Source organism: Urtica dioica, chromosome 8 (assembly GCF_054948205.1).
Source record: "Urtica dioica subsp. dioica isolate 48M chromosome 8, U.dioica_male_clone48M_v1_H2, whole genome shotgun sequence".
NCBI lineage: Eukaryota > Viridiplantae > Streptophyta > Magnoliopsida > Rosales > Urticaceae > Urtica > Urtica dioica.
The window spans coordinates 40,121,450-40,265,628 of NC_142763.1; the positions used below are offsets into that span (position 1 = coordinate 40,121,450).

The 144,179-nt window shown below is 39.5% G+C and overlaps 9 protein-coding genes and 1 long non-coding RNA gene across 12 annotated transcripts; 3 read left to right on the forward strand and 7 right to left on the reverse strand.

Annotated features, from left to right (window-relative positions):
• The first annotated feature begins 8,839 nt into the window (after nt 1–8,839).
• LOC149389786 (tubulin alpha-6 chain) lies at nt 8,840–10,928 on the forward strand. Its single transcript, XM_089623456.1, has 4 exons — nt 8,840–9,200; nt 9,864–10,069; nt 10,206–10,313; nt 10,624–10,928. The coding sequence occupies exons 1-4, from the start codon at nt 8,972–8,974 to the stop codon at nt 10,744–10,746; spliced, it is 666 nt and encodes a 221-aa protein (XP_089479582.1). The 5' UTR covers nt 8,840–8,971; the 3' UTR covers nt 10,747–10,928.
• A 310-nt stretch (nt 10,929–11,238) lies between these two features.
• LOC149389787 (amino acid permease 8-like) lies at nt 11,239–13,747 on the reverse strand. The gene is made up of 7 exons (XM_089622721.1): nt 13,651–13,747; nt 13,325–13,558; nt 12,776–12,869; nt 12,461–12,675; nt 12,068–12,210; nt 11,744–11,971; nt 11,239–11,670 (listed from the first exon to the last, which is right to left on the reverse strand). Exons 1-7 carry the CDS (start codon nt 13,745–13,747, stop codon nt 11,239–11,241), a joined length of 1,443 nt encoding a protein of 480 aa, XP_089478847.1.
• An 8,139-nt stretch (nt 13,748–21,886) lies between these two features.
• LOC149389788 (tubulin alpha-4 chain) lies at nt 21,887–24,214 on the reverse strand. The gene is made up of 2 exons (XM_089624252.1): nt 23,969–24,214; nt 21,887–23,404 (listed from the first exon to the last, which is right to left on the reverse strand). The coding sequence occupies exons 1-2, from the start codon at nt 24,059–24,061 to the stop codon at nt 22,145–22,147; spliced, it is 1,353 nt and encodes a 450-aa protein (XP_089480378.1). The 5' UTR covers nt 24,062–24,214; the 3' UTR covers nt 21,887–22,144.
• Nucleotides 24,215–29,034: 4,820 nt separating this feature from the next.
• LOC149389789 (uncharacterized) lies at nt 29,035–30,471 on the reverse strand. 2 transcript variants are annotated; one of them, XR_016300773.1, is made up of 3 exons: nt 30,277–30,471; nt 29,966–30,022; nt 29,035–29,842 (listed from the first exon to the last, which is right to left on the reverse strand). It is a non-coding gene; the product is annotated as an uncharacterized LOC149389789 (long non-coding RNA). The 2 variants fall into 2 exon arrangements; XR_016300774.1 differs by lacking the exon at nt 29,966–30,022.
• Nucleotides 30,472–38,119: 7,648 nt separating this feature from the next.
• On the reverse strand, nt 38,120–40,111 carry LOC149389790 (ATP phosphoribosyltransferase regulatory subunit). The gene is made up of 4 exons (XM_089621668.1): nt 39,748–40,111; nt 39,437–39,664; nt 39,263–39,328; nt 38,120–38,678 (listed from the first exon to the last, which is right to left on the reverse strand). The coding sequence occupies exons 1-4, from the start codon at nt 39,919–39,921 to the stop codon at nt 38,520–38,522; spliced, it is 627 nt and encodes a 208-aa protein (XP_089477794.1). The 5' UTR covers nt 39,922–40,111; the 3' UTR covers nt 38,120–38,519.
• Nucleotides 40,112–43,585: 3,474 nt separating this feature from the next.
• LOC149389791 (F-box protein SKIP22-like) lies at nt 43,586–45,353 on the reverse strand. Its single transcript, XM_089624594.1, has one exon. It carries the CDS (start codon nt 45,180–45,182, stop codon nt 43,776–43,778), a length of 1,407 nt encoding a protein of 468 aa, XP_089480720.1. The 5' UTR covers nt 45,183–45,353; the 3' UTR covers nt 43,586–43,775.
• Nucleotides 45,354–60,197: 14,844 nt separating this feature from the next.
• On the forward strand, nt 60,198–62,534 carry LOC149389792 (tubulin alpha-4 chain). The gene is made up of 2 exons (XM_089623498.1): nt 60,198–60,452; nt 61,039–62,534. The coding sequence occupies exons 1-2, from the start codon at nt 60,360–60,362 to the stop codon at nt 62,296–62,298; spliced, it is 1,353 nt and encodes a 450-aa protein (XP_089479624.1). The 5' UTR covers nt 60,198–60,359; the 3' UTR covers nt 62,299–62,534.
• Nucleotides 62,535–62,674: 140 nt separating this feature from the next.
• Nucleotides 62,675–65,249, reverse strand: EGY3 (ethylene-dependent gravitropism-deficient and yellow-green-like 3). The gene is made up of 5 exons (XM_089623497.1): nt 64,729–65,249; nt 64,448–64,645; nt 63,631–63,855; nt 63,326–63,564; nt 62,675–63,252 (listed from the first exon to the last, which is right to left on the reverse strand). Exons 1-5 carry the CDS (start codon nt 65,218–65,220, stop codon nt 62,739–62,741), a joined length of 1,668 nt encoding a protein of 555 aa, XP_089479623.1. The 5' UTR covers nt 65,221–65,249; the 3' UTR covers nt 62,675–62,738.
• Nucleotides 65,250–66,978: 1,729 nt separating this feature from the next.
• On the reverse strand, nt 66,979–68,433 carry LOC149389794 (F-box/LRR-repeat protein At3g26922-like). The gene is made up of 2 exons (XM_089622722.1): nt 67,216–68,433; nt 66,979–67,140 (listed from the first exon to the last, which is right to left on the reverse strand). The coding sequence occupies exons 1-2, from the start codon at nt 68,431–68,433 to the stop codon at nt 66,979–66,981; spliced, it is 1,380 nt and encodes a 459-aa protein (XP_089478848.1).
• Nucleotides 68,434–97,293: 28,860 nt separating this feature from the next.
• Nucleotides 97,294–105,826, forward strand: LOC149389795 (pre-mRNA-processing protein 40A-like). Of its 2 annotated transcripts, none has more exons than XM_089622892.1 (29): nt 97,294–97,392; nt 97,618–97,674; nt 97,773–97,835; nt 97,926–98,135; nt 98,234–98,419; nt 98,498–98,565; nt 98,653–98,722; nt 99,593–99,645; nt 99,727–99,784; nt 99,889–100,247; nt 100,607–100,676; nt 100,762–100,854; nt 100,934–101,002; nt 101,100–101,177; nt 101,632–101,718; nt 101,826–101,860; nt 101,967–102,072; nt 102,155–102,235; nt 102,323–102,415; nt 102,528–102,581; nt 102,654–102,770; nt 102,914–103,012; nt 103,189–103,236; nt 103,367–103,459; nt 104,005–104,112; nt 104,217–104,281; nt 104,403–104,505; nt 104,619–104,906; nt 105,459–105,826. In XM_089622892.1, the coding sequence occupies exons 3-29, from the start codon at nt 97,797–97,799 to the stop codon at nt 105,594–105,596; spliced, it is 2,868 nt and encodes a 955-aa protein (XP_089479018.1). In that variant the 5' UTR covers nt 97,294–97,392; nt 97,618–97,674; nt 97,773–97,796; the 3' UTR covers nt 105,597–105,826. The 2 variants fall into 2 exon arrangements, with proteins under 2 accessions (XP_089479018.1, XP_089479019.1); XM_089622893.1 differs by having other exon boundaries at nt 97,777–97,835.
• The last annotated feature ends 38,353 nt before the right edge of the window (nt 105,827–144,179 follow it).

A 144,179-nucleotide genomic window follows, 5' to 3' on the forward strand; every position in this document is an offset into this window, starting at 1 on the left:
ATGTGTCTCGGCCAACCGTTATAGCCTAGGCACCCTTATCTGTAACCACAAAGGAGTCGTTATTGCCTCCCACATTATGCTAATGTCAGTTCTCCTCGCCCCGGACAAAACAGAAGCCAAAGCGATCATCGAACGCCTCCACCTCGCTCATAGTCAGAACGTCAAATAGGTTAATTCTCTCTGACTGCCTCACCATCATTCAGCTCATCTCCTCCACTTCTTCACTGGCCACCGAACTTGGCCTTATCGCCGACGACATCCGCGCTCTCTCAACAGCGATGACCGATCACCGTCTGCATCTTTATTTTTTTGTCACGTCGATTAATGTACCGGCGCATCTCCTTGCCCAATTTGCTATTAATTTCAATACTTTTGTCAATTGGGATAATATGATCCCTCCTCATGTAATAATGTAACGTTTGCTATTACAACATGTAAACACTTGTTTTGTTCTACTTTGGAATGAAGCCTAGTCCAGTTTATTAAAAAAAACATCCTAGATCATCAATTTCATATTAATATTAGCTTCGATTTTCAAAAATAAATAACCGATCATAAATCTCTCGAAACTTGGAATAGAATTTGCTAAAACAATTTAGTTTTGATAAGTGGACTCCACTTGAATATTTATCACAAATAAAATGATAAGTGAACTCTAGAGAGGTACCGGCCACCGGCTAGGGACACTACTACAAACTTGAGCTTCAGACACGAACACTAACAGACGCGACTAGTCGCGTCTAAATAGACACGACTTTAAGTGTTTCAGACGCGACTTGTCGCGTCAGATACAAAATTTCACCAAAATTTTGCCCGCGACATATATCCCGCGGTTTAATAAGTTTGTTTGGTAATAGACGCGACATTTCGCGTCAAAATTTAGATGTCGCGTCTATATAAATTTGGGGAAAAAAAAGGGAAATATTTGCATCTATTTTTTTTTTTTGCGGTAGAGATTTAGACGCGAGTACTCGCGTCTGTTGAGTTAAGTCGTGTGACGCAACTGATTACCGATTTTTTGGCTAAAAATATTTGATCCTCTCTCTTTTATAAAGAGTAATCAGTTTAACCTCCCTCCCACGAAGCACGAACGCGAGCCTTACCACTCTCCCAAGTTTCCCGGTCTGGGCGATGCGAAATTGACGGCCATCCTCCGCGCCGCCATGAATTTTTGGTGAGTATCTCTCTCGCTCTTCCTCTCTTCCTCTGACACGTTCTCATTCCATCGTTCCAATCCCAGGTTTCACTCCCAACCCAGGTCCGGAAATTCCCAAAATACAAATTTTCTTCTCCGCGCGATTTCGCTCCGCCGTTCTGCCGCTCTGCCGCTCGTCGAGGTGAGTTGATCTTTCTCCATCCTCTGTGTCGCTCACTGATTGTAACATCATTGAAATTCCAAAGGGAATTTTGGACGAATGTGAACTGTGGAATTGTCGAATTTCGTTTGCATATTCCCTCATAATGGTCCTCCAATGTTGTTTTGCTGGAATTTCGGTACCCAGTGATTGAAAACTCCGGAGTTCCCTCCCAATTCGAAGTTTTTTCCTGGAAGTACCTTGTTGACAGCGACTAAGGTCATTGTTTCAATGAAACTGCTGTAAAAATTAAACCGAAAATGGTTAATTTGATAACCAAACTGATCCGTAACATAAAATTGGTGCCACATCTTCAAATCAAAAATTTGGTTCAGTTAACCGTATCCGGTTTGAGAAATCTATGCAGTTATCAATTCCACATATTTTATAAATTCGGTTATCTAGTTAACAACTGATTTTTTTTATGTCTTTTAATAAAAATAATAGTTTATTAGTTAGGGTGATAACAATTGTTTTACTTTCCTATTGTTTTCACGGGAAGAGGAATTGGGAGGAAGTAAAATATTCTCTCCACCTAATTTTTACAAGATTTTCCTCCATCTCTCGTGAATCCTAATCGTCTTTTACGATACATCTCGTGCTTGCCCCAGCCCCAAGTACCTCTCTCTCTCTCTCTCCCTCTCTCATGATAAAGTGGGAAATAAAATGAGAAAAAGAGAGGAACAATGTTAAAAGAGGGTATTTCGTTACTTGGATTACCACAATTCAATGCTAAGAGACGTGGAAAAATAATTTTGTAAATGTTGGTAAAATAATTTTTTGACTAATTTTTATATTCTTGTCTATTTCCCTAATATAAAATGACCTACAAATATCATGTGAGTACTAGTATCCAATAGGACTGATATATCATGTGAGCACTAGTATCCAATAGGACTGATATCAATCACTATCTTCTATGTTTGTAATTTTTTTAGGGAAATAGGGCATTGTTTGTCGAGCCCAAAAATACAAAATATGCACTTGTACAAATATATATATATATATATATATATATATATATATATATATATATATATGTAATTTCGCATCTCCCTTTAGGTACATGCACATAAAATGGTTTTATTCTTTTTTGCTAAAAACTGTTTGAGGAAATTCTTTTTGGTATTTAATGAAAATGAATGAATGTGTCAAAACTCCTAATAACTCCTCTAGTTCATATAATAAGTCATATAATTTAGCGACACTTCCACCTAATTCCTGTAGTAAGTCAAACTAATATTTATAATGAGGATTAATTACATGGAAGCCCCCTGTACTCCTGCATGTCACTCATGTTCCTCGATCTTTTATTTTAGTCAATTGTTGACCTTGAATATGTTTCAAAATTGCCCCTTCCGTCTAATTTCTAAAGGAAATTGGACACATGTCATCTTTATAATGTGTTGCTGTACAAATATATTAAAACAACCTTAATTTTTTTGTATATGATTAATTAATAATTTTTTCCAATGAAAAAAAAAAAGAAAAACATCCTGTTTTACCTGCCCATGATAAGTCCTAAATTACCGACGTAATACGCCGTAGAAGATATGGAGAGGTTCATCGTCAGCGCGGAGGTTGTGAACCATCCGTTCTTCGTTCAGCTTCTCGAGACCTTCTTTGCCGGAGAGTATGTCTACGAGCAGCAAGGAGTTATTCGGATCCCCTGTCACGTTAGCGTCTTTGAGCATGTTCTCGACGCACTTCGTCTCTCTCACACGCGAGACCTCCGAGATCTCCTCTCCGCGGATTGCTCGCCGTACAGCGTCATATCGGACTGAATCTCCTCGCTTTTTCAAGACAAAGATGATCGCTGGAAAGAATAATCTCAAGAAGCAGTCTCAGGCTGCCCACCCCATGTTCGTCCAGTTCGTCCTCGAGCAGCTCTGGCCGGTCTACTAGTCCGCCATGGACGGCGGCAGAGACAGAGGATACTCCATCAAGAGATGGGGAGTTTGAGAAGAGCATTAATCACAGCCGAGAGGCTCGTGAAGTCGACCGTTCTCGCTCGCGCCGACATTCCAATTCAATTTGTGCGACACCTTCATTAGGGCAGGGGTGTTGTTCCGGGTTATGGAGCATGAGAATTTGAGAGGTTTTTTTTCTTTGACGAGTAGGAGCCCCCGGTGGTGGAGCTTGCGCATTTTCTGATGAAGTTCGAAGCCGGAATCACCGAAGCCAAGACAGTCGAGGCTTTGGGGCTGTGAACGGCGGTGTTCTATTTTTTTTTTTTTTTTTTTTTTTTTGTATATTGAGTGCAATTCGTTTCTTAGAAATTGCAACCCAGAATCTAATCTGTCAATGTTGGTACGTGTGTTTCGTGGTTAGAGAGAGAGATATAAAAATTATAAAAGAAATTTCTTTTTAAAGAAAAATGAGTTTTGACGATTTTACCTTTTTTTTATGTATTTGTTAAATATTAAACGGAAGGACTAGATTTGCAATGAACATGGAATTCAAGGTAAACAGTTGACCAAAAAGAAGATCGAGGGGCATGTGGGTGACTCGTGCAGGAGTACAGGGGGTTTTCGTGTAATTAGTCGTTATAATAAAGTTATATGTCATCAATTCACCACGTATATTGATCGAATCTCAAGTTTTTCAATAAGAAACGTATAAACTCAGGTCAATATATATTTTTCTTTATTTAATTTAACAAGCTATTCCTAAAAACACACCATTGAATTGACGAACAATCATACACTTATTGAGAGAGAGAGAGAGAGAGAGATTTCCGCGAGTATTACCATCTCATAATATTTTTCTCATTTTCCACTAAAATTATAATTTGGACAAAAATACGAGTAAAAATAGGAGAGCTAATATTTTTTTTTTTCATTTTTACCCTCTTTTTTTCTTTACTTTTTTTTTTAATATTTTTTTCTTTGAGTCTCGTTTGTGTCAAAAATTTGGTTTTTTTTTAAGAAATTTAAGTTTGTTTGACGATTTGTTGACATGTATATATCAACAATTGATAACACTGAAAAGTTGGTTGATTTGTCGATATATATGTCAATAATTGACATAATTTGTTGACATAGATGTCAACAATTGACACATATATGTCAACAATCGACATGATTTGTTGACATAATAGTTCACAATGGACATTTTTCTCTAGTCATCAACGAATCATTAATGAGAAATATTCCTACTTCAAAAAATTTATAGAAGCCTGTCCCATTTATAAACGACCACCGAAACTTGTCTCATGTATAAAATTTGGATTTGGGAGTTGGTTAATGATGATAATATTATTTTTGCTTAATCGGGTTTGATTTTATTGGCAAGTTTCTCTTGTTTTAGCTTGCACTCAACCGAATTCAAACTCTAATTAGCTAGAATTAAAACGTCATTAGAGAATGAACTTAATTCAATTATTTTTCTAGAAACAAAGTCGGAGAATCTGGCTCTAATCTTTTGTGTTCATGCTTGAAAACTGAATAAAAATGAATAAAAAATACAAGCAAAAAAAAAGAGATGAGGTGTAAATTCATTTAAAATATTTGATATTGAACAACTACAATCTTTTAACAAAAAAAATTAGCCAAATAAGCCACTGAAAGTCTAAGAATTGCTAGATAGCCAATCTTTTGTAATTTTTTTTGTAAATAGCCACCTTAACTTATTTACGGCACTTAAAAAGACAAAAATACCCAAAAATATTCCCGTCTATTTTGGGTTTTTTTTTCTCTTTTTAAGTGTCATAAATAAGTTGAAGTATCTATTTACAGAAAATTAACAAAAGCTTGACTATTATACGAAACACTATAAGTAAAATGACTATATAACTAAAACACTCATCTTTAATACAGACTTGATCTCATCATTCTCTTATCTCTTCTACCAAATACAATATTTTCTCAAGATGACGTGTAAATTATGAGAAAGAAAAAAATAATAAAAGCTTCGAAACATTCATAGAAGACATGAGCAGAGGAATGGCCGGCAGTTCCAGAGCTTTAAGACGCTCACAGTGGACAACCTCATTCAGGACCACTCCCAAGGACGTTAAGAGCTCGCCAAACCTGGTCACGTTAATCCCCTATTGAAACTGAGAAGTTGATCGGAGAAGAAGAGAAATTTAGGGAAACTCATACTAAAACTCAGAGAAAATTCTTTTCATTATTGAAAGAATGAAATTTTGAAATTACATCTAATGTCTAATCAATCAACTACTTATAACGAACAAGTAAAAAGAAACGACTTATCTTATAAGTGTGCGATTAAAAGACAATAAAAGAAAACGACATGTAAAAATAAAACAACTAAAAACTAGCGCTCCAATACTCCCCCTCAAGATGATAGGTAAAGATCCTTTAGATTCATCTTGGACATGAGACAACACAAGGAATGAGAGGCCGGTGGCTTAGTGAACACGTCAGCGATTTGATGATGTGTCCGGATAGGAAGCAATTTCACCGTGCCTCGCTGAAGATGATCTCTGACAAAGTGAAGATCTATCTCAATGTGCTTGGCTCTCTCATGATATGTCAGGTTTGAAGCAATGTGTATAGCCGCTTGGTTATCATAGTACAATATTGTGGCAGGAGATGAACCAATCTGCATATCCACTACGACTTCCGCGCCGGTGAACAATAGTGAAGCCTCGTGCCGATGGACCACTGCGCCGGCGAACCACCATGAAGCCCGCGCCGAAGATTCCTTCGCAGAGAGTTCGCGCCGAAGGTCTCAGCATCGCTGGCCTAGATGAAGACCAGGTTGAAGCCACGAGCTCCTCGTGCTGACGAACCACCTTGTGCTAGCAACTTCTCGGTGAAAAACGACAAAAAACGAAAATGACAGCTTACGACGAAAAACGACGACAAAAGGGAAAATATGCTTTTCGTTGGCCGTTTTTACTCCGCATCGGCACCGCCGCCGATTTTCAGCGAATTTTTTCATCATTCAACTCATTGATTGGGAGAAAGTGGGTATTTACAGTTAAGGAAAATCCTGGTGGGTCTCTCAACAAGTATAAGGCATGGTTGGTTGCTAAGGGGTATACTCAAGTGTCAGCTTTTGACATTAATGAAACCTTTAGTCCTGTTGCCATGGCCATTACGGTAAGAGTTGTTTTGACTGTTGCTTCGACTCGGGGTTGGTCTGTGAGACTGATTGACATCAATAATGCATTTCTTGATGCGAAGCTTGATGATGAGGTTTTTATGGTGCAACCTAAAGGTTTTAAGGATCCAAATTACCCTAAGCGAGTCTGCAGATTATTGAAGTCAATTTATGGTCTTAAAGAGGCGCCTTGTGCACTGATCCTTCTCTCTTTATTTGTGGCACTCCTTTGTCTCAAGTGTTTGCTGTGATCTATGTTGATGACATCTTGGTTACTGGTCACTCTAAGCTTGAGGTTGAGGATGTCATTCAGCAGTTGAGTTCGGCATTTTCTCTAAAGATCAGGGAACTCTGAATTTTTTTTCTTGGCATTAAGGTGATCTCCACTACTGCTGGTTCGCTTCTTTGTCAAGAAAAGTATATCAAGGATCTTCTGGTCAATGCTAAGATGCAGAATGCTCGGCCTTGTACTACTCCAATGACCATCGGATGGTTATGTTAGCGATAATGTGCTTGATGATCAATTTTATCAAAGCATTGTTGGTGGATTACAATACGTCTCTATTACTCAGCCTAAGATTGCATAATTCGTGAATCATGTGTGTCAGTTTATGCACAACCCCCTTAATCTCATTGGGCAGCCGTTAAACGGATTCTTCGTTATCTCTCGGGGACTACTGGTTATGGCTTGCAGCTCTCTCGCTCTGATCACTTCAATGTCACTGGTTTTAGTGATGCTGACTAGGGTGCTGATCATGATGATCGTCGATCAAGGTCTGGTCATATTGTGTTCTTGGCGTGGAGCTCCAAGAAGTAACATACTATGTCTTGCTCTTCGATGGAGGCTGAGTTTCAAAGTCTTGCACATGTTGTGTCTGAGATAACTTGGCTTCAATCTCTTATCAAAGAACTTGGTCTCACTCAGTCTCGTGTTCCTAACATTTGGTGTGACAACTTGAGTGCGGTGATACTGTATGCGAATTCGGTTCTCCATGCATATAGTAAGCATGTTGAGATGGACCTATACTTTGTGCGTGACAAAATGACTCAGGGATTGCTTCAGATCAAGCATGTTCCAGCGGTGGACCTGTACTAAGCATGATGCTCTACTTTTCCTATTCTGCATGGAAAACTCAAAGTTGTTGAGAAGCCTACTTTTAGTTTAAAGGGGGCTATTGGAGAGCCTAGATGACATGGCATCTGCTTAGTTTCTCCCTTCTCTTAATGGTTTGTTTACTTTGCCTATGTGGCGTGTATTCATTGCTTAGATTACATAAGTATAAATACTATCCGATGTACTCTATTTGGATAAGCTAATAATGAATGAAATATTTTCCTTCTTCTCTATCGAGCTTCATTGTTAGTGAACAAACTTTCTTCCTTCTCCATCTTCATTTGAGTCTGCGGGAACGGAGACTCGAAGAAATCAAACTCCTCGTCCTCTTTTTCTTCTGCCATATCAACCTAACTCTGCTTCTTCTTCTTCTTCATATTATTGTTGTTGCAGACCGAAGAAGAAGAAGACTTTAAACTCTTATTGCTGCTCGGACATTTCTCTTCGTTAGAAAGAGTCTTTTGACTTTAAGCACAAAAGTCTGAATAAGAAGAGCGTCTCTTTTTCCGCCAATCGTCGTCATCGGACGAGTAACTCATCCTCGGATCTTCGCCCCAGACTTCCAAAGGCATCTCCAAGGGTGAGTGAAAGGAGTTACTCCAAAGCAGAGCGGCAGAGGACGACGTTTTCGCTGTGAGAGACGGGCGACAGAGTTGATCTCGGAGTAGAGAGAGTGGAGGCGAGGTCGACGCAGAATTCTTGGCCTTGCCCCGACAAATCTCCCGTCACCATCACTACCTTGTCAAGGAGGTCCTTCGCCGGAGGGTCTATACTCATCGCCATAGGAAAGGAGAGCCAGAGGTTTAAGTTTGCTCTCTGTTTGTTTGGGTTCGGGTTATAGAAAGCGTGAGAGAAAAGAGAAAGGAGAGAAAGAAAGAAAAAAAATAGAGAGAGAGAGAACAAAAGAGTAAGAGTATTTGCACACTTAGCTTACTAGTAGAATTGTCCAAATTAATATTTTGGTGGAAAATAAAAAATAGATTATCAAATGGTAATATGTTAATTTCTCCTTTTTTATATATATTTAAAAAATGAAGAACCAACGGTTGTCCTACAATAAAAATCTCTATTCGTCTTTTATTCTCCATCTACAAAATTCCAAATCAATCATTTCATTTATGTTTTCCCTTCTTTATTATGAGAGAAGAGAAGAGAAGAGAGAGATACTAAATTCCCACGGATAACTTGTAGCCACAAAAACCAACAAACTCCACGTCACTCAAATGCAGCGCAATTTAGCTTTAAAACCCATGTTTCGGCTAAAATACGCCTCCACGTATCGTACACCACCACAGGCTTTTCATTTGGTTACTCAACAAAGCCGTCTCAGAGAATACCAGACTTTCGCTCTCGTCCTTTTCTTCGTAATCAAATCTCATTTTACTAATGAATTTGAGTTCTTCGATTTGATGCTCGTCTAAAAATCCTAACAATGGCGTCTTCTTCTCCACAAATCCTTAAATACAACCTCTCTGCTCTTCCACTTTCTCATCATCAGCCTAACTTTCCCGGGAAATCCAGCTGGTTCTTCACCGAACACTCATCATCGAGGAAAAGATCAGTTCTCGCCTTGCGAAGTAGCTCCAATGGCTCGCGAAACCTCGCGAGGAAGAGATTCTCCGTAATCTGTTCAGCTCAAGATTCTGACAAAGAAAACAACGGCAAGTTCTTCCTTTCTCTTAACTTTAATAAAAATCAAAGTTTCTAAGTTTCTCTTCAGTAGATTTCTGTTTGACGAATTCAGCTTGAAGCTTAGTGACGAGAAACTTGAAATATGATCATTCGGCCACAAATCAAATTTCTCAGAGGAGTATTTTGTGATAGATACTGATGTATATATGAACGTACATATAGCTCTGAATCTAAATCGATTAATAGGCCAGAAAGCTGCAAGTTCTTCCTTCCTCTTGACTTTATTGATAATCAAAGATGTTTAGTTGTCTGCTTTGTTAATCTATGGTGAAGGAACTGAGAACTCAGCTTATAGTTTAGTTAGTTTATGAGAAAGAAACCTGAAATATTATCATACATCCACAAATTAAATTTGTCAATAATACAGATGTAATGCATGTATAAAAATATATGGAATGGATAGCTCTGTATTTAAGTCAGCTAATAGTCCTTAAAACTGCAATGTTTTAGGCGATATTATGCTCAACTTTCACTCGGCCAGTTTGCTATTTAATTGTTTATAGCTTTTCTTCCTTCAAAAAAAAAAAAAAATGTTTATAGCTTTTCTTAAGAAAATGTTGCTGAGTGATGAGAGTGTTACCAATCGTATGCATGATTACTTAGAGAGAGGAGAAAGTTAATTTTGATTTCAGGTGAAGAGCCTCCTGAATCGTTGTTCATGAAGGAGCTGAGAAGGAGAGGAATGAGTCCGACTTCGTTGCTCGAGGAAACCAACACGAGCGACTATGGCGGAGAGGGCATAGCCTTCTCACAGAGAAACGCCGTCTCCACTGAATTGGAGAAGAGCCTCTTTAACCAGAGAGAACGCTCTATGATGCTCAATAGCGAAGGCCTCGAGGTCTTGATCTCGATCTCTCTTTAGTATCTTCAACCCTTGATTGTGTAGTGAGCAATGAAGATTTTTCAACTAAAACATCGACTTTTAAATGTTATTTCTTTATGTAATTTTGTTTTTTTTTTTTTTTTTGTTTCAGGGCTTGTTTCCGCGGGCTAAAGTTTTGGTGACGCTTGGAGGAACGTTTTTCTTTGGGTTTTGGCCATTGATCCTCGTAACCGTAGCTCTCTTCACTGCGCTATATTTTGTAAGCTCTCTCTTCCATTTTTTTTTCACTCTATATTCCTTCATGCGAGGATATTATGGCTGTGGAAAAGTAGAAGCATGAGTGCAGAACTAATTTAAAACTGTGCATTAATTGCCTAAAGAGCAAGTCAGCTTTAGATATAGACTTGTCACTATAAGAAGATATTTTTTTCTTTTTTATTCATGTATATAACTTATTATTTAGCTAGTCTGATACCACACACACACACACACATTACATATCTTCATTTTTTATTGATGAATATAACTTGTCAAAGTATTCATGTTCTCTGTTCTTCTATCTAAATCAGTACTTCGGACCAGCTTTTGTGCACGACGGAAGCAAAATACCGGTTTTACCGCCGCAGTACATCGACCCGTATGCTCTTCTGGAAGAGGAAAGAATTTCACAAATGGCGCCCAGTGTAAATTAAAAATATAAATTATACTAAAAAATCACATTGGCCAAAATGAATGCATACATAAAATATGGTATCTAAAGAAAAATATGACTTTTTTACTTGGCTTTTTTTTCTTAATCATTTCTTCTTTTGTACAAATCTGTGCTGATATCTTCATCGTACTTGTTCTTAATGCACTAAGAAAATGTTGATGAGATTTTTTTCTCTTTGCCGGAATGTGAACTTCTGCCAATTTCTCATAGAAATTCTCCAGATTTTGAATAATAAAAAAAAAAAAAAAAACAATTGAATTTCGCTGGAATAAATTTACTTGGAATCTTGGGAAATTAAAAAAAAAAACATTTACTTTCTTCGGTCCCCTGGCTTACAATGGACAAACAGTAAAAAAATAAATAAATAAAAATAAACAAGAGTCAAAAGTCAAGTCTTACTTATGCAGATCCACAAAGACATGTCCCTTTGACAACTAATAACTACTACATGAAACAAATTCAAAGTCAAAGGTCAAGAGTCGGAATTAGCCATGAAAGGCCTGTAGGTCTTGAGCTCTTTGGCTATTCCCTGAATAGATCCAGCGGCGGCGACGAGAGAGACGATGAGGCAAACAAAGCTGAGGACGTTGAGTGCGATCCAGCGGCGAGAGAACCTCGGAATCCGGTTCTGAGCGATGTGCATTTCCACCGGAAAATACACCGTTAGTGGCCAGAAGATGAAAGCTCCGAGGAGACCCATGATGTCGTTAAAGAAAGGCAACATTATGGCCAATCCGCACGTGACAATCACGTATGAGGATCTCCAAATGGCCCTGAACATGTTGAACTTGCAAGTCCCGAGGAATCCGAGCTTGAACCCGTGCTCCTTCACTATGAAGTCGCTCTCCGGCCACTTTTCCCGGCACTGATTCTCCACAGCTCGGTACACGGGTTGAGCAAATACCTATTACACAAATAGAGAGTGATTTTGTCGGGTTTTTTTTTTTCTTTTATCTTAGTTGTATTAAAAATATTACCTGATAAGCTCCGACGAGGTGAATTACAATACAGACGTTAGCGAGATCGACGATCCAAGCGGGCTCGAAATATCCGAAGCCTGCCAGGAAATTTCCAGGAGCATTATCGCCAAAGGCAACATAGCCGAGCAGTCCACAGAGCATGTAGAACATGGTTGTGACCGCCACTGCAGTTGCGGTCGCTTGTTTCATCTTTCTGTTCTCCGGCTTCCCCGATTTTATTGTGTCCTTTATTTAAAAACATAAATTTAAAAATAAATATCAAACTAGTCCCCTCTTCCCATGAAGTAGTTAAACAACATACATGGCTATAGGAGGTTTTACCTGGATTTCGATGAGGATTTGAGAGTAGCCATAGGCAAATGCAATGTTTCCTAGGGCTTGGAAGCTTCTCCAAACCTTATCGGCACTCGTGAGGTTTGGCCCGACGCTAATCCCTGTCAGACTCGTCTTCGGGTTCGACCCACCTTTTCCGAGGTCAAACATGTTAGCATGATCAATTTTAAACACTATACACTTCTTGTGTTTATTACTATGATCAATTTTCCAAGATTGATTTTTTAATGTAAATAATCTGTGGATTACTAATTTTATGTGCAAAAAGTTTTCAAACTATTGATTTTGTATGAACCAAAATGTCACTCAACGTAATAATTCAAGGATTATTATTTTTATTTATTTTTAAATAGAGGAAATTTGTTTAATTGAAGTACTGACCGGAGATCTTGATGATGGAGAGACAAACGCCGATGAGGGAGTAAGTGAAAGACATTACGGCGGCAACAATGGAGAGCCCTGAGAGCTTGTGGAAGTTCGGAATTTGGCTCACAAAGATCTGAAGAACCGCAAAGCTTATCGTGAAGATCTCGTACGACGTTTTGCATTTTGCGTCTGGCCCGTATTTATGGAGACATTGGGATTTCTGAATAGCCCTGATATTTGAATGGAAAAACCATCTCTTGAGCATAACTAATATGTTTTAAAAAAATATGAACATGAAATTTTGAAACAGAAATTTTAAAGCGGTTTTACCCAATACTTAGAGCTGTTGTGATTGTGTATCCAATGGATGTCCCAACAAGGTTGAGATATTGACACACACCACAAAGCTTGTACTTCAATCCGCCTGAATTAAATTAAATAAAAGCAAACAAAAATTGAATACAAATCCCTCCATTTAAAGCTAATTCGATTGAGCTATTACTGAAAATATTACAAATAAAGTCGTATATATATATATATATATATATATATATATATATATATATATATATATTGAATAAAACACCTAATAACTTTCACTACTAAAATAAAACATTCGTCGTTTGGATGATGGCTCTCAACTTTTCTTAATATAGCATACTTTGAACATTTTAAAATTAAATGTGTTTTAGTATTTGAAAATTAATAACATAAATAAATAAAAACATAGTCTTTTAGCTATACATAAAAAAAAATATATATATATATATATATGGCTTCCAATATTTGAATAAAAACTACTTAAAACTAATTTATTGCTGACAATTAATTATAAAAAAATAAAATAAAAAAAAGGATTTAGGTTAAAAAAAGGCGTACCCAAGAACTTTTCAACAGCTTCCATGTAAGTGTAGTTTCTTGCCCCGGTGATCTTATCAGGGAATCTGTAACAGTCCGAGAGAAGATTGGAAGTGTACAAAGTGATGAACGAAAATAATCCGAGAGACGCAACTCCGGCGACCCATCCGAGCTGAGCGATTGCCCACGCCAAAGACAAAACTCCCGATCCGATCACTGCCGTTATTATATGAGCCGTCACAGTCATCACAGTCCCTTCACACACATACACACACACAAAATTCAACACGAAATGCTATGTATTGATACATCATATATGATGTATGATAGTAAGCAATCAATTTCACCTTTTCTCTTATCGTGACCATCATCGTCGACCAAGACCTTGTGGTTTGTTTCGACGGTCTCTATGGAGAAACCGCCACTGCTCCGAGGAAGCTCCATTGTTGTATAGAGAGAAAGAAAAGAGATTTTTGTGTTGATATGATTTGGACTGTTTAGTGAAAGGAATATACGGTTGAGTATTTATAGAAGAAGATCAGAAGAAAAGAAAGGATTACTAGTGAATCTAGGATCTGATTGGAAAGTCGTCAATGTTACGTGAAATAGGGAATCTTTCTCTCGGCCAACTATTTACCGATTCCTTCGCAACTATTTACCCTTGCATGGTAGACTAAATGTGTTTATTAATTAATATTATTTAATGAAATTTTGACTAAATAGTTACCTATAGAGGCTGTTTATCGATTTCCGATGGATTTTATTTTATTTTTACCATGTTCATGTAAGTACTACATGAGTCATTTTCGAAAGCGGGAAAATTTCAAATTTATATAAATGCCTTACCAATTTTTGTCTGTGTAGTTCTCTATGCAAAATAAAAATCCCGAAAAAGAGGATAAAACAAGTATGAAAAATTCATTGGGATCATTTTGTTAGTTTTTATTTACTATATATGTTGACGTTTGTAAATCACTTTGCAAACCTTTTTTCCGTGAATTAGAGCGTCTCTTCGTTACCATTAGAGAGTGTTATTCAATTTTAATAAGAATAAGAAAATGGTGTGTGTTTCATTTATATAGTTTATCTTTCTGAAACAAGTCTACCTCTTCAGTTCCCTTTTTATTTTTTTCCTAAAGAAAAGTTTGAATTTCTTACCTTTAATTACATCCATTGAGAACTTTAACTATCGTGTACATATTTAATTATTTTCTTTAACTTTGACTAAGAGAACATATTCCTTCTTCTTATAGTGATTACCCATAACAAATCACACACGAGTTAATCAATACAAGGCAATGAAGCAATATAGTCAAAAATAAGTTTGGGAGTATACAAAATAGTCGTAATGAATAAAGTAAGTTATAAAAGAAAATGTATAAGTAATATCCATTGTATAATAAGAATGAGCATGAAATTTCTAATATCCCCTTTAAATCAGACTACAAACATATTTGAGCTTGTAACACTGTTGCTCATAGCTTAGCAAGAGATTCCTTGGTTGTTCGTTGTAATATGGCCTGGTCGGGTTTGGTTCCACCATGTGCCGAAGAAGATGTACGCAAAGACCAGATTTACCTGAAGTACGTATTCAATGAAATATCACTGCTGTGTTTTATCAAAAAGAGAAAACAAAAACTTCTGAATTGATTGGGAGGTTTGCGGGCTATCTTTTTTTGTTGACCTTAATTTTATTTCTTTTTTAGGTATTATTTAACTAACTTTACACGTTTTAATAAGAACTAAGTCTCAATTATTTTAAAATTCAATCTAATGTCACGTTTTTTGTTCGGCAGTTACTGTTGGAAGATTTCTATTCTATTATTAAAGATTTTAAAGATTGAGTATAAAAAGAAATCACTTTTGAATTGAAATGTACTTGCAAACACAATAATGATTCTAATGTTGTTGGCGAAAATCTACTACGACGCGCAATAACAACTCTTCCACTCGTCAAGAAAGCAGATTTGAAAGCAATTGTGGATATAGGATTAGAAAATATATTCCTTGCTACTTGAGATAATATGAGAAATTTTTCTCAGTATGAATTCTACCAACTCAACACATTGATTTCACCTTAAATAGGGCAAAAGATTTTTTTCCAAATTAAAAATCTAAATTATTCTTCATTCTGAACCATATCTATCTTCACACGTTTCAAAACTTGAATTTTTTATCAGGGTGCGAGGAGGACGATCGTCTGCCATCAAACAACCCCTAATGATATTCCCACTTTCTTTATTATCTTTCTTCAACGCATATTTCAAGGATTGAAATTCTTCGGATTCCGGTCGAAAACCGGACCGGAAACCGTTTTTTTAAGAGTCCCGGTACCGGTATGTACAAAACCGAAAATTTTTCTAGGATTCTGAGGAAATTGTTTCAGTTTCTGGAGTTTTCTGGGGAATCCTTCTACTTTCCGGTTGTCTTTAGGCAAATTCTCGCGTATTTCGACGGAAACTTACCGGTAAGTGATCAAATACCGGCAATTCTTAAAATCTGATGATATTTAGTGTTCTTTACGAAATTTGTCGTTAGTTTTTGATGATTTAGTTCAAATTCTTAGTTTAATTTCATTATTGTGTTTAATTGGAGTTTGTATCCAATTATTATCAATTTTTTGTTATATTCGAAAATAGGGTTTAGATTGAATGTGTTTTTGAGTTTTTTTGTTAAATTAGTTGTAGAATGTGAACTTTTATGTATAATAAGTTGATTTTCAACATGAATATTATAATTATTTTGATTTCATACTTTGTATTGAACTATGTAATTAAGTTTGTGTTGGATTTTTATTGAACTATTATTGTAGACTTTTCCATTTTTATCCTATGTTATGTATGAATTTTTTTTAAAATATTTATTCACTACATTCCTCTCGGTAAGTACGGTATTTTACGATATTCCTCGACGGTAACGGTATTCTCAACGGTACAATTTTCCTATTCTTTTTCTGAATTCCACGGTATTTTTCTGACTTACTTTCTGATACCAGTAAAATTTGTGTCCCGGAATGTTCGATCATTGATTTCAACCAATAAGAATCTCAATATTAAAAAGAAAGAAAAAACTAGTTTTCGTGGCACCATCTCCGTATATCAAAGAAAAATAACACTTAAACAACTTCATCTTGTATTGATGATATAATTTACTAGCTAATAGTAAATAAGCTTGAATATCATCTTAATACTTGTTTAGTTTTTTAATAATAGAATATCACATATCTCTTGTTGATGTCGTTAAGAAAATTAAAGAGATAGTAAACACAAAATTTTGTTAAATAAAAAATAAATAAACTTCTTCGGTCTATAAAGTAACAAACAAACCAGTTATAATAACATGTTATTCAAGATTTCACTCGGGAGTCGGGAGTACAAATTTCCGCGTTTTAATAAAATAAAATTACAAAAAAAAAATACTTTAGTCTATATAGTAACAATAGTTGAAATTTGAATGTAAGCTGAAAAAAAAAAAGAAAAAAAAAGTAGCTTAAATAAGGGTAACTAGCAACGTAGCCAATTTCAAACATGGTTTTAAGGATGTAGCCAACGTTTGGTAAATTTTGTAATCTAGCCATTTACATAAATAAACGGTTAGAAAATATCGAAAATATCCTTATGTAACATAAATCATAGAAACCAAAATACTAGCCAACGTTTCAGCCAGCCGAAGTTTATCGTGTGTAAAATAAACGGAAATTAACAAAGCAGCGGGGATTAACAAAAAATTAGAAAGAAATATACGCTCAATAACCAACTTTGTCAAATATATAATTTTTTAAAAAATTCTAAATATATACACGTGTATTAACTTCGAAATTTCGTATTGAAAATTTGATCGGCTTGTGAATAACACCGTATTAAATACGTATTAAATGAAAGGAAAGAAATATCAATTGATAACACCATCGACAACTTCAAACTGGTGGGCACTGATCGGCTCTACCTACACATATGTAAATTTACCATAATTAACAGAAATTAACAAAGCAGCGGAGATTAACAAAAAATTAGAAAGAAATATACGCTCCATAACCAACTTTGCCAAATATAGAATTTTTTTAAAAAATTCTAAATATATACACGTGTATTAACTTCGAAAATTTGAGTTGATCAAACGTGGGCTACAAGTTTTGTAAGCAAATTCTAGTAGAGGATATTTAACATCTTACATAATTAAGACACGTCATCATTTTTTGCTAGAGTTAAAATTTGGACGAAACGTTGGCTAGATTACAATTTCAACGTTTCAGGTGGCTTAGTTCGACTAATTTTTCCTTAAATAAAGAGATCATATTAAACGTTTTATTTTGAATCAATAGCACATGGAAAATGACACTCCAAAAGCAAAAGTAGCACGTGGCACGAGTCTTGAGACAAGACCGCGGTACAAATCCCAAAAAAATGAACCTCGTCAACCATCAAGAGCGTCACCGGAAAAAGACTCTTCTAGACCGGGCAAGCGCCTTGCCAACCTCGTGCCCCCAGGCAAAAGACATTTGTGGGCCGGGCAAGCACCTTGTCGGCCCGGTGACCTTGGCAAACTACTCTTCCGGGCATGGAAAATCCCTTGCCGGCCCAGTAACCCCGGCAAAAGCTCCATCCCGGACCGAGCAACCGCTCTGCCGGCCCAGTGACTCCAGCCAAGCACACCCGAGCCGATCAAACCCTTGTCGGCCTGGGGAACCTCCTTTTTGCCCCATTCTGAGTCGGGGCGGAGACACCTTTTCTTGACCCAACCCAGGCCGGCCTACCCCTTGACAGCCCGGAAGCTCTTGTTTCTACCTCAACCTAAGCCGGCCAAGCCTTGCCGCCACGGAGAACCTTCCATCTTGCCCCATTTCGGGCCGGCCAGTCCCTTGCCAGCCCAAAATCGTGAAACCATGCCCCACTCGGGCCGGCCAAGCCCTGTCGGCCCTGGAAACATCACCTTTTGCCCAAATTTAGGCCGGCCACTTTATTAATCATGATATCGTATGAGCTATCAAGAGTGAAAGTATTGATAAATTAAGATCAATATTCCAATCCATAAGTATACTTCAGATTATCACAATGAACATAAGCTCTATTGAGATCAAGCATGTGAACAAACCCGTATGATTAAACTACAATCATTAGAATAAGTAAATACTAGAAATAATAATAATAAAAATAATAAACTAAATGCCAAAAAAAAATAATAACACCTAAGTGTATAATTTCACAAAACTCAATAATTTACCAAATCAACAATTTACCTAATCAACAAAATAGAGCTTAAATTGTAAATTAGAAGTCATAAGTAAACAAACAAACCAACAGAATGCTTTACTCATCAACCAAAAGTTACACAGTAAACAAAAAAAAATATGTAAGAAAGAAAGGGAAAAAAAACAATAGTCGTGAGTAACAAACCACTAATAATAATATGTTTATTGAGGATTTCACTCGGGAGTCGGGATTGCAAATTTCCGTGTTTTAATCAATAAATCAAATTAAAAAAAATTACTTTAGTCTATAAATTACCAATAGTTTAGATTTTAATGTAAACTGATAAAGGAAAATAAGAGGCTGAAATAAAGAGATCATATTAAACGCGTGATTTTGAATCAATAACTATCAACAAAAAATAAAATTAATTTTGGTCGATAAACAAGAACTCGGCAACTCTCATAACAAGAAATTGATTCTTGCTCAAGTACATTCATCTCTCTCATTACGAATTTTTCGCGTAGACAACTGGTGATAAAACATCATGGTAATCAATCTCATCAACTTGTGAATAACCATTTGCCAACTATCTAGCTCTGAACGCTGGCAAGAATGCCATGCTTCAAATTGTACACTCATTTGCATCCTAGAATTTGCTTGTTCATCGGGCTTCTCAACTAGGATCCACGGCCTATTTCGTACTCAACGCTTCTTTCTTTTGCTCATATGAGCCACCAATGAATGCCTCCAACATCAATTTAAATAGACATTGATGCCTTCCTTACAAAGTTGTTGGATAACGTGCCACCTTCCTAGAATCCCAAATCATCAATGGTTGGTCCTCCAAATGATTCTTCATTTAGGAGTTATATCCTAATTGAATTGGGAACCTCTCATCGGTCGTTTGATAGGCAAATGCAAACTTGGAGCTCTTAACATTCCAACTTCCAAGTATGTAGTTTCCACCTTTATATATTTAACATAAAATCGTATTGTTAGTTGTTACTTGATTTAAATACTGTTACCGTTACCGTTTCGAGGTTCAGAATTTACTGCTAACCGCTGGTATCGTAAAGAAATATCGGGGAAAGCAGGAAAAAAAAAAAAAGGAAACCGGTGTCGTTGAACTTACCATTACCGTTGAAGAATACCGTCAAATACCGTGTTTACCGAAAGGAATCCAGAAAAGAAATATACAAAAAATACAAAGTACATAGGATAAACAATTAATTGGCTGCGTAAGCCACTCAATGTCTAGCAATTTAAAATTGGCCAACGTTTTGTTAATAATCCGTAAATAGCCTAGATGATGACGTGGCAGCTCATTTAATAAGGTTTTTTTTACTTATTTGCCCTTGTTTGACCGATTTTGGAAGTTTTTTTTGTAGGCAGTTTTTTTGTTTGAATTTTGAAAAAAATTCGGCAAGTTTTAATTACTGAATGTGCAAAATGGCAAGTTTTAATTTCAGCAAGGTTTAATTATTCAGTATTCAAAATTTCGGCAAGTTTTTAGGAAGTTTTTTTGTTTGAATTTTGAAAAAAATTTCGGCATGTTTTAATTATTCAATATTCAAAAATGGCGAAATTATTGAAGAAGTGGATGCAGCTCAATATTCATATTTTCCAGAATTTTCGTGCTCAAAATATTTCCAGAATTTTTATTTCAGTTCAAATATACTGTAAATATACTGTAAATAAGCTTCTTATTTACAATGAATATACTGTAAATATGCTTTGTTTTTACAATGAATATACTGTAAATATGCTTCTTATTTACACGAATATACTGTAAATATGTTTTCTATGAACAGCAACAAAAAAAAAAAAAAAAAAAAAAAACTGTTCTTCTTATTTAATCATGTTTGTCTCTTCCTACGCGGACCTCGGAGGTCACCGGCAGCGAAGGTGACGTGACCGCCATCAAAATGGACCGACGATGGTGACTCGTTCGCGGCTTGGATCTTGGATCGGCTCGTGGTCGCTCAACAACGCTCGTGGACGCTCGGATCTGTGCTTCCCAGCCATCGCCGGTTGGATCTTCTTCGCGCGCGCTCTCCGACGGTCCGACGCGACTCGATCTCCGCCATCGTCGGTCGCAGCTTCCCTCGCGTGCGTCGCCAGCCACTGCAGCTTGACCCGGTTGAGGATCTCCTTCTCAGGCGCGGCTCGAGCACCAGCCTCCATCTGCGATGGATTCGTCTTCGAGGTCTGCAGAAATCGCTGCAACAGATTTGGAGAGGATATTATCGTTGCAGCGGTTCTTCTTTTTTTTTTATGGAAATTAATGTGGGCGGTTGTGTGTGAACGCATACACACGGTTTTAATTTACTTCCTAGATTTTCGCCAGCATTAATTACGAAATTTTTGTGCTGATTAATAATGAAACTGGGCGGGAAAATGAAAAGGGTAGTCTAGTCAAATTTTGGCTGTTAATAAATCGTCCGGGCTATTTACCACTTATTTACAGAACGTTGGCTAAAAATAAATTGGCTATTTTCAGGAGGCTACTTAGCTTAATTACCCTAGGATAAAATTCATAAAATTAAAAATAGTGTACAATGTTTCAATACATTACCAAATTACAAACACAACAAAAACTAAGTTCAATAGTACAAACCAAAATGATAAAGTTCAACACAATCCACCAAATACCATAGTTCAAATTCAACATAAAAGAAATAAAAACACTACTCTGGATAGCGACTGTATGCAGCGGTCATACAGTAATCATACAAACTCATATAATGAGAATGTGCACGAAAGTACATGTCCAAGTAAGTCGTACTCATATGGAGTTGCAGCAACAGACATGGAGTGGGGGGATAACCTGGAAATGGTTGCACCGTGTCGGGAGCTAGAGTTGTTGGTGGATAGTACTCATGGTTGTAATTGGAAGACACATTCAAATCTAAATCATATTTTCTAATGTAACCAAAAAATTGAAAAAAATTAGATACAAACTCAAATTAAACACAATAATGAAGTTAGAAACTAAGAATTTGAACTAAATCATCAAAAACTAACGACAAATTTCGTGAAGAACACTAAATATCATCAGATTTTAAGAATTGTCGGTATTTGACCATTTACCGGTAAATTTTCGTCGGAATACGTAAAAATTGCTTAAAGACAACCGGAAAGTGGACGGTTTCCCCGGAATCCGGAACGGTTTCCTCGGAATCCAAGAAAAAAACGGAAAGTGAACGGTTTTGTACATACCGATACCGAGACTTTGAAAAAAACGATTTCCGGACTGGTTTCCGTCCGGTTTACCCAGAATTACAAACCAATCTTTAAATTTAGAAAATTACTTTGTTAAACAAAATCCTTTCTTTGGTTATATCTGACATTTGATTCAATTTGATTGTTACTGGAAAAAAAATGGCCCTTAATCTTGAATACCACATCACAACGGTCAAATTTCAGTGAATACCAGAGATTCGGCAATATACAGTGAGCAAACTGCATTCTATAGCCAAATAGATCTGGCATTTGAAAAACACAACACGAATAAAGAAAGATGTCCAACACAACATACATAGAAAAGTCATTTCAAACACAGCAACCAAGTTTCATAGAAACAAACAAGCCAACAAGACAATTTCCTCAAAACAAGAAAACACAACATACACACGGACCATAGAGAACTGTCTCAGTACTCTTCGTTGTCATCATCATCATCCTCAGCGCCCTCGGCACCGACCTCCTCGTAGTCCTTCTCGAGCGCAGCGAGGTCCTCACGGGCCTCAGAGAACTCTCCCTCTTCCATGCCCTCACCAACGTACCAGTGCACAAAGGCTCGCTTGGCGTACATGAGGTCAAACTTGTGGTCAATGCGAGAGAAGACCTCTGCAACACTGGTGGAGTTGGAGATCATGCACACAGCTCTCTGGACCTTGGCGAGGTCTCCACCGGGGACCACAGTGGGAGGCTGGTAGTTGATCCCACACTTGAACCCAGTCGGACACCAATCCACAAACTGAATAGTCCGCTTCGTCTTGATGGTCGCCACAGCCGCGTTCACATCCTTGGGGACCACGTCACCCCTGTACATCAGACAGCAAGCCATGTACTTCCCGTGCCTCGGGTCGCACTTGGCCATCATGGACGAGGGCTCGAACGCGCTGTTGGTGATCTCCGCCACCGAGAGCTGCTCGTGGTAGGCCTTCTCCGAGGATATGACCGGAGCGTAGGACGAGAGCATGAAGTGGATCCTCGGGTACGGCACCAAGTTGGTCTGGAACTCGGTCACGTCCACGTTGAGAGCCCCGTCGAAGCGCAGCGAGGCCGTCAGGGAAGAGATGACCTGAGAGACGAGGCGGTTGAGGTTGGTGTAAGTGGGTCGCTCGATGTCGAGGGACCTGCGGCAGATGTCGTAGATGGCCTCGTTGTCGAGAAGGACAGCCACGTCGGTGTGCTCGAGGAGGGAGTGGGTGGAGAGGACGCTGTTGTAGGGCTCGACCACGGAGGTGGAGACCTGAGGGGACGGGTACACAGTGAACCCCAGCTTGGACTTCTTCCCGTAGTCGACGGAGAGGCGCTCCAAAAGGAGGGAGCCGAGGCCGGAACCGGTTCCACCTCCGACAGCGTTGAAGACGAGGAAGCCCTGGAGGCCGGTGCAGTTGTCGGCCAGCTTGCGGATGCGGTCCAGGCAGAGGTCAACGATCTCTTTTCCGATGGTGTAGTGACCACGGGCAAAGTTGTTGGCAGCGTCTTCCTTCCCGCTGATCAGCTGCTCCGGGTGGAACAGCTGGCGGTAAGCGCCGGTCCTGACCTCGTCAATCACGGTCGGCTCGAGATCGACAAACACCGCCCTCGGCACGTGCTTCCCTGACCCAGTCTCGCTGAAGAACGTGTTGAACGCATCGTCTCCTCCGCCCACAGTCTTGTCGCTCGGCATTTGGCCATCGGGCTGAACAAAATCAGATGTTAAGCTTCGCCGATCCGAACTCCATACAAATGAATTCAAATAATCTCATATGTGTAAAAAGACCTTACGTATGAAAAAAAAAACAATTATGAAACATATCTAAGGTAATTAGATAGATCTATCTAACAACGTTCAAACTCGCTATAGGATCCAAAGTTATAGTTACATGTTCTAGGAACATCCATCGTCTTATACGAAAGCGAGTCGAGATACCTAACCTAAAACTTGGAGAATGCGAATCATATGTCAGATCTGAGTTTACTCCGATTCGATAAGCAAATCGACATTCAATTACATTACTGTTTCAAAAAATATCCGACATCTAATCTCCGAATCAAGAGATATTTTAATTGATTAAAAAAAACTAATGGATCTGATAAAGCTACGAGGATACATAGATCTGACATGAAATATAGTGGAAATGGAAGTTACTTTATAGATCTGTCAGCAGGAAACAACATCTCAAAACAGTAGATCTACGGTAATTAAACCATGAAAACAACAGAAAATCTGATCCCCTGAATTGAGAAAGAGAAAATGACGAACCTGAATGCCATGTTCGAGGCAGTAAAGCTCCCAGCACGCATTTCCGACCTGGATTCCGGCCTGACCGATGTGGATCGAAATGCACTCCCTCATTTTCACAGGTTACGAAGTCGAGGAAGGCGAAGAAGAAAGGTTCAAAAGAGAGAATCTAACGAAAGCGTTTATTAAGACGCTTCCGATTTGAAACCAGAGAAATTTTGAAATTATAAATTTCTATTGCCCTCTTGTGACGGTATTTATAGCAAAATATTATTATGTTCTATTTTGTTTTCAAGGTTCGGCGTTGGTTAAGGCTACGCTTAGCTGTCGTCTTTTGATTGGTTATTGTTCAACCCCCTCTTTAATCATGGTTAACTCTGGGCGTTCGATTTTATATTTTCTTATATTCTTTTGCCGCTTGATGGGGTCTGTTTTGCAATTTTTTTTTTTTTTTTTTTTTTTGGTCAGGGTCAGTTTCTGCTTGTCTTGGTTTTTGTTTTTTTAGAAGGCTTTTGTCTAGATTTAGGTTGAGAAATTTCATTAATTGGGCTTAATAAGCCATTAAATATCAAGATTAGACCCTAATGTTTAAAAATATCTGAATATGGACTTTTGGCCCAAAATCGGACACAAATACCCTTGATTCAAAAAACCCATGTGTTTTCTCTCATTTTCAAATGATTTTCATCACAAATCTTTTTCATTTTCGAATTGGTTGCGCTAGGATTAGAATTTTCGGTTTTTTTTAGGAATTTGGGTATGTGTTCAGTTTCGATTTTGAGGGTTTCACCTTGAATTTCATCGTACAACATCGTACGATGTCGTACGATGAGATACGACATCGTACAGCATTGTATGTGTTCAGATTCGATTTTGAGGGTTTCACATTGAATCTCATCGTATCGCATCGTACAGCATCGTACGACATCGTACAACATCGTACGACATCGTACATCATCGTACGACATCGTACAGCATTGAATGTGTTCAGGTTCGATTTTGAGGGTTTCACATTGAATCTCATCGTATCGCATCGTACGACATCGTACAGCATCGTACGACATCGTACAGCATCGTACGACATCGTACATTATAATGTGTATGAATTTTATCGATTTTGAGGGTTTCACATTGTATCTCATCGTACGATGTCGTACGATGCTGTACGATGTCGTACGATGAGATTCAATGTGAGATTCATTGTATCTCATCGTACGACATCGTACGATGCTGTACGATGCCGTACGATGCTGTACGATGAAATTCAAGGTGAAACCCTCAAAATCGAAACTGAACACATACCTAGCGCAACCAATTCGAAAATGAAAAAGATTTGTGATGAAAATCATTTGAAAATGAGAGAAAACACATGGGTTTTTTGAATCAAGGGTATTTGTGTCCGATTTTGGGTCAAAAGTTCATATTTAGATATTTTTAAACATTAGGGTCTAATCTTGATATTTAATGGTTTATTAAGCCCAGAAAATGAAATTTCTCTTTAGGTTGGCCTTCACTGTATCTCTATTTTTCTATTAAAAAAAAAAAAAAAGCGCTGTATCTCTATTTGTTTTCCAAAATTAAAAAAATAGTCACAGAAGTTCAACCAAACAGACCAAAAGAAAAAATAGCACCACACAATTTGCATACCATTCGAGTTTAAAAAAACTCACATGAATAATAGATATCTAAAATCACTTTCCTAACTCAACAACGAATAATCCAAAAAATGACACCTTTTACGCTTCACTTCGTATAGCAACAACATCATCGCCAGACCATCCAAAGATCTTAAGAATCATGTCTCCACCGACCCGATCGAGCAGTGAGCTCCAACAAACGACTAGTATAGCTCTTCGCCACCATAGTTTTTTTCCCGTTGTCTCTGCTCCCACGTCACTGCTGTGACAACACTAATTTTAAGAGATCCACTATAAGGCTTGCATCAACAGTGACGGCTAACTTCAAGGCACCGATCAAACCTCATTCGTTTCTACCCCGCGCGCTACCTACCACTGAATCAACTATGACTACGTAAAATTGGCCTGATCCGATTGTTTCCAACACGTCATAAAGCCTATACAAGTCATCGTCGTAACGCATCTGCCTCGTTTTAAGCACTTGCATTAAGCGAAAAATATTACTGTAGATTAGGGAACAACCTTCTTTTATCTAAAAAAAATATATATATGTGTTTGAAAATCAGTTGTTATGAGATTTTGTAATTATTATGCGTACAAGTTTTTTCGTACTCAAATTAAAAGAGGAGAAAATGACACATCTACTACCATTTGATAACCTATTTCTCATTTTTCACTAAAATACTAATTTGATAATCCATTTTTACTCTCTTCTGTTTTTTTTTTCTTTTACTTTTTTTTTGTCTTGCATGTGTCATGAAATTTGGGATTTTTTTATAAGAAATTTGAGTTTTTTTATGATTTGTTACTAGTAGAACTGTCACGTGCTACGCACGTGGTGGTAGTGTGGAAAATTTTAAAATGTTGTACTGATTGACTAAGAGATGACTTGTTATTACTATATTTTTTTTGCTGCACATGTTTTGATATTGAAATGAATTGAGATTTTAAGAATTCGAGAGGAAAAGAGTATAAATAGAGGATGATTTTTGTTGACTTGGAATTCATGGCTTCATAATTGTATGTTCAAGGATGGTAAATAGCTTTTCTTTCAACCTTATATTTGAAGCCCCGTTCTGTTACAATTCTTCCTATTACATTACCTTTTTTCTAGCTACCCAATTTTTATCTTGTTCCATATATAGTGTTGAGGAAACTCTTTATACAATAATGTTCTAGCTTTTAGATCAATTTGATTCATTTTAAAATACTCAGTCAACATGGATCGCAGTGAAAAATCGGTATCTTTAAGTTGATTAAGATTATCGCATTTTCTAAATGTAACAAGTTGTTTATTTTCAAGATGTAATTGGAGTGTCATTACAGATGGGTAAATTTCATTTAAAATGAAACCAAAAATTCTCCAAGTTGCTTGTTGTGGATAAATCCATCTTGCTAGTTGGAAATTTGTAATTTCGTCTTGCGTAATATTATTATTGTCATCGGTGTGTGTTGAGCTAATGTGCATGGCTATTCGATCATGTCCTTTGTAAATGTATTTATACATATATTTGACCGCTTTGACTGTTGAGCATATTTCTACGTTCATATGACAATCAAATTTTGCTAGCAAGTAAGAATTAATGGAACAACCCATCGATTATTTAAATAACAACCTCTAACCCGAACTTGAATATTATTATTTCGTCGTTTATATTTTGGGTATTCATTTTCTCCAATGTATGTTTTTGAAATATGTGGCTTAGGATAATGATCTTTACATGAACCATTTTTCATACATACATTTTTTGAATTCAAGTCACCTCAAGGACCGTGCATCATATGTTTAACAACCATTCTATGCAGATGTTCACGTTCTTGTATGTGTGGTAACTCTGCTGATACATATTTATCAAAAGTGTCAGGATTGAGGAGTTTGGCTGTTGATTTTAAAATAATGAGTAAATGAGCATGTGGAAGACCTCTTTTTTGGAATTCTATAACATAAACATACGCAGCTACGGGTCCAAATATTTTTTTTTTCAAAATTTCATACTTCAAATCTTCTAATTTTGCTTTAAATATACGAGATACCAAATCTGGTCTATTTTGAGCGGATTCATATGGTTGCAATTCTTGTTCAATTTCATGCCAATTTGGATTACAAGTAAAGGTTAAGAAAATATCTGGTTTTCCATATTGTTGAACTAATGTCATTGCATCCATATGTCTTTTACGCATGTCTCTTGGACTACGGATGAAGGAAGCTGGCAACACAATTCTTTTTTCCAATTTGAGAACCTCTGGTCTCTCCACTCTCGACGCTATCTATGATTCCCTGATACAAATCGGCTCTAATTTCGCCTTGTGTATTTCATAAATAAACTAATCTTTGAGTCTCAATTTTGACATACATATCTACAACATATTGTTGGAAGAGACGACCAGAATGTACTAATATAGATTTATCATTACGCGTATTTATAGTTTATAACAATAATACTCGCGACATGTAACTGCATTCGTTTTCTTCCTTGTTACCATTGTCGAAGAAAATATAAAACAAACATTGGAATAGAATAAAAAGATATTTAGATAATAATATGTAAAGCGAAATAAATCTTACCTTGAATACGAAAAGTATATACACCTTTATTTTTTTTTACATAATTCTTTATCAAATTTCGCACCAAGTGAAGTAAAAGAAAAAGTGTTATTATATGATCGTATATATTTTTGAAATTCAGTGGCGGTAAAAGATGATGACGTATATAATTCGTATAAAGCTGGAGGAATTACATTTTATTTAAGTATTACTTTTCCATCAGAGCAACAAAATGTCTTGCTTTCGTGTGAAAATTTTTTCGTTGTACAATATTGACAATTCGTTGGTAATTTCAACATAGAAGGTATTTCAGGTATTTCTAGAACATGGAGATCCTTGTGATTTGCTGCCTTGGGTAGCTGTTTTCTACTTGGCCTTGATGATTCTCCAGACATTGTGGAAAAGAATTAGCCCACAGGAAAAAAAAAAATTTGAAGTAAAAAAAAGTAATAAATTTTTACCAAATTCAAATATTAATTGGTCCTTAAATTATCCGTGATTTTATTTCCTATACCCTTCTCTATGTGAGATCGTTTTTTTTTGCTTTGACTTTCCGCCATTGTCGTCTTTGCAATTCTTTTTGGTATTCAGACATACTTCGTCTTTTTAAGATATATTGTTGTCTTTGTTTATATATGCTTTTTCATCTAACATGTTTTTCTTCACGTCGCGCGAATCATTCATATAATCTTTTTTGGATTTCATTTTAAAAACCTGATAAGAGATTTTCATTTTAAAAACATGATAAGAGATTAAAGCGTATTTATATTGAACACTAATTAACCCAAAAAAATAAATTACGTTTTTTTTTTGTTTTTAAGAAATAATATCCTTGGTATAGTTTGATACTTGTGCCTTGTGTCTTACTCACATGACCACTAAACAAAATTATATGAAAAAACATATTAAAAAAAATTCAACTCTCCAAGTTTTAGCTAATTAATATACAAACCTATTATACGTACAAGGACGGATTAAGGATTTTGAAACTTGCTTAAACTCTAGTGCAACCTTTTTACATTGACCACACCTGAAAATCTCATTACAATGTATGATCAGTTGCACAAAAATGACTATGAGATTAAAAAAAAACTACATATATTACAATGACATCAGATTACAGCGCAATCATATCTCCAAATGACACGATAAGACTGAATTATGAACCGTTCACCTAAGCAGAGGACACTTAACATTTCATAGCCAATTTGTATCAACTATCAATCATGACGGATTTATTGTTACAGTAGTAATCGTACAAGTATAGAGAATACAAAAAGCTGTCGAAATTCAAGTGATGAAGAAATGTATCAAAGAATCCAAGTTTCAGACTTTATACAATCTACTTATCCGGGTCGGTTCCTCAAATAGTTCTAAAGAACAATTCCGATAAGTACCTATCAAATCAGAGGACAATTTCTTTTTTGCTCAATGGTACGTATGCGTTGTGTCTTTATTTTTTTTAAGGAAAATTCATTTGTAACAAATCAAGTCATCATTCCCCCAAAAAAAAAACAAATCAAGCCATTACAACCGAGTACGTATTTTATTGAAAAATTGTGCGTATATAGGTTCTCATGAATTAAACTTAAAAAGAGAACATGACATACCGGGTGAACTCGACAAAAGCGACAAGATGTTGGTCAACTCAACAGAGAAGGGTAAACTTGTATTTGTTCAATAAGAATGTCTGGAGCAATATGAAGGTTGAACCTGTATTTATTCGTTTGCGCAAAAACTGGATCAGAATTGGCAAAGTCCATATCTAAGTCAAAATAAAAATTTGTTTGGAAATCTGGTGACTAAAAGCATCAGTACAAGAGAATTTTGACTCACCGTTGACGCGTTTTTTATCGGTAATCTTATGATATCCACCCAATTCAATTAAAGATGCTGAAAATTACAAACACTGTCGTATCAATCTCACCCGATTAAACAGCCGATTCTTAAAAAAAAATGGGACAAATTTAAAGACCTTATTTCAATCATCTATAATAAGATTCTAGATATATTGTTAAATTAAATATTTTTAATCGAGAACGAAAAAAGAATCATGGAATAGAGTTTCCAATCAGAAGAAATAAAACTAAAACCCTAAATTTCTCTTCTGAAATTCGAACTAAGATAGTGAGAATTAAAGGAATTACTTTGAATGAAGTGGTGCTTAAATTCCTCTCGGAATACGCAGAAGTCAATTTGATTTTGCAGATTAAGGAAATTGAGAGGAAAAAACAGGGTTTCTTTTTTAAACGAGAAAAAGATGGCTGAAACTAACAACTCATGAACCAGGGAAATGAGTTTGTTTTATTTTTACTGATGTTGAGAGGTTGGCGGTGGCTTGGTTTTTTTTCAGAAGTTTTTTTTTTAGTTTTCCATAGAGAGAGTAAATGTATTTAGGTATCAAATGTACATGAGTCTGTTACTCAGCTTTGGATCAAGAAGAAGTAGCATTCAGTTGGATCAACACGTAGCATCATTGAGCTTTGAATTAACACGTGGGTTTCTTTTATGGTGAACACAATATGAGTATGACAATGATAACTGGCTGTCATGCACTACAATTAGTCACATTGGCAGCCCAAAAACACATCTTGAAATTTAATTTAAATTAAAGATTATAAGGTATTAAATTGCAATGGTCTATGTTGAATTTTGTTGTGTTCGAAGCCTGTGGGTTAATCAACAGCCAATGAAAACAATTAAGCCAATGAATTTTGTTACTTTTTGTTATGTGGACATCAGATAAATTGTCTATCAACAAATGTATAATTTGCTAGAAGACAAAATACTGAGGACCTGTGTGGTTATATATGTAGAGATCAAATTTGTTAGAAGACAAAATATTGAGGACCTGTGTGGTTATCCACACATATATGTAGAGGTATAGATATGTGTCGTTGACATAATTTATTTATATATATATATATATATATATATATATATATATATATATATATATATATCAACAAATAACAACACTGGAAAGTTTGTTGATTTGTTGACATGTGGATTTGAAAAAATTGTTCAACCAAAATTAATTCTACAACAAGCCCTCGGTTCACACTTTTTTCGTCATGATAAAAAAATATCTAGATATTTTCTATCCGTACAAGTGGGTTTTTCCCTTTTGACTTTTGTCTTGTGTAGGCTTTTGCCTGGGTGGTGGGTTTGTGTTGGTCAGGTGCTCTCTTTTCACTTTTTTTAACCTCTTAGAATTTTCTTTTTCTCTGAGAGTGCAGTGCTTTTTTTAGCGGAGTTAGTATTGTGTTAGCCTTTTCTCTGGGTTTGTGGGAGGGAAACACTAGGTAAGGGTTTTTGTCACTGATTGTTGTTTAGTTCTAAGGGAAACACGGTAAGGGTAAGTGAGGTTATGGAGTTACCAGACCATCATGATGAGGAGGTGGAGAGAACAGCGAACAGCCTTGCTCTGTCTCTCAACATCTCGAAAGAAGATGGCGTTATTCTAGAGGAAGGAGATGAATTTATCTTGGCTGAGAAATTACTCTCGACCTGGCCTGCAAGCGCCAAAAGAATACATGAACTGTTCTCCGTAGTCTGAAAGTGTAACAAAAGTTGGGTTGTGAAGGAGTTGAAACCTGGCTTGTATCAGTTTCGTTTCAGAGATAAAGAAGATATGGAGAAAATTATTGCAAGGAGACCATGGACTTTCAAAGGCTCTCATATGATCTTCAACCCTTGGCCTTCTTACTTGACAATCGAAGAAATTTCCTTTGAGATGTCTCAGTTCGAAGTCAGGTTCGGAGGACTTCCGCCAGGATATATATCAGAGAAATATGCTGAGCGAATGGCTAAGATGGTGGGAATTTTTCTTAAATACCTGGGTAAAGCTGATAATGAGATAATGAACTCAGCCTGAAAGTCGAAATTGACTTGAAGAAAGGGATTCCGCCAGGTTTTTTTTTTTGGTCGAGATGATCTTTCACCTCTATGGGTCCAATGTCGGTACTGCAACTTGGGAAAATTCTGTTTCAAGTGTGGGAGGATCGGCCATAACGAAAGTCAATGCGATAAGGAGAAATATCTCTGGGTCCACTCCGACCATTCTCCTGTCGTTCAAATGTATGGCCAGTGGATGCACTCGGAGAATAGAGTCAAAGCACCGTTAGAAAAACTGAGTCACCTAGTTGGGAAATTAAATAAAGGAGGAGCAGGAGGAAGAGCCTTACTGGAGGATGCGGCAGAGATCAGGTCGGAGATCGCCGGAAAACTCAACAGCATGGCTTTCTCTGGTTATGTGGAAGAAGTCAAAGGGTTTGGTAATCAGTGGGGCCCAGGAAAAGATAAAAGTACAAAGCTCCAGACGAACGAGATGTTAGACGTCGTTTTGCAGACTGAGACAAGACGTGACGCATGCAGCTCCTCTGATCGAAGAAACAAATCACATGTCAAGCATGTTTTTATGGAAAAGAAGAGTCTCGCTTTTCAGAAAGAAAGTGGGAAGGAAGGTCAACTTTTGGGACTCAGTAAAAAACTGAGTGAAAATGGGTTTCAGGTAATGGGCTCTTATTTGAATAAACCCAACAAAGAGAATGGAGGGCAATGCTTACCTTCAGGTGGGCCTGATGATCATTCAGAAGAAAGTGGGCTAAAACGCAAAGTTGACACTTCTAAAAAAGTGGAAACTGAAGAGAGAGAACGGGAAATGAGAAAATGCAAAAAGCAAGCTACTGAAGGGTGTGTCTCGAACCCAGGCTCTGAGGTGCGGAAATTAGCGGGAGAGAGGGGTCCAAGAGTTGAAGAAAGACAAGGATAAGAGCCTAAGAAAGATGGTGAAGGCGTTTAGGAAGAAACAATTGGCTAGGGGGGGGGGGGGGGGGGGGGGGCTACCAAGGTGAACGAGCCAAGAGGGATAATACCGGTTATTGTAAGTGACCAAAGAATTACCGAGGGTGATTCTACTGAGACCGAGGAGGCGGGTCAACCCATGCTCCCCCACCGTAAATGTTAGTTCTCTCTTGGAATTGTCGAGGCCTTAATGGCGACTCGGCGGTGGAAGCTCTCCGGGGGCTTGTAAGAAGGAATAACCCGGATATTGTGTTTTTGATGGAGACCAGGAGGAGCTATGGTAGTATGATGGATTTGAGGAAACGGTTTGGTTTTTAGGGAGGTGAAGGGGTTTCGGCCCGGGGGCTATCGGGTGGAATTTTTTTGTGGTGGAGAAAAGATGTGGAGATTGATATTTGGAAGCTTGACAAGAACATGATTTGGGCGGTAGTTAGAGGTACTACAAGAAGCGATGATTGGGATTTATTCGGGGTTTACGGGCCTCCTCATGTCATGGGAAAGGCTTCCTTTTGGGATGACTTCCCGTATACCGTCATGAAGATGAGGAGGCCGTGGGTTATTGTTGGAGATCTCAACATGATCTTGGATTCTAGCGAGAAGAAGGGTGAGCGTCCGGTTAAGTGGAATACCGGGAAATTCCTCCGAAACTTTTTGGCGATCTCGGGAGGGGTAGACCTTGGCTCGAGAGGTGGGTTTTTTACTTGGTCTAACCGACAACATGGACATGCTAGAATCATCGAAAGGCTTGACCGAGCTATTGCAAGTCCGGAGTGGATGTGCTTTTTCTCCAAGGCCGGGGTTAGGGTGCTTCCGGCTATTGCCTCGGACCACAATCCTATCCTTTTAGATTGCTTCCTTTTAGATGAAAAAGGGAAGAAGCCTTTTCGGTTCTATGAGGCTTGGGCGGGTGAACCGGAGTGTAGAGATATCATCAATGAGATTTGGAGCCAACCGGAGTTTGGTCCAAAACTCCTCAACTTTGTAAAAAAAAGTCATGGAGTGGGTAGAAAGCTTAAACGATGGCAATCCTTGACTTGGGGCAAGACCAAGGAGGCCATAAAAGCCTTAGAAGATGAGATTCTTACTCTCCAACAAAGGGGAAATTCTCCCGGGAGTGCGGATAGGGAAGATGGGGCGAGAAAGGAGCTAAGCGGGCTTGTGTTGAAAGAGGAAAAAGTGTGGAGACAAAAGTCTAGAGAGGCTTGGCTTAAGGATGGCGATGCTAACACCCGGTTCTTTCATACGGCTACAATAATCCGTCGAAAAAGAAACTACATCGGTAGAATGAAGGGTGAGGATGGTAGGAATCTTGACTCGAGAAGACACATCGGGAATCTCCTCAATCACAAATTTGGGGATCTCTTTCGATCTTTGAAACCGTGTTTTCCGAGAGATCTTGAAGGCCTCGTTCCACGAGTGGTCGATGAACATGATAACAAAAATCTCGTGGAGATTCCTACAGCGGAGGAAATCAAGATGACCGTGTGGGCCATGCCCGCACTCAAAGCTCCGGGGCCGGATGGTCTTCAAGGCATATTCTATATAATATTTTGGGATATTGTCGGGGCCTCCTTGGTGAAGTATGTGCAAGAGTTTTTCAACGATAAAAGACTTGATCCCGAGGTGAGTTTCGCTCATAATGTCCTTATTCCTAAAGTTAATGGAGCGGACTCCTTCGACAAGTTTCGGCCTATTAGCTTGTGTAATTTTAGCTTCAAGGTCATCACCCGCATCATTACGGCACGACTTCGAAGAGTGCTCAACAAAATGATCTCTCATTTCCAATCGGCGTTCGTTCCGGGTCAATGGATCGCCGAGAACACCATTCTCACCCGAGAAATCTTGGAGGTTATGGAGAAAAAAAAGGGGATGAAGATGGTTGGATTGGGATTAAGATGGATATGAGTAAGGCGTACGATAGAATGGAGTGGAAATTTATCTACGCCGTTCTCCGTAACTTCGGAGTCTCGGGTAAAATGGTGAAGCTAATCAAGGAATGTGTGGGATCGGCGTCTAGTGCTATTCTTCTCAATGGGAGCCCTCTCCAAAAGCTCAAACTTGAGAGGGGCCTTCGGCAAGGTGATCCATTATCGCCTTATCTCTTCATAATTGCCTCGGAGATCCTTAGTCGGATTCTTGGGAGGGCGGAGTCTCAAGGTGGTTTTCAAGGCATTAGTATAGGCAACAACACGCCTCCTATCTCTCACTTAATGTTCGCCGACGATACATCCTCTTTTGCCGAGCCACAGAAGAAGACGTGGACACTCTGTGGGGGTGTGTGGAACGCTACCAAAGTTGGTCCGGGCAAAGAGTTAACATCGCCAAGTCTGGAGTCTTATTTTCTAAAAATTGTAAGGAGCCGATGAGAAGTGTCTTGAGGGGGAGACTTGGCATGAAGGAGTGTGACCCGAAGGAGCATCACTTGGGAAACCCTTTGAAGCTAGGAAGAAGCAAGATTGCGAGTTTCGCTTATTTGAAAGAAAAAGTCCAAGGGAGGCTTGAAGGGTGGATGGCGCGTACTATTTCCAAAGCCGGTAGAGCGACTCTCGTTAAATCAGTGGTCCAAAGCATCCCGGTATATGCTATGTCCACTTATAATCTCCCTGTCACCTTTTGTGATTCTTTGGATAAAATGGCGAGGAAATTTTGGTGGGTAGGAACGGATAATAGAGATCGGTATCTCGCCCCGGTGAGTTGGGAAAAAATTTGTAGGCCTAAATGGAGCAGGGGGTTGGGACTTAGAAGGGCAAAAGACATCAACAAAGCCCTTCTCTCTAAATTGGGATGGTTTATGGCTTCGGGCTCTCGTGCTACTTGGACTTCCCAACTTAGACAGAAGTATTGTGGGAATATTAAATTCGGCAAAGTCTCCAAATCTCCTAATGACTCCCAGTGTTGGAGAGATATTCTGACCACCCAAAATTTTATTAACCAGAATGCTACATACTTGGTGGGGAGTGGTAATTCGGTAAGGATTTTCTCTGATAAGTGGGTTTTCAAAGAGACATTCATTGAGAGACCAAATCAGTTCATCCCAGACCCTTTGGTGAGTGAGTTGTTTGTCGAAGGCCAACGTAAATGGGATCTGGGTAAAGTCTCCAATATTTGTGTTAGAGAGGTGGCGGAGAAAATTTCGGCCCTCAAAATCCGTGCCTACCCTAGAGACGATGCTCTTTTCTGGGACGGTTCTGAGAATGGCAATTACAGTGTCAAATCTGCCTTAAGAGCTCTCTGTAACGTCCCAATAGTTGATGGGGTTGGTTTGTGGAAGTCTCTTTGGAAACTGAAACTCCATGAACGAGCCAAGATGTTTCTTTGGAGAATCGGTTCAGGCTGCTTTAATCTGGGGAATAAGCTAGCCAAGCACTCTATGGGTAATGATTCGCGATGCCGGGTCTGCAGGATGGAGGATGAAACGGTGGCCTATCTCTTTTTCCGATGTGCAGCGGCGAGGAGGCTTTGGTTGGTTGAAGGGTGGGGGCATTCTTGGAGCTGGAGAGTCGATGACGATGGCAAGGAGATTCTCAATACTCTCCTTGATCTGAATATTAGCCTTAACTTCCAAGGGGTTCATCAAGATGAATTCCTTATTCGGGCTTGGGCTATCATGGAGTCGTTATGGTTCTGCCGGAATTCAATGATTTTCAACGGCGAGATGGAAAATGAGGACGCTTCGATTGGATTCATTAGGCAGAGGGTTTTGGAGTTCTGTGGGAGACCAGTTTCAATGTTGGTTAGGGTCGCTACTCCGACGACAAGTCTTAAACAGCAATGGAGACCTCCTGAAGCTGGTTTCGTCAAGATTAATCTTGATGCTTCCTTTGCGAGTCGAGGCGCTGTTGTGGGGATCGTGGCGAGGAATGAGGAAGGTGCGGTTCTTTGGCTGTGGTGTTCGAAGATTTCAGCTACGTCGGCTCTAGAGGCGGAGCTCCTAGCGGTGCTTGAGGCTGTCTTATTAGCAAAGTTCAGAAATTCCGGTCGGGTTATCTTTGAAGGGGACAACAAGGTCATCATGGAGTGTCTGGAGCTTCACTCGCAGAGCCCGAACTGGATGCTTACTCCCACTTTTGAGAAGATATGGGATTTAGTTGATAGTTTTAATGCTTGTAATTTCATATGGTGTCCTAGACTTGTGAATGGTTCGGCTCATGAACTGTGCCATTGGGCGAACCAAAGTTATTTTTCTGGTTTTTGTAATTTAATGGATCTCCCGCCCCTTGTGCGGGAGAGCTTTGCGGTTGATGCCGTGTCTTAATGAGGAGTATAGGGTGCTCTTTCCTACCCGTCGCACCGATATCAGGGGCGGAAGGTTTTAGGGAGGCCCGTTTGTTTTTCAAAAAAAAAAAAAAAAAAAACTCTTATCTTTTAGTTCCAACGTCCAATTTCCAACAAGTGATACATTTCATTTCATACGCTACGCATCCAAATGATATTTTAGTAGTATGCTATATTACATTCAAGCTACTATGTATACTATAATCTTTATTCTTTATAGATGAGTTATTTTTTCACAAATTTAAATCAACCCCCGCTTAATAACCAACACGAAAAATCACTAAACACGCATATAAATAAAAGGAACAAAAAAAAAAAGAAAAAAAAAGCTATATTTTTATTATTTGAACAGGTGAGCTACATTCTTTTTTTTTTTTTTGAGGAAACGTGGTCGGTGCCACGAGATTTCATAAAAGCCCTCACGTATGGCGGAGGAAAACCGCTTCAATAACTAAATGTTAATAAAATAACTAAATTTATCATTGTATGATTCCCTAATGCCATGAATCCAATACAAGGAAAATTGAATAACTTTTTTTTTTAATTATCGGAGAGCAAAATTGTTTAACTTTTACCATTTATCAACAACGGCATAAAAAATAGATATTTCAGACGATATTATAGTCCTAATCTATAATTTAACTTTGTGCGAATGACATAGAAAAAAAAAAAAAATTTGCTATAGCAATTGATTGACATGTCAATTACACTAACCAACAGTGGTAATGCCAGTAGCAGATCAAGATTCAGAGCGTGGAAAATTTTCTCATGTTACATTACAGCTCAACAATATGCTAACCCGGGACCTATTTGAACTTTGAAGCAATACAATCACGTGCCATGAGACCCACTTCACAACAAACAAAAAGACATAATCACTCGCGTTACAGATCAGATGCCATATAAAGATAACATTAAAATATTATCTTGGTGTATCATTGTTAGGTCTCCGAAAGGGATGGTATAACAATATGGGGTGGTTTAACAAATCTTGGTTAACTTGCTAACCAAGTCACAGCAATAAACAATGCTGCAACCAAAGTATGGCCCAGTGCCCACAAATACAATGTACCAGTAGATCTAGATCTCATGTTTAATCATACATAACAATAAATTATAAGAAAAAATAATTTAACCTTATTATGATTATTATTTTCTTGCTAACTTATGATTTTATACCTATCTTTTATATCGCTGTCGTAAAGCTTGTTTCTCTTTTACGAATGCCTTTATTTTTCTTTTTTACTTGTTGGTGATGTTATGAACATTTGAGATCGAACCTCTTCCGGGGCCGACCTAATGTCAATGGTCAAGAAGCAGGCTGTGCGCCATTATTCCAAGCACTGTTCTCGTCATCGAAGCCGTTCATTTTCAGGGTTTGGTTTACCTGTAAGTAGGTCACCCCAGTCCATATCCCTCGTATTAGTAATATGCTCACAAACACTACGGTTCCGAGAGTACAAACCACCTGCAAATATATTAACACAACACACAAATGGAAGTTAGCTTCTATTTGATGAAATGATCATTTATCTGATTGATTCTCGAGTAATTTAAGATTGCTTAGAAGTCATGTATGTCTGCATTGATGAGAGCATTCCAGCCCAATGGATGACATAACTTTGCTTGGCGAGACTAAATCCCAACTTTTCACACCAAGTTCTTTTAGCATACAATGCCAAATTTAAAACCAAGCAAGTGCTGCTAGATTTAACAAGTTATGCGTTTCTATGGACATTTCCAGGATCGGAATCCGAGCTCGAATCTCGAAACCTATTGAACTGAGACAATTTGTCGAGTCTCCCAGCTAACTTGAATCAAATATGAGGCTTTACTGCTTTCCTATCATACAAAGCGTGTTTATGCATAGCCTAAGAAATAACACCCGGTGTTTGCCTAGAACATCGAAGTCGTCACGCTGTGGAATGGACGATTAAGAGAAAGTAACTACTGCTATGCATGGGAACATAGAAAGTTACTGATTTTAATTCAACCAGCTAAGAGAAAAACTATGTACCAAAACCACAAATCCAATAGGAATCATATTATCACCTCAAGAAACGCCTTCAGAACCCATAAGAATGCAAGAATCAAAACACCATTAACCGAAAAAGCAACCTGTACACACAATTAAAACAACAACATAGCACAATGAAAAAAGTCACTCTCTATTATGAGATTCATAATTGCACATTTAAACCTTGTAAATTTAGTTAGTATTTGTACCAGTTTCGTAGGAATTGGGATGGGAAGAACCGATCGGACGGCTCTGCGAGCTCGGCGAGAGATCTTTTTGAAGACGTTCTGTACAAACTTGACAAACAGATCAAGACTCCTATCTTCTTCTTCGTCATCGTCCTCGTCTTCATCGTCATCGTAACCGGTCATTCTACTGAACTCAGAGCCGATCGAACGGCTCCAATTTCTCGGATCATCCACAAGGCTATCATTACCCTAAACACATGGCCCGCAGAGAGCATTTAAACCCGAAATAAACAGACACAAATACACCTATACATACATAAATATAGAGATACCGGAGGGAAATTGGAGTTTCTTCTAGAGGCTTGCAAGCGAAGGCGATATCGAAGATCTGTGGGAGTCAACTTTGAAGGATCGAGAGTGAAAGAACGAAATGAATGCTGTTTTCTTCGTCGTGTTTGAGAAAACGGAGAAAAGGAAGGAGGCGCTAGAGTCACCGACAGTGACATGATCGTCACTGTGACTCGGAGAGAGCTCAGAAATAATTTAAGAGAGCTTGTGGCGGCGAAGCGAAAGAACAGGAATCGGAAAGGAGTATCTGCGAGATTTTTACCGCGGTGGGGATCTGGGAACACGCCACGTCACTCGCGGACCAAACGACAGCTAGTATCCCGTTGAAACGACAATGAATACTCGTACTTCTGTTGGGAACTTGGGAAGGGTATTTAAGATTGGATATTCATTGCAAGCTGCACAAATGTTTAATCGTATACCTCTAAAAAAAAAAAAAAAAAAAAAGAGAGATGAAGTTGGAGGATTCTGGTTGCCCCCCATTAACTTCAGGCGGCTCATGTCGTTTTCATGATTTGTGCAGATATTTTTTTGTCATTTAAAAACAAAAAAATTTGTTTCCAAGATTCACCGTTGAGTTAGATATTATTTTAATGACTTGATTACTTCTAAAGCGAGATTTTCGATAACACTCGAATTCAAATTCTATTACTTTAGATATTCGACCAGGAAAGAGGGTCTAATGGGCGTCAAGCTCGATCTAAGCAAGACATATGATATCATCAAAGCTTCCTAAAATTGGGGCATCCAACATCTTTTTTTCTTTTTTTTTTTGTGGGGAAATTCTATCAAAGTCTGAGCATGAGAATAGGGTTCCGTGGTATAATAAATTGGACGGTCGGGCAATCGATATCACGTCTTATGTTTGCCGATCACATGATACCCCCCAAATCGTCGTCGAGTCCCCAAATTGCTGTACCTACAATTCGTCCAAGCTCCACTTGGGAGAAATCACTCACAATCTCACTTATACCCTCGTGTTTGGATATTGTATTACAATTTTTTTAATAGAAACGGTAAGTTTTATTAATAACTGATATACTCCGAAACAAAGGAGAGCAGTACAGAAAAAGCAAAGCTCAGGCTGGCCTATAACAACAGCCACCGAAAGTACCGAGCCAAAACAAACATCAAACCAAAGCTGAAACCCAGTCCCTAGACAAAATGGAAAAAGGGAAATCATAAAAATCTTTACAATTAACATGTAACCAGAGAGCAATACAAAAATTAATGCTTTCCATCTCCGCCCCGAAGCAACAAACCTCATCCTCGAAAATGATCTTGTTTCTTTTGCCCCAAATACACCAAACAGCGGCCAATCTAGCTATCTTGAAAGCAGCCATCCATTTAGGATTCCTGTTGTACGCAGCTGGCGACAAAAATAGCTCGGCCACGGAATTAGGCCGATGATTGTCGATCGAGAAATTCTTAAAGATCCAGTCACATACGAGGGACGAACATGGACACTCCAATTTTGAGAGGCTAATCTCTCCAATTGAAAGCAATTCAATACAAGATAATCCAAATGAAAAGGAAAACAACATTATATAGTAAAAGGGAAACATGCCACGTCACCCAGTCAACCACGCCTCTAATACGTAGCACGAACGGAAAGCCTAACATAACACGTTCTCATTCGCCCAGGCTTCGGAAAGTCAAGCCGAGATCCTACTGCAGTGCAGCCTTGACAAGTTCATGGAGTGGTCGAGGCTAAGGGTCAACTTTGGGAAATCCGATAGCAAAGAGACTTGTTGTTCCTAAAGCAAAGGGTTCGAAGATCTGTCGAAAGGAATCAATTAGAAGATAAAAAGGGTAGCAAAGCCTACACTCCTTTCAAATGGGAAAAGTTTATGTATATGATGGATATGGAAGAAAGAGATACATGAATATCTTACGTAGGAAACGGGAAATGGTCACATTGTTTTTCAATAGAAAAAAAGTACTCACTCATGACCTCAAACACTGCCGAGTCCATGAATGCGATGCATGCAAAACCTAGGGAGTATCTGATTGCTAAGTTGTTCGATTGGTTGAGGAAAAAAATGACATCCTGGTTTTACTTGAGGAGAGAAATTGCTATCCGAACAATGATGTTATGAGCAAGCTCGCAAGCGGTTTAAAGATAATTACGACGCAACAGTTGAGATGTTGGTACATCTATCCATCTTCATAGTAACACTGTCAAACCGTAAATAAATGTCATATTTAATGACAATGTTGTCTCCATAAAATAAATGACAATGTTGTCAATAGACATCAGGTTTATTGATAAGGTATTGTCGATAAACGTTGTATGTATTGACAAGGTGTTGTCAATAATAGACGATCTTGTTTTCACAATTGTCCTCTTTTTTCTCTTGGAATTTTTAGCCATTCTGAATTCATCAAATTTATATTTAAGTCCTCTTTTACCCTAAGAATAATTAATTAACAAGTCGGTAGATGAATAAATTATTGTTTAGACACTAATTTTGATTGTTAATTTGTTAGCAAACTCAAAATGGAATACTAAAAAAAACCACCACTATAATGAAAATATGATATTTCTGTGCAAACCCCAATACAGTCGACAATTAATAAAAAAAAAATGATACTAAATTTCCAGACAATTTTTTGGACGAAAACCATTTTAGAGAAACATCAGACTGTCAACAGACAACTACAGATCTTTCCACATGCGCGCTTATCACAACTCAATCAAAAGAAATATTTGAATGTTAACGGGACTAACAAGAGCGAGAATGAGGTGATCATGAGAACATAATGTTTCTCATTGATCCAGTACTTATACACTTGCCTAAAAAAATTCGGTAGATGTAACTAACTAATGACAACTAATCCGTACAATCTGATACATCAAATCTTTGCACGAAGTTGAGAGGTGAATTAGGTTTCCAAAGTTGTCTGTGCCGATGTACGGCAAGAGACCGTTCTCGAAACAGCCCATCACTCAATGAACGACGAGTTGAACTTGTTGATCCAAATCAGATGTAACAAAAGTTGATGAGAGAAAATGTATCCGTCTGTGACCACTGAGCATTGCAAGAAACTGTTGCATCTACCTTCGACGCAATTGGATGAGAGAAGGGAGAAAAGAACTGAAGCTTTTGACACTTTAAGACCCGTCCACAGCGACTAATCAAAGAACGACGAAATCCGCACAAAATTTTAAGCCGAAAGAGAAAATAGCTCTAGTGCTACTATGCCAGATCAACAAAACTAACCAGAGAAAGAGACGGTCAAGAGAAAAGAATGTTTCTCATTGAATGAAAGCTAAATGATAGAGACTATAATCTCATATACTGAGCTAAACAAACTCGGCAGATGTAACTAATCCAATAAATGACTGGTAAGCAATATAACCGAACAGAAGCCTGACGAAATAACAGCAAACTAGTTTTATTTCTTACAACCGTGGGTATTAAAGCCTCACTCGACCAAGCCCACGAGGCCTTGACAGTTCGGTTGGGTAACCTCAAACAGCCCCAAATTTTTTAGTTATAGGGAATTGTATGGAGGACAGTACATCGATGTTAGTTTCTTAATGGACATAGAACGAAAGCAAAGTACATAATGGGACAATAAACACATCGTATATCAATACACAGAGAAATCTTACATATCGCTAATTATACACAACACGACATTTAAAACCGGCAAAAACTGGAGAGACGGGCATTCGTTATATGTGGCCATTCATGGCAGCCAAGCATATATGAAATAATATTAGCCAAACAAGCACATTCATCGGGGCATCTGCAGCCCCGTGGAACCAAGCTAAACTACCTAATATAACCTCTAAACATTGATCTAAAACTAGTATCCACGAGAACGGTATGTTCTTTATTCATATCAAAAATAACAAACTGAACCAAAAAAACCATTCACATAACCTTTAAACACTGACCTAAACCAGTATCAGCTAAAGCAAACTTGTTTATATATACATATACATATACCATTAGTTACGCAAACAAAAGAAAACCCCTCAAATACCATTGGGGATCCGGCTCTACAACCAAAGCCCTCTTCCCCGATCGCGGTGGGTGGGCGAGAAGTTTCTCCGGCGCCACGACCCGAATGGCGGCTGACCGCCGGGAAACAGATCGTAGTCACCTCCAACAATGCGCGGCGCTGCAAACAGTCGGAGCCCCTGCGGCTGGGCCCCCCAGGGATGGCCCCGCCACCGATGTCTCATCCTCGCGGCGGCCTCGTCTCTATCCCCCCTCTGGACCCGCCAGCACTTGGCATACATCGTCCTCCACGGTATCCCCGACCAGCCCGGCTCCGCCACCGCGGCCGAGAATTCCTCAGCGAACTTCCGGCGCCAGAGCTCGTCGTCCCGTGTTAGGTGGTGGAGGTCCTTGCTGGCGCAGGCCGCCCTCGCCAAGTCATCGCCCCGGAGGAGCTCGAGGATCCGAGTCTGGAGCTCCAACGGAAGTCGGGCGAGGCAGGCGGGGCCCGCGAGGCCAGCTCTCGAGCAGAGCTCGATCATCAGCGGGGTCGCTATTCCGTCTTTCGTTTCCCTCCAGAGCTCGAAGAGAGCTCTCTCGGAGAGGTGGTCTCGGAGGGAGGAGATTCCGGGGGCAAATCTCCGCTCGTCCAGGCAGATTCGGTAGGTCGGAGAGCCGGGCGTGGTTAGGGATCCGTAGACAGTGACGAACTTCTTCATGGTCTGGAACTTCAGGACAGCGGATTCGGTTCTGGTCTCGGGAGAGATTTCGGGCAGCGTGTAGTGGAGAGACATAGAGAAGTCCATGGAAGACGGAAATCGAAGCGTATCACCGGACAATCCGACGAAACCAGACTCCAGGAACACGGAATGGACGGAGCAGATTATCAGCTTGTGATCGGATGGTTCTTCCCCTAAATCATCGCTCAGAACCCTAATTAACCTCTTCACGAAACAAGATTCCGGAAACCTACCAATCTCATTGTCGCCACCGCCGTATTCTGTGATATCGTCTCCATCACCGGTCATCTCGATCGTTTCTCGACCGATAGCCTGAATCCGATCTGGTTCTTGGCCGGGACTCGCCGAGGACGAAGCACCTATGGTTTCATCGATACCAATGATCTCTTCGCTCGTTTCTCGACCGGTCGTGTGAGTCGGAGCTTGTTCTTGGCCGGAACTGGCCGAGGACAAAGCACCTAGGGCTTCGTGGCCATGTGAATCGGATTCTGGGACTACGCAGTAGAAGATGAGATCTCCGGCGGCGATTCCGAGAGATGAGAGCGATTCCGAGGGGGACGAAGGGAAGAGCTCGTCAGTGCGGTTGAGAGAGAGGCGTAGAGAGTGAGGGGAATGGAATCCGATCGCCTGAGAGATGGATTGTTTGAGGAGTTGGAGGGAGGAATCGTTGGGGATGTCGATTCTGATGGTCTCTTTGGAATCCAAGGCTCTAATTCTCAGCTTCATTCTCAAGATCGCAACGTGAATTGAGAGAGACGAAGAAGAAGAAGAAGAAGAAAAAAATTTAGGTTGTGGCGGTGGCTACGAAATGACGGGTTTTCGTTTTTCTTTCTTCGTGGACAAATAATTTGGAAATTTTGATTCTGTGACTTCTCCGGTATTATAAGATATTTTGTATTCCTCATAAAAAAAAAGTACATATATATATAAAAAAAAAAAAAGATATTTTGTATTTTCTTTAGGAATTTTTTATTTATTATTTAAAAATTACGATTTCATGTTTTATATGTCGCAATCAAAAATACCCACAGCAACGCGCCCGCGGGTTCCTTAATATATTTTATTGTTGATGAGCTATCAAATAATTGATAACATTTTTTTTATGAAAAATTTGGGTTCCTGAATGTATTTTATAGTTAATGAGTGTTATCAAATAATTGATGACATTCTTTTATGAATATGACTTATTCAAAATAACACCAGGGCCGGCCCGATAGTTAAGCGGGTTAAGCAACCGCTTAAGGCCTCTTAATTTTGTGAGACAAAATAGGCCCTAATTTTGATGTTATTGACTAGTAAATGGACCTCGAATTGCGGCTACTCTCCATCACGTAATTTTGCTGTTGTTGATTGCTTTTGCTGTTGGATGTTTATACTCAAGTACGGCCCAATGTGTTGTTATGGGTGTATGCGTTTTTTGGGTGGCTAAATGTTGTAGTTGGCCCATTGGATTATTAAGTGATCATTAACTTAAAATCAAATAAAGTCTACTTTCACTTCCGATTATGCCCACCCAAAAAGATTTTTAAATGAATTTGTTCAGCGACTTTTCATTAATTTTTTTATAGGATTGCGTCTGAAAAAAAGATAAATCTGTAGGAGTCTTTTCTGATTTTGAAGCTTTGAAAACTAGTTTTTCAGGTACCAACCAGCATGAAGATGATAATGACCGTTTAAAATAAAAGATGCATTAAGAGAGGTTTAAAAGAGTTAGAGGCTTAACATGTGAGTTAAAATTTGATTTATGGAGTTCTATTTATTATATGCTATTTTTCATAATCAAATATATATATATATATATATATATATATATATATATATATATATATAATGATAGACATTGTCTTTGATCTTATGATTATAATGTATATTTTTATTAGAAATAACTAATAATATGTCATCGTTTTTTTTTTCAAAAGCCTAATTTTTGAATTTCGTTTAAGGCCCCATTATATATTGGGCCGGCCCTGAATAACACAATAAACTTTTTGGTATGTAAATTAATAATATAAGATCAGTTTTAAGTCATATTACATTAGTGACATACCATATAAATACACCAAAAAATCAAAATAAAAGTTGCACAAAAATCATAAAATTATTACAGACCATAAATTAATCAAAGAATCATCATTCAGTTTCCATTTTTGTTGATTTCTTTGTCATTGCATAAAAAAAAAATTAAAGAAAACAAATTAATTTTGACAATTAGAATGCGAATGATAATTTTTTCATATAAAGTAGAAATATGAAATACCTAGATGAGACGCGTTTTCGTGAATCGTTCGAGCTGCATATTAACGATGGGTACAAACATATATTAAGAACGTGTACATTATTAACAAAAATTGCTTATAATATTCAAAGGTTATTACCTTTCAACATGGATTTCCGGATATGAAGTTTGTGAGAAGTTAAGAAAATATAAGTCGTCGTTGGAATCTTCAGTTGATACATCGTGAAACATCTTTTTTTCAATCGCTTTTGTGATTGCTCCTTTGTTCTCAAAAGCAATTTGGAATATGACATATTTTCCTATAATATCAATAATTGCATCTCGGATTTTTTGCTTGTTATCATGCATGTGATATTCGAGTAACATAGCGCATGATTCATTGACCACGTGATTTTCGAGTAACATAGCTCATGATTCCTTGACCAAAAAATATCACCATTGTTATGTTGGATTTTTCCCATACTAAAAAATATTAAGGCTCAACCCGAACGAGGAAGCAAGGCGAGCCCGGTCAAAAGAGTAAAGCCCGGAATTGAGACAAGTCGGGCTAACCCCTAAGGGGACCTCCCATCCTGGCGTCCAGGGTCGACACCTCCACCCTCATAGCAGTCAGGCTCGACATCTAACCTCGTCAGCCTCGGAGGTCAGGGTTGACTTCCACCCTCGGATGTCAGGGTCGACCTCCACCCTCATAGCAGTCAGGCTCGACCTCTAAACTCGTCAGCCTCGAAGGTCAGGGTCGACTTCCACCCTCGGATGTCAGGGTCGACCTCCACCCTCACAGCAGTCAGGCTCGACCTCTAACCTCGTCAGCCTCGGAGGTCAGGGTCGACTTCCATCCTCGGATGTCAGGGTCAACCTCCACTCTCAAAGCAGTCAGGCTCGACCTCTAACCTCGTCAATATCGGAGGTCATGGTCGACTTCCACCCTTATCGCAGTCACGCTCGACCTCTAACCTCGTCAGCCTCGGAGGTCAGGGTCGACCTCCAGTCAGGCTCGACCTCTACCCTCGTCAGCCTCGGAGGTCAGGGTCGACCTCCACCCTCATAGCAGTCAGGCTCGACCCCTAACCTCGTCAGCCTCGGAGGTCAGGGTCGACCTCTACCCTCATAGCAGTCAGGCTCGACCTCTAACCTCGTCAACCTCGGAGGTCAGGGTCGACCTCCACCCTCATCGTGGTCAAGCTCGACCTCTAACCTCGTCAGCCTCAAAGATCAAGGTCAACCTCCACCCTTAGATGTCAGGGTCGACCTCCGCACTCATAGCAACCAGGGTCGACCTCCACCCTCGGACGTCAGGGTCGACCTCCGCAATCGTAACAGCCAGGGTCGATCTCCACCTTCGGATGTCGGGGTCGACCTCCACACTCGTAGCGGCCAGGGGTCGGTCTCTACTCTCGTCAGCTTCAGAGATCAAGGTCGACCTCCACCCTCAGGGGCGACCTCTACCCCATGTCTGAAGGGGGAGCCCGAGTAAATGACGGTTTTACCCCGACCCATCATCACATCTCTATAAATACCTCTATTTTTCCCATTTGGAGGTAAGTTTGCTCACACTTACAAAACCTCTGCTTCTATCTCATCGGAGCTTCTCTCTCTAGAAATTTGAAGCACAACACCTAGACTAATGTTGAGCGTCGGAGTGCCCGCCGGAGGAAACCCCTCCGCGGTCCTTTAGCTCACTCTTTTCCCTTTTCTCAGGTGACGAGGCGTCGGAAATCTTTTTCCGGCACGGCGGAGGTACAGGTGTTGGGACAACTTCTTCGTTTGACCACCGCGCGATCATAGGGTCTGGCCCTAGATCAAACCGCGGACCGGTTCTAGTGTTAATCCAATTTTCAGCATTAACATTTTGGCGTTAGAAGGATGGGTCGAGAAACAACCACGAGATCCCACCGGCAAATCCATTTTTTGCGACTTTGAGGAATCAACCACCTTAGGTACCCTAAGAGCATGGCTGGAAACTCGTCACGCAAGATGGCCAAACGCCTGACCGTCTCTGAAAACGCAGCCCCCCGCCCCGCGGGGAGCATCGCGCTCAACACTCGGGCTGAAGTCCAGGCCCTCCAAAATCAGGCTCAAAACACCCCCCAAGCGAGCGTGACCTCCGACCCCGTCCACGATGAGAGGGACGCACGGTGGACACGTCTTGAAGACAACCTTTTAAGGCTGACCGGCGTGTTAGCCAGAATTGGGGGGTACGAGCCCGCCCTGGAAGGAATCTTTGGGGGATGTGAGCAGTTGGAGACCCCGCCTGAACGTGAATGGCGCGATCCTAGGCCCGACGAAAGCGAAGACGCCCCTGACCCAAGCCTCCAGGGTGCCGAACACGAGCGTGCCCAGCGCGCGCCACACTGCTCGAACATACCAGCAAGACGCCCCCGACCCTAGTCTCCGGGACGTAGATCGCGAGTGAACCCAGCACACGCGGCACCGTCCAGACATTTCAATTAGGTGCCCCGCGAGAACCCGCCTCCCCAAAACACGCGCGCGCACTCCGTCGCGTACACCGACGCGTCCCGACGGTCAGCCTTCGCCCGCCTCGTAGGCAGGGAAGAAGTGGCAGACAGTGGCGACTCGCGCCGATTCCACTCGCCCCGCCGCGTCGACGTACCCATGCGGGAGAGCAGGGACGAAGACCTTAGGCACCGCCTAAACCGACAATTGGAGATACCACGACCCCAATCTCCCCCGAGGAGGGCGGAATCCACGAACTACGCGGGAACACCCCCTGAGAACCCGTTCCCCCGTCGAGACGTGCCAACAAGCCAGACAGTTGGAGACACAGGACGAGTGGTCGCGCCGCCCCCCGCGGCGATACCACTGACCGCCAACAGTGAGCTAATGAATATTGTGCAGAGTTGCAAAGAGAGATACGGGAGCTCCGAGTGACAAATCGAGTGCCTTCAACTGAGAAGATAAATCGAGGACCTCATAGAAGGGGGTCAGCTTAAAGAATTCGTCTTACAGATGGTAACATCTAAGGGAGCCCAGCTAGCTGGCGACCCCAGAGCATCGAACAACGACAACTTGAAAGCACGAGGGTCACCACTATCCGCAAGGATGATCTTGGGAAGGCGGCAACAACCTCACTCAATATCTTGCAGCAAAATGCAAAGCAAAAGTGTTGTTGTAGTTAACCACGTGAACGACGATGAAGTCGGCCTCATAGAGTTTCTTCCGCAATCTCTGCAAGATTCCACAAGAAACTGGGGGGTTAATGATGAACATGGACTAGAGACGTCAAAAACGTCCATCCCAATAGCTAGGAAGGCGGCGAGGTGCCCTCTCGGGCACTCACGCGGGTAAGAGATGTCTAGTACGTCCAACACAACAGCGAGGAAGGCGGCGAGGCGCCCTCCGGAACACTCACGTGGGTCAGAGACGTCAAGTACGTCCAACCCAACTGCGAGAAAGGCGGCGAGGCGCCCTCTAGGGCACTCACGCGGGTCAGAGACGTCAAGTACATCCAACCCAACAACGAGGACTGCGGCAAGGCGTCCTACGGGGCACTCACGCGGGTCAGAGACGTCAAGTACGTCCAACCCAACAGCGCGGAAGGCGGCGAGGCGTCTTCCGGGGCACTGACGTGGGTCAGAGACGTCAAGTGCGTCCAACCCAGCAGCGAGGAAGGCGGCGAGGCGCCCTCCAGGGAACTCACGCGGGTCAGAGACGTCAAGTGCGTCCAACCCAACAGCGAGGAAGGCGGCGAGGCGCCCTCCTGGGCACTCACGCGGGTCAGAGACGTCAAGTGCGTCTAACCCAACAGCGAGGAAGGCAATGAGGCGCCCTCCGGGGCACTCACGCGGGTCAGAGACGTCAAATGCATCCAACCCAACAGCAAGGAAGGCGGCGAGACGTCCTCCGGGGCACTCACGCGGGTCAGAGATGTCAAATACGTCCAACCCAACAGCAAGGAAGGCGGCGAGGCGCCCATGAGGCACTCACATGAACAGGGAGTCGAGGCATCAAAAATGCCCAGCCCGATGGCGAGGAAGGCGGCGAGGCGCCCACAAGGAACTCACGCGAACAGAAACTCGAGGCATCAAAGATGCCAAGCCCGACAGCGAGGAAGGCGGCGAGGTACCCACATGACACTCACACAACATAGGGACCCCAAAAATCAAAGATGCTCAGCCCAACAGGAATGGTCACGTCTGAAAAACAACTTTACAAAAAGAAATTTTTGAATAGGAAGACCGAGAGACTAGGTTGGAACGCCATATGGACGACAAAAAAAAAACATGTTGAGATTAGGTTGGAAGCCATCGGGCGGCTTAGGACCTCCGTCTCTAGCGGCACGCAAAACTCCACGTCGAACAGGGCGTCAAACTCGTCCCGAAACCTCTTGATCTTGCTGAAGGTAATGGAACTCGGCGCGTCAAGACCGGAAAAACCGCATGGTTTCACCAAGTTTGGAACGATGCGGGGGCAGGCTTTCTACAGGCGGCCTCAACCTTCACCGCGACTTCTTCTTTTTAAGGCGAATGGTGACCCCGTCTACAGGCGGCACCCGATCTCTACCTTTGCCTCCCGTGCGACTCTAGATACTTTTTCTCCATTCTCTTCTCAAAGGAAGGGCGGTAGTCGGGATCGGCACGGGGGGCCAACGTAATCGACGGAGCGCGCTAAGAGTCCGTTCGCGGCTTGGAAGTGGGTCGATCCGATCCCCGACTTGCTAGAACAAACCTAACGGGGGAATACGGGCGGCCTCGCCGTGCTCCGACCTGCGAGTACGCGAATCTTTATCCACACAGAATCCAGAGTCGAAGGACTTACCCCCGTAATCCGCAACTGCGCTCGCCGAGACCGCGACACCGACTCAGGTGCCACAAAACTTGGAGGAAACCCCTCATGACAAACTCCTGAGCGGGGAGACGCTATACCCGAGATGTGGCGACCCCCGATGCACAGAACTGGGAAAGGCGACCACGACGGACCGGGGAGACCCGTGCGTCCACGATCGAGGTAGAAGAGATCCGACGGCGGCCGGATCTGGCCCATGCACAGATCGTGCGAGGAATACGGGGCCAACACCGGGCTTGGAGAACGCGAAGTTGCTAATGAAGCCCGGGCAATGTGTGCGCCTTGATCGGCTTGCATCCCGATGCCCAAGGGTGAGGCCCCATCTCCACGCGTAGGTAGGTCTGAGCTCAAAGGCACATCATCCCACATGAACGAGGTTTGAACACCCATATCCCGGGATAGAGATCTCAGGCTGGGAAGTGAGAGCTCGGGAATGAGCGCCGCCGAACCCCAAACTCAAGCTCTTCGCCGAGGAAGAAGAGATGACCAGCCACGCGCAACCTGCAAATCTAGAGACGGAGAACCATAGCCACACGAGGAGGGAACCCGAGCACTCTTCAGAAAATCTCGTCTGTGCACCCACTGCCCGCGCGAGCTGAAGAGACATGTGCGTACGACGCCGGCCTTGAGACGGAGCGAAAAGCCCATGCCTACGCCGAGCTGGAGAAACCTGCGCACCCGCGCTGAGCTAAAGAGACCTGCGCGCCCGACGTCGGCTCGGAGACGGAGCGAGAAGCCCGTGCTTGCACCTAGCTAGAGAAGTCTGTGCGTTCACACATGGCTGGAGAGGCTCGCGCGTCCGACGTCGGCCCGGAGACGGAGCGCCCCGCCGAAGCCGATGGAGAGAACTCCCGGCCGAGCGCGATCTTCAAGCGCCCGCCACGCGCGTCAGAGATCTCGCCACGTGCGATCAAGATCTGAAAGTGCTGCTCATCGTCGTGGCCCAGGTGACGACCCCCGAGGTGTGGCCATGAGTAGCTCAGACGAGGAAGAAGAAATGAAGGGGATGAATGTCAATTTCTCAGATTTACAACTTGGTTTTGAAATCCAGAAAATTACAGTCAGCGCATTTAAACTGGAAATCAAGAACGGTCAGGAATCACCGGACAAGCAACGATCCACCTCATAAATACGTGAAGTTTCTTGAATTACTAAGTCATCCAAGAAACTGGGGGTTAATGTTATGTGGGATTTTTCCCATACTAAAAAATATTAAGGCCCAACCCGAACGAGGAAGCAAGGCGAGCCCGGTCCAAAGAGTAGAGCCCGGAATTGAGACAAGCCGGGCTCACCCCTAAGGGGTCCTCCACCCTCGGATGTCAGGGTCGACCTCCACTCTCATAGCAGTCAGGCTCGACCTCTAACCTCGTCAGCCTCGGAGGTCAGGGTCGACTTCCACGCTCATCGCAGTTAGGCTCGACCTCTAACCTCGTCAGCCTCGGAGGTCAGGGTCGACTTCCACCCTCATCGTAGTCAGGCTCGACCTCTAACCTCGTCAGCCTCGGAGGTCAGGGTCGACTTCCACCCTCATCGCAGTCAGGCTCGACCTCCAACCTCATCAGCCTCGGAGGTCAGGGTCGACATCCAGTCAGGCTCGACCTCTACCCTCGTCAGCCTCGGAGGTCAGGGTCGACCTCCACCCTCATACCAGTCATGCTCGACCCCTAACCTCGTCAGCCTCGGAGGTCAGGGTCGACCTCTACCCTCATAGCAGTCAAGCTCGACCTCTAACCTCGTCAACCTCGGAGGTCAGGGTCGACCTCCACCCTCATCGTGGTCAGGCTCGACCTATAACCTCGTCAGCCTCAAAGATCAAGGTCGACCTCCACCCTCGGATGTCAGGGTCGACCTCCGCACTCATAGCAACCAGGGTCGACCTCCACCCTCGGACGTCAGGGTCGACCTCCGCAATCGTAACAGCCTGGGTCGACCTCCACCCTCAGATGTCGGGGTCGACCTCCACACTCGTAGCGGTCAGGGGTCGACCTCTACTATCGTCAGCTTCAGAGATCAAGGTCGACCTCCACCCTCAGGGGCGACCTCTACCCCATGTCTGAAGGGGGAGCCCGAGTAAATGACGATTTTACCCCGACCCATCATCACATCTCTATAAATACCTCCATTTTTCCCATTTGGAGGTAAGTTTGCTCACACTTACAAAACCTCTGCTTCTCTCTCATCAGAGCTTCTCTCTCTAGAACTTTGAAGCACGACACCTAGACTAATGTTGAGCGTCGGAGTGCCCGCCGGAGGAAACCCCTCCGCAGTCCTTTAGCTCACCATTTTCCCTTTTCTCAGGTGACGAGGCGTCGGAAATCTTTTTCCGGCACGGCGGAGGTACAGTTGTTGGGACAACTTCTCCGTTTGACCACTGCGCGATCATAGGGTCCGGCCCCTAGATCGAACCGTGGACCGGTTCTAGTGTTGATCCAATTTTCGGCATTAACAACCATCATCCTTCATGTCTCGTCCTCTATTGGTGTTTAACTTATACCTGAATATTAAATTTAAGTCAAATATAATATATTTTTATGTACAGATAATATCTAAAATACTAAGTTAGTATGTTCATATATGATAAAATTCATAAATTAATAATATATATGATTATTGTTACGTGGCATAGGCAGTTCTTCTAGGTAAGCATCGTTAGTACATCACCACGAGTCTTCAACCGCTGACAATGTTGACTTGCATTTTAGACATGCAAAATAATGACATCCGTCTCTTTGACAAATATCAAGAATTGTGACACTGACTGTGTATCTAATGTGTTGCTGGAAAAAAAAATCGTCATGTGACATTACTACAAATATTACGTTTTAAGACATCGAAATGGTGACTTAAAAACATTCAAAATCGTACCAGACGTTTAAGAAACGTCTTCAATTCTCTTACAAAAATGACTTAAATTTATGATGATAAAATAATTTGAAAATGTAAAACACTATTATTGTTTTCTCTTATTTTTAGCTACTCGGCTACAATCGTACTGTTCTCAATCATTTCGTTTTTCTTTAAACGCTGACTTGCATGACCACCAGCTCCGACAAAGTAAATTGTTTCAACTTCATTCATAAATATGATTAGAAAAAAGTAATATTTTTAGATATTTTAATGATTAAGGTATTCAATTAGAATTCGAATAAAAAATATATATGTATATATATTTATATATTATATATTTGTTGAACCTTCTCTTCAAATCTTCAAGATCATACATGTAAGGGTCAAAGTAAAAAAGTATAGATGATGTACTTGAAAGACATGGTTTGTCTGAATTCGAAGTATTGAAATTTTATAAGATTACACTACAAAATTATAAAATCAATAATAAAATTTTTAAAATGTAAATTTAGTACTTACCTAAATATTTTTGGGCAAACTAGCAACGCAGCCTTTTTGAAACGTGGTATTTAAGATCTAGCTCACGTTTGGTAAATTTTGTAATCTAGCCATTTAATGAAATTTATGACTATGAAATATCGAATATACCCTAGTGTGGTTTAAATGAGTGAAAATAAAACAGTAGCAAACTTTTGAGTCCTACTAATAAGAAAGCCAACAACATCATCGTACACGCTTGGATTCAAATTTGAGTATTTAAAAGGAAAATCATTAATGAATATAATATAATAAACAAATTAAATATTGATTAAAATAAGTAACTTGTGAATCGTCAATAAATTTTCATTAATTTTTATTTATGCGTGTAATAAATAAACGAAAATAAATCAAAATAAATAGGCGAGATATTCAGCGGACTTTTAAACAAATGATAAACATGCAAATTATTAAATGACTAATAAAAGTCACGTCGTCAATTGTGGCTATGTTTTGAAACTTAGCTGAAACGTTGGCTAGATTGCAATTTCCACGTTTCAAGTGCCTTAGTCCATATAATTTTTCAATATTTGTTTTACTAAGCGAGATGTGAAAACTACAATAACTGAGCTTTCAAGTGTTTCGAGGATGTTTGTCATCAAATTGATCTGCTTTATATCCCCAAAGTGTCACTTGTAACTCCACATTTCTTTAAAATATATATATATATATATATATATATATATATATATTATAAGCTATAAAAATAAATATGGATATATGTACATACTCAGTAGTCTTGACAATTACATTTTGCAGAGATGTGACGGTATTTCCAATAGTGGGCCTCTCTAATTCCTCAACACATATCAAAACTACAACGACATCTACATGATTAATACTATATAAAAAAATTAGATTTCAAATTCTTATGTTTCCAAAGTATTGAAGAAGTACCTGACAATAGCTCAACATTGTCTATTCCTTGTTTAATTCGTTGAAGGTAGGAAAATAAAATCGATGGTGTGATATTTTAGCGTTACCATCGAAAACTACGAATGAAGTAGCTTTCACAAAATGTATCATCAAGTCATTTGGAATAACCTTATAATTAGGCTTGTATACGTCGACTAAGAAATTTTTGATGTCATAGACATTGCCAATTTTAATTTTAGACGTGATAATGTTCGCATCTCGACCTCGTATTACAGCGTGTGTCGCATCATCCTAACAAACATTTTAAAACATGAAACATTAGAAATATTTATGATTTATAAAACCTTCACTACTACAACAAAAAGCCTATAGAAGCGACAAAAGTCACTTCTAAAAGTCAAAAAGTCACTTCTACTTTAATTGCTTCTAAAAGCCCGTTCTAAAGGTCAGTCACTTCTAAAAATTAGAAGCGACTTGTCGCTTCAAGTCGCTTCTAATGTCACTTTTAATCCAAAAAATCTAGCACCATAAATGGCTCCCTCAAAATGGCGGGAAGAGTTTAGAAGCGACACTAGAAGCGGATTGTCGCTTCTAATGTTTTCCCGTCATTTCGATGAAAATGTTTGGAAGTGACATTAGAAGCGACTAGTCGTCGTTTTGTAAAAACTTAAAAAAAATTGGCGGAGAAAACAATGAGCCAAAAAATTTAGTTGTTTAGAGGCGACATTTAGACACGACAAGTCGCTTCTAAATGTCTACGTCACACTAAACGTCGTCGAGTTTTCTCCAAGTTTGCTAATCTTAGGAAAGGTCAGGTCGAATGGTCTTTGTTTGGTCCCGAGAAGTATATAGCAGCTATACTTTGGTCAGCTCCCCTCCTCCCCGACATCGAAGAAGAAGGTAAGCTTGATCTCGAAATTCCGTTTTTATACTTGGTACGTAGTTTTTCTTATTCGAAAGTCTGAAATTTTGTACAGAAGTAGACGACAACATGAACGTAGCAGTTAGTGCCAATTCCAAAAGGAAGAAAAACAAGGTTGCGGTGGCTTTGACCTCAGCGGCAACTCCGTCCAAGACGCCGGCGGTGGCAATCGAGAGGAACCTTCTGTCGAAGTGACACACACCATCACAAAGGCTCCGATCCCCTGGTCTAACTAGATTTGAAGACCGTTTGGGAGACGACCGAGGTGGGAGGCGACAAAGTCACCTCAGAAGAAAAGGTCCCTTGACTTGATGACCCCGCGGCCGATGCGGAGCGTGCTATCGATGGCGCCACGGCCGCGGATGCTCCTAAAAAAATAAAATGCCATAAAAAAGGATCCAAGATGAAGTTGCCTCTGAGACGTCCGAAAAGAAGAAATCAAAGAAGAAGAAGAAGAACACCGATTGGATAGTTTCTTTCCGCAGATTCGTCTGCTCGAAGGAGGGGTTTACTCGCGGACGGGCTGTCTGGCGCTGATAACAAGTTAATTAAATTACTAGAATAGTTAATTTAATTTACCATTAACATAACATATTTTTGTTATTTTTTATGATTTCAGTTGTCATGTTTAGTAATTTTAATGGCTCTACTAAGTTTTATTTTTATTTTTTTTCCAACTAAGATGTTGTATGGTTAATTTTAAGATATCTTTTTTGATAAATAAAAATTTATAGATTTGCTAATTTCATTTACTCGTTTAAATTATTGTGCTCTATTTTTTGTAGCAAATGCTTATGTCTTAATTTTTGTATGATTCTTCTGCTGGTGAATCATCAAGTGAATCTTGTTTTTATGATTCTTTTTATGTTTGTTCATAGATTTATACTTCTTTCATCATTAACAAAATACTAACCTCTTAAGTTAAATTAATTAATTACAACAGTAAATTCAATTACTCTAGATTTGAGCTTATTTATTCACTAACATATATCAATTTTCTCTGGTTAATCAATTAACCAATATAGATATAAAGCAACACATCCTTTACCACACCTAAAATGCACATGCATTTATAATAATGTAACAGGCATTATAGAACAATGTAAAAGCATATAAACATTTTTCAAGTATATTAATTAACGACACAACCAATCTAATTAATTAGAGTCTTGCCTCTTTATGTGCTTGGAGTTTTTCTTGCAAACCTCGTTGTTGGCAAAGACCTCATTCTTCCAGATGTGGCAGAAAAGCCCGACCTCGTCGATGACAAACGTGCAAGCGCAGAGGGCAATGTCTCAGTCAATGAGGAGCACGATTCGAACAAGCTGTTGATGTCGAATTCGGTTCCTCAACAATCACGAAACTATATATATATATATATATATATATATTATATTTTATGTGGATCTCATGAATTCGTAGTAATAGAATTGAAATAAAGCAAAACTAATGAACAAATGTAAGCAATGTTGATTTTATTGAAAGCGAGATCAAACACTACAACTGGGATTGAGCTCAGTTAATTGACGCGCTAAGTGAGTACAAATTTGAAGAATACAGAAAGAATAATGATAAAATACAGGTCCATTCTCGTAGTCTGGATCTGGTCTATTTATAGCTTAGGTCGACTTGTCCTGATCGTCCATCTAGAGAACACGTGGTCGCACTGGAGATCATCTCAGAGCTCGTTCGTTGGTTGACCTGAGTTGTTGAGGGCGAAAAGTCAGAGTGGAGACCATTTCTTCCGGGTTGACTTGGTGAGGGCTGAGACTCTGTCCGACTGAAGAAGAGAGGACACCTTGAATGTGCTGGCTTAGGCTTATGTCGAAGTGAGCTTATATGGACGAGGTGAACTGGGCTAAGCTGAACTCGACATAATATTTGCACTTGGGGTTGGCCCAACTGAGCATTGTAGTTGGGAGGTCGGATCCTACTCCCACACAAGCCCTAGTGAATGAGGATCACGACATGAACAAGTTTGTCTCTCCCAGCCAGATTCTTTTCAGTCTTTGGGCCAGTTTCACCCACGCCCCATGAACTTCGCGCCACCAAGCATATGGACTTTGAAAACTTCACTGTAGAGAAAATTATTTACAAACAAAATCACATACTCTATATTAGTTTCGAACAATTCATTAACGTAAAATCATCAATAAGTCAATTAATTAACTTATACATACGAATGCCTATATACATAACTAAACCTAATTCAATAAGTTAATAAATTAGCTAATTAACTAAACATAATTCAACAACTTAATAAATTAACTTAACAAGCAATTCACAAGGCTAGAGTGATTTTTGCTTATTAATTAACAGACACGTCAATGACTTGTTCGAGTTAATTAATTAACTAATATTTAATAGAAGAGTTGTACCTATCTTCGTGGTGGTTCAGAAGTTTCGTTGGAGAAGAGTTCCGTCGGAATAGAGGCGACACCAAAAAATGCACGCGTCAAAACTTTGGGCAATTTAGGGTTTGAGATCGATTTTAATATAAGAGATCGATTAGCTGGCGTTTCAGTGGAGGTGACCTCGGCGTCGTCGGAGAAGGTAACGGAGACGATGATATATTAGGTGACGACGAGCGGCGGCGGCGACGAACGGTGACGAGCGGAGTTGTTGGAGAAGGTGAGGAGCGGTACATGCTCTGCGATGGCGACAAGCGTCGGTCGGAGCATGAAGTTTCTGAGCGATTTTAGGTTTTAAGAACGATTTTGAGAGAAGTGACTGATTTGGGTCGTAGAGCATGGAGACGAGATATATGTACATGGGCATTAGCGGAACTTCGGTATAATGTTAAATTAGGTAGGCTAAATTCTTAATAAATTCAAACTTGGGGTATCTTTCAAAATGAAAGTGGGCTACGGACTACTGAGCTAACTCACCCATATTTTGAAGGTGAACAATTTTAATGAGTTTAATTCACGTACCTGGTTGAATTAAAATAATTGTCTAATTATTATTTAAATATAAATTAAAATGAGTTGAATTTTTTCTAAATTTTTTTGCTAAAAAAATACACAAAATCATCTAATCTATCAATTTAAATGGCCTATTAATAATATGTCAAACATACCGATTGTGGTTTGGTCTATATTGGTAATTTCACACCTATCTTGATTGATAGGTCTTAGTTTCAAACTTCACAGGTTACAAAAATGTATTCTCCCTTAAGATTTATCTTAAATTATTTAATGTTGGCTGCTACTTGGGCTTTGCTTACTTACTAATATATGATAGTGATAATTCTAAAAAAAGAAAAACAGGCCAATTGTAAAAATAAAAATTTTAAATAAAAATAAAAAATGCGTTCATCACATACAAATGTAACGGCAGTGTTGCCAAACCGTCCGCTAGCGGGAACAAATTATTTAAAATTTAAACCGTTTTGAGATTAACCATGGTCAAATAAACGGGTTAGACCAAAACCAATCAGACATTGCCAGCAAAGCAAAAGGTAAACTTAACCCTAAATACATACGCGAAACGTTTCTCTGAATGTACCTCTCTTCCTACAAATACCCCCATCAAGTCCCATCTGCCTTCCACAGCAAAGCTTATCTCCCCTCACCTTATCATCTCTCCCAATCGAAAGCGTCTTCATAAACGCTTTCGTTTATACTTTCTGTAATCTTCATTTTCTTCGTGATCTTCATCTCTTCGTTTTTTCGCGAAAATGAGGGAGTGCATTTCGATCCACATCGGTCAGGCCGGAATCCAGGTCGGAAATGCCTGCTGGGAGCTTTACTGCCTCGAACATGGCATTCAGGTTCGTCATTTTCTCTTTCTCAATTCAGGGGATCGGATTTTCTGTTGTTTTCATGGTTTAATTACCGTAGATCTACTGTTTTGAGATGTTGTTTCCTGCTGACAGATCTATAAAGTAACTTCCATTTTCATTATATTTCATGTCAGATCTATGTATCGTCGTAGCTTTATCAGATCCATTAGTTTTTTTTTAATCAATTAAAATATCTCTTGATTCGGAGATTAGATGTCGGATATTTTTTGAAACAGTAATGTAATTGAATGTCGATTTGCTTATCGAATCTGAGTAAACTCAGATCTGACATATGATTCGCATTCTCCAAGTTTTAGGTTAGGTATCTCGATTCGCTTTCGTATAAGACGATGGATGTAGTTTCTACAATTTCCTAGAACATGTAACTATAACTTTGGATCCTATAGCGAGTTTGAACGTTGTTAGATAGATCTATCTAATTACCTTAGATATGTTTCATAATTTTTTTTTTTTCATGCGTAAGGTCTTTTTACACATGTGAGATTATTTGAATTCATTTGTATGGAGTTCGGATCTGCGAAGCTTAACATCTGATTTTGATGAACTTGTTCAGCCCGATGGCCAAATGCCGAGCGACAAGACTGTGGGCGGAGGAGACGATGCGTTCAACACGTTCTTCAGCGAGACTGGGTCAGGGAAGCACGTGCCGAGGGCGGTGTTTGTCGATCTCGAGCCGACCGTGATTGACGAGGTCAGGACCGGCGCTTACCGCCAGCTGTTCCACCCGGAGCAGCTGATCAGCGGGAAGGAAGACGCTGCCAACAACTTTGCCCGTGGTCACTACACCATCGGAAAAGAGATCGTTGACCTCTGCCTGGACCGCATCCGCAAGCTGGCCGACAACTGCACCGGCCTCCAGGGCTTCCTCGTCTTCAACGCTGTCGGAGGTGGAACCGGTTCCGGCCTCGGCTCCCTCCTTTTGGAGCGCCTCTCCGTCGACTACGGGAAGAAGTCCAAGCTGGGGTTCACTGTGTACCCGTCCCCTCAGGTCTCCACCTCCGTGGTCGAGCCCTACAACAGCGTCCTCTCCACCCACTCCCTCCTCGAGCACACCGACGTGGCTGTCCTTCTCGACAACGAGGCCATCTACGACATCTGCCGCAGGTCCCTCGACATCGAGCGACCCACTTACACCAACCTCAACCGCCTCGTCTCTCAGGTCATCTCTTCCCTGACGGCCTCGCTGCGCTTCGACGGGGCTCTCAACGTGGACGTGACCGAGTTCCAGACCAACTTGGTGCCGTACCCGAGGATCCACTTCATGCTCTCGTCCTACGCTCCGGTCATATCCTCGGAGAAGGCCTACCACGAGCAGCTCTCGGTGGCGGAGATCACCAACAGCGCGTTCGAGCCCTCGTCCATGATGGCCAAGTGCGACCCGAGGCACGGGAAGTACATGGCTTGCTGTCTGATGTACAGGGGTGACGTGGTCCCCAAGGACGTGAACGCGGCTGTGGCGACCATCAAGACGAAGCGGACTATTCAGTTTGTGGATTGGTGTCCGACTGGGTTCAAGTGTGGGATCAACTACCAGCCTCCCACTGTGGTCCCCGGTGGAGACCTCGCCAAGGTCCAGCGAGCTGTGTGCATGATCTCCAACTCCACCAGTGTTGCAGAGGTCTTCTCTCGCATTGACCACAAGTTTGACCTCATGTACGCCAAGCGAGCCTTTGTGCACTGGTACGTTGGTGAGGGCATGGAAGAGGGAGAGTTCTCTGAGGCCCGTGAGGACCTCGCTGCGCTCGAGAAGGACTACGAGGAGGTCGGTGCCGAGGGCGCTGAGGATGATGATGATGACAACGAAGAGTACTGATTCTTCTGCTGTTGGTTTCTGTTGTTTCTTTTCGTTTCTATGTTTCTTTCTGTTTTTATCGTCACTTTGGTTTGACTGAAAATCAAGACTTGGTTTGAAGAACTACTTGTGTTAGTTTGTAGTATCATTTCTTTATGTTGCGTTTCTTTCATCTGCCAGTGCCTTGTGTTTGGAGTTCTATCGTGACTGGGTGTAAAAACTTTAAATTCTTATATCTTATTTGTGTGTTTCTTAAACCTTTTGAGTATCTTGGATGAAGCCAATTTTGGCATTGTGTTTCTTTGGCTTCCGATGTTTGGGGTTGTATACTTGGATCTAGTTTTGGGTTTTGAAGGTTCATTTGGACTTTGGTCTTTCGTTGCTCTGACTCGGACAGTAAAACTAAAATAAGTAACAAGCTATACTTGAAGAGGACGTAGTATATTTACACATTTTAGTTTTTACAAGTCACCACCCCTGAAGTAAGGTCCGGTGAAGAAAGAAGTGGAGAAGGTCCCACCGGTGTTGGGGAAGAGAGTGAGAAAGCAGACGAGTGCGAGCACAAATCCCCATGCGAGCCTATCATCGCCCAAAGGAGTGATCTCGTCTTTGGCCGGAATCTCTTCACCTCCGCGGAAGAAGGTCGCAAAGAGAGCCCAAGCGAGGCAAAGCACGCTCCCGGTGAGCCCTCCGATGCCGAGGAGGAGGGAGGTGGCGAAGGAGAGCACGGCGGCGGCGCTGCGGCCGAACATGGCCTGTGCGATTCTGCCGCCTTCGAGCCTGCCGCAGGGGAGCAGGTTGAGGGAGGTCACCACCATTCCCAAGAGCCCCGCAAAGGCCAGCGGGTCCACCGGGACTCCCACCCCTTCCACCGCGTATGGGAGCACATTCCCTAGATCGTCCGTGTACGGTCCAATCACGTATTGGATGAACGAAAGCAACGGGTTGTTGTAGAAGAATTGAGGTCTTATGTACCTTCAAACGCAAGAAAACAACAAAGTTTAGCCAATTTCAAACCACGGTTCAAATTGTCTTTTCATTTTCTTACAGTGCGTTATCGCCACCGTTGAAGCTTCCGTCGGCAACAAAGGCTGCAACGGCGAGGGCGAGTGAGGTTAGGTACGCGGTGGCCGTTCGAGCCACGGCGATGTCGAACAAAGCTAATTTATTGGGGAGAAGCGACTCGTAGTTGTTCATGACTCCCAGGCAGCCCGTCCAACTCGACGGCACCAAGAAAGATGGGCTCAGCTTCACACCATACTTGGCTGCGGTCAACCTTGTGGCTACCTGTGGTCAACCACTAGAAGATATAAATCATTTAGGTCATTAAAATTATGACACACACACACATACCTCGGAAACTCCGAGAATGGAAATGAAGCCGGTGAAGAGAGGGACGACGTCGGAGATGTAGTCGTCGACGGTGGCGTCGGGTTTGAGAAAAAAGCCGCTCATCAAAGCGATGGTCCCGAAAGTGGTGACGCAGAGAGCTATGGCGCTGACGTAGCCCCAAGGCGTGCTCAGTTTTGTGGCCTCCAATTGGAGATCAATCTCAGCTTTTGGTTGCACAACGCACGCCTAAGTAAAACACACACACACAACAAACGAACACGTCTTCTCTTGATAAGAAAAAACTTAATAAAAAAATAAAATTACATTTCATAGAAAAATTTTAGAATAGCAAAAAGGATCAAAAGGCTTAATTTTTTTTAAAATTTTTTAATTTTAAATATTCCGTTAAATGTTTATTTTTATCCGGAATTCATTTTATTGTCAAGGTAAACATGAGTTGAGCATTTTTTTTCACTCCGGCATGTAAGTTGTAGCTAATAGCTATACATAATATCGCAAATATATAACTTTCTTCAAATTTTAGCATGGATTTTAACATGATAGACTTTTCGACATGAAATTCTATAACCACTAATTTAAATATATTTAATTTAGTATAATTGAAGTTTATGCATACTTAAATTTGTTATTTATTTTCAAGGGGATTAATTATGTACAGACGTCATTATTTTTATCATCATAAAAAGTCACTGATGGACTAAAATTCCTACAAGATACATATAACAAAAACTTTACCCCATTAAATTAATTTTAAATCTCATTCAAAAATGTCACTCGGTAGTTGTACTTATAGGACTATTAAAAAAAACAAAGGTACCTGTTTTGTGATGTCGTTTGTTCTTTCTTCCATCAACCAAACGACAACGTCCTTCCCAGCCGCTTCCGAGAGCTTCTTCTCCAACTTGGGAATGGCTTCTTCGACTGGCTTCCTCAGATTCCCCACAAATATCCCTCCGTCGCCGAATCTCCGAACGTCCGTCGCGAAAAACGTGTCGAACCCAAAGCAGTTCTTCAACTGCACATGCACAGTTGATCAATATCAGTACTCCAAGCAAGGGCTCACTCACACGTCATAAATCATCATTCATTCAAACATACCTTGTTGAGGTCGAGGGGTTGGAAAATCTGCTCGACTTTCTCTAACACCTCTCTATCTCTGGCCAAGCTGTCTCGGAGAGCTTTGTTGAGCAGAGACAGAACAGGGTTGTCGCTGTACTTGCTGCTCTCTCTGTCCAACTCCTTGAGCTTCCTATCGGCTCTCTTCTTCTCCAGCTTTATGGCCGCTTCGATCGACGGGCTTCCCATGAACTTCTTGAACTCCTCGTCCGTTTTCCAGTCCTTCTCTTGCTCTTCCTCTTCGGTGACGCTCTGTTTCTCTTCTTCCTCTTCTCTTGGTTTCTCCGAGACTACGCTGGCTGAACCGGGCTTTTCGTTGTCCAGCTCGGCTTTGACCGACAGGCTTAGAGATCGTTTGGGTTTGGCGGGTATTCTTGAGAGAGGGAATGAGAAATGGGTCTTGTTTTTTAATGGGGTTTTGGTGGTCGGGGACATGGATGAGAGACGAGAGGTGATTTGGAGAGTGGTCGCCATTGAGAGAGCGAGAGAGAGCTTTGAGACATTGATGATGGGGTTCGTAAATTTTTGCTAATATAAAAAGAGTTTGAGAGAGGGAGCTAGAGAATGTCTAGAAGTTTGGAGAAGTGGGACACGTGTTATGGGTGTTGATTGTCACGACAAAAGTTAATTGAAATTTCATATTTATGGTTTGGAATTTAATTAGTGGATATTATGACGTTAAATTATTTATTTTAGTTTTATTAATTTATCTTTCATTTCATATAGAGGCCTTCATTTTTTTGATCGAACATATAGAGGCCCTTATAGTTCTATGGGTTTAGATTTGAGAACCTATACATATAATATAATTGAAAAATTACACAGTATATTAACTCTATTTAGATATGTACACATATTGACACAAAAATTCTAATATATCTTATTTTCATAAAAAAAACCATTAAAAAAGAAAATTAAGGTACATTGAATTTGTTTATTAGTTTAATGGAATTTTAAGGTATACGAGTTCTTTCTAAAACTTAAAAAGCTGAGTTTAACAATACTCGAAAAAACATATGAAATTATATTAACTCGTAAACAACTTGAATAGCAAGAATATAAATCATCTAACTTAGAAATGACAACATTTTCCTAGGGAGAGATGGAGAAAGATTGAGAAGAGAAGAAATAAACTTGATGGATCAAATTTCATAATTAAAAGCATAGAACGTGTTTATTCGACTTATGAAGCTCATGATTTATTGTTAAAACTATTTCATCAATAAACTCTCTATCGATGACCATAAGAACTGCGTAAATTACTCTTTATTCATCGCTTGCATTTTATCCTTTAACACCACTTAGTCATTATACATGCTATATTTCCAAATTTAATCTCGAATACGAGTCCTCTATCATTTATCATGTCAGAGTCAGACCAGGCTATTAAGGAAATAATCTTCTTCACATCTTTGGAAAAAAAATATAAATTTCATTTCTATTACTAATACTTTCATCCAACCGGACTAATTAATCTCCAACGTGTAAGTATTAACCCGTTCTAGAAGACAAGTTTTAACAAAACGGTCAAAAGACTAACGTAGTAGGATCAAAATAAAATCATTGAGAATAGAGGTCGAATTGATAATGATTAATTCTGTAGGATGATAATAAAAATTATATGTATATATATATTAGCTTCAACATGATGGAACATAATTAAATGTCCATCTTCGTTCTCCGCCCGATTTGAAATCTTGTACACCTGATCTTATTTGCTAATGCCATTGATAAGACTTCACATCTTTGTACTTTCTCATCTATTTGATCAATGAACATGACTTAGCGTAGAAGAGCCCACGAGATATGGCTGTCCTGTTTGTATAAAACCTATATTACTATAATGCCTTTCCACAGAGAAGATGATGAATCAACCCTACAATATTAGTTCCCTTATGTTTCGGACAATTGCTTTAATGAGGCTTAGAGTAGTACAAGAATTTTCTCGTCCAATATATTCATCTAAGCTTGAACAAGGCGGGGAAAATATTGGCATCCATTTTTTTTTCTGTGGACCAAGAATCATATAATCACTAATAAATTAAAGAAACCAATAAAACTTCATAGGCCTTCATTAAAAATGAAAAGAAAGAATGTTGTGTCATCATCAAACATAATGCCAATCATGAATATTTATCGCAGCCACTAAGATGGAATTAAAGTATTGCTCCAAAATCACAATGGAATTGAAGAATTATTCCGTTCTATCATCAGTGTCTCCTCTTTGTACCTTTATTTGACGGAGAGCGTTTCGAGAGAGGGTGCGAGCCGTTTCAAGAAGTTTCTAAACTCAGCTTTTCGCGTCCATTTGCAAAGAAACTCGACCTTCATATGCTTTAGGTAAGGCCATGGTGGTAAGCTGATCTCCCTAAGATTTTTGGGAAGGTCAAAACCCTACACAATTAAACACAACAATGTGATAAAGAAAGTGAAAACACATAGATTGAAATCGAAAATCGCAGTACATACCACGCCATAGGTGTCTGACTGAAGAGTGAGATCAAGACTAGTCCAAGTGTTATTTATATTCGAAAAGAAGTTTATGAGCTCAGAAGATGAACCCCAAACATAAAACTTGCCTTCTCCCATAAAACATGTTGACTCTCTAACTTTTATACCGCCCCTATAACTCAAGGAAACCAGTTTAGGAGCATCAGCTATGACCTCAAGTTCCAGATCCTCTTTCCATTGAAATGGAATTCTCTTAAACACAGAAAGATGTTTCAGACTTTCATTTGAGAGGAATAATTGTTCAACATGCCCTGTATACAGTGTCAAATTCTCAAGGAGAGGGAGTATTGAAATCTGATCCTCGATCTCTTTGATCTTGAAAGTGGGTAGGTCAGATATCGTAAGATCTCTGATAGCTTTGCAGGCGGAGAAATCGAGTTCGTGACCGCAAATGTTCATTAATTTTAAAGATTGAAGGTTTCTAGCTTTGATATTTGCCGATTCAATTTCGGCTTCCACATCCAAGAACTTGAGGCTAAGACTTGAAATTCGAAGGCGAAAAACGGGATAGATTTCACTCAAGAAACATTTCTCAAGGGATGGGCACCCGATGATCAGATTGTATAGTACGATGCTATCAATCCGAATATCAGTTAACGACATGGATTTCAAAGATGGAAGATTCACCGAACAAGAAGCGCTTATCTTTAGACAACCGTTCAACTTGAGAGAAGTCAATAATCTTCCGTTCAGCACCGCAGAGGGCAAGCTGTACATTTTTTGGGTGTCCTCTTCTGGAAGCAAACAAATATCCAAATCCCTAACAGTGTTCATTATGACATTTGAACCAAACCACTTACTTAGGCCGGCCAACCATTTGCGGGAACAATAAGTCTCGAGCTTAAAGGTGGTCACAGCCGAGCCCTGAATGAAGCGCAAAGCTCTCCGGCGGTGCTTCAAACACTTCTCCACGAACACATTGAGGGATATTGGCCGCTCGAACCCAACTTTGTGCGAGAATTGAAGAGCGGGAACGAAATGCCACATTCGTCTCCAACGCTTGGAAAGGAGACTCATACGAACGGCATCGACGGTTGGAACAAACGAAAGGATGTGATGTATCACACAGTCCGGGAGCTTCGAGATTCTGTCCACAGTCAAAGCATGAATACATGTGCCGTTGTTGTTGTCTTCCTCTGTTGTTGATTCACGCTTTTTGGCTCGTTTTCTTGCCATTGGATCAAACACTAGAAAAAGATTCACCAGCAAAAGAAGATATTAGGACACCCATGGTCCTTTAAAAAAGATACAACTATCTCTAGAACTCAAATACCATTGACGCATTATGAAGACCCTACATTATACAATAAATCTAGAACAATAAAGATACATCATTCAATGACATTCTAAAGATCTGCAAACCTGGCGTTAATGAAAAAGAAAATCTTGATGAACTCCCAAAAAATGCTCACAATCTGTTATGGGATTGAATGTTATAGGTGTATATCATTTAATGATGTTGTTGTCTTAGTTATAGAACTCCAATAGAGACCGAAGACCAGAAATCCTTCCTATAAGACACAATCAAACTTCAGCACCTTGATTTCTACCTTCTAATTTGTAAATCCATTTTAGATGATTGAAGCATATCGTCGACACATATAGGGTTAGTGGAAAAACGAAAACTGTTTCTTACGTTTACAGAAAATTGATTGCAAATAAGCCCACAGCAGAAACAAAATTAGAAGATCGATAAAACAAATTTATATCAGTAATATATAATACAAACGTTTGGACGAATCATATGAAGCTTATACCTTGTAAGTTGGCCGAACTCGATTGTCATAAACTTTTGTGATGATGATGGGAATGTTTAAAAGTGATATCACAGAAGAAAATATAAAAACACTAAGTGACATGCTATATGAAGACATTCAATTGTATATTGCCAGCTTTCCGATTACATGTATTAGTAATAAAAATAATCACAATTTATGGAAGTTAGTTGAAAGATTTAAAAAAAAAAAAAAAAAAAAAAAATTCCATGCTATGCTGAGACTTTCAATTTTAAATGCAAGCTTTCAGTTGACATGTACTAATAAAAAATAAATTTTAGCGTATATATTGCGAACCTGCTTCCCACTGAGTGTGTAGATGCTGGTCCAAAGTATTATGTGATCTTAGGTGAGAAAAAAAATAAGACTTTTTAAACATATATTAAAAAGAAATCAAGTAATAATTTATTTTTTAAAAAATTTGATGCTTTTTTCTCTAAAATTTGATTTTTTTTTGGAGTCTTAGGTCATTGCTTAAGTGGCTTAAGTTTCAAGCCAGCTCTTGTAAAAGTTTGGCTATCTTTTAAGCCAAGCTGACTTTATGATCAAATTGTTGAAAATGAAAAACAACATACCTTTATATTCCATTTTTTAAAACCTAAATATTTCTAGACATATCTCTATATATTTTTTCCTCCATACAAAAATATATTAATTATTCCGCAGCAAAACGCATGGCATATAATGCTTGTATATATATATATATATGTATTTGAGCCGGTTATTTCTACTTTGTAGTTGGGCTTTTAATAATGAGAAATTGTCTCAACCATTGCCATTTGATAAGTTTTTTTTTTCTAATTTCCCTCCAACAGTTTAATTTGGCAAAAAATGCTACTAAACCACTTGTACAAATACAATTTTATCATCAACAATTGATGTAAAAATTTATGTCAATTGTTGACATAGATGTCAACAATAGATGTCGATTGTTGACATCTATGCCAACAAACGGAGAACCCAAAAATCACAAATGTCAATAATAGATGTCAATTGTTGACATCATATTGAGGGTAAATTTGTATTTTTACAAGTGACTTATTAGAATTTTTGACCAAATTAAGCATTTGATGAAAAATTGGAAAAAAGTTATCATATGGGGGTAGTTGAAGCAATTTCTCCTTAGAAATTTAGGCCTATTTAAATAGGGAAATAGCATCAACTAGTAGCAATTTTGATAGTATAGACCAAAATAGTAGCAACTATGTTTTTAGACATTTTTACTGGTAACTGTGGACATAAAAGTATACAGTTATCATAAACTGTAGATTTACAAGTCTACAATTAACAACAGTTGTAGATATATAAGTCTACAGTTACTAGTAAAAGTGTCCAAAAACATAATTGTTACTATTTTGGTCCAAAATATCAAAATAGCTAGTTGAGACCATTAGTCATTATAAAACCCAAGGTTTTAAATGCCGGCGAAAGTCTTCAACTTTCGCCGGCGTCACCGCTGCCTAAGCAGTCGACGAACATATATTTTATCGTTTCATCATTATTTTTCGTTCGAAAATCGGATAAACGGCGCGTCGTTTCTTCCAAATTTGCAAAAAAAAAAAATCGTGGAAAGTCGAGAAAAATTGGGAGAAACGGCGGATAACTGTGGCGATTTTCGGTGGTGCAGGATGAAGGAGGGAAGATAGAGTCACTGAGAGAGTCAATGAGCCCACTTTCCAAAAAAAATAAAAAGATAAAAAAAATAGACGAGTCTCTATTTATGCGCTCACTTCCTGTCCGTGATCTCAACTTTCTTGCTTCGACGACGTTGATTTGTGGCTAGAAAGCTTTGTATTTAGCGCATGGTGAGAGGTAAGATTTTCGATCTAAAAATGAAAGTTTTTTATTTGTTTATTTTTTTTAATTTTTGGAGAATAATGAGCGGTATAGTGTTTTCAGGGACATGAGCGAGAGATGTGGTAGAATGTTTATAACTTTATTGAAAGCTGGAATATTAATTAATTAAATAGTACAATAAGAGTCGGTTCATTGGTTGTGGTTCTTCATTAATTAAACGAATATTAATTCCATATTCCAATTTTCAAGTCACTTTATTGCATTAGACGTTGTTGATCTTGGATGCGGTCCTTCATTAACTAAATATTATATAATCCGGAAATCTATTATGTAAGTTTTTCGTTTTCTGTTTTTGTTTGAATCAAAACAAAAATGAATACGTCATTTGTATAATATGAGATATACATCTAAGTTTATAAATTTTAAAATATATGTATGTATTTTGATATATTCTGCAATATTATTTCCGTTCGATTTTAAATCGATATGCCGTTTTTTTTTTTTTTTTTTTTTGGAATGGAAAACGGTATTTGAAACCGGCATATCAATTGGTTTTTTCATATTTTTTCTATTCGATTTTTCATCGACGTATCGATTTTCCGTAAATTATGAAGCTCGAAACGACATCAAAAACGGCATTTCGAATCTCGATAAAACCCCCATTAACGGCAGAGTCTATAGATATCAAGAGAATATTTTTTTTATTGGAATATATTACGTATGTTCGGTGTCTTATGCTTTTACAACAACAAATGCAAAATCACTTTAGCCATAACATATGGTGTTGAAATCGAGCTCGTCAGCTGGCCCTTCCGCGTCGAACTCGTCAGCTCGCCCTTCCGCGTCGAGCTCGTCACCTCGCCCTTCCGCGTCGAGCTTGCCTCGGAAGTCCTCTCCTTAGAACTCATTCCTCATGGGAAATCGTCGCATTTATTTCTCACGTTATTTCCGATGTCTTGCTCTCTGTGTATATTTATTATTCTCTTTTTCCTAGAAATAGTTTTTACACATGTATTTATTACACTCTCTCTTGTACTCACCTTATGTATAAATAGGTGATACAAATTAATATTAAATACAAGAAATATTCAAAGTCTCGGAACACTCTCTCTCTTCTCCGATTCTCTCTTTCTTTATCTTCTCTCTCTAAAATTCAACATGGTATCAGAGCAGGGAAAATCAACCATCATGAACTCCACTCAGACCACGCCCACTCAGTCGCAATCTGAATCCTTCTCCCAGCATATCACGAGCCACAAACTCAATGGCCACAACTTCCTACAGTGGTCCCAATCTGTGCTCATGTTCATATCGGGACGAAGTAAAGATGACTACCTCACAGGCGTGGCCACATCTCCTGTGATCGAAGATCCGACGTTCAAGAGTTGGAAGGCCGAAAACAGCATGGTGATGTCTTGGCTCATAAACTCTATGCTCCCCGAAATCGGAGAAACCTTCATCCTTTACCGAACGGCAGCAGAAATCTGGCAAGCAGCTAGAGAAATCTTCTCCAACTCAGAAGATATGTCCGAGCTGTTTGAAACTGAGAACACTCTCCACGACCTACGTCAAGGAGAGATGTCTGTTACTCAGTTCTTCAGCTCGCTCACACATCTATGGCAGAAGATCGACCTCTACGATCAGCACCAGTGGACCAGTCCCGAAGACTCAAAAATCTACCGCAGGATAGTGGAGACCAAACGTGTGTTTAAACTACTATCCGGCCTCAACCAAGACCTTGATGAGGTCAGAGGTCGGATACTTAGTACAAAACCACTACCATCTCTCCGTGAAGCCTTCTCCGCGGTCAGACACGAGGAAAGCAGGAGGAAACTCATGCTGGGAGTTATCAAACCGAGCTCACTTCCGGGCTCATCCTCAGACTCGTCCGCCCTCACCACACATGGAGACGAAGTTCTTGCAGCCCGCGTCTCAACAGAGAAACCTCGCAAACCTCGCCCCTACTGCGATCATTGCAGACGACCTGGACACCTCCGAGAAACCTGCTGGAAGCTGCATGGGAAACCACCGAGCTCGAAGTCAACCCAAGATACTAAGGATCCTAACTCAGTCGGAAACTTAGTATCCACCTCGTCCGCTGCCTCGACCTCGACCTCAGACTCCTCCCCCTTCAGCAACGACCAGCTCGCTATTTTCCAGAAGCTTCTTCAACAAGTCCAACTCAGTGGAGAACACTCGGGCATTGGCCCTCTAGGTAACTCTCCTAGAGCCCTCAATGTAAGCTCAGAGAATCCCACAGCATGGATTGTCGACTCCGGTGCCACTGATCACATGACTGGTAATCGAAATCTGTTCACAACTTACTCCGCTTGCAATAAAAGCATATCAGTCACCATCGCCCCAAAACTCAAGTCACTGGTATTGGCACCGTTGTCTTGACGAAGTCCATGAGGCTAGACTTGGTGTTCTTTGTGCCTCAACTACAATGCAATCTCTTATTTGTGCATAAGATCAACCAAGACTCTAAGTGCCGAACTATTTTTGATGGAAGTTCATGTGTGTTTCAGGAACAGGTCACGGGGAGACAGATTGGTAATGCCGAGCTGAGTACCGGACTCTATGTCATCAAGCCAGATCAGCCCGCCATGTGTCAGCTCGCCCAACATTCACCCCAGTACAAAGAGATCATGCTCAATCACCTTAGACTAGGCATCCAAATTTCATGTATCTCAAAAGAATGTTTCCTTCTTTGTTTATCAATAAAAATATCAATTCCATTCAGTGTGACATGTGTGAGTTCGCCAAACATTCTCGAAGCTCATATCACCCCACCTCGTACAAACCATCTCGTCCTTTTGCCACAATTCACAGTGATATATGGTGGCCCTCAAAAGTTCCCAATATCATTGGAGTTCGATGGTTCCTTCTCTTTGTTGACGACCACACTAGACTCAGTTGGATATACATGATGGAACAAAAATCTGAAACATCCAATCTATTCAAAACCTTTCACAAAATGATCCAAACACAGTTCGACACATCCATTCAAATTATCCACACTGACAACGCTCGAGATTACTTTAATTCTGAGCTTGGCGATTTCTTCAAAACACATGGCATAATTCACTCCAGCTCGTGCGTTCATACCCCGCAACAAAATGGGGTAGCCGAGCGGAAAAATCGACACATTCTCGAGGTTGCCCGAGCCATCATGTTCTCCTCAAACGTCTCATCTCATTTTTGGGGAGAAGCTGTCCTCACAGCCACCTACCTCATAAACAGAATGCCATCTCGTGTCCTTGGCTATAAAATCCCATCTCAAGTCCTTCTAGAGACATACCCTCACTGTCGACTCATCTCAACCCTACCTGCGAAAGTGTTCGGCTGTTCAGTCTTCACCCATTCTTATGGCCAAGGTAAACTTGAACCAAAATCGCTCAAATGCATCTTCCTTGGCTATTCAGCAACCCAGAAAGGCTACAAATGCTATGAACCCCGATCACAAAAATTCATAGTCTCAATGGACGTATCTTTTCATGAGTTCAGTCCTTACTTCGCCAATTCAGCTCGTCAGAGGGAGAATGACGAAAATGACTTCCCAAATTGGCTCATCATAAACCCAGAATTCAGCTCGCCTCAAAATCCAACCTCACCTGCTCCAGAAATTCCCAGCTCGCCTCAAAATCCGACCTCACATGTTCCAGAAATTCCTAGCTCGCCGACCTCACCTGTTCAAGAAATTCCCAGCTCGCAAGCCTCTGAACCTTCTCCATGCGAACTAAATATCACCCAGAGTCCGGTACAAGCTCGCGACCAAGATGTCTCTCCGAACCTGAACCACGATACTATTGAACAAGGTAACATCGAATCTCCAGACTTACCCATTGCATTGAGAAAACGTCCTCGGTCGTGTGCTCAATACAGGATGACAGATTACGTGTACTATGGGAATTTATCTACGAGCTACCAAGCCTATGTGGCGAAGTTAGATGAAGGAAAAGTGCCGAACTCCATCGAGGAAGCCCTTCAAAGTTCCGAGTGGCGAGATGCAAGTCATGCTGAGATCCAAGCCCTCGAAAAGAATGATACGTGGGATATCGTCGAGCTACCACCAGGCAAGCGAACTGTTGGATGTAGATGACTCTTCACCATTAAACACAATCCAGATGGGACAGTGGAGAGATACAAAGCCCAACTTGTCGCAAAAGGGTACACGCAGGCGTATGGCATTGACTATCAAGAAACATTCGCTCCAGTTGCAAAGTTCAATACCATCAGAATCCTCCTTTCACTAGCAGCCAACTTAGATTGGCCTCTCATCCAGCTCGATGTAAAGAATGCTTTTCTAAACGACGAACTGGAAGAGGAAGTCTACATGCAACTCCCACCAGGATTTGACAAAGATCAAGGAGCCAACAAAGTTTGCAAACTCAAGAAGTCACTATATGGACTAAAACAGTCCCCTCGAGCATGGTTCAGAAAATTCACCAACGTGCTCAAACGTTGTGACTACGAGCAGAGTCAAGCTGATCCAACACTCTTCTCAAAAATCTCCACACAAGGCAAGCACACCATTCTTAGTGTGTATGTGGACGATATAGTCATCACCGGAGACGACCTGGAAGAGATCAGGAGGCTGAAGCAAAATTTGTCATCTGAGTTCGAAGTCAAGGACCTCGGCAGCCTACGATACTTCCTCGGCATGGAGGTAGCTCGATCAGAAAAAGGGCATCTCTGTTTCCCAGCGCAAGTACACGTTGGATCTCCTCAAAGAAACTGGCATGCTTGGCTGCAAACCAGTTGACACTCCGATGGATGCCAATGTGAAACTTCTAGCTCGCACCAACGAGGCCGCCACCGACAAAGAAAGATTTCAGCAGCTCGTAGGAAAACTCATCTACCTAACTCACACGAGACCAGATATTGGATTCGCAGTGAGTATGGTAAGTCGATTCATGAGTAATCCCTCAGAAACTCACATGGACGCAGTCATGAGGATTCTCCAATACCTCAAATCTGCCCCAGGGACTGGTCTCTCCTTCAAGAAAAGACGATGTCGAGGTGTCGAAGTATTCACAGATGCAGACTGGGTCGGATATGTTCCAGACAGACGATCAACATCAGGCATGTGCACATACGTCTGGGGAAATCTTGTTACCTGGAGAAGCAAGAAGCAGTCTGTTGTCTCAAGAAGCAGTGCTGAAGCCGAGCTCAGGTCCTTAGCAAGTAGAGTATGTGAAGGCAGCTGGCTGAAGAAAGTTCTCGACGATCTCAAGATCATCACCGAAGGTCCAATCAAGCTCTTTTGCGATAATCAAGCTGCTCTCAGCATAGCCAAAAATCCAGTCCATCATGACAGAACAAAACATATCGAGATCGACCGATACTTCATCAGTGAAAAGATTGAAGAAAAAATAATCGATATGGAATACATTCCGTCAGGTCATCAGCTCGCCGACATTCTCACTAAAGCCCTTCCGCGAGCAACCTTTTCCGAGCTATGTAGCAAGCTTGACCTCCTCAACATATACAATCAAGATTGAGGGGGAGTGTTGAAATGGAGCTCGTCAGCTCGCCCTTCCGCGTCGAACTCGTCAGCTCGCCCTTCCGCGTCGAGCTAGTCAGCTCGCCCTTCCGCGTCGAGCTTGCCTCGGAAGTCCTCTCCTTGGAACTCATTCCTCATGGGAAATCGTCGCATTTATTTCTCACGTTATTTCCGATGTCTTGCTCTCTGTGTATATTTATTATTCTCTTCTTCCTAGAAATAGTTTTTACACATGTATTTATTACACTCTCTCTTGTACCCACCTTATGTATAAATAGGTGATACAAATACAAGAAATATTCAAAGTCTCGGAACACTCTCTCTCTTCTCCGATTCTCTCTTTCTTTATCTTCTCTCTCTAAAATTCAACATATGGGTCCCACGAAAACTAAGCTATTTGTTACTGTCTCTTATTTATACTCTCTCTATGTATCTTTTGTAAAAAAAATTAGAATCAATGGTATAATTGCCCCCTGAGTTATGGTCTCACTGCAAAATGCCCCCTATCTTTTTAAAACTATTTGATGAATGTGAACAATGTCGTGTGTAACAAGTTGGTCTTTCGGCGAAAAAAACTGCAGGATCGATACCTGATGAATGTGAGAAAATCACGTTTGATCCTTTTGTCTAATTAATCGTCTATTTAGACGGAAATTTGCTGACGTGGCTTGATCGATTAGGATAGTTACGGTTTTTCCCCTGTTTTAATTGTTTCGCCCCTATATGGAAAGTATGTCGCTATTACAAATTAATAATAATTAATCACGTTCTACTTCTGAATCTCTCTGTTTCTGTGATGATCATTCTCTGAACCTGTGTGTCTCCTTCAATGGCTCTTTCCCTATCTATGGCTGCAAAAATCCACGAGCCTTTCCTTCCCTCGACAATCTCATCGAACAAGTCATCGAGCTGCCCAACGATTCTCTCCGCGCCGGACCTGAGCTCGACGAACCAAACCCTAACACTCTCCGCCGCAACCCTAACCTCCTCTTCCTCTGCCGCCGCGGAGCAAACCCTCTCCAACTCCTCCATCGCCGCCTTCGCTCGCCGGAACTCGTACATCACCATCCCCGACCTCCCTCCTCCGACGCCTCCTCCGCCGCCACTCTCTGCTGAAGCCTCGCCGTCGCCGCCATTAACCCCGACCTCCCGTCCGTCATCGTCGACGGCGATCGGATCCCCGCCGCCTCCGGCCACCACGAGCACACCACGCCGTGGAGGAGGATCGTGATCAGCAGAGAGCTCACGTTCCTCATGGCGTACAGAACTCCTCTGAATCCGCTGAATCCGTTCAGCTTCGATTCCACGCCCATCTTCTCGTCGAATCTCAGGCTCAGCGGCTGGACTCTGGTCTCCGCCGCTACTCTGTTCTCCTCCTCCATTGCCATCGCCTCTCTCCGGCTCCCCGATATCGCCCTCAGAACCTAAAAGCCCGACGATGAGGGATCCCGACCGAGCGCGACCCCCGAGCCCAAAAGCAACGAGCGCTCGACGCACGAGATCTGGTCGTGCCGCTCCTGGGTCGAGGAAGATGGGGAAGAGTGGCCGAGCGCAACCTCCGAGCTCGAAGGCGAGGAGATTGTGACGTGCGCGGTCAGGATTTGGACGCTAAGGGTCGTCTCCAGCGTGCGGTGGAGAAGTGGACGACGTCGGGCTGGGCCGTTGTGCGTCGTCAGGAGAAGAGACCACCGGGCTCAAGGAGTGCCGTCCTTCGTCGTGGGTCCCCGAGCGCGAGGATGCCGGACCCGAGCGCCAAACTCCAACGCACGGCCACGAAGCGGCTGGGCGAGGAAGAAGAACTGGGTGAGATCGGCCTTGAGGTGCCGATTTTGCCCCTTGGTTCAGAAAAACCAGCGAATGAGAAGAAGTATGGTGTGGGTTTTCAAATGTAGAAGAAAAAGACTTGGTCAAAGTAGGTAGAAAATGAAAGGACGGCATTGTTGGTTACATTTAATCGGTTGAAATATGAAATTACTTAACTATCCTAATCGATCAAGCCACGTCAGCAAATTTCCGTCTAAATAGACGATTAATTAGACAGAAGGATCAAACGTGATTTTCTCACATTCATCAGGTATCGATCCTGCAGTTTTTTTCGTCGAAGGACCAACTTGTTACACACGACACAGTTCAGGGACTAAAAATGTCATTAATTCTTTTTTCTATTCGATTTTTCATCGACGTATCGATTTTCCGTAAATTATGAAGCTCGAAACGACATCAAAAACGGCATTTCGAATCTCGATAAAACCCCCATTAACGGCAGAGTCAATAGATATCAAGAGAATATTTTTTTTATTGGAATATATTACGTATGTTCGGTGTCTTATGCTTTTACAATAACAAATGCAAAATCACTTTAGCCATAACATATGGGTCCCACGAAAACTAAGCTATTTGTTATTGTCTCTTATTTATACTCTCTCTATGTATCTTTTGTAAAAAAAATTAGAATCAATGGTATAATTGCCCCCTCAGTTATGGTCTCACTGCAAAATGCCCCCTATCTTTTTAAAACTATTTGTTAACCCTCTGCTATATAAAAAAGTAGCAGTTGGGTCCTTCCGTAAAAAAAAAGGCTCAATCGTCAGTTAAATAATCACGTGGAACGCACGTGTTCTAGTAAATAAGGGTAAAATCGTTATTTTGTTAGTCGGATGAGGAAGTGTATTTTATTGTTTGTTTATTCATTTAAATTAAATAAATTGAGGTGTCAAAGTAAATTAAATAAAGAAAAAAAAATAGTCGAATGTAAAAATCCCAAAATCGCATTTCAATTTAATTGAGTCTTAACATTAAAACCCTAGAACTCAAAAACTCTATTCGTGAACGCTCGCCGACGAACGCCCCAGAAGCTGAAGAACGCCCCGCCGACGAACTTGCTCTACTTCGGAGACGAGCTGTAGATTGTCCTCGAGAAGACGACGACGATGGAGATGATGTTGACCATAGTGATGACGATCGGAGGAATCATGAGCGACGACCACTTCACAAGGTATAGAGATCGGCAAAGACGTCGTCGGCGTCTTCCCCGGCGGCGGACTTGGAGGTGAGCGTGAAGGAGATCTCGATCCCGGCGATGACCTTGAGGAGGCCCTAGACGACGGCCGCGAGGTGGGCACTTGTGCCGGAGATGAGCCAGAACTGCTCGTTGCGCCACCACTCCTCGAGGCCGACACCAGACTACTTGACCTCGAGGATGGCGAGGCCGATGAGGCACACAGTGATGCATGATAAGGAGGTAGATGAGGAAGCCGGGACGCCAACAAGGCATTGATCTGGATAGCTCGTGGAGATTTGGATAGCTCGGGGCTCAGTCGATTTGGGGGTTCTCTCTTTTTCGAATGATTTTATTGAATAAAAATGAGAACTGAAAATAAAATGAAAAATCAAAGTAATTCTTTTACTTCATACCTCGTCCAAGGATATTTTCGTAAATTTGTTTAACTCTGGTACCATGTGACTACCACGTGGCCATTTAACTGACGGAGTGGGCTTATAATACACAGAAGACCCATAAATTTTGTCGGTCGTGATATTGAGGTCCAATAACCTCAACTTTATATCATAAGTCATCTTCTGTCAGTGAGGTTATAAATCAAGGGGCAATTATACAATTTTAATTTTTTTTTAATTTTATATATATTTTGTAAGATATGCATGATTTTCAGGAATAGACCAATAATATATTTATTATTTTTTTGTTTCCGTGCTATAAATACAAAATAACTAGAATTTCATCCGTCTAAAATATGATAATTTTATTTTCGTAAAAATAAATTTAGTTGAAAAAACGTTGCATAGTTATGAGGTGGAGTTAAATATTACTTGAAGACACGTCATTAAATCAGCAAATAGATTTCTTTTTATGATGGTCTGTTTTAATTTTTATTTTATAAATTTATGTGACAAGACAAAGAAAACGTAAGACTTATCCAAAACAATCAAATGTGAAACATAGGGAAAAAAAATTAAAATTATTTTCCCATAAACAATTCATTCCATTAAATTAATATAAAATTCCTTATATATTAAAATAACACATCTGTCGGTAATTAAATCACCAAAATTCTGGAAATTAACTAAATAGTTAATCTTTGTAAATTTAAGTAAATAACTTTGGGAATAATTTCACTATTGCCCCCAGAACTATGACACCTTTAATAATTGGCTCCTGATATTTTGATTTGTGGCCACTGTTTACCTTGAACTATTATTTTGTATCAAAAGTACTCCTTCCGTCAATTTTTTCTCAGTTTTGTTAGGAACTCGATCACGTGGTGCGCACATGGACAATATTCAGAGGTAAATTATATTATTACCCTTGGACATAAATAAATGAAAAAATGGTATATTAGGTTTCGTATCCTATTCCCAAATCGAATCCATCTTCTTCAAACTCAAGCTCTGCAAACACCCCCATGGAAGGCTATAGCTCTAGTACTTCCTCGAAGAGAAGAATGTCCACCCGAAACGAAGAAGCCCTATCGAAAACTCAAAATCGAGGAAAGCCCATACGTAATTGTGGATTGGTTAGCTACGAGAGGATTGCGCGGATAGAATTAAATCTGGGAAGAAAATTTTTCGGATGTCCTCTGTATAAGGTATGTAAACGATTTAGAAGTTTGAATTTTATTTGGGCAAAGGTTTGCTTTAGATGAATTGTTGAATTGATTTTTGGTTTTAGTAATAAAAAGTCAAGTTTCCGAAATAGAGTTGTAATTGATTTTTTTGAAGAAAAACGTAAACCCTGGTTGTGGATTTTTACAATGGATCGACTTTGAAATGTGCTATAAGTCGGTTGAAATTATTCAAGAAGAAGACAACAAGATTGGAAGCGATGTCTTGGCAAGTGAATTGAAGAAGTTAAGTGAGCAGGTTGGACGTGAAGCAAGAAGTTTGAAGCTTATATTGATTATTAGTGTGATTGTTCTATGTGTTGTAGTTATATTGAAGTAATGAGTGTAATTAATCCTTATGTAAACAGATCTTATAATCTGTTGTAATGGATATATATATATATATATATATATATATATAAAGTTTTAATCCTCTATTTAATTTTGTAATGAATATCCTTTTGTAGCAAGTAATAGGTTCTTTATAATATGTTCTTTTGTACCATGGAATTCCTTGTTCTCATAATAAAAAACGCATAAGTGTAACTGAAAACATGAACATTCACACTTACATAACGACTTGAATTTTTGTTATACAAGTGTAACTCAAAATATTGTACTACAAAATATTGTTACATATAATCAGTCATCCTAATTACCAGAAGTGTTATTATAAAGTGTAACTCAAAAGATGCACATATAATGCATGAGCATTGCTATATGTCACGAGCTACGACTCTCACGATCCACACAATTCATGACAAGTGGAACAATTTTAAACAATTTTTAGGCTTTATTGCTTTGTTGGGTAATCGTGAGAGTCGTGAGTTCGTGTCAGAAATCATTACCGATAATGCATATATATGACCTGATAACTCAAAACCTTATATATTTATTTGGTTACATAATACACCAATTCCAAAAAGATGTCAAAACGAGGTCATTATGATTCAATTATTCCTGAATAAGACCTTTGGCTTGATACCTTGAAGCCTGTTTTGATTATTAACAGTCTTGAACCTCGAACTGCGCTGAAAAATTGATAATAAAAAAACTTATCTCCATCAGAATATGGCACAACATAATGTATAACATATTATTTTCTTAAGTCAAATGTAAGAGTTGGATTACCCATGGTTGGAGCGCAGGTTGGCTAAAGGCATTAGACTTTTGAGTTGCAGGTTGACTTGAAGCTTGGCTCGGTCCCTGTTGACCTGTTTGACTTGCTATTTTCCAAGATCCTTATTGAGAAGGTTGACTTGCAGCTTGCCTTGGTCCCTGTTGACCTATTTGACTTGCTGTTTGCCTAGATTCTTGTTGTTCAGGTTGACTTGCAGCTCTAGAGTTTCGATTTTGTTGTCACTGCATAGTTCAAAAATATGGGTCTCATAGCTTGTAATTGGCATAACCTTGTACAGATTTTTCGGGTCAATGAATATTACCACATTTTCTTGCTTTCTTCGGAAGCATGTCTTTATGTTATGTCCATGCTCTCCACAACTTGAGCACTTTATGACGACGTACTTTCTGGTCAGCTTTATACCTCCAGGGGGCACAACCTCATCGTGCTCCAATCTTCTTAGTTTTTGGGCCTTCCTGGCTCAGCTCTCTCTGGAGGCATTCCTAGTGGTGTCTTACCGGCCTTTGGCCACTGTTCCATCAGATTGATTGGATTATTTTGGTGAATGTACACCCTCATATAAGCTTCCTTTTTGTAACATTCAACCACGTACTTCTCAGGGTCCTCAGATTAACTCCAAATGCAGCTAATCACATGTGAACATGAAATCCCTGCATAATAATACATAGATAACTGAATCAATATTGGCCTCACAGAGATGGAAAACATTTTACATATGAGCAATTGACCCGTGTGATGTCCCTTGATGTGACAGCCATCTAAGCCTATGACAGGTGTACACCCCTCAAGGAACCCATCTTTACAACCTTTGTAGCAAATGTAAAGTCTTTTGAAGATAGGTTCTCCATTTTCTAAGGAGTACGTGTCGAACTCGACTGTGGATCCGGGATTAGATCTTTTAATTTTTGCTCCGTAGTCCCACAACGATGCGTACTGTTCTTTGTATGTACCTTCAATCATAGTATTTGCCTTCTTCCGAGCACGGTAAGTCTTCTGCTTTGAACAACTAAGGATTAAGTCTCGTTGAACTTTGTTCATAAAGCATGGACATGACCAAGAGTCATTGTCTTGAAAATGACTCAAGTGATGATTTGACAACCACTTTGGAGTTGCCCACCTAATACATTCATCAAGCAACAGATTAATCAATCATATATTTATTAAAACAAATAGATTAATCAACTACATATTTAATAAAGCCAATGTACCTGTTTTTGTTAGACCTTGGACATATATGTTCTGGTTGGTATGTCTTTATCACAAATGATCCAGTATCTCCAAGCACCGATGCATAGCTAACCCACTTGCACTTAGGGTCCTTACACTGAGCCCTCTCTCTGTTTGGGTCATTTTTTTAAAAAATAAATCTCTTTACCAGCACGTATTGAGTACTCCCTCACATCATCTTTGAAAAATTTTGCATTTGGGAAAACTAATCCCAATTTGACTGTTGGATTAGACATAAGGTAGGCAACAGCTTCATCTTGTATCTCCTTGACAGTTTGGAACCATCAGCAGTCCTTGCTAATCATTCATCTTCACTTGATGTGATGTCTTTCATTTACATGTTCAATTCATCCTCATAATCACTATCAGGACCAATTTCAACCTAATTGTCACTTAAGATTTTCTTACCTTTGAATCTTAAACCTCCATCTACAACATCTCCATTTACCACTACCTCATCTTCATTAGCTTCATAGCCACTTTCTTGTTCAATGCCCTCACCACCATCATCTTCATTTTCATCCTCCCAATCATTCTCTTCATTATGTTCAACACCAGCATCTTCATTATTAGTAACACCAGGCTGAGCAACAAAATAGTCTTCAGTCTCTTCATTTTGTGTACTACCAAGATGAGCAAGAAAAGACTCCTCAATCTCTTCATTCCGAGAAACTTCAGTCTCTTCATTCTCAGGCAGCTTTGGATGACCACACCATACCTCCACTACACGACTACTCTTAAGTATTTCCCCAATTATACTCAACAAAGTCTTATCATCATAAACATACTCAACCTCATCACTACTGACATATTTCATATAGTAGACAACCCAAACTGGATACTTGAGGTCTTGTTTCAAAATATTATTTAACTCCACTATTGACATTTTATCAATGTCACAATGGTCTATATATGACACAGTCTCATTCACGTACCTCCAGCCACGATCATTGAACTCCATTTCACCACCGTGGTGAATCTTACATGTAAAATTACCAGATTCATCCACTGTAAAAAAATAAACCCATTAAACTTCAACTATTACCAACTAAATTCAATAAAGCTTAAACATAGAAACATGAAACAGAACTATGGCCCAAACCCCACTCACTTAGCAATATTAACATTAAATATTCAACAACCAACAAACAAACATTATAGTTGTGGTCCCTACCTGTTGATATTCAATCCAGCAAACAAATACAAAATGTGGTCTCGAATAATAAAGATACAAGCTTTATGAAAAGGAGATTTAAATGTTCCTATAAATACAAGCTCGTGCTCACCATATTTTGGCGCTGAAAGTCTGTTTTCATTGTTGTGATTATTTTTTAGCGACTTCTTTTGAAGACGACGCACGTTTCTTCGCAGGTGATTTCTTCGCAGCTGCTTTCTTCGTCATCGTCAACTTAGTTCATGGATTCAGAATGATTTCATGGGTTTTGAATGGTTTTTTTTTGGATTCAGGGTTTCACTCTTTTTGTCGAATGTTTTAGGGATTGTATTATTTCATTATCCTATTCTGATTGTATTTTAAATTATTAAGAAAATAAAGGAAATGAATAATTCATGTTAATGCCTTATGAATACTGTCCACGTGTGCACCACGTGATTGAGTTCCTAACAGAATTGAGCAAAAAATGACGGAAGTAGTACTTTTGATACAAAATAATAGTTCAAGGTAAACAGTTGCCACTAATCAAAATATCAGGGGCAAATTGTTAAAGGTGTCATAGTTCAGGGGGCAATAGTGAAATTATTCTATAACTTTGTGGTGATGTAACATTGTTTTAATGTTCTTAACATTTTATTTATGCCGTTGAAGTCTGACGATATATTTATAAATTATAACGACTATCTAGAATTATTAATGCTTTTTTTAGATTTGTTAATAAATTCACATGACTATTTACTTAAAATTTATTAAAAGTTGACTAAAAGCTAAAACTTGAGTTTTCATATGACTATATATCATTTTGAAATTATAAAAACATATGAAGAGTTGATTTCTAAATTATTTAGATAAATAGATGAATATTAAACATTAGGCGTTATTAATATAAAATAAATTAGAAAAACATATATAGTTTGGCAAAAAATTGGTCAGAATACAAAGAGAAGAAATTAGAAAAGAGTCTCCATAATACACATTTGTATTATTATTGTTCACTGTATGCATAATAATAATGTTTATGGAAATAAATAAATAAAAATCTCCTTTCTACAAAGTTTTCTCCTACCTCTCTACTTTATACTCAAACCTCTAAATTTTCAAACACTTTACCTAAATACTCAAAATATTCTCCAACAAGTGGGTATCAGATCTTGAAGATCATTCTAAAGATGGCGAAAAACGGTGTTCCCTTCCAAGTCTCTATGCTCATAAAGAGCATGTACGACAATTGAAGTCTTAAAATAGTGGCTCACCTTGGAGCACACGATGCATGGGAGATAGTTGAGAAAGGCCACATCGGCCAGAAGAATTAAGGTAGTTTATCTCAAACCCAACATGATAGTTTGAGAGACTCAAGAAAGAGAGATAAGAAGGCTCTCTGTCTAATCTATCAAGGGACATTTGAGAAAGTCTCGGGAGAAAAGTCGGCCAAAGAAGCTTGGGAGAAGCTTCAAACCTTATACAAGGGAGCAAATCAAGTCAAGAAGTATGTCTTTAAACTTTTAGAAAACTGTTTGAAGCCTTGCGCATGAGGTAATGTGAACTTTTCTCCATGTCTTCAAACTTTTAGAAAACTGTTTGAAGCCTTGCGCATGAGGTAATGTGAACTTTTCTCCGTTTACTTCTCGAGAGTTTTGACTATTACCAATGACTTCAAAAGAAACGACAATAAGTTAGATTATGTTAGAATCATGGAGAAGGTTTTTAGATACGTGGATTCAAAGTTTGAGCATATTGTCACTGTCATCGAAGAGACAAAGGATTTGGAGACCATGACAATTGATAAACTTCTCGGATCTCTACAAGCTTATGAAGCAAAGAAAAAAACGGATGAAGACATCGTGGAGAAGGACGCAAATCCACAACTTCGCGACTATGTCTACACCTGACACATCTCCACTATCCAAGACCAACGCGCTCACATCATCAACCGACTCAACCGAGAGTAGAAACACTTACCTTGCTCATGGCGGAAGATCCTGGTTCACCTTCGCCTTCTCCAACACATTCCCAAGTGAGTATCCCCATCCCAACACCGAAGAATGCATCCACATCCATCTTGGAGTCCTCAATTGGGGCCGCCGTGAAGTCTCCTCAAGCTCTACCGGCCTGTTCACAGCATTGCCCGAAGGTGAATCGCCATCCCGAGTGCCGTCCGGTCCGAAAAGAAGCATGGCAGCCCCGATACCGTCACCAACAATCACACTCGTGTCGGCTAGACACTTTTTCGAGTCGGGGTCCCCATCAAAACTTCATTCGGGCCGGTCGAGGATTTTGCTGGCCCGGGTCCTATACCAAGTGCGAAGTCAGGGCCAACCGAGAGAGTTGCTGGTCTGGACTCCACGCCAAAACACACCTTCCGGGCAGGCCAAGGATGTTGCCAGCTCGGGTTCTCTGCCAACAGCCCCGTCCGGGCCGGCCAAAGGTCTTATCGGCCTAGAATCCACGCCAAACACACTCTTCGGGCCAGCGAAAGATGTTGTCGGCCCAGGGTCTCCGTAAATAGCCCCGTCGGGGCCGGCCAAAGGTTTTGCTGGCCTCGGACTCTTTGCCAAGAGCACCACCAGGGGCCGGCGAAAATATATTTTAGCTCAGAATCTTCATGAGGAACATCATCCGGGCTGGATTTAGATGTATTTGGCATGGAATCTTCATGGCAAGCCTCCTTGTTGACACTTTTTGGCCCGTAACTTCCACAACGAACTTCATCAACACAAAAACCCACCTTGTCCAAGGGTTTTTCGGCACAATTCGAGTCAAGCTCCTCCCACGATCGATCCGAGCCACCCTTGTTCAAATCCAAATCCAACATTTTTTTTGCAACGACCAAGCTTTTTCACCTCCAACTCAAAAGAAAGGTCTTTACCTTGATAATTAAAGATAGTGAAGTTGGAGAGATTTTGCTACAAAGGGAGAGATGTCGGCCAAGGATAAGGATTGCGGAGTGAATGAAAGATTTAGATCTTCTAGGTCAAAGGAACCCTATCTCCCAATATTATGGGTATCGTGAATCCTCATTGATGGAGAAAAGAAGGAGATGAAGAGATAAAGAAGAGAGAGACAAAGAGCAAATACAAAAAGAATTTAAAAAAATTCCACATTTTCTCTTGATGAGATTTTTGGCTAAAACAAGTGGTGTGGAAGCCTTCAAATGTTGTATCAAGCTACAAGGAAGAGAGAGAATGATTTTGCTTTCAAAATTCAAAAAAGTAAAAAGGAAATGAATAAGAGACAAGTCAAGTAAACGAAAAACAAGCCAAACCCCCTCCAAGACAGAATCTCGGCAATGAGAAAGAGGGAAAACATGGTTAAATGGATAAGAAGACCAAGTAGAAGGAAAAGAAAAAAAAAACATGCTCTTTTATTTATTTATTTATTATTATCTTGATTATTTTTAATTAAAGAAGCTTCAAGACCACCTTTTACCAAAAAAGGAAGTATTTTAGGAAGTCAAAGATTTCCAAAAGTGGAAAGTCAACAATATAGATATCCACGAAAGGGACGAGGATTCTCTGTGACACAGAAACCGAGAAAGAGAAACAAATATCGAAGAAAGCAAAGAAGATTCTCTGCGACACAAAAAACTGAGAGAGCATCACAAATATCAAGGAAGCAACGAGGATTCTTAGTGATACAGAAACCAAGAGAGCGACACGAATAGTGAGGAGAGTGATGTGGATTTTAGGTGACACGAAAACCAAGAAAATGATAAGGATAGAGGAAAGCGGTGATGATTCTCGGTAGCACAAAAAACGAGAAAACAATAAGCATATCGAGGAAAGCGACAATGATTCTCAGTGACACGTAAATCAAGAAAAAGACACTTATATCGATGAAAGCGACAAGGATTTTTGGTGACACAGAAATCGAGAAAACGACACGAATATAAGAGAAAACGACTAAGACTCTCGGCAACGCAAAACCGAGAGAATGCAGAAAGATCAAGAAAGATAAAGTAGTCATAAAGACTCTGAGTTTCACGCACGACTAATCGCACGTAAAACTGAGGGGTTAAAGCTAATACGTACTTTTCAGGCACCGGAAAATGACCCCCAATAAGCGAAAAGACATGTGGCAAAGAAATCTTAAACCTTACCTTGTTCCTCGCCGTGGAACTTGCGATTTACCGCGCCCTTTGTGCTTCGTCGTGCGCCATGTGCTTTGTAGTGTGGTGTATGCATCACCGTGCGTTGTGCCTCGCCATACGCTATTCCTCGTCCTACGCCGTGCCTCGCCGTGCACCATGCTTTTCCGTGCGTGTGTCGCGGTGCCTTCGCCCTCACTCCAAATCATCTTGACACGTCTTGTCAAGCCTCGACATGCCCTGATCTCACTCAAGATCGATGTGACAAGCCTGGACACGCTATGTCAAGCCTTGCCACGCTTTCACTCTAAATCACCTTTACACTTCTCACCAAGACTTGACACACTCTCCCAAGATGAGCCACACATTGCCCTACCTCGACAAGCCTTGACACGCTTTTCCAAGACGTTTCACTCCTTGACCTCGCTCTGGAGACCTTTTCCATGCATCAACCATGCCCTTACGACCTTTGACGCAGTCCGACGACCCTAACCGAGCTCAAGAAGCACAACGAGAGATGTTTACGGTCAGGACGAGCATCTAGCTGGTCCGAAACAATATTTTCTCACATTTTTGGGCTGACCATACTTTTGCCAGGCCGGTCACACCACTGCCGGCCTGGATTTCCCCTTGGCACAAATTTTCGAGCGGACCACGCTTTTACTAGTCCAAAAAATCACCCACAGACCAAAGTCCGGGCTGGTCACACCTCCACCGGCCCATACATTTTTGCTAACACCCATTTCCTGGCCGACCATACCTATGTTGGCCCGAAAATATCTAAAAGCTGCTCAAATTCGGGTCAGTTAACTCAAGCGGGCCCGGATTTACCTCTCTCTTGGTGCTACACGACCAAGACTTTCCCCAAAGGCCTCATTTTTCAGCCCAATGGGTCCTACTACCCATCTAGGGAAACCCAATACACCCTAAAACCTCCGAAACTCTATAAAAACCCACTCTTTCACCACAAGAAAGAGAGACCATTTCATTCATACCAAAACTCTACACAAATTTCAAAACACTCCCTCTTTTCCATCCACCATAACATCAACACATTATCTTATCTCCCACAACACAACCTTATTCTTCCATCACATCAAAACGTCTCATCACTCTCACATCACCCTAACCACCACAAACTCCATCCTTTCACCATAAAACTCCATCTTCCACACAAAAAATCTCAATCTCGTTACCACAAAACCTCACCTTTTACCATAAAACCTCCATATTTAAACAAATCTCAATCTTTTACCACTCATCTCAACCACACATTTTTACAACCACAAGAACACCTCATTTTTTTTTACTACATTACACTCAAGAACACCACAAAAAAAAACCATATTTTCATTCCTTTCTCTCTAGAATTGGTGGAAAATCTCTCTTTACATTTTTCTACATATTTTTCGTCCATAACACAACATATCCCATGACATCACAAATGTCTTCTTATCAAATCATCTAAAAGTGTTTATGAGCTTGTTGATATGACATTCACAAATTCATCACTTTACATAGAGGTATATTCCATCTTTTACCCAATTTCTTCTCATTTGTCAACGTGTCTTAGAAGAATGAGTAAGAAGATACCATGACAATCGCCTCGATGAAGGATGAGCTCACCACCACCTAGAACCGCTCTCTCAGAGAACTTAGAAGATCTTGACTATTTTTGGCTTGTCCCCATCCGCCTTGATCTCTTTGTGACCGAAGGAAGTCGTTGCCAGCTCCGAGATTATCTCTCAGTGGAAGCCTTGTAGTTCATAACCCTCGGCACCTCTAGTCCTCAGAACTAAGGAAGGAAATCTCGTCCTGACGCGTGTGAACGTCGAAATCCTCTATGGGACACATGTCATAAATGTTGTACGAAAAACCGCATTAACTTCGTCATCAGCCTCCTTCAGCTCGCTTGACAAGTCGTCGACCTCTTGATTGATGATATCTTTAAGAACTCTGGCAGCAGCGCGTAACGGATCCAGCCTGCGCTAGATCTTAGCTCCCATCTCCTGCGTTGCAAGATGAGCTCGATATCGGGCCATCACGCCTTTGTACTAAACCATTGCCGCCTTCTTCCTGTACCTGGTTGTCCTATCTGTGGCTGCCTGTGCGCCGCGATGAAGCTATGCTACATGAGCGTTCACCCTCTTGAGCTCACCTTATACGCTGGTTACTTAGGTGGAGAGTGTTTTATTCGCCTCATCAAGGGCGTCATTATGAGTCTTGAGCTCGTCACTTTATTCTCCATGTCAACATGAGAGTTTTTAACCTCCGTAGCCATGTCTTTAAAAGGTCTGCTCATCGACCCCGACTTGCTTGTGCCAAACATCCTTTTGGGCAAGGTCAGCCTCGCACTTCTTCCCCTTCTCGGCCATCTTGGCAATCTCAGCAGAGAGCTCGTCCACCCGATCAAGGGATTTTTCCATCTCCCAGCACTTCTTTTCGGCCTCCCTGTCCTTCCGCTCATAAGTGTAGAATCCCTTATATATCTCGAAGACGAGTTGAGCATAAAAAAATTTACTTGGTTAAAACTGAGAAAATCACAACACTTAGAACCACTAGGACAAATTGGGCTTTTAGCTTCGGGTCACTTTTGGATGCGATTCTAGTCGCATCTAATAAGATATTAGATGCGACAAATTGAATCCAAAAGATCCACCGAGCTTCACCAAAATGAAGTCAGTTTAAGTGGGATATTTGACCAAAGTCACATCCAAAAGTCATAAATTTTAGTGGGAGTACCTTCCGCCTTTTATTTTTGATCATCTATTGACAATGGAAAACGTTTTCCCTTTTTTTAGTTTGATATAGCATTGGATGCAACTTTGTCTTATTTAAAAACTAGGTCAAATTGATTTAAATGCTTCTTCTTATTGTCTTGAACCATTCTCCCCCAAATTAACCCAATGTCCGCCTCTCTCTCTCTCTCTCTCTCTCTCTCTCTCTCTCTTTTCTTCAAAAACCACCACCAAGCCGCCCATTTCTCTCTATCTCTTCTCTCCGACCACCACAACCAAGCTGTTAATTCTCTCTCTGTCTCTTCTCTCCGACCACCACCACCACCACCATGCGACCACCATCACCACCTTGCCAGCCTCTTCTTCATGCGATTGTGCTCTATTTTTGCGGCTCTCTCTTTCAATCTCTGTCTTCGCCTCTCACCGACCACCATGCTCTGCCTAAATCTCCGGTACAAAACGTTTGATTCCTTCTTCATTTCTCTGGCTCTATGTCTCTCTCATTCTCAGTTGTTCCTCGCTGCACCACTGTGTTTGTGGTCCTTCCTTGTCTTGCCGCCCTGCAGTGCTCTCAAGTGAGCTCTCTATCTCTTTCGCGCATTTTCTTTCTCTTTCTCTATCTCTCTCTGCCTCACTTTGTCTCAGTCTTTCTCTACTCACTTTCCTTCTCTCCACGATGCCACACCTCATCCCCTTATAAACCCGCTGACTCGACCACATTCCCAAGCCACCATTCCACAGACTCGATGACCTCACAGACCTAAGCCGTGGTCGTTGCTGTGCTTCGCCGTGTGTTCAGATTGTCTTCAGCCGGTCACTGCAACACTTGACTTCTCCGGTGATTTGACATTGTCTCAGACCACAACTCTCTTTTCTCTATAAGCTCTCTCTCTCTCTCTCTCTCTCTCTCTCTCTCTCTCTCTCTCGCCACCATCACCAGCACCACCACTCATAGACCTACCATAGACCTGCCATACAGACCCGAGCCACTATGAGACATGCCACATACGTCATTGTTGCCTTGTGTAACTCTATCTCCGTCTTAAATTTGTGCAGCCTTAAGAAGCCCCGAAAACAACCAGAAGAGACAACACCGAGATAACCCAGAAATAGTGTTGTTGTCGCTGCCCCTTTGAAGAAGCTCACCTCGCTGCTTTCGAACTCGAAAAAGTGACATAGTGAAGGTTAGTAGTTGATTGGTAGTTTTTAATTTCTTAGTTAGTTTAATTTGATAATTAATTAGTTAGGTTAATAATTTGGTTTTTAAATTTATTAGCATAATTTTGTTAGAAACTTATATGTTAATTGTATAAGGATAAAAAGGTTAATTGTTTGTTAAATTTTTGTAGTCCATTAATATGTTAATTGTATTTAAATACTTTTACTTTGTTAGTTAGACATATGATGGATACGTTAAGTTAATTTATTTGGTTAATGAATATGTTGACATATTAAGTAGTATAATTTTGTTTAAAAAATGGATGTTAATATGTTAATAAATTGTACGTTAATTGAATAAGTTAAAAAGGTTAATTTAATTTAGGATGTTAATATGTTAATAAATTGTATGTTAATTTAGTTAGTTAATTTTATGTAAAAGTTAAGTTAATTTATTTAATGAATATGTTAACTTAATTAATTAGTTCACTAGGTAATTTTTTAAGGTAGTTTAGTATATGTTAAGTTAATTTGTAATAGATTTAGTTGAATTGAAATTAACATTGTAGTTCATGTCGTTAATTGTGTTTTGATTTTTTTATTTTTATTTATAAATTGTTGCGACAAAGCCAAAGAAGTTCGGTTTAGGATTTAGTTGATGAATATGATAGTTTGGTTGGTATATATATATATATATATATATATATATATATATATATATATATATGTTTTTATATTAAATTGCAGATTTTTGGTTAATTAATATTATAGAAAAAACTCTGCTGAAATTACAGTAGAATAGTTCAAATTATATAATTTTGATCACAATTTCTAAGATCATCCTTCAAAATTAAAATTCTCACTTTCTCACACACTCTCTCTCTCATGCTCTATTAAATTCGCTCTCGGTCCTCTAGTAACTACTCTCTTTCAAAAGTAATTAATATTTTAACTACCCTTCTTGTTTCCCCTCTCATTCAGCAAAATGCCGAATCCAAGTAGAGATTAGATTATCGAGAACGATCATTTGAGCTTGCAGTATAAATCAAGCGCAAACGAGTTTATTTGCATTGTAAGCTTCTAACAAAACAGAGATGGAAAACATAGGTGTCCTTGCAATACTTGCAACAACATGAGATAGGATGATATTGGGGGTATCGTAAGGTCGCACTTATTAATCCAGGGGGTTTATGCCGAACTACACTGAATAGTCACGGCAAGCTACGACCTTCTCGCATTACCTAAGAAGTGGATATAAGTACTGATAAAAGAGACATAAGAGGATTACACGATGCTCTGCATGATATTATGGATCATACGAAATTTGATGATTTTGCGGATCCAACCCCGAGTGAGTTGTGTGTAGAAGAGCAAGTAGATGACCACTTTGCACAGATGGAAGTAGAATTGTACCCTGATTGCAAAGAGTTTTTGTCTTTTTCGTTCTTGGTTTTGTTGATGCTTATCAAAACATTGAACAAACAAGTCATTCATTGAACTTTTGCAGTTCCTGAGCAAGTCTCATCCAATTGGTAATTGAATTCCATAAAAGCACTACAAGGCAAGACTAGGTTAAATTACTTCGACATGGGGTATGAGATGATCGATGTTTACAAGAATGATTGTGTCTTATTCCGGAAAGATCTCGAGGAAGCTGACGTCTGCCCAGTTTGCAACGGGGGGATATGGAAGATTGTTGGGATAAAAATACCAGAAAAGATACTGCGATAATTCCATATGAAAAGTTGACTGAAGCGCCTGCACGCATGACGACACACGTTGCTTGAAATATAGTGGCATGACAGAGAGCGTGTCAGGGTAAAAGGCATTTTATGACATTCTACTGATGGAATGGCATGCAAGAATCTAGACCAGAGGTACTCATACTTTGCTGCATAGCTGCGGAACATTTGGCTTGGACTCGCTTCTGATGGGTTCAACTCGTTCGGGTGAATGAGCTTAGCTTATAACATGAGATCGGTGGTACTGACTGCGTATAACTTGCCATCCCGGTTATGCATGAAGTCGGAGTACTTAATGTTGATGCTTCTAATTCTAGGGCTGAGCTTACCTGGAAAAGACTTGGACGTGTTGTTGTAGCTAGTTGTTGAAGAGCTAAAAGAGATGTGGGTGGTTGGATTCCAGCTGCGAAATAGAGCCAACAACGAAGTGATTCGCTTGTGTGCCCCACTACATTGGACGATAAATGATTTTTCGGAACAATCATATTTATCGGGATGGAGTGAATAACGTCATCTTTCTTGTCCCACGTGCAACTCTATAACGCCATCTGTGAAATTCAGAAACAAATTTGTCGTTATTAAATAGTCACATAACTTTTAATATAACTTTCCAAAAATGCATAAACAGTAACTTCGAACAACTACGAAATCGAAACAAAGTTCAAGTTCTTCTACTTTAGAATAATCAATCATGTATAAATCTTAATTACATTTCTCCAATTTCTTCTAGCTTGTCTCTTCCATTGGTATACATGGTAGCAATGAGAACACCATCAGCACAAGCAAAATACTTGCCCCCACGCAAAGCTTAAACTAATTAAGAAAAAAAGCCATTTAGAACTAATAATCAACAAAATAGCCAATGTTTGTAAGTTTCAGTATAGTAGCAAAAATTACGTTGCCAATTTTTTTACAACAAGATTAAAATTTACAACGTTTATATTAAGCAATTTATCACTTAAAAAAATAATCCTAAAGTCAGATTTTTTTTAAGGTCTTCCGCGAATGCAATTGTTTGTTTTAACAGGATCCAGTCCAAGAGTTGTAATTTCGTCAAACAATTAGGCAGTTGCACCTCTTTGCTCTCCTTATCAATTGTCAAGTCTTTACTTCTTTTTAATGTTTATTTTTGCATTTTAAACAAAAACCCCCATTTTTATATTTTGTACAATTGTTAACGCTTTTCAAGTTAGTCTAAATGGAAAAATTGAACGAGTTCCTCGTTGGATCAATATTCGTGCCTTGTGTACATCTATTACTTAATGACACGTGCGCTTGCGTTGTGTGAGTTTTTCTTCGAAAGAAAAATCTCCACAAAGAGCATTGAGAAGCAGTGAAATGGATATTGAGGTATCTAAGAGGCACTCACGAGGTAAGTTTATGTTTTGGTAGTGATGAGACAAAGCTTATTAGGTATATCGATTCAGATGGCAGTTGATGTTGATACTAAACAGTTCGTCTCATGATTTCTGATGACTTTTGCAGGAGGGGCCATCTCTTGGCAGTCCAGGCTACATAAATGTATTGCGATTATTAAGGGTTGCAAGGAAGCTTTGTGGATGAGAAAGTTATTGAAGAGCTGAGTTTGAAGCATGAGAAATACATGGTCTATAACGGTAGTCAGACCGATATCCACCTCTCAAAGAACTTCACATTACATTTGAGATCCAAATATTAAAGTGAGATACTACTGGATTCGTGATGTGCTTGAAACAGAGCAATTGTGCTTTGAAACGGTGCACACCAGTGAAAATGGATTCGATATGATGACAAAGACTTTGTCGAAGGAGAAGCTTGAAGCTTGTAGGCAAGGGTATACTATGTGAGTCCGAAGGGGAGTTTAGTTAGAGTCAAGCCCACTGGACATATGCATATAATGAAGGCAAATGCCCAAATAAATTTAACAAAAATAAAGGTCGAAACATGTGGTTTGTTGGGAGTGACATCCAAGATTGCAAACTAAGAGAAGGTCATCGACAACAACAAACGAAGCAGAGAAAATGAGAAGAAAAATAGAGAAGAAAGAAAGAAGAGAAAAACTAGGAATTTGAGAAATTCGTATGAAGTTCGATAGTCAAACGGCGTCTGTTTTGGCTCTGATTTGGAGGAGAGATTCCTTGTGTCGTTCTCGTCATTTCTAGCGGTGTTTCTCTTTCTAATTTGCTCTCTAGTTATCTAATTTAAGTAATCCACCATGGGTGAGCTTGTTCCTCTTTTATGTCATCTTTATTTTATTGTTAATGGCGTCTCTATGCGTTGGAGATGATTTTGGTGTACCTATGATTTTGATGTTGAACTTCTATGTAAAAATTGGTTGTGTTAATTCTAGTTGATTATTTGCTTTACTTTGTGTTTAGTTTTTCTGATTGTCTTATTGGATTAATTGTGTCAAAAATGTTAGAAAAAATAATACTGCATTGTTTCATGTGATTTTTTTTCAACGTGTCGAATCTGAGAGTTTGTAGTTGGTTAAAAATTACATGAGCGAAGCCACCGGAGGAACATGTGTACAATGTAGCGTCCACTTCATATTTGCTTTTTATTTTTTGTTTTTATTTTAAGCTCTTATTATTATTATTATTTTTTTTTATATATATTTTAGTCTTGTATAGTTTATTTTGTTTTGTTTTGGATGGTTGATTGATTAGTCGCTTTTTACAATGCTAATTTATGAGTCATGCTAGATTTGTGTCTATGTAGTTTTTTATGATCATCAGATGGTAGTAATTCAATATCTCCTTCATTTAACTAATTTTCATAGTTTGTAAGAGTGAGTAAATGCTCGAATTATAATAGATCTCCTTTTCTTGTTTTTTTGTTAGAATTGTACACAGATTCAGTGAAGCGTGCTACATATTTTAATAGAATGTTATTTATTTATTTATTTTATACGTTTTAAATATTGATATTTTTCCAACAATAGAAGAAAGTGTGCACAATTTTTAAATTTTGCAATTAATGAATATAAAAAAACAAACTTGATATCATCTTTCCACTTATGGTTCGCTTAATTTATTAAATTAGTCTTTTCAAATTTTTTATTTATTAAATTAGTATCCAAAATTCTAAATTGATTGCACTTTTTAGTTCTCAGTATATCCCAAGACTTTCGCATTTTGTTGCTTCCAACGGAAAAATCTTTCGCTTCACCCTCTTAAAAGCCATTTGTTTCAGGTAAAATGATCTCGCCTTTGATCGTCAGATTTAGGGTTTTGTATGTATCAAAGTACTCCGTAGCGTCGTTCTTTTGATTACAGTGCTGGTTATACGATGGCTAATTCTTCAAATTTTTGCCTATAGCATCATTCATTTGAATGCCAAAGTTTCTACATTTATACGGTTTTAATCTCATTTAGCATTCAGTATTGCTCATAAATTAGAGATGTTTTTTTTTTGCAGTCGTCTTATCACAGGATTGGGGATTTTACTGTAATGATCAATAACCCCCAATTATAGGTATTGCGAAATTCGATGTTACAATCTGAGTTATTCGTTGATTCTAGCTATGTGTGGGAATGTTCTTTTTGGTCTGGAAACTAAAATCCTATACACAGCCAGATAATAGTCTGCTTGCTTCCATGGATCCTCCTCAAAGCTTACCACCCATGCCTTTCCAAGTAAATGCCTTCTCTTCTAATCCATGTATATATATGTGTATATATTCTTTCACTATAAAAACCCGTTGTAATAAACACTGTTTGATGCAGTTTCGACCCGCTGTTCCGCCGCAGCAGTTTGTGCCCGGGCCCAGCCCAGGCCCGCCTCACCATTTTCAGCCCATCGGGCGAGACGTCCCACCGCAGCCGTTTTATCCTCCACCGATGCAGCATTTCCCTCAGCAGATTCTCCCGCCGGCAAACGGCTTCACTCCGAGTAATCCCGGCCGCCCGGGAATGCCTCTCTCTTCCTCCTACACCGTAAGTTCTTCTTCGGTGGTTTTTCATCACCGCAGATAGACTTTTAGTTCGGTTCGAGCTGTTGGCTTTATAGTTTTTTTTTTCTTTCTTTGTTGTAGTTTGCTCCTTCTCTGTATGGTCAAATGCAAAGAGGCTTCGGCGATAACAACCAATACCCCGTTTTGCCTCAAATGCACGCCCCAAATGTCTCTTCAAATGGACACCCGACATTATCGACAGAGAGTCCGAACAGTGTCTCTAGTAAACCTGCCGATCAACCTTCTATCGCAAACATTACTAACTCGGTACATAATTCCTTTGTCATTTATGAAAAAAACTTTGTGATATAAAACATCCATATAATGAATTTTTTGAATATCCAGGTGGCTACTAACCTCGCTCCCGAGGCTCTTTCTGATTGGAGAGAACATACGTCTGCCGATGGAAGAAAGTAATTGCTACGATTCTTTTTTTTTTAATTCGTGGTTAGTCTGTACATTTTTATTGAATAAACTTTATGTTGCGCAAAATATTTCAGATACTATTTCAATCGGAGGACCAGATTATCGAGCTGGGAGAAGCCCATAGAATTGATGACGACAATAGAGGTGAATCATAGAATTGGTTTCATGTCATTTTCTTGGTACTAAAAACTGTAATTCACAAATCATAGTAAGGCAATACCACACGCAAAATTAAAATAGTGTTATTGTGCGACTTCGAGTCTAACTCCATATGCCCTATAATTTTTAAGCGTTGAAATTGCATTGTGTTGCACCGATTAGCTTCACTCACATTGCAATCGTGGTTTTAGAAGAGGTTACGCTACTTTCACCTTTTTTCTCCATAAGTTTAAGGAGACTTTTCTGTCGGCATACAAAGTCGAATTTGACATTTGGAATAAAGGAGAGAGATAAAAAACTAATAAATATTAACGTTTCTGATGGATGAAATAGCACGTCATCATTCTTTTTATTCTATAGATTGAACACTTACGGTTCGCCATTTGGTCGAATGGAAACCCCAACAATTTCAATCAATCACTTTTATTCTGGCGGTTGTGTCATATGCTTTTTAAGGTTCTAACTTCCAAGGTATTCTCTTTCACAAGGGCCTCCGAGGTATTGTGACTTTACGTGACTTCCATAGCATTAAAGGTGATTACAGATATATGCTGTGCTGTGGGCCTTTGCCGCTAGCTCTTCCTACTGTCTAGCCTTAATGTTAGTAAACTCTTGTCATACACATCACTTGATTTTGACGCTCGTCCCGTGTGAAATTTATATCTTCACCTTCACGTATCTAAGCCTATACTCTTAAGGATAATCTTTCAGCGGAGGAGCTATATTCCGCCATAGTATTAGCTTTATCTATATATTTGTACTCTTGCTTAATATTAATGACTAAATGTATGTATTGACATGGACGATCTGCTCTTTCCTTAAAGTTGTGACACCATATATTTGCCATTCTGACAGAGGGCTGATGCATCAACTAACTGGAAGGAATTCACTAGCCCTGATGGAAAAAAGTCTGTATTCTTCTCAATTACTTGCACCTTTTTAATGTAATTAGTGACTCTTTATAATGCCTTCATGTGTGTGTGTCCCAGGTATTACTACAACAAAGTAACCAGAGAATCAAAATGGGTCATCCCTGAGGAGCTGAAGGTGTTACCCTTTTACTATTGTACCCAATTTTAAAATAATTTAACCTTTTATGGTCCTCCTTTAGTTGCTTATACTTTCATAATTTTATTCCACCGCGCATCTAGTTGGCTCGTGAGCAAGCCATGAACGCATCTTCCAAAGAAAAGCTGTGTATTCCAATTGTAACTTCCTCTGCCACAGAGTCCGGCTCTTCTCTGGCTGTTGGGTCCGCATCTAATCCAGATACATCTTTGAAACCCGAAAGCTCAACACCAACTATTACTTCCACAGAAGAGCCTATTTCTGCTTCTTGTGAACGGAAAGACTTGGTTGTTTCGGGATCATCAAGCTCACCTGTGGTAGCGTCTGCTTCAGAAGCCAATGCCGACGCAGACCAAAGATCCGGGACTCCGAATGCTCTTGCAACATCTGATATTGTCACTGATATTGTGGGCACCGCAACCAATGCAGTCACAGAATCAATGTACTATTTCTCCTAGTCTGCATTCGTGAATGTTCTATTTAATTAGCATGTGTACAATCACGAATTAGCTACAGTAAAACCTACATAAACAGGCATGAGTTCAGGAAAGGATCTCCTGAACTTTGGGTAGCTGTCATTAAACTGGGTAGAATACTTTATGAACTGAGCAAAGTACTAGAATAGATAGTCAGAAACGCAATTTCAATAGTGGTATAAAACATGCCTATACAAACTCGATTCATTATTTCAGGATAGGAGTTAGAACCAAACGGAATAGGATAAAACAACAATTAAGGTTTATTTTGTTCTTTCTTACATCACGCCCTTTGATGAGAATTTGTTTGTCTTGAATTTCGTAGGAATAGTTCCATTAATTCAACTCAGGACACAATGACTGCTCCGAATGGAGTTTCTGTGCACCATAAAGAGGTACTATCCGTTTATTTCGCATTGTTGATAATTTTCTATTTCTATTATATTTTTATGGACTCAATCTATGTTGCAATTATTGCAGGATGCTTCAAATGAGGCTATAGGAGAGAAAACTAAAGATGTTCCAGAAGATAAATCAGTTGACCGCGAATCCTTAGTTTATGCTGATAAGATGGTATTGATTTTCTTGTATATTATATTCTGTCTATTTGCTTTAACTTAGAATATTCTTTTCATTATTTTCTTCTTTCCAGGAGGCAAAAACTGCGTTCATGGCACTGCTGGAGTTTGCTAATGTTGGGTCTGATTGGAACTGGGATCGGGTAATTGTAGAATCTAAAATTTTGAAATTTTGAATCTGTATGTAGTAATCTTTTTTTTTTGTTTGTTTTGTATTTGACTCTATGCTAACTGTATCAGGCAATGCGAGTAATAATTAATGATAAAAGATATGGTGCTTTGAAGACACTTGGAGAGCGAAAGCAAGTTTTTAATGAGGTAAGCTCTCTCTTTCTGTTTTTTTTGGTGTGTTTCTATGATGCATGTTTCACAATTTTGTGCATGTTGCCAACCATTTTTTTTTTTTTTTAAAGAAACCGGAATTATATAGAATACCCGCCCCCAGCGGGAAAAGGGAATAAAAATTACAAAATAATTTATTTTTTTGGTGTTGCCAACAAAATATATAACCCATGCTTTGAGGAAAGTTAAATTTGATTTTATAATGAATGGTGACATCAGTTTTAGACGAAATAGTTGTTGTCCTTCTCTAGTTCTTGGTGGTTCAGTATAATTTATCATGTAACAATATGTAATTATGTATTCAATTTGAAACATTGCAGTTATGGATAAAATTTTGGAATCTATTAGCTTTAGCTTTATCTGTAATCGATTCATAATCTCATGCTTGTATTTTCTTTTCTGATTTATCTTATTTTATAAAATACTGTAGTTTATGGGTCAAAAGAAAAAGCAAGATGCAGAAGAAAGACGCAGTCGGCAAAAAAAGGCACGAGAAGACTTCAAAAAAATGTTGGAAGTATGTTCTCTGTTGGTTTTGAAATTTCGTTTACCTTCATTATGCACAAGTGTGTACCTATTCTTACCCTTAATTTATTTTATTTTTTTACTTAATTTCTTTGGTAGGAATCTAAGGACGTAACAATTTCTACAAAATGGAGGTTTGTATTTCCTTTACATGATAATACTTAGTGATGGTCCCTTTGTTTACATGTGGTTACTGAACTACCATTGTTTGTTGCTTTGATAATTCTCAACTACTTTCAGTAAAGCAGAAATTTTATTCGAAAATGACGAGCGATTTAAAGCTGTTGAAAGAGAGAGAGAGCGAAAGGAAATTTATGAGAACCATATTGAAGAAGTGAAAAAAGAGGTAAGTATGCTAATAAGTCAACTTTTACTGGTGAAGATATGTATCATAAGCATGTAAAAACCCAAGTGTCTTTTTTGGTCAGGAACATGCAAAGGCACAAGAGGAACATAGACGCAATAAATCAGAGTACAGGCGGTATCTGGAGTCTTGTGACTTTATTAAGGTACTTCTTTTGAAAACAGTGCATTGTATTCATAGATTCTCTGTGTTGATCTGATTTTTTATCTTTATATTTTCCTTCTCTTCTTAGGCAAACAGCCAGTGGAGAAGAGTTCAAGACCGCTTGGAGGCTGATGAGAGATGTTCTCGCCTCGAGAAAATTATCCGCTTGGAAGTCTTTCAGGTAATTATTTTTTCCACCCCTTGTTTTGAAATGTGTGTGTTTTTAATATTTTGTTTTTATTTTTATTTTTTTTTATGCTTGATTTTCACTGCTAATGTTCACTTCATCCTAGGATTATATCAATGATCTGGAGAGGGAAGAAGAGGAACAGAGGAAAATACAGAAGGTTCGTTGGTGTTTTTCGCTATCTATTTTCTCTTGGATTAGTGTTCTGATCTCAATCTTTCTGTGGATGTAGGAAGAATTAAGAAAAGTAGAACGTAAAAATCGTGATGATTTTAGAAAACTAATGGATGAGCATGTTGCCTCCGGTGATCTCATGTTCAAAACTCACTGGCGTGATTATTGTATGAAGGTTAGAATTTTTTTTTTTTTTTTTACTCGAATGAAATAATATTTCTTAGTGAGATTTTTGTTGGGATTGATCTCTGTTTTGATCTCTATACTCGTTTCAATGCTTTTGCTTTCTATTTTATTTTTTTGCATCCTTTGGCTTAGGTTAAAGAATTGCCCGCATATTTAGCAGTTGTATCCAACGCCTCTGGTTCAACTCCAAAGGATTTATACGATGACGTTGTCGAACAACTTGAGAAACAAGTAATTTTAACTTTTTTGCATGTTATAATATTCATTGTTCTGAGTTTCTTACTAGTAATTTTAACTTTTTTGCATGTTAAAATTACTTGTTTCTCAAGTAATTTAGCAGTCAAAATCGCTTAAAATTAAATCTGGTGAGTTTCTTACTAGATTATTTTTTTCTCACTTTTTAACAGTTCCAGGACGATAAAACAAGAGTCAAGGATGCGGTCAAGTTAGGAAAGGTATTGGTTAGTCAATATTTCTCGTGTTCACATAGTTTATTTACTTTTTTTTTTTTTTTTTTATTATTTTTTTTTACTCATGTTCACATACTTAAACATGTGTAAGCGTTAACAATCTTGCAATATTCAGATTTCGATGACATCGGTCTGGACATTCGATGAATTCAAAGATGTGATTGTGAGCGAAATCGGCTCTCCAACAGTTTCCGATGTCAATTTAAAGGTACGGCTGGCCAATCTTAATCTTGTGGTTCGATATTCTTTTAAAGTCAAGTCTCCATGGATAATTATTATGAAAGTATTTAATCCAAAAGAGAAGGTGTTTTGTCTGTAGTTTCCATTAATTTATCCGATAGTATAAAGCTTTTAGATTTGTTGGATTTCATGTAATTTGATTTTCTAGTATTTTTTTTTTTTTTTTTTTTTTTTGTATTTGCTACTTAAGATGATGATCAAGAATTAGTACAATAAAGTATACAAATATTTGATTGGTTTCATTTTTTTTTGGGGGTTCAAACATTGAGTTTGCAAGCTGTAGCGATTGTGAGACCATATTAATCCTAAAGAGAAGATGTTGTCTATCAAATTGTTTATCTTGTTGCTGGTCATAGTATCAAGTATTGTTTGAGAAGCTTTCGTTCTTATTGCAACTCAAGTGAAATTCTCCCGACAATCCCGAGAATATCATATAGGTTATTGATTAGTTTCCAGTGGAAGTAAACTGAGCCGATATGATCTCATGTGAGTTGCTATGTTCTTGCATTGCAGATGGTATTTGATGAACTACTCGAAAGAATCTGTGAAAAGGAGGAGAAAGAAGCCAAAAGGCATAAACGCCTTAAAGATGATTTCTATCATCTTTTATCCTCTACTAAGGTCTATTACTGTTGATATAAAAATATTACCACTTTAACTCTCTTAACAGCTTTATAAACCGTTAACCATATTAGTAACGTGGCTTAAAATTTTACTATCGGCAGGAGATATCTGCATCTTCTGATTGGGAGGACTGCAAATCGATTTTGAAACATAGACAAGAGTATAGGTAACCTTTTCTGTTACCTCGTGTAATATACACTGTCTCGAATATGTTTGTTCTTTTTTATTATTTATTTTAATATTCACAAATGCTTAATGCTTGATTATAATCAAATTATGTATTTCAGGTCTGTTGGCGATGAGAGCTTGTGCCAGGAGATATTCGAGAACTATGTGACTCAACTTAAAGAGCAGGCAAAAGAGAGAGATCATAAAAGGAAGGACGAGAAAGTACAAAATTCGTATAAACGCTCTTTTTTTTTCCTTGTACACACACACACACAAAAACTACCTGAGATGTGTTTCAGTTTCACTTCTCTTTTTCTGAATCTCATGCTTTGCAGGCCAGAAAAGAAAGGGAGAGAGACGAACCGGAGCGAAGCAAGGCCAAGCATAGGAAAGAAAAAGAGTCGGGACGGTCGAGAGAAAAGGACGACCATCTGGAGAGAGATGAAACGGAGGAAGAGAGCGCCGATTTGACCGAAAGTCATGCGAGCAAAGAGACCAAAAGGCCGAGTCATAGAAGACATAGGAAGCGACATCACAGTTCGGAGAGTCACGGTGATGAAACCGTGCAGTCTAAGAAGTCCTCCCACGAAGGTAGTGGAAGCAGCCACAAGAGAAATCGATCGGTATGTATGTCAGATGACAAATTTACCCTACGTTTTTAAATGACATTTATGCATATTTGATTTCGAGTTAAGTTGATAGAAGTGGGATAATGTGAGAACATAAATAGATACTCTTACTGACAATAAACTCAATCACTTGGCCAACCGTGAACCAACAAATTTCGTTCAGGTTAACTGCAGAAACAGTTTTCTAAAGAACCATAATTGCCTTGAGTGCATATTAATTTTTAATAAAAAATTTCGGTTTATTTCAATTAATCGAAATGATTTCAGTAGATATTAAATGTAAGGTTAACTTTCACCTAAAATTGGTTAATTTAACCGGTTATATAATGCTTAATAATTAATCAAAACATTTTTGTAACTGAAATAAGCATCTTCACCCAAGACCACCACACTAGGATAAGCTGCTGATTAAATCAATTCTCTTGCGAACCCTAATAAGTCAGCCTAACCATCTATTTATACTGAAAATATCATACAATAAAATTACAATTTTAACATTCTCGATAATGTTAGAGAGTAACATATGCATTGTTCGTTGTATTGTAGCACGTTTCTGCTACCGAATCGGACCATGAAGGCAGACACAGAAGGCACAGAAGAGATCATCGACACAGTTCTCGTAGGAACGCCGATCACGCGGACCTCGAAGATGGGGAATTCGGGAACGGCGTGGAAGATCGGTAGTCCTTTTCGATCCTGCTTACTCTTCTTTTTGTTTTTTCTTGACCCCCGGGTTTTTAGCCTCTAATTTATTTATTTAGAAATGTAGTGAGATTATAGTGTGTCAGAGTACCTCTATTGGTTTATGGTTAAATGCAAGTATGAAGCTTTTTAGACAATTATATTTATTTGGAAGAGCTGAATTAATCAATAATTTGTACCACATAATAATAAATTCTCAGTTCAATATGGTATATTATAATACTAAACTTCTAACTCATATTGGGCATGGGTTGAGAACGAGAATTGAACTTTATGAGATCTAACCTCCCTTTGTTCCTCAATAGCTCAGTGGTAGAGCGGTCGATAACGTTTTTACGTTTGAGTTCTTTACTAGTACGTACAATTACGGCTATGATCACTTCTGATGTTTCAAGTGGTGTATTTGGTATTGCTTCCTTGATTACAGCAACAACGTCCCCAAATTGAGCATAGTATGTCACTCACAGAACCATGTCTAGTGTTTTACCTTGATCTTTTTTTTTTGCTTGTAGGCCAACGACTTCCTTAAACTCCAAGGTAAACCACTTTCCTTTTGTTGCTTATGAAACAAGGCATGCCAAGCTTCATTTTTGCATACTTTTGGCTTTACCTTTTCCTTTCACAATTTTATGTATGTGCATCTGGAGTATGTTGTAGAAATAATTTGTTTTATGATTTAAAATAATTTATTATGTGATATAGAATAGGTGAAAAAAAAAAATTCAACTTGATATTACCGAGGTTGGTATAGCAAAATACACCATCTTTCCAAATATATATATCGACTGGTTGCTTTCATATTGGTAGGTAGGTTGGGGTTGGGAAAACAACATGTTCACATTAATTAAAAATTTCGGTTTTTTATGTTCACACTTCACAGAATATATATATATATATATATATTGACGCCACGTCAAAGTTAGAATCACGGGCTTGAAATTTTAGCTACATAAGTCTAATAGTATAGATATAGAGAGTTTTTTAAATAAGTAAATATCTCAAAGTTAAATATTTATGCTCGAATATGAAAAGTACACAAAGTTAATTCTGGAAGTTTCTAGTTAAGATAGAATCTTCATCTTGAGTAGCTCAGAATAAATAAATAAACATCTACTCTTGTGAAATATGAACCACTAAAAACTTGTTTGACGTATAAACTACGCTAATGTCTGATTTCTCTATTTACTAAACTTTTATTTCTACTTTGGTTCAAGACACTCGTGAAAATAAACGAACCAAATGGCAATAAAAGAAGCTTCTTCATGACACGCACACCCACGTGAAAAACATAATTTAATAAGAGAGAGTAAATGAATCAACAAATATAATATATTGAACCTTATTTTTAATTACAGATTGTCACGCTTTTCCTAGTCTTTTCTCTACCCCATACTCAGACCCCATCAACAGAACGATTTATTTTATGTAAAAATGGAATAGCGTTCTATTTTATCAGTTTATCAGTTTATCATTTTATTTTATTATACACCTTCATAGCTATAAATAATAGCAGAAATGGAAAAAGCTTTTGACTTTTTCGCTTTATTCATTAAAGCAAAGAGACAATGAAAATAATAGTTGCCTTCTTTTCGTGATACATTTATTACATGATGAGACTGAGACCATGCAATATATCTATTGGCGTGTATCTCTTTGGTTTCTGAATCATTCAAAACCGAACCACATCATTGTGATGTCAATTTTGGTATAATACTTTATGAGGACATCATTAGTGCATGTAATTACTTGGCTGTCTTATAAGAAAAAAAAAGAAAGAAAAGTTATTTAGCTGTTTCCATTCACAATACATAAGAACACTGCTAACTTATTTTTCATGTGTATATTCCTTTGAACTCCTGAAGTATTTGATAATCGATAAGAGAACTAAGTAGAGGTATGATTAGATAAGTATCATTGTGCTTTTTCTTTGGGTGCTTAAATAATAAAACAAATCATGACATGGCGGAGCAAAAACAAAAACTAACCAGGAGGAGCAAATTTGACAAAAAAAAAAAAAAATTTAGGGGGAGGGGGCAAATTTTAATTTTTTTGTTCAAATTTGTAAACTTTTAGAGTAAATTTTCAAAAATAAAAAATAAAATTGGCTAAAAATGTAATATATATATATATATATATATATATATATATATATATATATATATATATATACCATAGATGTATATGTGTATTATATATATGTGTGTGTGTGAAATAATTTACACAAATATATATATATATGTATTATTTCAACGTTGCCTAACTTAGATGTTTACAATATCCATCAAGATGATACAATATTTGCTACCAAATCGAAATAAATGAAAGAATCGATTCAAGAAAGGCACTATTCAACCAATGGTCCGTCTACTAGCTAATACTAGGTGATTTATAACATATTTGAGATTTTAAACATTCCGGGTTCTTCTACGACGGCTTCAGATATTCGTGTGTGGCACTTTACTAAGCATGGAGCATATTCGGTGAGAAACAGATATTGGTTTGTTTGTGACACCATCTCACGACTGGGGAGGTCGTCTTCTCAAAAGACGAAACTTTGGTGGGGCAAACTTGTGCCAAGTTAGGATCTCCACGAAGATCCAAACTTTTCTTGGAGGGTGTGCCTTGATTGGATCCTGACGTCCAGGAATCTTGCGTAGAAAGGCGTGAAGATCGACCCTTTTGCTCGAGGTGCACCAAAGGGAAGGAATCCACCTGTTATGCCTTATGGGATTGTCGTGAGAATGTCCAAGTGTGGAAGATCCTTGGATGGTGGAGGATGATCAAAGAGACTTATAATGAGGAGACTCTGGGCTTTCTTATTCATATCAAGTCTATTTTATCTTAACGAGATTTCAAGCTTTTCGTGGTGGTGCTTTGGAGTGTGTGGAATTTCAAAACAAAAGGGTGCACAACTCATCAATGGAGGCCCTGGACGATCTTACCAATTGGTCGGTTGGGTTCCAAGACAAGTATGAAGTTCTCCGTGCGACTCCTCTCCGGCCTATTGCTCCTCGACAACATTGTTGAGGCGTCCATGTACCCCATTGTGATAGTTGTGAGCCTGCATTCGAAAGTTGACGAGGAAGAAGAAAGGCTTTAAATCAGTTAGACCTAATTTTTGGATGAGTCGCATCCAATGCTCTGCAGATTGCCACATCATATAATGAACAAAATAAAGGGGGGAATTTAATCCCGCTCGTTAATTTGACATTTTGATACGACACTGTCACATCCAATTCCAAATCAGACATTTGGATGCGACAAGTCATATCCGAAAGTTGTCCGAAGCTAAAGACCCAATTTGTCCTAGTGAACGTGCAGTGTGTGAGGTATTTTCCATGTAATGATGATTATGTTTTGCAGGCTTTTATTGCTCCTCTTGTCGAGCCGTTTTGCCCCTTAGTGGCGGAGGTTATTGCCATTTTGCGTAGCTTGAAGGAAGCCATTAAAGGTGGTTTAATGAGACTTTCGGTGAAATCAGATTGCTAAGTGGTGGTGAATCTCGTCAAGTTGAGAAGTCCCCAAACATGAAAATTGGCTTTGTTACAGTGGATATTTGTGCTCTTACGAATGAATTTATTTATTTATTTATTATATATATATTTATAGATATTGTCTCTTATCTCAAAAGTTGTAATGTAGTAGCTTACAAACTCGTTAGAAAAGCTCTTGTAGTTGGATTCTTTTAGATGGTGATGCCTTGTTAGATTCATTTTTGCATTCGTTTGTAAAAACGAAGTTATGGCTGATTTGAGCGTTGCTATTTAGCTCGAGTACGAATTTGAACAATCCATACACTTTTTGACACATGACACTTTTAAAACACTTTTTGGTGTTTAATGCTTTTGGGTTGGGCTCGTGTGAAATCGTGACTCGTGCTACAAAATATTTTCGGGCTGATTTGTCTCTTAATTAATTAGTCTACTGTGACCTTCTTAAAAAAAATGGAACTATTATACATCAAGTATTTGGTGATTGAACAACAGTGTCATGGATTATCGACTACTTAACTCCATATATTTCCTCAAAACATTAATATATAGTTTCATTTTAAAGATGTCCAAAACTACTATGTTGATGATTTGTTTGTGTCGTTTGCGTGACAACATGCGAGAACTATATAGGTTTTTAACATTTACGGATGAGCAAAGGTACATAGAAATCCAATTCTACACAAATTTTGGGTAGATAGGTCAACACACATACACGAATGGCTATAGTTATTTTATTAATATAATCTTAATGTTTGTCATGGCTTCATATAAATCCACATACGCGTTGACAAAATAAAAAATAAGCAACTTCTACGCACCTTCTTTAATATCCATATGTAGCTATTTATAATTAGTTAAACGATAAACTTGCCTCTTCTATCTAAAAGTAGGACTAGATATGGTTCAATTCCATTTGAACTTAAAAATAAAAAGAGAAATTTTTTAAAATTAAATAGAAATTCACTTTATCTTCTTATAAAAATAATGAGACCTATGCATTAGTAATAAATTTATTAGAGACTATAGTTTTTTTTAATATATTAAAAACAGACAATAAATTAAAATTGATAATTAAATTTATATCCGAATTTCTTGATAGAAGAGGGAGGACAATACAGAAAAAAAAAATACAACCAACTTTTGCGGTTTTTTTTTTTTTTTTTTTTTTTTTTTTTTTTTAAATAATAAACAACTTTGGAATTTAGACTCTCAAGTCTCAACCCATTTGGTTAATTTTTTATATATATATATATATATATATATATATATATATATTCCTCTATGATATTATAGGTAAATAAATACTTTTTGTTCCAGACCCAAATCAGTTGGATTTATCAAGTGTGTATATCTAGGCTTGACTAATCCTATTGAGTACTTTTCGATCAAAATGGTTGAATGATTGGGCCAATATAGTCAAATGACAATAATAATTTATATTTAATTTCTTCTACAACGTTCCTTTTTGTGTGTCAAGTAAATGAACTATTAATTACAAATATCATACAAAAAAAAAAAAAAAAATAGTGTAGGTGAGAATCTTATATCTAGGATTTTCCACAAAGTACAATATTACCCTTGACCTACACCAAAATGTCTTATAAATTCCATCTCAACAAAGCTTTAATAGCCTCAACAAGTAAAAAAAAAAAAAAATCACTCAGAACCCTGGTCGAAAAAACAATGTCTTCACCAAAATTCATGGCAATGTTTTGCATGTCTCTTCTTCTTCTTTGCTTCTTCTTTTCAGCGATCTGCGAGGCTCGGCCGGTTCCGGCTTCCTCCAATCCAATGGAATTTGGACACGTGGTAATTAATCTGCTTTATTTTAATTTGTTTATATGACCTTTATCAATTGATTTATACACAGTGGTTTGATTTAAATTTAATGTAATGTATTTTTTCTTTCAAGGACGTCGATAATCAAGGAGCCGATAAATTAATTGGTAATGGGGAGAGCTGTGAAGGAGTTGGAGAGGAAGAGTGTCTGATTAGAAGAACTTTGGTTGCTCATACAGATTATATCTATACACAGAAGCAAAACCCATAGACACAGGATAATATATATATATATATATATATATATATATATATATATATATATATATTTGTAATATTTATTTATATAATGTACGTGTACTAGTTCTTCATTTTGTTTGATCGTATATCGATCGACTAGAAGGGTTTTGAGTATGCTGAATAAATGTTAACCCTTTATTTGATTATTTGTAGGACATTTTTTCCCCTAATTTACATGTACATGATCATATATATATATATATATATATATATATATATATATATATATATATAATTCTCGTGCTTAATATATTATCCCAATTAGTCTTTTTAAATAAGGAATCCGATAAATAAATGGATTATTCTTATTCTACGACTTCTACAATGATTTTGGACCAAAATCAAATAAGTCCATTTTAATCCTAAAATATGATTACATGCACTGAGTTATTACATTTATATCCTTTCAATTTAGCTTCTTTTTATTAGATAATTATTAAGAAAATTGAAACCTTTTTATTTTTATTTTATTTGGAATGAGAAACTACCAAACATCATTTCTTTTCTTCTTCTTCGTCCAAAATTACTCTCTTTCTACCGAGCGTCCAAACCCACTGCCGCACCGCACCTCTCTTCATCATCTCCATTTCGCTCTCTCTCACTGAAACCCTAAAACAAACCCATCGCGCCTGTCTCTCTCTCCACTTCTTCTTCTACATTTCTTCGGCCGAAACCCACCGCGCCTCTCACCCAGACCTCACCGAAACCCACCGCGCTTCTCTCTATCTCTCTCTCCAGTTCTTCTCCATTTCTTCGGCAAAAACCACCCAAAATGACGAACACCCAGACCCCTAACGACGAACACCAGACCAACACCCTAAAACGTGACCCATTTTGACCAAATCCCAAACCCAAATACCGGACAAACTCAAACCTTAAGAAGAAATCCCCCGCCAAGAAACCCAAACCGTCGCCTGAGAAATCGCCCCCGGTGGTGCGTAGAAGTCCTCGGGTGTCCCATCCCGGCGCCGATGGGTCAAATCCGAGCGTGCCGAAGAAGAATCCGAGCGTTGCGAAGAAGAATCTGCCCGTTGCAAAGAAGAAGAGAAAGACCACCATCTCAAAGTCGCCGAAGTTTTTGGCCAAGCGACCAAAGATAGATACCAATGTGGTATCCGAAGATGATTCCTTTGACGATTTCGTCATAAAAAAACCATCGGCGAAGCCCAGAATTACAAAGTCATATGATAAAAAACAAAAGGTTAGTGATTATTTTTGAAGTTGATTATAATGTTGATGTTGATTATAGTTTTATGTTGTTGAAGAAAAACACTAGTACAAAACAGACCTTTGGGTGCGACTTTTTTCGCACCCAAAAGTCAATTTTCGCACCCAAAGATATCTTTAGGTGCGACTTTGGGTGCGACATTTCCGCACCCGAAAGTTCGCACCTAAAAGTCTTGGGTGCGAAAAGTCGCACCCAAAAGTCTTGACTTTCGGGTGCGACATTTCGGTGCGACTTTCCGCACCTAAAGTCGCACCTAAAATGTCACCAAAATCCGTGGAAAAGGCGGGTAAAAGAGCATTGGGTGCGACTTTGTCGCACCCGATAGTCAGTTTTGGGAAAAAAATAGTACTTTAGACGTCGCTTTATTATAAAGTGACTTTAAATATTTGAAAAATGTAATTGTTAACTGTGATTTAGTTGTCATCTGATTTGAAAGTGACTTTGATTCTTAATTTATTTATAAAATAAAATGCAATTAAATGACATTACTTGATTTGATTTAATTTAATGAAACCTGTTATAAGCAATTAAGCAATTAAAAATAAAAGGCTGAATGAAACTTGTTATATTGAATTGCTTAATTGAAAAATAAAAATTATACCTAAATGGTCCATAATACACATAATACACTGAATAAAAAAAATTGTTATAGCAATTCACAAGTTCAAGCGATTGGTCTCGTTAATAAGAATCATTGCAGCCAAGCCACATAATATTTCAAAGCCTTCTCGAACAATCCTGATACACATGAACGTGGAAAATAAGACACATGGTAATTAAAAAAAAAACAAAAGGAGAAATCATTATCAGCATGGAGTATTAAATGTCCTTTAAAGAAATATTCGGGTTTTACTTCTTGTTCTCAGGACGCTTTCCTTCTTCTGCTCCAGAATACGGGCTTCCGAGTCTTCTTCCGCAGAGTCTCCGCCGTTATTGATATGCTCCGTCGCAGAGGCCTCAAACTTGGCGTAGTTGATCCACACCTTAAGGTGCTTGGTTCGGTCTAGCAGACGCTCGTACAGCTCTCTCGTTTTTCCCAGCTCGCCCTCGGAGATCTCGAAATCTATGTATGTCTGTTCTCAACCCAAAACGAAAAAGAAAACAATACAACGTTTCACATAAATATGGATCAATCAACAGCAGCCAAGATTGCATCAGAGCAATTGGAAGATACAATGTGTAATGAAATGGGTTAAAATGTGTCGAGAAGAACATCGCTGATATTTTACAAACATAAAAAAAATAGGATAAATGATATACAGAGAGTATTGCTGGAACTTTCGAAATGTTTTACATTCGTTATATCCTAATTCCTAGCAAGATGATAAAAGCAAATATTGAAACAAGGTATTCGACAGTGCAAATATATAAACACATTCAGACATACACACAAGTCATTTCAAAGTCCAAACATACTCAGCAAGTTCAAACACTCAGCAATAAAACACACACACACTCAGCAATAAAACACACACATTAAGCAAAAATTCTTGAGAACAAATTCTTTCTTTAAATATAAAATCAGAACCTGAATGGAGGAGCAGATCGCTGCGATGAGGCATAGGAGCTGAGGGCGGTGACGAGGCAGAGGTGATTTGGTGTTCATATCCACATGTCACACATTCAAGCATGAAAGAGAGAGAGAGAGAGCGTTTACTTCCGAGACGTATTCGAGGCTCTTTCCTTCGTAAGAGCCTAATCCCCGGGCGTCGAGAAAGCTATACTCGGGCACGATATAGCTACAACAACGGAGAAACACGATTAAGTTAGTAGGTTTTTACTTTGATTTGATATAATAAGAAGTAATTAACCGCATGTTTTTTTCAACAATTAGCCCTAAGTTCAAGGATCCAAAGAAAGCAAAAATACTTGCAAGGCAAAACACTATACAAGGACTGAACACAAGAGAAGCAAAATGCCCAAAAAAGTAAAACATATCGTCCGAACCTAGTTTAGAGCCCTTGTTTGATCTGTAAAGTATTAAAAGGGTAATAAGCAAAAAAAGAATACTAGCAACAAGAACATGTTTGTCAATAGACCTTCGAGTGATCCCATTAATGGCAGCGATGATCTCGGCGGTCTGATAAGCTCTCTGAGTGATGGAAGGCCAAATCCAACAGCCGTTATCACAAGCGCCCATTTCCTTGAGATCGAAAGCCGCTCTCAAGCTCTGCCTTTTGCCTTTCTCGGATAGCCCATTGTCTATCGAGGTCTTTGCCACCGGGTTCGTGTTTATTATCCCGATTCTCTCGTATTCAGATTCCTCGGCTCTCACCAGAAAGTACCTTTCAAAATGGACCTAAAATCATTCGCCAAAAATTACAAAGCCAGCATTCATGTTCAATTACAAACTAGACCAACATATTCTCTTGTTGATCATGTTCAACAACCAGTGAAAGAAAATCATGACTGTAAATAGAAACAAAATAATTATGACTTGTGACTTCAAGCATTTTCTTTACTGTACTTCGAACAGTTTTGGTATTCACTAAAAGCAAATTAAAAAAAAAAAAAATTAAAGCTTTTACAGTGAAGCGATCAACAGCTGTCAAGTATAAAAAAGACAAGGCAAAAATGTTGATTTCAGATTAAAAAAAAAAAACCACAAAGATAAGCTTATGACTCCCAGCAGTTTTGCCATCATTACTCTCGAAATTTTTGGCTGAGAATGAAATCTCCTTACCTTGCTCGCGAAATCAACTCCCGGACGTTACTTCTCTCGGTCTCTGGCGTCTCCTCGTGGGCGGCGCGCTCAGCGGCTCGCGGCGGCGCTCACTTCTTCTCAGCCCGCGCGCGCGTCCAGTGGCCCAGTCTCGGTGGCTCCGCGGGCTCACTCCCTCGCTCTCTTCCTCTCTCTCGGTCTTTCGGTCTCCATCGGCCGATACTCTTCTCTCGGCTCTCTCTCTCTCTCTCTCATTCTCTCGGTCTCTCTCTTTCCCTTTCTCTCTTCTTTTCTTTTCTTCTTTCTTTTTTCCTTTCCCGATTCTTTGGTGAAAACAAATAAGAGGGAATCCCTAAAAAAAAAAAACAAATAAGAGGGAACAAAATCCCGCTAAATTTTTAGACCAAATGTTTTGGACTTTTGGGTGCGACTTTGTCGCACCCAAAGGTATGTTTTGGACTTTTGGGTGCGACTTTGTCGCACCCAAAGGTATGATAAACTTTTGGGTGCGACTTTTCGCACCCAAATTTAAAAAAATCAGCGAAATTTTTTGTGCGACTTTAGTGATTTTTGGGTGCAAAAAGTTGCACCCGAAAGTAGTTTTGGGTGCGACTTTTAGGTGCGAAAAGTCGCACCCAAAAGTCATCCGCACCGAAAAACTGTATTTGTTGTAGAACCATGATTTTGTTGAAGAAAAATCTGTTGATGTTGATTATATAAATGGAGATGTTACTAAAAACATGTGTTTATACAATGCCGTTGTTTCCCAATTTTGATAACATGTGTTTTGTTATGCGGGTACCGTTGACAGTAGCTGGTTTATTGACATGGATGTCAATAAACCGGCAAGTTTGACATTGTTGCTTCAAGGTTATCATGTTCTAAGTTATTTTTTTTTGTAATTTTGGGATGGAGCAGAGTCTTGGACGATGACCAAATTACCGGGGTTACGTTCAACTTTTTGGGTGGTATTCAGAAGTTCAATGAGGTCATCAAGAAATCAATGTCCGAGGAAGAGGACCATATATTCAGGTAGTCATGTTTTGGGAATTTTCTTGACGTCCCCGAGATAGCCAATTCTTCAGCGATAGTCAACCATATTATCTCGCGAGCTGGACAATACAAGGACTCATCTTCTGATGCTTCGTTTTTTGAAATTGGCGGTGAACCTCGGTCATTTAGTAAGGAGAATTTTGCGGAGATCATCGGCTTGCGGTTTGTTGACGACTACACTAAATGTTCTTATTCAGAAGTTGTTAAGGACGGTCTCTACGAAACTACCTTCCACAAGGGTGCCTTAAATAAGAGGGACGTCGTGTAGTCCTTGGTCTCCGAGAGCGAAGAATGGCAGACAGAGAAGAAGGCAAAGTTTAAAATACTGTATTTTTTGTTGAACGTGCTCATTCCCGACAACTCGAATTGTCTGGTAATGACAATAATTATGAGTATTGCATTTCGATAAACCTTTTTGAATGTCTAACTTGATTGTGGTTTGTTTAGGTACCAAACATGAACTATGTCATGTTGGTGGATAACTTGGACGAGTTCAGTCGATACCCTTGGGAAAATGTGGCTTGGAATTTCCTCCATGAAAAGATTTCAACCTTCATTGAGAAGTCAAGGTCAAGGGACACGAGTAAGGTGAGATTGCCAGGTTTCTTTTTGCCTCTTCAAATTTGGGCATTCGAGTCTTTTCCCATCCTCTCGGAGCAAAAAATCTGCCACAAAGTCTCCGACACCGTCATTCCTCTCATGCTCCGATGAAAATCTACGTTTAACGTTTCTGCGTTAAAGATGCGAGAAATCGATATCTCAAGCTTGCAGTTAAATCTAGTATAATGTCCTTTGATTAATGTATCACCATTGTTTATTCATCATGTTCTTGGATTCATGTACCAGATTGTTTACACTCCACTTCGCTCACAACTGTGGCGGCAAAAGGAAGAGTTGTCGATAGTCGTGAAAAAAGTCAACGAAATCCACTGTGGCGGCGAAAGAAGCCTCGAAGGTGCCACCGACGAGTACTGACAAGTATTCCCAAGTATAGATCACACGTCTTTTTATTATATTCATGTCAATAAAAACTTATAATTATTGACATTCATGTCAATAAAACCTGTAATTACATTCATGTCAATAAACACAAGTTTTTATTGACATAATTGACATGAATATTGACATTCATGTCAATAAACACAGGTTTTTATTGACATGAATGTCAATAAAAACATGTCTTTTTTGACATTAATATTAATAAATGGTATATATTGAAATGTTTTTTCATTCTATTAGGAGTAATTGCAAGCTTTGGAGAATCAAATGGCTACTATAAAGTCTGATCTCAAGGACATATATGGCAAAATTGACAAGATAAACCAATATGTCAAGGGCCTTGACGAGAAGATCCAATTGATCTTTCCAAAGAATAAAGACCCACGAGATTATGACGAGAGAGGACCAATGACACATGATGACGAGAAATGAGAGACACATGAAGAAGAGAAAGAAAGAGAGCAAGAAGATGATGACACTCAAGCCAGCGAGGGAGTGTTGTCAATGGTGCCCGCAAGAAGAGTTGTAGTCTTTATTTTGTACATTTGATGTAATAAAGTCTCATGAAGACTCTTGCTTGTAATTGCTTATTCATTAATAAAAAGTTGAAACGTTCATTCATTCTTCCTTGTCTGTTTGGAGCTTTATGATAAAACATTAGTCTTTAGTCCATAAGCAAACTTAACAACTTACGAAGAGACAAATGTAGATATGCATGAACAAACTCTTCGTAGTTTGCTTAAAAAGATATATTCGCAATCTAAGGGTCAAAGGACTATTGACCTCAGTACGATTGTTAGGAGAATCTATGATGTCTGATTATGGGGCATTGAGAGTTGGAGACTCTATAGTTCTTCTAGGTATCTTCCGAAGGTACTGAATTGACCAGTGCACTTCTAGAGACAAAATAAGAATAAACCATTTAACCTCTTATGTCTCGAATCACTACGTATGAATTGCATCGTGCTTACCTTAATCCTGAAATGAGACATGCCATTTCACAGCTCAAGTATTCTCATTTCAGAAAGTCAGAGTTCGGACTCACTATGTGATTCCGAACAGCCTATTGGTGAAGTACTAAGTTGTGAGAATGTCATGAGTAACTTTGTGAAGTTCTCATAGATATGGAATTCATGTACAAGATTGCTGAAATGCAATGTATGTCACCTCATGCTTTGTTCCTTAGAACGTGAATAAATGAATTGGCCAGTGTCCAAATTGAGTCTTGACTCTTTTGGATGAAACAATGTGACTTGTTTGCTCCTCGTCAATACATTGTTTCTAACTTATTCACAAGATACAAAGGAGTTGAGGAAATAACAGCTAGAAGGGTAAAATGGTAATTTTGTAAATCCCGACTTGCTGATGATATTCATGAAGGGTAAACACTGATAATATTCTGTGGATCCACTCATTACAATTAGGTTGAATTCTTGAGTAGAAAATAAATTCATTTGAACTGAGAGATTTTCAGTGTCAACTATTTAGTGGAGTCACTTGACATTAAGCTGATCCTGGAAAAGGTTTGTGAACTTTTGAGTCCAAGTATTTAGCTCAAGCTTTGTTCATTTGGATCCATGAGGTCACTGTCACGAATCACATCGATTAGGAATAGTTAAACTTGAAGCTAAGTCAAAACAAGAACGAGACAAGTTTTACGAAAATTGTCAAAAGGGTATTTTTGTCTTTTGAGACATAGGATGAAATGAATGTCAATAAATTTTTTGACAAGGTCATTTAATGACATGTATCACTCGGCCAATATTAGTCTTATTGGGCCTTGTGAATTAATTTCATTTCATAAGAATTTTATTGAAAATTCTTAATGGGCCTTTTTCATGTTGTCACGAACAAATGAACGAGCTTCTAGAAGCCCCTTCTAGATTGAATATGGGCGTCTACTACCCAAGGGAAAGAGAGAATATTTTGTGCACAAATGTATCAAGATACTTGCCAAAAGAAAAAGAGGAAATCAATATGGGCGGCCAACTAAGTCAAGGAGAGAGCAAAACATAAAAGGAAACAAATCCAAGAGCCTTCTAGATGCTCTATGGCCGAGTGACTCTAAGGGAAAAAGGGAAATATTTTGCTCATGAATATGTGATATTCTATAGAAGAGGAAACTACCTTATTGAAGGTAATCCCTCCCCTATAAATAGAGGCCTCATTCTCATTGTTTATTAATCAGAGTTTTAGAGATTTGAGAGCTTCTCTCTCTAGCTTGGCCGCCCCTCTCCTCTCTCTCTCTATTCAATTTCGTTTTTTTTTTGTTTTGGCACCTAGGTCCTCATTTGACCTAGTGTCACTACTACAAAACAAGGATTCTACAACGCTTAAAAACCGTTGTGGAATGATTCTACAACGCTTGTCAAGCATTGTAGAATCATGCGTTGTAGAAGCTTCTACAACGCTTAAATATCCGTTGTAGAATCCAAGAGGTTTCTACAATGCTTCCACATCCGTTGTAGAATACAAGAGGTTTCTACAACGCTTCAACATCCGTTGTAGAATCCAACTTTCTACAACGGATATCTAAGCGTTGTGGAACCTTCTGCAACAGTATACATCCATTGTGAAATTTCTAAATAATTAAAAAATCCCCGCCGCGGCGACATGTAATTTTCGCCGCGGCGAGATTTTTATACAACGGATATAATATCCGTTGTAGAACAACTCGCCGCGGCGAATATTACACGTCGCCGCGGCGGGAATTTCGCCACGGCGACGTGTAATATTCACCGTGGCGAGTTGATTCTACAACGGATATAATATCTGTTGTAGGAAAGCGATGAATTTTTTTTTTAAAACTCGCCGCGGCGAAGAAAAAATCTCGCCGCGGCGAGGCTAAGATTTCTAATCTGGCTGCTCTCGGTATCTTTTCTCGCCGCGGCGAATAATATTTCTCGCCGCGGCTCGAATTACTTGCCGCGGCGAGAAGTATAGTTCGCCGCGGCGAGAATCTTTTTTTTTTCAATCCAAAATCTGTTTTTACACGATACTAGCACCTGAAAATAATCTTCAATACAAAAAATAATATATACATCTACAGCCAATCCATAATTCAATAAAAAAACTAGCTAATCATCACAGTTAATAAATGTTTGTACATAACTTACCCATTCTTCCCTAACTCTCTCTAAATTCCTCCTTTGTATATGATTTCTTATTTTCTAATTTTCCTACACCTCCTACGACTATATCACGCATATAAGAAATCACAAAATACCCGTATTCCGTGTTTCCCGTTTGTCTCGGAGCGTCCCAAGCCTTGATGTACGTTGATTGCCTGTTACTATGGGCGTTTTGATGCTCGAGCTTGAAATCAACAAGAACCCTATATAACACGGAGATTATAAGAGAAAAAACCACTAGAACGATTTATAATAAAAATTATTTAAGAAATCAAAATATTACCTTTTTATCAATCGATTTAAATCGATTGGGATTTTATTTCTCAACGGGTCAAAGAACATAGCGCTATTTCTCCAAAGGTCGAGGACAACGAGCATCCAATGCGCACCTTTGTTATACGACATCAAAACCAGTTCACCAAATTTGCAATGTCGTACCACGTTTCCAACGTCATTGACTCGTTTTGACAAATAAGCCTCCTCGTCGTCATTTTCGATGTACGAACTTAAGCTCGGATTTATAAAACAATAATTTCGAGTCTTCTTCGCCTTTTCTAGCCTCGAGCGTAGATAGCTATGACAAACAAATATTTAGTTGATCAAAACACTAAATATTTAACATTGATATTAAAAAACGTATATAAAGAAAACTCTTACTCCATATAAACCGTTATGCTCCCCGCGCCAATTTCCAAGTATTGCAAAAAATCGGAAACATCTTCAAATGACACCGGAATCGGGATAGCCGCGAGACTTGGACTAACATTGACCATAATCACATCTCCTTCCGGTAACATTACTTTGTTGGCATGTTGAGCGAGCAATCGATACTTGGGATTAATCACCTTGTACGAAATCTTCTTAGCATCGTCGATGCTAGCTTCACTCTCAAAACCGAGCTTTGAGAGTTGTTTGACAACCGGACCGCGACTCTCTATTCCCGTGTCCATTTCTATGAGTCTCTTTGGCCACGAGACAAACCCGCCTATAGCATCTTCAATGGTTTGAGCTTCTTTGGTGGGAATTGGCAATTTTGCTTTTTTAATCAAAACCCCCGAAACTGCCACGCGTAAATTTCCTTCCTCCAAAGGTGAGAAATGAACTACGCCTCCATTCATGTACGCTCGCCCATTTGCAACATGAATTGTGCCTCCTTTCACAACATCATCAATGAAAAGAAGACACTCGACGCTTTCATCCGAACTCGGTGTCACCGGCGTGGTTGGATTCAATGAGCAACTAGCACGAACACTATTGGGTTTTTCCACAACGACATGATCGATCTTCGGACGATCATCAACGATGTTAGGATCAATCTTCGGATGATCGCCAACATCGTCGTGTTCTAAGCAAATCACGAATATATATATCAATATCTTAATACCAAAATATTTAGCTTTATAGATAAAAAAAAATAATGAACATACCTAAAGAGACCGCGTCATTAACGTGTTCTTCAACGTTTGCCATCTCTTCATCATCAACAACCTTGTCCTTGAGATTCTCTTCCACACGCTCGACACTAGGCGACTCGATATTAGCATCTCCGACATTAATGCTACCATTTCCAACGAAGGCTTTCATCACCAAAGATTTCAACTCGCTCATCTCCCGACGCATCCTAATTAATTCTTCGTTCAGCGTTGGAGGAACAAAGTACTTGAAACGCGAAGTGTGTTTGGATTGACCGCAAACTCGCGACGTTCCCAAAGCTTCTTGCAAAATGCTCTTTCCCGATTCCGGCTCCCATGTCCCTTGCGTTGCTTGTTGTGATAACGTTTTCTACACAAAATTATTTTCAAATAAAATTACAAGATTAATTGTTATAACAAATGTAAAGTACTTACGATTTTTTCTGCCATTAGTTTGTCTTTATCATCCTTGTAGTTATCTACGTCTTTCATTCGCGAGTCAATCCAAAGTTTCTCTTTCGTAGGCCATTCCCCCGTTTCTTTGTGCTAGTAAGAAGTAATTATACAATAATTAATAAACAATGGCAAATTTGGAATAACTAAAAAAAATAAATGAACCTAACCTTTTCTTGATCAAGCTTTCGATATCCATTTCGGCCCGTTCGAGATTTGTACACACTCTTTCCGGTATTTGCTTTCCCATGTTCCGATGTTTGTTTGAACACTTCGGATCGTCTATACTCAACAAATGCTATCCAATCTTCTTCGGTGACACTTGTGTAGAATTTCAAAACACAAGCCGGTCTCTTTAAGGCGATTGGATCGTTGATGATATCTTTGAGTAGATCGTTGTATAGCTCATGACGAAATAACCTTGCCGCTTCTCCGACTCTCATAAGGCAGTCGTGCTTTTGTTCAATAGGAATCGTAAATCCTTCTAACATTTCGTTCCAAATCCGTTCTTTAATTTGATTATTCTCTTTAGATCTCCAATCGCGCATCGAAAGTGGAACATATTCTCTAGCTAGCACGCCAAAGTAACTCGACAACTCATCACCCTCCTTACCAATTGGTTGTCCCTTTTCATCAAATTGTATCGGAATTTTTTTACCTAGAGTTTTGGCCTTATTAACCCGACTCATAAGAGTGTTTCTTCTTTTTCCTTTTTCATCGGAATTTAGTGCTAGTTGTCTTCTAATTTTTCTTTTACTACTATCGCTAGAAGTAGTAGTAGTGGACAACATTGAATCTAATAAACAAAATTCAAAACATAATTCAATTTTCAACTCAAATGTAATCAAAATTTCAACTCAAATGTAATAAAAATCCAATATAAACTCAACTCAAATCACAATATAAACTCAAATCCAATCCGATTCTAAACAAAAACACAATTTCAATCTCAATTCACTGTAATATCAAATATATTTCTCAAATCAAATCAATATCAAACTTAAATTCAATAAACTCAAATCCAATACAATATCTTCCTAATTTCAAATCAATATCGAATTCACACTAAATAAGCCCATGTAAAAATGTTCAAAAACATTACCCGGAGTTGGACGAGCACAAGGGCGGCGAAGGTGAGGACGCGCGGCGAGGTGAGGGCGCGCGGCGAGGTGAGGGTGGGCGCGAGCGAGGTGAGACCGGAGGACGCGCGGCAATGTGAGGGCCGGAGGGCGGCGTGGGCGCGCGGTGAGGTGACGGAGGGGGCGGGGCAGGGGCGAGGGCGCAGGGGCTTAGCGAGGTGAGTGAGGTGATGGTCGGAGAGAGGGAGAGAGCGTCGAGAGAGATGAGTGAAGTGAGGGTCGGAGAGAGGGAGCGAGCGCGCGGGGCGAGGACGCGGGGGCTCAGCGAGGTGAGGGACGGGGGCGCCGTGAGAGATGAGTGATGTGAGGGTCGGAGAGAGGGAGAGAGAGAAGGGCCGAGAGAGAGAGAGTGGTGGCGAGAGAGGGGCGGGGCGGCAAGAGAGTGGCGGAGAGAGAGAGGGACGAGAGAGATGAGTAGTGGAGAGAGAGATGATAAGAAATGAGTAGAATAAGTAATGAGAATGAGGGACAATTGAAAAAAAAACGCTAAGTATAGAATATGAAATGGGCGGGTAGTTAAAAAAATTTAAAATTTTCAGATTTTAAAACGCTTCTACAACGCTTATTCTAAGCGTTGTAGGATCTCGCCGCGGCGATGTATATTTCTCGCCGCGGCGAGATGCTTCTACAACGCTTATAATAAGCGTTGTAGGATCCTCGCCGCGGCGAAACCAAATTCTCGCTGCAGCGAGAGTTACCCAGAAAATTCTCGCCGCGGCGAAAATGTGCCATCGCCGCAGCGAGGTAACCCTAGATGTCCTCGCCGCGGCAGCATACAATTTTCGCCGCGGCGACACCTTTCTACAACGCTTAAACAAGCGTTGTAGAATCCTCGCCGCGGCGAAAGAGAATTGTCGCCGCGGCGAGGAATACATTCGCCGCGGCGTAAAATGTATGATGTTGCGGCGAGACTATATGTCTGGAACATGGTGCTCTCGGTAAGATTTTCGCCGCGGAAACGACGTGTTCCCGCCGCGGCGCAGAACTCATGCTGCGGGAGATGTGTACCTCGCCGCGGCGTGATTTTGTCGCCGCGGCGAACGCATATTTTTGCCGCGGCGAGGACATTCTACAACGCTTATGGAAGCGTTGTAGAATGTTCTCGCCGCGGCGAAGTAGAAATGTCGCCGCGGCGAGTGACACGAGACTGGTGATATAAATTCTCATTTCTGGTCTTTTTCACTTTGAACTCTCTCATAACCTCACTCGAAAAAATATTTCCAGTACTTTTCCTACTCATTCTAGAGCGTCCTCGTTTACTAGTCTCATCTGCACATTCAAATCTTGTAAGTTCTTTTTTAACTTGTTCTAATTGTTATTCTCTTGATAGTTTACTAATTAGAACAGGCAATTTTTTTTTGTATAATTAGGGTTTTTCTATGAAGATGAGAAAATGGATGTGGGAGAATAGATTGAATGAGATATATCAGAAAGGTGTAGATGAGTTTTGTGATTTTTCTAGAGAGAACATGGTAGATGTGAAATCTATTCGTTGTCCTTGTATTAAATGTGGAAATCATAGACATTTTTCGATTGATGTCGTTCGGACCCATTTGTTTGCATATGGAATAATGATAACGTATCAAAGATGGTTCTACCATGGTGAGGTTTTTCGTTCTACGGAAAATGAGGATGATGTTGAAGATGATATTGATGATATGTGCGCAATGATGAATGATTTGGAGGACGATTTTGTTGAGCGACCGGAATTGTTTGAGTCCATGATGAATGATGCTGAGACACCATTATATGAAGGGTGTACAAGCTATTCGAAGTTGTCATTTTTAGTTACATTATTTCATTTGAAGGCGTCGGGGGGTTGGACAAACACTAGTTTTACTCTATTGTTGGAAACACTGAAAGAAGCATTTCCGAAAGACAATAAAGTACCTTTAAGTATGTATGAAACAAAGAAGACTTTGGGTACATTAGGCATGAAGTACGAGAAATTCCATGCGTGCCCAAATGATTGTGTTTTATATAGACACGAGTATGAAGATCTAGATGAATGTCCGACGTGCAAAGAGTCACGGTGGAAGAAGGGTAGAATTCCATGTAACGGGGTTAAAGGAGTTCCAGTTAAGGTACGTACATTTTCATCACTTGATTAGGAAATACATGTAGCTCATATTAATTATTTATTACTGATTTTTGTTAAATATATTTCAGTCGTTATGGTACATTCCTCCAATGCCGCGCTTTCGTCGAATGTTTAATAGTGTCAAACACGCGAAGAACATGGTTTGGCACTCCGAAAAGCGTATCGATGATGGTATGTTGAGACATCCTGCTGATGCTGCACAGTGGAAATCATTCGATTTAGCGTATAAGGATTTCAGTGTTGATACTCGAAATTTGCGCCTTGGTCTAGCTTATGATGGAATGAACCCATTCAGCATGATGAACAGTAAATACAGTGTTTGGCCGGTTATACTTGTGAACTACAATCTCCCTCCAAAGCTATGTATGAAGAGAAAGTTCTTGATGTTAACGCTTTTGATTTCAGGACCGAATAAACCAGGAAATGATATTGATGTCTATTTGGCACCGTTGGTCGATGATTTGAAGATGTTATGAGAGAAAGGGGTGAAAGTTAAAGACGCTTACCGTGGAGATTCGTTCAACTTAAGGGCAATGTTAATGTGGACTATTAACGATTTTCCGGCCTATGGAAACTTGTCAGGATACTCTGTGAAATGCTCGATTGGTTGTCCGATTTGCATGAAAGACACATCTTCCATCCGTTTGAAGCATGGTAAGAAAACAGTTTTTATGGGTCATAGAAGATTCTTACCAAGAGATCACTCGTATAGAAGATTGAAACAAGCATTTGATGGAAATTCAGAAGAACGACCCCCTCCTAGAATTTTGGCTGGTGAAGATGTCTATGAGATGGTTAAAAACGTCAATGAAGTGCTTGGGAAAAGAAAGCGGAGTGCTAGTACTAAATAATCGTTCAAAGAGAATCCTTGGAAGAAGAAATCAATTTTCTACGACCTTCCTTATTGGAAGACACACTACGTCCGGCATTGTCTGGATGTTATGCACATCGAGAAAAATGTTTGCGAATCGCTTATTGGTACACTTCTTGATGATCCAAATAAATCGAAAGACGGAATAAAATCTCGATTGGATCTCAAAGAGATGAATATTAGAAGCATTTTGCATCCCGAGGAGGGGGTGGGAAAAAAACAAAATTACCACCGGCAAAGTACACTCTAGATCGAAAGGAGAAAAAGAAATTGTGCAACTGGTTTTTCGTCCGCACATATGGTTGCTCGCACCACTATCAAGGTACCATTGTGTATCTCATCCCCTTTCGTTGTCTTTGTGAGCCAACAAAACCGTCGTGTCTTCTTGGGTTCTTTCTTCCACATAGTTGGCCTTCTCTTCAACTCTATTGTTGCGCGGAGCTCTACATTCGGAAGCATAATGCCCAAACTTCTCACAGTTGTAGCATTTGATCCGTGACTTGTCATACCTTGGTTTTGTGGCTCCTCTCCGACGACCTCTGGATGAGCTTTCTCCTCTTTGGTTGCTGTTGTCGTCATTGGGCCTCCAACCTCATCCACGTCCTCATCCTTGACTGCCACATCTTCTTTGTTAGCTTCCACCGCGATCTTCATTTGTCGACTCGACTCGTGTCTTGAGTGTTTGCTCCATGATATCTTCCTTCTTCTTTTTTCTTTTCTTCATAAGCTTGAAGCGACCCGATGAGTTGCTCCATTGTCATGGCCTCCAAGTCCTTTGTCTCTTCGATGACAGTGACAATCTGCTCGAACTTCGAATCTTCTCCATGGGTCTCACGTCATCTAACTTCTCACCATTTCTTTTGAGGTTATTGGTAACCGTCAAGACTCTCGAGAAATAATCAGAGATGAGTTCACCTTCTCTCATGTGCAAGGCTTCAAACTCTCCTCTTAAAGTTTGAAGACGTACCTTCTTGAATTGATCCGTTCCCTTGTAAGAGGTTCAAAGCTTCTCCCAAGCTTCTTTGGCCAACTTTGCTCCCGATACCTTCTCAAACGTGTCTTCATCTAACCCTTGGTAGATTAGACAAAGAGCCTTCTTGTCTCTCTTCCTTGAGTCTTTCAAACTATCCTTTTGAGTTTGAGATAGACTACCTTCGTTCTCCAGGTCAGCGTGGCCTTTCTCGACTATCTCCCACACGTCGTGTGCACCAAAGAGAGCCACCATTCTAAGACTCCAGTTGTCATAGTTGCTCTTCGTGAGCATAGGGACTTGGAAGGGAACACCGCTATTCGCCATCTTTAGGAGGATCTTGTAGCTCTGATACCACTTTGTTGGAAGGAAGTTTTGGGTTGGTGGAGAAAGTGTTTAGATATTTTGGGTGTTTAGGGAAAAAGGTTTAGAAATTTGGAGGCTTGGGTATAAAGTAGAGAGGTGGATAATTTCTTTGTAAAAAGAGAACTTTTTTTTTTGCTTGATACAAAAGTGTAGGATTACATCCCTATTTATACTAGTCTATGGAAATATCTAGATATTACAAGATTATTCTAGAATTTATTCTCTCTAAGCTCTCTAGGCATATCAAGAATATTCTAGATAATATGACCACTTAACTAGACCCAAATACTAAAGGCCTAAACTACAACTAGAAATAATTAAGCTCAAATACTATAACCCAAAATAAAGTTTAATTATTCAACAAGCTCATCGTTAAATCACGAGGTAAAATTCACTCAGAATACTCTTAATTGTTATGAGATTGGCATGTTTTCAAGTTTATTCAATGACATTAAAGTCACCTTGGTGACAAAAAAATCACGGAATAAAGATTCATTGAAAAGGTTGGTGTCGTGATAACATAGTCACGACATTATATAATTTACTTAATTATATGATTTCGTGACTTAATTGTCACAAATTCAATTATTTCGTGACTTAGTAGTCACAGTATTCAATTATTTCGTGACTTTGTTGTCACAATGTTTTGTTATTTCGTGACAAAATAGTCACAAAAGAATACGACATTAACTTTTTCTTTTCTCTGAAATTGTAGATTTGGATATCGGCATTGGAATCCAACCTCGAGGATTTTTGGTCAGAGGTTGCGAAATGGATGAAGAAAATGTCGGCCAGCATGCATGCAATGTCCGACTCATTGAGAAATGTAGTCGAAAAACAAGATGAAGACCGCCCAATACACTTACGACAAAGCAGACTGTTTCGAAGCCTTTGTTGGAGGACGAGGCTGAGAAAGAAGTTGAAGAAGAAGACGTCAATGAAGAAGAGTCTGAAGAAGAAAGTGAGAATAAGCCAGAAGAAGAAGAAAAATAGAGTAGTGAAGGCCTTAAAGAAGGCAAAAATGAAAAAGAGAAAGGCAAGAATGACGTGGTAGTAGTGATAGCAGGAGGAGGAGAAGAAGAAGAAGAAGAAGAAGAAGAAGAAGAAGAAGAAGAAGAAGAAGAAGAAGAAGAAGAAGAAGAAGAAGAAGAAAAGACCGAAGAAGAAGAAGAAAAGACCGAAGAAGATAAAAAGGAAAAAGAAGAACATGAAGAAATAGGAATCAACGAAGATAAACAGAAGGAAGAAGAAGAAAAAGAAAAACACCAAATAGAGGAACAGGAAGGTGGAGAAAGAGAAAACAAACTGCAAGACATAGAGGAAGGCAAAGAAGAAGAACCAGACAATGAAAACCCAAAAAATGAGGAAGAACAAGAAAAAGAAGAAGAAGAAGAAGAAGAAAAAAAGGATGTGAAAGAAGGAGGTTGTAAAGATCCGGACCTTAAGAAGAAGAAGGATGATGGCAATGACGACGTGGACTTTCAACCGGAGAATGCGCCAAAGGACATGGGGACTAGACCAGGACTCCTCAATCCCATACGGACCCGGACCGAGAGGAACCAATTGAAGAATCCAAAACTCCCAACCGAAAATGCGTGGTGGTTGATGAGGTCAGTTCCTCATTGGTTATGTTTTCATCACATGAAGGGAAGCGGGAGGTTGACAGTGTAGTACAGATATCTGCATCAACTGAGCCATCTGGTAGGCCAAGTAAGGCTCCTAACGTTTACACTCTTACACCTCTGCCGGCTATGCTTAAGAGGTTCGCAAAACTCGGTCTGAAGCCTTCTGCCTATCCATTCTCCAACCCTATGGAGGAAGCTTCCGAGATTGATCTGAAATCATTAGAGAAATGGATAAGAGTTGGCCTGCTAAAAAAAAATACCACAACGGGGTAAGTATCTTATATATTTGAACGAGGAAATTGATCTATTTTATTTTATCACTGGAATTTGTGTCGCTATGTTGTAACGAAATAATTATTTGCATGACTATGTTGTCACCAAGATTACGTCATATTTGTGACAACGTTGTCATGAAAATCGGTTCCATTTTTTTGGTTATTATGTAGTCACTGAAGTATTACTTTTTTTTATACAGGTTCAAGTAAAGGAACGAAGACAAAAAGTTAAACCCCACATTTGACTATATAGTGGCCAAAATTACGAATAAGACTTTATGCAAAACCAAGTTTTGGACATTGTGGTATGTTTTGCATAAAAGTTGTCGAGTTCTTGATCCACGTCGTTCCGCTTTCTGATTTGAAGCAAAAGGACATGGATATGTATAGAAAGAAGATGACATTGGAGCTGTTGACAAATGGGGCTTCAAAGATAACAACCAAATGATACTCCAATTGAGAAATATGGTGTAGTAGTTTTTGGGTGATTAGAATGTCACAAATACAATTATGACAAGTATATGTGAATTAATGTACATAAGTTATGATATTTTATTGGTATGTTGAAGTTTCAATAAGTATTATGGATAAATGTAGGGAACATTAATGTATTTCGTCAGAACATAGTCACGACAAATAGTTTTTTTGTTGGAATGATTCTTGTAACAAAGTACCCCAGCTTTTTTATAACATAGTCACTTCTCTCTCAGGTTGTTTGAATATTAAGTGATAATATAATCACGAAACTGTTATCTGGTGACAACAAAGTCACGAACCAAAGGCAACGTAGAATGATTATATATATATATATGTGTGTGTGTGTGTGTAAAACCACAGACTCAGATCATTACAAAGACTCCCAAAAAGAGAAATCAAATAAAAAGTACCACCTAAAGACTGAAAATTGTAGTTCGAAGTGATGAAATCATGCCTTCCATTTCGTTCCTCCTCGTGAGCAATCATGGGATTATTTGCTTGGATCAATTGCATATTTCTGGGTCTCTCCAATGGAAAAAAGTGCAACCCTAATCCCCATCATCCTTACTAAGTTATGAAGATGTCATGAGTAACTTTATGAAGTTCTCATAGATATGGAATTCATGTACAAGATTGTTGAAATGCAATGTATATCACCCCATGCTTTGTTCCTTGGAATGTGAATAAATTAACTGGCCAGTGTCCACATTGAGTCATGACTTTTTTGGATGAATCATGTGACTTGTTAGCTCCTCGTCAATACATTGTTTCTAAATTATTCACAAGCGACAAAAGAGTTGAGGAAATAACAGCTAGAATGGTAAGATGGTAATTTTGTAAATCCCGACTAGCTGATGATATTCATGAAGGGTAAACATGGATAATATTCAGTGGATCCACTCATCACAGTTAAGTTGAATTCTTGAGTAGAAAATAAATTCATTTGAACTAAGAGATTCTCAGTGTCAACTCTTTAGTGGAGTCAGTTGACATTAAGATAAACTTGGAAAAGGTTTGTGAACTTTTGAGTCCAAGTATGTTAGCTCAAGCTTTGTTCATTTGGATCCATGAGATCACGGTCACAAGTAATATCGAGTAGGAATAGTTAAACTAGAAGCTAAGTCAAACAAGAACTAGACAAGTTTGACAGAAAATGGCTAAAGGATATTTTTGTCTTTTTGGACGTGTGTTGAAAATGAATGTGAATAAATAAGTTTTTTGACATTGTCATATGATGACAAGCAATTGATCCACACGGCCAAGTCTAAGTATTTAGGCCATGTGGATTAATTTCATTTCATGGAATTTTACTTGAAAATTCTAAATGGGCTTTTCTTATGTTGTCATGAACAAATGAAGAAACATCTAGAAGGTCCTTCTAGAAGCCCTTGGCCGTCCAACATAGCAAGAAAAAAGAGAGATTATTTTGTGCACTGATGTATGAAGACACTTGCCAATAGAAAAAGAGGAAACAAATTTCCTCTGGAAGGAAACTAAGATAGACGACAATACAAGGCAAGAGAGAGGCTAGACAAAAGAGGAAACAAATCCCACTACTACAAATACTGTTTTCCGGTGCGGAAGACATTCGGGTGCGACTTTTCGCACCCAAAATTCGTACCAAATAAGGCTTTCATGTGCGACTTTTCGCACCAAAAACTGAAACAAGCATATGAAAATTTTCGCTGATTTTTTTAACTTTGGGTGCGACTTTTCGCACCCAAAAGTCTATCAAAACTATTAGGTGCGACATAGTCGCACCCATAGACTGAAAACATTTTAGCGGCCAACTTTCCCCCTCTTTTTGGTTAAAATATCATTGGGTGCGGAAATCCGCAGCCAAAGGTGTCATTGGGTGTGACTTTTCGCACCCAAAAGTGTCATTGGGTTATGTCCAAATTTTTTCGCGGTCAAATTTTCCCCCTCTTTTTACAAAAATCATTGGGTGCGACAAAGTCGCACCCAAAAGTACTGAAACAGGTCTTTGGGTGCGACTTTGTCGCACCCAAAAGTGTCATTGGGTGCGACAAAGTCGCACCCAAATTCAAAGTTTTATATAAATCAAATTTTTGCTTGGTTTTCATTCTATCCGAGCCAAAACATTTCATTTCGCCTCTCTCTCTCTCCGATTTCTCTCGTACAAATTCTCCGACCACCACCACACTCCGAGCTCCATCGCCGCCACCACTCCGAGCTCCGTCGTCGTGATCTCTCTCCGGCTAGGTAATCCCTCCCTCTCACTCTTAGATTCTCATCCTCACTTTGTCTCTCCCCTTTCTCTCTAACACACACTCTCTCTCTCTCTCTCAGCCTCCGACCAGCCCCTCCAACCAACCCCTCCGCTGCAGTCCCTCCGAGCAGCCCCTCCGCTGCAGCCCCTCCGACCAGTCCCGAGCCTCCGACCATTTGCGGGTTTTGACCAGTCCCGAGCCTCCGACCAGTCCCTCTCTCTCTCTCTCCGTGTGCGACTTTCGGGTTTGTTCTTATCTGCGGCGAGGAGCGGCGACAGAGATAAGAACAAACCTGAAAGCCACCATTTTTTTTAATTTTTGTTGACTTTTTAGGTGCGACTTTAGGTGCGGAAAGTCGCACCTAAATGTGGCACCCGAAAGTCAAGAGTTTTGGGTGCGACTTTTCGCACCTAAGACTTTTAGTGCGGACTTTCGGGTGCGGAAAAGTCGCACCCAAAGTCGCACCTAAAGATATCTTTGGGTGCGAAAATTGACTTTTGGGTGCGAAAATAGTCGCACCCAAAGGTCTTTTTTGTACTAGTGTCCAAGGACTTGCATAGCTTATGTTGCACGTCCAAATGGAGAGAAAGAAAGACAATATTTGCTCTTGAATATGTGATTTTCTATAGAAGAGGAAACTACTTTGTTGAAGGTAATTCCTCTCCTATAAATAGGGCCTTCATTCTCATTGCTTCTCATCCCAAAAGTTTTAGAGATTGAGAGCTTCTCTCTCTAGAACACTTGGCCGCCCCTCTCCCTCTCTATCTCTAGCTTATTTCGTTATTGTTTTGGCACCTAGGTCCACATTTGACTTAGCGTTTGTTTTAGCTCTTCGACTCTTAGACTTGTTCTTGAGTCGTCGTGTTTAAAAGTGCCCACACACTTATTCCTTCTTACCTCGAGTGATTTATGTGATAGAGACTTTCGTGTTTACTCGAGTTCCCGATGAACGAAGAAAGACGAGCTGCGAGGGAAGACGAGCGATTCAACCTGCACAAGCTTCTCAACGATAAAGCTTCATAAAAGTCAGTAAACGTGTAATCACTTTTAGATAGTTTTAAGGGCAATGTAGCAAAATAGCCAAAATGAAACTATGAAATTTGTTTTTAGCCAATGTTTCACAATTTTTAGGGAAATAGCCAACAGGTTTATGTATCAATAATTAAAGTCTGATTTACCCTTATTTATTAACAAATTCGTCATTTTCTCTCTCCTACTTTTTTCCTACATTTTTTTACATAAAAACTTCAAAAAACCATATCTATATCTCATATGAACTCGAAATTGAGTGATTCCAAATCCTACGGATTCGTGACGCCGAGATCTTCAAAAATAGAGCTGTGTTTGATGAAAAATCATGTTTAATACCATAGATATAGAAAAATCACGTTACTACCTTAAATATGGAAATAACTGAATTTTTTTGAAATTATGAAAAAAATAAATGGAAATGTACTCAAACACAATGGGTCTACTTTTGAAGATCTCGACGCCACGAATTTGTAGGATCTGAAATCACTCAATTTCGAGTTCATATGAGAAAGATACGAAGTTTTGATGAAAAAAAAATATTTGAAAAAAATAGGAGAGAGAAAGTGACAAATTTATTAATAAATAAGGGCAAATCAGACCTTAATTATTGCCACATAAGTCATTTGGCTATATCCCTAAAAATTGTCAAACATAGGCTAGATCTAAAATCACATGTTTAAAGTGGCCTATTTAGTTACAAATCTCTAGTTTTAATAATAACATGTGCTTGCTCTTTGTCTAGGTTAGTAAAATCGTTTTACTCGTTTAAAGAAAATTTTTATTTTCCGCCGCTTGCTAGAAGCGTTAAATATTTTCTTAACCCTAGATCATTTCCAACAGGCATATGTAAAGGTTATCAAAAAGCTACAAAAGAAGTTTGATCACAGCAAATTAACCCCTATCCTCAGAGGAGAGAACACCTATGCGGATGCCCTGGCCACCCTAGCATCCACTGCAAATCTCAAACTCACAAGAATCATACTGGTGGAAATGATTAAACAAACTTTTTATCGCCATTACTGATAACACAATAAGGACTATAAAATGGGGGGTTGGAGAGATGGAATATTCAATTATGTAACCACCGAAAAAACCCTGGTGGAAAATAAAAAGCGGTGCAAGAAAAAGTTAGTTAGTGCCAGATTTTATGTCATCGATGGCATCCTTTTCAACAGATTCTTTTCGTGCCCCTACCTAAGATGCGTCGGAAGCAATGAGTCCCAACAAACGTAAACAAAGGCGAGTCTGGTAGCCATACGAGGGGATGATCCCTCGGGGTCAAAATCAAAAGACAAGGCTATTTCTGACCTACAATGGTCTCTGATTGCGAAAAGCATTAAAGACAGAACATTAAACAGCTCGTAGAAGAGCTGTCTCAATTACGGCCCCGTATTCCTTCATGAAATGGTTAATAGATAAAGTCTGACCAATGCCCGGTGTACCAGGCAAATTTCGGTTCCTTTTAGTCTTGGCCGACTACATTTGTCGCCATAGAATGCCACGAGAAATTGTAGCAGACAATGAGGAACAATTCATCGCCAAATGTATCAAGGAATTCTGCTTCGATCGTAGAATCGAATTAAGGATGTCAACCCCCGGATATCTTTGAGGCAATGGACACACAAAAGTCGCAAACAAAACAATCGTCAACTCCATAAAAAAGAGGTTGACGACAAATAAGGGACGTTGGGCAGAGGATCTGCCTGGTGTACGTACTACGTTAGGCAAACGGATCAAGTCTATGAAGTTCAGCTGGAGAAACCCTTTTCTCCTAGCCCATGGTGTAAAGCCGTCATCCCGGTCGAATATAGCGTGCAAGCTCTACGGACAATGCGCACCCATGACTACAAAAGTGAAAAATGATCAATCACTCTATTACTCACTTAACTTCTTATAAGAAAATAGAGAAAATGAATTTGTCATGCTATCAAAATACCGAGAATCCATCACTTGATTAATTAAAATGAGTTCACAGAGGTTTGACATCGGGATTTAGTCCTACGAAAAGTCTTCCAAAACACTATTGAGGCTAACGCTGGGAAACTCAATGCGAACAGAGAAGGCAATACCAAGCTCGGTGCGATGTCCCGACCAAAAAGGCATTGCAATATACTTAGTATATACTGATATTTTCTTCATTGTTTTGTACTTAACATTATTCGGAATGGGATGTTTTGGAGATCCGAACCAAAGAAAATGTAATAATAATTTGTCTCTCGTCAAGTCGAGGAATGAGGTCGAAACAAACACCCTACGTCCCTACCCAGGATACTTGTTGTATTTTCGAGTTAGGAAGACATTCACATACAAAACATGCAACGAAAATCAAATTATCAGCGAGAGGATAATAAAAACGAAAATGCATAGATAAAAAGGACCACTACGGCCCACCAAAAAAATAAAATGCTTCCAAGCCTTTAACGGTTCTTTTAAATAAAAAAAGACTTAAAATAAAAATTTTCCAATCAGACGGGCTCCAAAAATCAAAACTTAAAAAGTATGGAAAAGAAGTAAAGGACTTAAACAAATAAAAAAACAATTCTTTAAACTAAGTGAGCCTTGTTTTATTGGTCTTGTTGGCTGGCTTGCTCCATTTCCTCGTCCCTCGGCAGCGGTGTAGGAGTGCGGCCAGCGACACCCTCAGACTCTTCATTGATTTGTGTAACCGCTCCAAATATCTCATCGAGCCATCGATCCGTGCTCGTTAGCCACCGCCACCTGACCGGTCAAAGTCTCAGGCACTTTGTGTCAAGAGGAGTCAGATTACGGCATGAACGGGAAGTCCTTGATCGGCGGGATAACCACGCTCTCAAACTCTAGCTGATATTTAGCAAAGTCAGCCTCAAAGTTGGAGAGCTCGGTCGGGAAATCTTCGACCTCGTTAGCGATGATGTCCTTCAATAGGCTGGCGTTGACTTGGCATTGTTCGAGCCGACAAACAATCTGGATAGCTCGATCGCTCTTATACCTGTTGGCATGGTATTTTGCAATTATTCCCTGATATATTAGGGATGAAGTCAACTTTGCTTCCCAGACCGCCTTCTCCTTTTTCGCCTTAGCTTCCCTCTTGATCAATGCGATCTCAACCTTCGGGACATCGATCTCACTTTGCTTCACCACCACGTAAGCTGACAGATTAGCATTCGCCTTCTCCAATGCCTATATGTCCCTCTTCTCAGCATAATAAGAATTCTATCACGCATTGATCTTAGCAACCCTGTATTCAACACCGACTTGAAGGCTGTGATTGTCGAGGGTGAGATCGTCGACCTTCTTAACGAGCTTATTTACGTACTCCTCCTTCTTCGCCATCTCGGTTTCACGGTGCGACAACTACTCTTTCATGCCTTGGAGCTTAGCGTTAATGGCCTCTATGCCGGAGTACAGCTTGGCCAAGTTCTCGCCCTGCACCAAGGCATCCTGGACACGGCCTTCGTATAGATGAATCCCCCAGTTAAGCTATATATATATATATATATATATCTATAAGTATACGCAATACTATTAGTCAAGATCTCATATTTCCTAAGTTATCAGTGTTGGAATTGATCTAGGGTTTAAGAAAAAGTTTAACGCTTCGGGTAAGCGGCGGAATTTTAAAATTTTTCTTTTAACAAGTAAAACGATTTTACTAACCTAGACAAAGAGCAAGTACACGTAAATAAAAACTATTATGAGCATAATAAATTTACTAACCTTTTAGAAGCTTGAACGTTGATGAGCCTTCGGACGGTTGAAAACGTTCGTCTCCCATTATAACATATCTCTCTTCTTTCCTCGGGAACTCGAGCAACCACGAAAGTTTCTATCACAAGAATCACTCGAGAAATAAAGGAATTAGTGTGTGGGCACTTTTTAAACACGACGACTCAAGACCAAGTCTTAGAGTCGAAGAGCTAAAACACTAGGTCAAATGTGGACCTAGGTGCCAAAACAAAAAGGAAAAGAACTTAGAGAGAGAAGGAGAGAGGGGCGGCCAAGCTAGAGAGAGAAGCTCTCAATCTCTCAAACTTGGGATGAATGAAATGTGAAGAATGAGGCTCCTATTTATAGGAGATGTCTCACCTTCAATAAGGTAGTTTCCTCTTCTATAGAATATCACATATTCATGAGCAATTATTGCCTCCTTCCCACTTATGTCACACGGCCAAGGCAGCCTTCTAGAAGGCTTGGATTTGTTTCCTCTTTTATTCCCTTGCCTCTCCATTGACTTGCTTGGCCGAAATTCCTCTTGCTATGCATAGGAAATTTGTTTCCTCTTTTTCTTTTTGCAAGTATCTTGATACATTCATGCACAAAATAATTTCCATTTCTCTCTTTATGTTCGGCGCCCATGACCTTCTAGAAAGGTCTTCTAGAAGCTTTTTCATTTGTTCATGACAACATGAAAAAGGCCCATTAAGAATTTTTCAATAAAATTCTTATGAAATGAAATTAATCCACAAGGCCCAATTATGCTAACATTGCCGAGTGGATGCATGTCATCAAATGACCATGTCAAAAAATTTATTGACATTCATTTCATCCTATGTCAAAAAAGACAAAAATACCCTTTTGACAATTTTCGTAAAACTTGTCTCGTTCTTGTTTTGACTTATCTTACAGTTTAACTATTCCTACTCGATGTGATTTGTGACAGTGACCTCATGGATCTAAATGAACAAAGCTTGAGCTAAATACTTGGACTCAAAAGTTCATAAACCTTTTCCAAGTTTAGCTTAATGTCAACTGACTCCACTAAAGAGTTGACACTGAACATCTCTCGGTTCAAATGAATTTATTTTCTACTCAAGAATTCAACCTAATTGTAATGAGTGGATCCACAGAATATTATCAGTGTTTACCCTTCATGAATATCATCAGCTAGTCGGGATTTACAAAATTACCATTTTACCCTTCTAGCTGTTATTTCCTCAACTCCTTTATCGCTTGTGAATAAGTTAGAAACAATGTATTGACGAGGAGCTAACAAGTCACATTGTTTCATCCAAAAGAGTCAAGACTCAATTCGGACACTGGCCAGTTCATTTATTCACATTCCAAGGGACAAAGCATGAGGTGATATACATTGCATTTTAGCAATCTTGGACATGAATTCCATATCTATGAGAACTTCACAAAGTTACTCATGACATTCTCACAACTGAGTTCTTCACCAATAGGCAATGTTCAGAATCACATAGTGAGTCCGAACTCTGACTTTCTCAAATGAGAATACGTAAGCTGTGAAATGGCATGTCTCATTTCAGGATTAAGGTAAGCACGATGCAATTCATACGTAGTGACTTCGAGACATAAGAGGTTAAATGGTTTGTTCTTATCTTGTCTCTAGAAGTGCACTGGTCAATTCAGTACCTTCGGAAGATACCTAATAGAACTATAGAGTCTCCAACTCTCAATGCCCCCTAACCAGACATCATAGATTCTCCTAACAATCGTACTGAGGTCAATAGTCCTTTGACCCTTAGATTGCGAATATATCGTTTTAAGAAACTACGAAGAGTTTGTTCATGCAAATCTACATTTGTCTCTTCGTAAGTTGTTAAGTTTGTTTATGGACTAAAGACTAGTGTTTTATCATAAAGCTTCAAACAGACAAGGAAGAATGAATGAACGTTTCAACTTTTTATTAATGAATGAGCAATTACAGGCAAGAGTCATCGTGAGACTCTATTACATCAAATGTACAAAATAAAGACTACAACTCTTCTTGTGGGCAACATTGACAACAATCAGGTTGCACAAAAATAAAAGCTTAAAAATAACTAACCATGGTGAGGCATTTCGAGATGCGCCTACCACGCGGGCTCCAGCAAAGCCGGCACCTTCGCAACTGACATGTGGTGATTCGGCCCATCAAGCCCGGGGACACGTATAAGTCATCCATAAGCATGTGGTCCTAGTTGTAATGAAAGGTGATCCAATTCGCCTTGTAGGCCTTCGAAGGGGATGGAACATAAACCCCCTGGCTCTCACCTCGAACGAGCAAGATGGTGCTACCTTTAGCGAAGTTGATCTTCTTCGACTTCTTCTTCTTCTTCTTCTTCTTCTTCTTCTTCTTCTTCTTCTTCTTCTTCTTTAGGGTGAGCTATTCACCCTCTTCCTCTTCTTTTTCTTCGTCTTCAACTTTTTCAATCAATTTGACCTGAATTGATTTTATTCTCTTATCCATGGTGTTCTTTGTCTTCATTAAAAACGACTTGGACTCCTCACTACCCCTGGTCCCCCTCGATGGTGCTTTCTTTTCTTTGGTGCAACCACGAATACGTCGCCCTCAATGACATGCTCTACCTCGGTCGTAAACTCATTGAGTCCTTGAACCTACTCTTCCGAGGTGACCACGTTGACCTCAATCCGGCTTGCTCTGATACCAACTTTGACGATCCGGCTTACCGGACCTTCTTACTTAGCTAACTTTTAAAAGTTTAGAAAAATTGACATAATTTTTATAAAAAAAATGAACATGGAATATTAAATTTAAAAACTCATGACAAAAGAATAAAATTTCCATTTCACAACTTGATCAAAGAAAACAACCAAATATAGAAGTTGCATGATCGAAATTTAAAATCAAAATACGATTATACTTAAAATCATTAATATAGTCATAACCTTTAGGGGAATTGAAAGATCTTAAAACAATGAATAATAAAGCTTTGGATTTTGATTATTTAAATCAAAAAGCATAGCGGAAGTCTTTTATTTTCGTGAACGGCAACCGTAATCCAACCCCCTCGCTACCTCCCCGGTGATCTACCCCCATATCTCTCAAAACATAAAAAGTGAAAAATGCATGAACCTATTATTAATATTTTAAAACTACATGGTGACATAGGATACCCTTTCATAAAGTCTATCATATTTTAATTCGGGCCTGGTAAACAGTCTCCAAATCCAGCTGGGCTTTAGAAATTGGATAATTTGCTGTGAGGTGAACAACCAAAGCTTCTTTCTGAGCCGCCGGGACATATTCATTTGACACCTTGGATGAAATCCCTCCAGAAGCCAAAGCCATCATGGCAAGTCTTGGACATGGATAATTAGAAGCACTGCAGATTGTGCTTGGAGTTTGCCTTGGCGACACAAAGATGGAGTAACTCTATCATTCTGAGGACGACCCGCATCTCCCTAGCCAGAGTAATGAGTCTGATTACTATACTGACAAAGTTCAAAAAAATTTAGGGAATGGTGATTTTCAGGACTTATAAGATATTCTAACAGAATGGGCGGGATAGGAAACCTAAGCCCACACTTCTCGAAAAAAAAAATCATATGTAAAACAATACTTATCAATCAAACTGGCCGCATTTGACTCTGTTGGGGGGGGGGGGGGGGGGGGGGGGGGGGGGGGGGGAGACCTTAGGATTTGAGTAAAATAATCTCATTAGGGATTTTATATTTCCTATTAAATGTCTCTAAATCACTAGACCTACGGATCGAAGGGAGTACAAGATCTTCAAAATCATTCGGAACCTTAGACAATGTCTCGTGTCTCTCTAAGTTTGGCATAATTTCTAGGAAATATTGTAGACAAACTCAAAACATTTATTAACAAATAGTCGAACTCAACAAAAACTCAAGTAATACCTATGAACTCACTAGAAAGAAAATAGACAAAGATAAAATAAAGAAACTGAAAAAGTGAGAAAGTTACCTTGATATTTCTCTAACACGCCGTAAATATGTTGAAAAGAACCGATGTGACCATTGACATCTTCACATAAGGGGTGTAACCCCATTATGTGTAAATCTCTTTAACCAACGTGAAAAATATAAACCGACGCATATAATTCGAACGGATTTAGGACCGTAGAAATTCGAACAAGCGACAAGCGTTAAATATGCAAATATGAATCTATTTCAAAATTCGATTCACGCCAAAATTTTGAATGAACTCAATCTTTTTCTTTTAGTCCAGTTAATATTCTACAAATATTAAATGGACTAGGGGACTGGTTGTGGGTGTAGAGTTCAGCGTACTTGAATTAAATATTAATGAACCAAAAAGTCCGGTAACTTACGAAGGCATGCGCGGCCCAAACGATAATGTCTTCGTCGTTCATCCTCTGTTTTCGCACGAATTCAATAAAAATTATGCCTAAGATAAATTAAAAATTTGCAATATTTAAGATAAGTGCGCGATATTTGAGGTATTTCAAGAAAATTTTAGTCTAAAAGTGTATGATATGTACAAAATTGTGCGAAATGCAATTGCCACATTTGGAAATTCATGCAGTATTTGCGGAGTATTTGAGAATTTTCAACGATTTGTGATTTTTAACACCCACGGGCTACGTGAAACGAGAACTCGCTCGAGAAATTGCAATCTCGTGTGAGACTTTGAAACCTGGATGAAGCAATAGAGCTAGTATCTAAACATATTATAAAGTTTTATTTTGAAACAAATGAGATTTTCAAGGCATCATACGTGCTTGAAAAGACTGGTCACGTCAATTGGTTAACGAAAGGATCTCCAATGCATATTCAAATATTTGTCTAAAATGAATATTTGTATCTCTAACACATCTACATATATTTTACATCATTTTTAAAAAGTATGCTGTCAGTCGTTCTAAAAAAAACCCGAAACATTAAATTCCATGCGACGTGCGGCGAATTCTGAATTAAAAAGCCCAACGGGATGGGCCACAAAAAAGCTCATCAAAGCCCATAAAGGCTACGGTCAACATAAAACGGCCCATAAGTCCTAGCCCAAGCTCACGTACAAAGCGGAGCTCACTCGCCCACCAAGCGATGAACATACGGCGCGCCACTCTGCCTGTTCCATGAAGGAGCACCGTGCATTCCTAAAAGAAAAACAGACATGCACCGCGCGCATCGGACATGGCGCGCCGTGCCATATACTAGGTGTAACGCGCCAGTGCGCGGCCGCGCGTTCCATGCACACTCCAGGATTTCCGCGCGCCCCGAATCTGCGACCCGCTCCATGATGTGCGTCCAGAGGCCCTCATAGGCCTCCAAATCCATTATAAATACCCCTCCTTAGATATGGTCAAATATACATTCATTCTTTCTCAAGATTACTCGCTCTCAGAGTTCTGAAACGCTGCCAGAGATTTTTTGCACACGGTTTCCTTTGATCGAGTGCTTAATCTCCGACACACAACTGCGCCCGGAATTCTCTACTGAAAATCTCCCACATCTTTAAAAGAAAACACACATTCTATCTCTCTATCTCGGTCACTCGATTCTAGAGTCTTGAAACATCGCCGAGGACTTCTCTGTGCTCTGTTTCCTCTGTCGAGCACACCCTTCAAGCTCCGCGCCTTAAATAACGTACATACACAAATTGAAATATGTTATGACTTGATCTTGATGTGCTCAGGTACGTAGATAGCTCATAAGAAGCCCAGTCACACCCCCTCTCCCCTTCACCCTCCGTATTCACCCATTTCTCGCCTAAGAGAACGCGTCCGACAAAAGGCGACAAATGCAAGGTACCACCGCCGACTGCCTGCAAAATCACCTATGCATAACACGGTAATCCCCAACGGGGAACCCGAAAATGTCAATGAGGAAGGTCATCCCATGTAGTGATGGAGTCGACGGGCAAGGATAAGAGCCAATTTTTCGATCAATCGTAAAGCGAGAATGAGAAGATGAGCAACCGAATAGCTTCAGCCGAGATGATGCAGATGCGAAAGGAGTCACACATCTTAATGACGTTCGCGATGTGCTCCTTTGGGTCTTTGTTCGGGGCTCCTGAGAATTGATTTTTTTGAATCATTTAGATCGCCCCTGTCTTGATCTCGAAACTTTAATTGTCCTTGATGGCCGGCCTCCGGAACACCGAGCGATATCCATGGGTCGTGGGCATGAGATATTCAATTAGTGATCTTACAACCTGTTTGCCATGATCTGTTACAAAAAAAGGAAAAAATAATTTAAAAAGAGATCAAATTGAAAGCTAGCTAATCTAATTTCGGTTGAAGACTAAGACTTGTTGCGATATTTTCGTATGCAAGTGCACGTAATTGCTCAAGTAGTATATTTCATAAGTATGATTCAATATCACGAGGACTATGCTTAATCGAAGATCAAACGAGCTAGCAAGGAGTTGAACTCACAACAAACAAGTAGATTATTATCTAAATTGCAAAAATTAAATAAACAAGCAAATTAAAATACGAGTAAACAAATATGAGAGGGGCAAAGGCATTGGCTTGACAAGTCTCTCCTATAGTTTGGATTCACGAAATTCACGCACAATTTATACACATTCCTACTTTGCTAATCACGCTCATGTTAACAATATTGCTAAATTTCTCTCAAGCGTCTAACAGCCTATCACAGCTGCTACTGCCGACTGAATCGTGGCTACAAACACCGCCAATCCGTAACTCCACGTTGTGACCAACATACCGGGTGGTCCGCAAGGTGGAGATTCAGCCAAAAAATTCCTAAGGACCGCGTCTCAAGAAGGCTCCGCTAAGCACGTCAATCTCACCTACGAGGAACCTCCATCCGTGCCTCAAGAGACGATGTACTTCACCAACGAAGAGACCAAGCGACTTGTGCATCCGCACAATGACGCAATAGTTCTAAAAACCCATGTGGAAAATAACCTAGTGAGGATGGTTATCATTGACAACGGAAATGCGGCCTACATAATCTTCAAAACCACCCTAGAGCACATGAAGCTCGGGGGGATGCGACCGACTCCGACCCAAACACCCTTATTTGGGCCAACTTGGGAGAGAGAATGACCCAGAGCATCATTCACCTTCCGGTCACCTTTGGAACTCCCGGAGACATCGAAGTCATTCACATAGTCCCATTTCTAGTGGTTAATCATGAGTCACCTTAAAATGTTATCATTAGATGGCCCACGTTGAACAGGCTAAGGGCTATTACTTCTGCATACCACGTACTGGTGAAGTTTCTCACTGAAGAGGGAATCGGCACCATGGCTGGTGATCAATCCCAGGCCAGGATATGCTATGTCC

Bases quoted from the DNA above. Each gene is read 5' to 3' on its own strand.
- LOC149389788 (XM_089624252.1), bottom strand. From the start codon at position 24,061: ATGAGGGAGTGCATTTCGATCCACATCGGTCAGGCCGGAATCCAGGTC. The intron at 23,405-23,968 runs GTTCGTCATTTT...GATTTTGTTCAG, and splicing joins GCCTCGAACATGGCATTCAG to CCCGATGGCCAAATGCCGAG.
- LOC149389792 (XM_089623498.1), top strand. From the start codon at position 60,360: ATGAGGGAGTGCATTTCGATCCACATCGGTCAGGCCGGAATCCAGGTC. The intron at 60,453-61,038 runs GTTCGTCATTTT...GAACTTGTTCAG, and splicing joins GCCTCGAACATGGCATTCAG to CCCGATGGCCAAATGCCGAG.
- LOC149389794 (XM_089622722.1), bottom strand. From the start codon at position 68,433: ATGGCAAGAAAACGAGCCAAAAAGCGTGAATCAACAACAGAGGAAGAC. The intron at 67,141-67,215 runs GTATGTACTGCG...TTAATTGTGTAG, and splicing joins AGTCAGACACCTATGGCGTG to GGTTTTGACCTTCCCAAAAA.
- LOC149389787 (XM_089622721.1), bottom strand. From the start codon at position 13,747: ATGGAGCTTCCTCGGAGCAGTGGCGGTTTCTCCATAGAGACCGTCGAA. The intron at 12,676-12,775 runs GTAAAACCGCTT...TTCAAATATCAG, and splicing joins ACAACAGCTCTAAGTATTGG to GGCTATTCAGAAATCCCAAT. The intron at 11,972-12,067 runs GTAAAACCTCCT...TTTTAAATAAAG, and splicing joins AAATCCTCATCGAAATCCAG to GACACAATAAAATCGGGGAA.
- LOC149389786 (XM_089623456.1), top strand. From the start codon at position 8,972: ATGGCGTCTTCTTCTCCACAAATCCTTAAATACAACCTCTCTGCTCTT. The intron at 10,070-10,205 runs GTCTTGATCTCG...TTTTTGTTTCAG, and splicing joins TCAATAGCGAAGGCCTCGAG to GGCTTGTTTCCGCGGGCTAA. The intron at 10,314-10,623 runs GTAAGCTCTCTC...TATCTAAATCAG, and splicing joins TCTTCACTGCGCTATATTTT to TACTTCGGACCAGCTTTTGT.
- LOC149389790 (XM_089621668.1), bottom strand. From the start codon at position 39,921: ATGTCACTGTCGGTGACTCTAGCGCCTCCTTCCTTTTCTCCGTTTTCT. The intron at 39,329-39,436 runs GTACAAATACTA...TTGTGTGTACAG, and splicing joins TCCCAATTCCTACGAAACTG to GTTGCTTTTTCGGTTAATGG. The intron at 38,679-39,262 runs GTGATAATATGA...ATATATTTGCAG, and splicing joins TTCTGAAGGCGTTTCTTGAG to GTGGTTTGTACTCTCGGAAC.
- EGY3 (XM_089623497.1), bottom strand. From the start codon at position 65,220: ATGGCGACCACTCTCCAAATCACCTCTCGTCTCTCATCCATGTCCCCG. The intron at 63,856-64,447 runs GTACCTTTGTTT...TGTTTTACTTAG, and splicing joins CAAACGACATCACAAAACAG to GCGTGCGTTGTGCAACCAAA. The intron at 63,253-63,325 runs GTAAGAAAATGA...TTGCGTTTGAAG, and splicing joins AACGGTGGCGATAACGCACT to GTACATAAGACCTCAATTCT.
- LOC149389795 (XM_089622892.1), top strand. From the start codon at position 97,797: ATGGATCCTCCTCAAAGCTTACCACCCATGCCTTTCCAA. The intron at 98,420-98,497 runs GTACATAATTCC...TTGAATATCCAG, and splicing joins TCGCAAACATTACTAACTCG to GTGGCTACTAACCTCGCTCC. The intron at 102,771-102,913 runs GTTAGAATTTTT...CCTTTGGCTTAG, and splicing joins GGCGTGATTATTGTATGAAG to GTTAAAGAATTGCCCGCATA.
- LOC149389791 (XM_089624594.1), bottom strand. From the start codon at position 45,182: ATGAAGCTGAGAATTAGAGCCTTGGATTCCAAAGAGACCATCAGAATC.